Genomic DNA, 144179 nt, shown 5'->3' on the forward strand with positions numbered 1-144179 from the left:
TCGACTCGCTGGAACCACATTCTGGACATGGCAAAATCACCTGCCGCCTATGCCAGAACCGCTTGGCGAACACTCCGGAATCACCTGTCAGGCATGCCGGAACCACCTCTCAGACATGCCAGAACCACATGCCAATGACACCGGAAGCACCTGCCGAGCATGAGGGAAGCACCTGCTCGACTCGCCAGAACCACCTGTCGGACACGCCAAAATCACCTGCCGGCTACGCCACAGCCAGTTGGTGAACACTCCGGAAACACCTGCCGGGCTGGCTGGAGCCACCTGCCAGTCACGCCAACATCACCTGCCAGCTACGCCAGAACCACTTGGCGGAGACTCCAGAAACACCTGTTGGGCCAGCCGGAACCACCTCTCAGACGTGCCAAAACCATGTGCCTGAGATGCTGGAACCACACCCCGAACAGACCGAAACCACCTGCCAGACCCAACTGAACCACCTGCCGAGCACGCAGGAACAACCTGCTCGACTCGCCGGAACCACCTGCCGGGCGCAGCGGAAGCACCTGCCGAGCGCGCCGGAGCCACCTGCTCGCCTCGCCGGAACCACCTGCCGGGCGCAGCGGAAGCACCTGCCGGGCGCGCCGGAGCCACCTGCTCGGCTCGCCGGAACCACCTGCCGGGCCCTAACCCTAACCCTAACCCTAACCCTATCCCCAAACCCTAACCCTAACCCTAACCCCTAACCCTAAGCCTAACCCTAAACCCTAACCCAACCGTAACCCTAACCCTAACCCTACCCCTAACCCTAACCCCTAACCCCAAACCCTAAACCCTAACCCTAACCGTAACCCTAACCCTATCCCTAACCCTAACCTGACGGACAGGCTGGAACCAGCTGCTCAACTCGCCGGAACCACCTGCCAGACATGCCAGAACCACCTGCCGAGCACGCCGGAGCCACCTGCTGGACTCACCAGAACCACCTGCCTGACAGGCCAAAATCAACAGCTGGCTATGAGAGAACCACCTGGCAGACAATCCGCAATAACCTGCCAGGCATGCAGGACCCACCTCTCAGACGTAAGAGAACCACGTGCCGGACACGCTGGAACCACGTCCTGGACAGACTGGAACCACCTGCCGGACATGCCTGGACCACCTGCCGAGCACGCCGGAACCACCTGCTCGACTCGCAGGACCCATGTGCCAGACACGCCAAAACGAACTGCCGGCTACACCAGAACCACTTACCGGACACTCCGGAATAACCTGCCCGGCATGCCAGAACCACCTCTCAGAAGTGCCAGAAGCACGTGCTGGACATGCCGGAACAACCTATCGGACAGAACGGAACAACCTGCCGGACACACCAAAATCACCTGCGGGCTACGCCAGAACCACTTGGAGGACTCTCCGGGAAAACCTGCCGGGCATGCTGGAACCACCTCTCAGACGTGCCTGAACCACGTGGCGGACACTCCGGAAACGCATGTCGGGCCGGCCGGAACCACCTCTCAGACGTGCCAGAACCTCATGCCGGACACCCCAGAACCACCTGCTGGACAGACCGGAAACACCTGCCGGACACGCCGGAACCACATGTTCGACTCGCTGGAACCACATTCTGGACATGGCAAAATCACCTGCCGCCTATGCCAGAACCGCTTGGCGAACACTCCGGAATCACCTGTCAGGCATGCCGGAACCACCTCTCAGACATGCCAGAACCACATGCCAATGACACCGGAAGCACCTGCCGAGCATGAGGGAAGCACCTGCTCGACTCGCCAGAACCACCTGTCGGACACGCCAAAATCACCTGCCGGCTACGCCACAGCCAGTTGGTGAACACTCCGGAAACACCTGCCGGGCTGGCTGGAGCCACCTGCCAGTCACGCCAACATCACCTGCCAGCTACGCCAGAACCACTTGGCGGAGACTCCAGAAACACCTGTTGGGCCAGCCGGAACCACCTCTCAGACGTGCCAAAACCATGTGCCTGAGATGCTGGAACCACACCCCGAACAGACCGAAACCACCTGCCAGACCCAACTGAACCACCTGCCGAGCACGCAGGAACAACCTGCTCGACTCGCCGGAACCACCTGCCGGGCGCAGCGGAAGCACCTGCCGAGCACGCCGGAGCCACCTGCTCGCCTCGCCGGAACCACCTGCCGGGCGCAGCGGAAGCACCTGCCGGGCGCGCCGGAGCCACCTGCTCGGCTCGCCGGAACCACCTGCCGGGCCCTAACCCTAACCCTAACCCTAACCCTATCCCCAAACCCTAACCCTAACCCTAACCCCTAACCCTAAGCCTAACCCTAAACCCTAACCCAACCGTAACCCTAACCCTAACCCTACCCCTAACCCTAACCCCTAACCCCAAACCCTAAACCCTAACCCTAACCGTAACCCTAACCCTATCCCTAACCCTAACCTGACGGACAGGCTGGAACCAGCTGCTCAACTCGCCGGAACCACCTGCCAGACATGCCAGAACCACCTGCCGAGCACGCCGGAGCCACCTGCTGGACTCACCAGAACCACCTGCCTGACAGGCCAAAATCAACAGCTGGCTATGAGAGAACCACCTGGCAGACAATCCGCAATAACCTGCCAGGCATGCAGGACCCACCTCTCAGACGTAAGAGAACCACGTGCCGGACACGCTGGAACCACGTCCTGGACAGACTGGAACCACCTGCCGGACATGCCTGGACCACCTGCCGAGCACGCCGGAACCACCTGCTCGACTCGCAGGACCCATGTGCCAGACACGCCAAAACGAACTGCCGGCTACACCAGAACCACTTACCGGACACTCCGGAATAACCTGCCCGGCATGCCAGAACCACCTCTCAGAAGTGCCAGAAGCACGTGCTGGACATGCCGGAACAACCTATCGGACAGAACGGAACAACCTGCCGGACACACCAAAATCACCTGCGGGCTACGCCAGAACCACTTGGAGGACTCTCCGGGAAAACCTGCCGGGCATGCTGGAACCACCTCTCAGACGTGCCTGAACCACGTGGCGGACACTCCGGAAACGCATGTCGGGCCGGCCGGAACCACCTCTCAGACGTGCCAGAACCTCATGCCGGACACCCCAGAACCACCTGCTGGACAGACCGGAAACACCTGCCGGACACGCCGGAACCACATGTTCGACTCGCTGGAACCACATTCTGGACATGGCAAAATCACCTGCCGCCTATGCCAGAACCGCTTGGCGAACACTCCGGAATCACCTGTCAGGCATGCCGGAACCACCTCTCAGACATGCCAGAACCACATGCCAATGACACCGGAAGCACCTGCCGAGCATGAGGGAAGCACCTGCTCGACTCGCCAGAACCACCTGTCGGACACGCCAAAATCACCTGCCGGCTACGCCACAGCCAGTTGGTGAACACTCCGGAAACACCTGCCGGGCTGGCTGGAGCCACCTGCCAGTCACGCCAACATCACCTGCCAGCTACGCCAGAACCACTTGGCGGAGACTCCAGAAACACCTGTTGGGCCAGCCGGAACCACCTCTCAGACGTGCCAAAACCATGTGCCTGAGATGCTGGAACCACACCCCGAACAGACCGAAACCACCTGCCAGACCCAACTGAACCACCTGCCGAGCACGCAGGAACAACCTGCTCGACTCGCCGGAACCACCTGCCGGGCGCAGCGGAAGCACCTGCCGAGCGCGCCGGAGCCACCTGCTCGCCTCGCCGGAACCACCTGCCGGGCGCAGCGGAAGCACCTGCCGGGCGCGCCGGAGCCACCTGCTCGGCTCGCCGGAACCACCTGCCGGGCCCTAACCCTAACCCTAACCCTAACCCTATCCCCAAACCCTAACCCTAACCCTAACCCCTAACCCTAAGCCTAACCCTAAACCCTAACCCAACCGTAACCCTAACCCTAACCCTACCCCTAACCCTAACCCCTAACCCCAAACCCTAAACCCTAACCCTAACCGTAACCCTAACCCTATCCCTAACCCTAACCTGACGGACAGGCTGGAACCAGCTGCTCAACTCGCCGGAACCACCTGCCAGACATGCCAGAACCACCTGCCGAGCACGCCGGAGCCACCTGCTGGACTCACCAGAACCACCTGCCTGACAGGCCAAAATCAACAGCTGGCTATGAGAGAACCACCTGGCAGACAATCCGCAATAACCTGCCAGGCATGCAGGAACCACCTCTCAGACGTAAGAGAACCACGTGCCGGACACGCTGGAACCACGTCCTGGACAGACTGGAACCACCTGCCGGACATGCCTGGACCACCTGCCGAGCACGCCGGAACCACCTGCTCGACTCGCAGGACCCATGTGCCAGACACGCCAAAACGAACTGCCGGCTACACCAGAACCACTTACCGGACACTCCGGAATAACCTGCCCGGCATGCCAGAACCACCTCTCAGAAGTGCCAGAAGCACGTGCTGGACATGCCGGAACAACCTATCGGACAGAACGGAACAACCTGCCGGACACACCAAAATCACCTGCGGGCTACGCCAGAACCACTTGGAGGACTCTCCGGGAAAACCTGCCGGGCATGCTGGAACCACCTCTCAGACGTGCCTGAACCACGTGGCGGACACTCCGGAAACGCATGTCGGGCCGGCCGGAACCACCTCTCAGACGTGCCAGAACCTCATGCCGGACACCCCAGAACCACCTGCTGGACAGACCGGAAACACCTGCCGGACACGCCGGAACCACATGTTCGACTCGCTGGAACCACATTCTGGACATGGCAAAATCACCTGCCGCCTATGCCAGAACCGCTTGGCGAACACTCCGGAATCACCTGTCAGGCATGCCGGAACCACCTCTCAGACATGCCAGAACCACATGCCAATGACACCGGAAGCACCTGCCGAGCATGAGGGAAGCACCTGCTCGACTCGCCAGAACCACCTGTCGGACACGCCAAAATCACCTGCCGGCTACGCCACAGCCAGTTGGTGAACACTCCGGAAACACCTGCCGGGCTGGCTGGAGCCACCTGCCAGTCACGCCAACATCACCTGCCAGCTACGCCAGAACCACTTGGCGGAGACTCCAGAAACACCTGTTGGGCCAGCCGGAACCACCTCTCAGACGTGCCAAAACCATGTGCCTGAGATGCTGGAACCACACCCCGAACAGACCGAAACCACCTGCCAGACCCAACTGAACCACCTGCCGAGCACGCAGGAACAACCTGCTCGACTCGCCGGAACCACCTGCCGGGCGCAGCGGAAGCACCTGCCGAGCGCGCCGGAGCCACCTGCTCGCCTCGCCGGAACCACCTGCCGGGCGCAGCGGAAGCACCTGCCGGGCGCGCCGGAGCCACCTGCTCGGCTCGCCGGAACCACCTGCCGGGCCCTAACCCTAACCCTAACCCTAACCCTATCCCCAAACCCTAACCCTAACCCTAACCCCTAACCCTAAGCCTAACCCTAAACCCTAACCCAACCGTAACCCTAACCCTAACCCTACCCCTAACCCTAACCCCTAACCCCAAACCCTAAACCCTAACCCTAACCGTAACCCTAACCCTATCCCTAACCCTAACCTGACGGACAGGCTGGAACCAGCTGCTCAACTCGCCGGAACCACCTGCCAGACATGCCAGAACCACCTGCCGAGCACGCCGGAGCCACCTGCTGGACTCACCAGAACCACCTGCCTGACAGGCCAAAATCAACAGCTGGCTATGAGAGAACCACCTGGCAGACAATCCGCAATAACCTGCCAGGCATGCAGGAACCACCTCTCAGACGTAAGAGAACCACGTGCCGGACACGCTGGAACCACGTCCTGGACAGACTGGAACCACCTGCCGGACATGCCTGGACCACCTGCCGAGCACGCCGGAACCACCTGCTCGACTCGCAGGACCCATGTGCCAGACACGCCAAAACGAACTGCCGGCTACACCAGAACCACTTACCGGACACTCCGGAATAACCTGCCCGGCATGCCAGAACCACCTCTCAGAAGTGCCAGAAGCACGTGCTGGACATGCCGGAACAACCTATCGGACAGAACGGAACAACCTGCCGGACACACCAAAATCACCTGCGGGCTACGCCAGAACCACTTGGAGGACTCTCCGGGAAAACCTGCCGGGCATGCTGGAACCACCTCTCAGACGTGCCTGAACCACGTGGCGGACACTCCGGAAACGCATGTCGGGCCGGCCGGAACCACCTCTCAGACGTGCCAGAACCTCATGCCGGACACCCCAGAACCACCTGCTGGACAGACCGGAAACACCTGCCGGACACGCCGGAACCACATGTTCGACTCGCTGGAACCACATTCTGGACATGGCAAAATCACCTGCCGCCTATGCCAGAACCGCTTGGCGAACACTCCGGAATCACCTGTCAGGCATGCCGGAACCACCTCTCAGACATGCCAGAACCACATGCCAATGACACCGGAAGCACCTGCCGAGCATGCGGGAAGCACCTGCTCGACTCGCCAGAACCACCTGTCGGACACGCCAAAATCACCTGCCGGCTACGCCACAGCCAGTTGGTGAACACTCCGGAAACACCTGCCGGGCTGGCTGGAGCCACCTGCCAGTCACGCCAACATCACCTGCCAGCTACGCCAGAACCACTTGGCGGAGACTCCAGAAACACCTGTTGGGCCAGCCGGAACCACCTCTCAGACGTGCCAAAACCATGTGCCTGAGATGCTGGAACCACACCCCGAACAGACCGAAACCACCTGCCAGACCCAACTGAACCACCTGCCGAGCACGCAGGAACAACCTGCTCGACTCGCCGGAACCACCTGCCGGGCGCAGCGGAAGCACCTGCCGAGCGCGCCGGAGCCACCTGCTCGCCTCGCCGGAACCACCTGCCGGGCGCAGCGGAAGCACCTGCCGGGCGCGCCGGAGCCACCTGCTCGGCTCGCCGGAACCACCTGCCGGGCCCTAACCCTAACCCTAACCCTAACCCTATCCCCAAACCCTAACCCTAACCCTAACCCCTAACCCTAAGCCTAACCCTAAACCCTAACCCAACCGTAACCCTAACCCTAACCCTACCCCTAACCCTAACCCCTAACCCCAAACCCTAAACCCTAACCCTAACCGTAACCCTAACCCTATCCCTAACCCTAACCTGACGGACAGGCTGGAACCAGCTGCTCAACTCGCCGGAACCACCTGCCAGACATGCCAGAACCACCTGCCGAGCACGCCGGAGCCACCTGCTGGACTCACCAGAACCACCTGCCTGACAGGCCAAAATCAACAGCTGGCTATGAGAGAACCACCTGGCAGACAATCCGCAATAACCTGCCAGGCATGCAGGAACCACCTCTCAGACGTAAGAGAACCACGTGCCGGACACGCTGGAACCACGTCCTGGACAGACTGGAACCACCTGCCGGACATGCCTGGACCACCTGCCGAGCACGCCGGAACCACCTGCTCGACTCGCAGGACCCATGTGCCAGACACGCCAAAACGAACTGCCGGCTACACCAGAACCACTTACCGGACACTCCGGAATAACCTGCCCGGCATGCCAGAACCACCTCTCAGAAGTGCCAGAAGCACGTGCTGGACATGCCGGAACAACCTATCGGACAGAACGGAACAACCTGCCGGACACACCAAAATCACCTGCGGGCTACGCCAGAACCACTTGGAGGACTCTCCGGGAAAACCTGCCGGGCATGCTGGAACCACCTCTCAGACGTGCCTGAACCACGTGGCGGACACTCCGGAAACGCATGTCGGGCCGGCCGGAACCACCTCTCAGACGTGCCAGAACCTCATGCCGGACACCCCAGAACCACCTGCTGGACAGACCGGAAACACCTGCCGGACACGCCGGAACCACATGTTCGACTCGCTGGAACCACATTCTGGACATGGCAAAATCACCTGCCGCCTATGCCAGAACCGCTTGGCGAACACTCCGGAATCACCTGTCAGGCATGCCGGAACCACCTCTCAGACATGCCAGAACCACATGCCAATGACACCGGAAGCACCTGCCGAGCATGCGGGAAGCACCTGCTCGACTCGCCAGAACCACCTGTCGGACACGCCAAAATCACCTGCCGGCTACGCCACAGCCAGTTGGTGAACACTCCGGAAACACCTGCCGGGCTGGCTGGAGCCACCTGCCAGTCACGCCAACATCACCTGCCAGCTACGCCAGAACCACTTGGCGGAGACTCCAGAAACACCTGTTGGGCCAGCCGGAACCACCTCTCAGACGTGCCAAAACCATGTGCCTGAGATGCTGGAACCACACCCCGAACAGACCGAAACCACCTGCCAGACCCAACTGAACCACCTGCCGAGCACGCAGGAACAACCTGCTCGACTCGCCGGAACCACCTGCCGGGCGCAGCGGAAGCACCTGCCGAGCGCGCCGGAGCCACCTGCTCGCCTCGCCGGAACCACCTGCCGGGCGCAGCGGAAGCACCTGCCGGGCGCGCCGGAGCCACCTGCTCGGCTCGCCGGAACCACCTGCCGGGCCCTAACCCTAACCCTAACCCTAACCCTATCCCCAAACCCTAACCCTAACCCTAACCCCTAACCCTAAGCCTAACCCTAAACCCTAACCCAACCGTAACCCTAACCCTAACCCTACCCCTAACCCTAACCCCTAACCCCAAACCCTAAACCCTAACCCTAACCGTAACCCTAACCCTATCCCTAACCCTAACCTGACGGACAGGCTGGAACCAGCTGCTCAACTCGCCGGAACCACCTGCCAGACATGCCAGAACCACCTGCCGAGCACGCCGGAGCCACCTGCTGGACTCACCAGAACCACCTGCCTGACAGGCCAAAATCAACAGCTGGCTATGAGAGAACCACCTGGCAGACAATCCGCAATAACCTGCCAGGCATGCAGGAACCACCTCTCAGACGTAAGAGAACCACGTGCCGGACACGCTGGAACCACGTCCTGGACAGACTGGAACCACCTGCCGGACATGCCTGGACCACCTGCCGAGCACGCCGGAACCACCTGCTCGACTCGCAGGACCCATGTGCCAGACACGCCAAAACGAACTGCCGGCTACACCAGAACCACTTACCGGACACTCCGGAATAACCTGCCCGGCATGCCAGAACCACCTCTCAGAAGTGCCAGAAGCACGTGCTGGACATGCCGGAACAACCTATCGGACAGAACGGAACAACCTGCCGGACACACCAAAATCACCTGCGGGCTACGCCAGAACCACTTGGAGGACTCTCCGGGAAAACCTGCCGGGCATGCTGGAACCACCTCTCAGACGTGCCTGAACCACGTGGCGGACACTCCGGAAACGCATGTCGGGCCGGCCGGAACCACCTCTCAGACGTGCCAGAACCTCATGCCGGACACCCCAGAACCACCTGCTGGACAGACCGGAAACACCTGCCGGACACGCCGGAACCACATGTTCGACTCGCTGGAACCACATTCTGGACATGGCAAAATCACCTGCCGCCTATGCCAGAACCGCTTGGCGAACACTCCGGAATCACCTGTCAGGCATGCCGGAACCACCTCTCAGACATGCCAGAACCACATGCCAATGACACCGGAAGCACCTGCCGAGCATGCGGGAAGCACCTGCTCGACTCGCCAGAACCACCTGTCGGACACGCCAAAATCACCTGCCGGCTACGCCACAGCCAGTTGGTGAACACTCCGGAAACACCTGCCGGGCTGGCTGGAGCCACCTGCCAGTCACGCCAACATCACCTGCCAGCTACGCCAGAACCACTTGGCGGAGACTCCAGAAACACCTGTTGGGCCAGCCGGAACCACCTCTCAGACGTGCCAAAACCATGTGCCTGAGATGCTGGAACCACACCCCGAACAGACCGAAACCACCTGCCAGACCCAACTGAACCACCTGCCGAGCGCGCCGGAGCCACCTGCTCGCCTCGCCGGAACCACCTGCCGGGCGCAGCGGAAGCACCTGCCGGGCGCGCCGGAGCCACCTGCTCGGCTCGCCGGAACCACCTGCCGGGCCCTAACCCTAACCCTAACCCTAACCCTATCCCCAAACCCTAACCCTAACCCTAACCCCTAACCCTAAGCCTAACCCTAAACCCTAACCCAACCGTAACCCTAACCCTAACCCTACCCCTAACCCTAACCCCTAACCCCAAACCCTAAACCCTAACCCTAACCGTAACCCTAACCCTATCCCTAACCCTAACCTGACGGACAGGCTGGAACCAGCTGCTCAACTCGCCGGAACCACCTGCCAGACATGCCAGAACCACCTGCCGAGCACGCCGGAGCCACCTGCTGGACTCACCAGAACCACCTGCCTGACAGGCCAAAATCAACAGCTGGCTATGAGAGAACCACCTGGCAGACAATCCGCAATAACCTGCCAGGCATGCAGGACCCACCTCTCAGACGTAAGAGAACCACGTGCCGGACACGCTGGAACCACGTCCTGGACAGACTGGAACCACCTGCCGGACATGCCTGGACCACCTGCCGAGCACGCCGGAACCACCTGCTCGACTCGCAGGACCCATGTGCCAGACACGCCAAAACGAACTGCCGGCTACACCAGAACCACTTACCGGACACTCCGGAATAACCTGCCCGGCATGCCAGAACCACCTCTCAGAAGTGCCAGAAGCACGTGCTGGACATGCCGGAACAACCTATCGGACAGAACGGAACAACCTGCCGGACACACCAAAATCACCTGCGGGCTACGCCAGAACCACTTGGAGGACTCTCCGGGAAAACCTGCCGGGCATGCTGGAACCACCTCTCAGACGTGCCTGAACCACGTGGCGGACACTCCGGAAACGCATGTCGGGCCGGCCGGAACCACCTCTCAGACGTGCCAGAACCTCATGCCGGACACCCCAGAACCACCTGCTGGACAGACCGGAAACACCTGCCGGACACGCCGGAACCACATGTTCGACTCGCTGGAACCACATTCTGGACATGGCAAAATCACCTGCCGCCTATGCCAGAACCGCTTGGCGAACACTCCGGAATCACCTGTCAGGCATGCCGGAACCACCTCTCAGACATGCCAGAACCACATGCCAATGACACCGGAAGCACCTGCCGAGCATGCGGGAAGCACCTGCTCGACTCGCCAGAACCACCTGTCGGACACGCCAAAATCACCTGCCGGCTACGCCACAGCCAGTTGGTGAACACTCCGGAAACACCTGCCGGGCTGGCTGGAGCCACCTGCCAGTCACGCCAACATCACCTGCCAGCTACGCCAGAACCACTTGGCGGAGACTCCAGAAACACCTGTTGGGCCAGCCGGAACCACCTCTCAGACGTGCCAAAACCATGTGCCTGAGATGCTGGAACCACACCCCGAACAGACCGAAACCACCTGCCAGACCCAACTGAACCACCTGCCGAGCGCGCCGGAGCCACCTGCTCGCCTCGCCGGAACCACCTGCCGGGCGCAGCGGAAGCACCTGCCGGGCGCGCCGGAGCCACCTGCTCGGCTCGCCGGAACCACCTGCCGGGCCCTAACCCTAACCCTAACCCTAACCCTATCCCCAAACCCTAACCCTAACCCTAACCCCTAACCCTAAGCCTAACCCTAAACCCTAACCCAACCGTAACCCTAACCCTAACCCTACCCCTAACCCTAACCCCTAACCCCAAACCCTAAACCCTAACCCTAACCGTAACCCTAACCCTATCCCTAACCCTAACCTGACGGACAGGCTGGAACCAGCTGCTCAACTCGCCGGAACCACCTGCCAGACATGCCAGAACCACCTGCCGAGCACGCCGGAGCCACCTGCTGGACTCACCAGAACCACCTGCCTGACAGGCCAAAATCAACAGCTGGCTATGAGAGAACCACCTGGCAGACAATCCGCAATAACCTGCCAGGCATGCAGGACCCACCTCTCAGACGTAAGAGAACCACGTGCCGGACACGCTGGAACCACGTCCTGGACAGACTGGAACCACCTGCCGGACATGCCTGGACCACCTGCCGAGCACGCCGGAACCACCTGCTCGACTCGCAGGACCCATGTGCCAGACACGCCAAAACGAACTGCCGGCTACACCAGAACCACTTACCGGACACTCCGGAATAACCTGCCCGGCATGCCAGAACCACCTCTCAGAAGTGCCAGAAGCACGTGCTGGACATGCCGGAACAACCTATCGGACAGAACGGAACAACCTGCCGGACACACCAAAATCACCTGCGGGCTACGCCAGAACCACTTGGAGGACTCTCCGGGAAAACCTGCCGGGCATGCTGGAACCACCTCTCAGACGTGCCTGAACCACGTGGCGGACACTCCGGAAACGCATGTCGGGCCGGCCGGAACCACCTCTCAGACGTGCCAGAACCTCATGCCGGACACCCCAGAACCACCTGCTGGACAGACCGGAAACACCTGCCGGACACGCCGGAACCACATGTTCGACTCGCTGGAACCACATTCTGGACATGGCAAAATCACCTGCCGCCTATGCCAGAACCGCTTGGCGAACACTCCGGAATCACCTGTCAGGCATGCCGGAACCACCTCTCAGACATGCCAGAACCACATGCCAATGACACCGGAAGCACCTGCCGAGCATGCGGGAAGCACCTGCTCGACTCGCCAGAACCACCTGTCGGACACGCCAAAATCACCTGCCGGCTACGCCACAGCCAGTTGGTGAACACTCCGGAAACACCTGCCGGGCTGGCTGGAGCCACCTGCCAGTCACGCCAACATCACCTGCCAGCTACGCCAGAACCACTTGGCGGAGACTCCAGAAACACCTGTTGGGCCAGCCGGAACCACCTCTCAGACGTGCCAAAACCATGTGCCTGAGATGCTGGAACCACACCCCGAACAGACCGAAACCACCTGCCAGACCCAACTGAACCACCTGCCGAGCGCGCCGGAGCCACCTGCTCGCCTCGCCGGAACCACCTGCCGGGCGCAGCGGAAGCACCTGCCGGGCGCGCCGGAGCCACCTGCTCGGCTCGCCGGAACCACCTGCCGGGCCCTAACCCTAACCCTAACCCTAACCCTATCCCCAAACCCTAACCCTAACCCTAACCCCTAACCCTAAGCCTAACCCTAAACCCTAACCCAACCGTAACCCTAACCCTAACCCTACCCCTAACCCTAACCCCTAACCCCAAACCCTAAACCCTAACCCTAACCGTAACCCTAACCCTATCCCTAACCCTAACCTGACGGACAGGCTGGAACCAGCTGCTCAACTCGCCGGAACCACCTGCCAGACATGCCAGAACCACCTGCCGAGCACGCCGGAGCCACCTGCTGGACTCACCAGAACCACCTGCCTGACAGGCCAAAATCAACAGCTGGCTATGAGAGAACCACCTGGCAGACAATCCGCAATAACCTGCCAGGCATGCAGGACCCACCTCTCAGACGTAAGAGAACCACGTGCCGGACACGCTGGAACCACGTCCTGGACAGACTGGAACCACCTGCCGGACATGCCTGGACCACCTGCCGAGCACGCCGGAACCACCTGCTCGACTCGCAGGACCCATGTGCCAGACACGCCAAAACGAACTGCCGGCTACACCAGAACCACTTACCGGACACTCCGGAATAACCTGCCCGGCATGCCAGAACCACCTCTCAGAAGTGCCAGAAGCACGTGCTGGACATGCCGGAACAACCTATCGGACAGAACGGAACAACCTGCCGGACACACCAAAATCACCTGCGGGCTACGCCAGAACCACTTGGAGGACTCTCCGGGAAAACCTGCCGGGCATGCTGGAACCACCTCTCAGACGTGCCTGAACCACGTGGCGGACACTCCGGAAACGCATGTCGGGCCGGCCGGAACCACCTCTCAGACGTGCCAGAACCTCATGCCGGACACGCCAGAACCACCTGCTGGACAGACCGGAAACACCTGCCGGACACGCCGGAACCACATGTTCGACTCGCTGGAACCACATTCTGGACATGGCAAAATCACCTGCCGCCTATGCCAGAACCGCTTGGCGAACACTCCGGAATCACCTGTCAGGCATGCCGGAACCACCTCTCAGACATGCCAGAACCACATGCCAATGACACCGGAAGCACCTGCCGAGCATGCGGGAAGCACCTGCTCGACTCGCCAGAACCACCTGTCGGACACGCCAAAATCACCTGCCGGCTACGCCACAGCCAGTTGGTGAACACTCCGGAAACACCTGCCGGGCTGGCTGGAGCCACCTGCCAGTCACGCCAACATCACCTGCCAGCTACGCCAGAACCACTTGGCGGAGACTCCAGAAACACCTGTTGGGCCAGCCGGAACCACCTCTCAGACGTGCCAAAACCATGTGCCTGAGATGCTGGAACCACACCCCGAACAGACCGAAACCACCTGCCAGACCCAACGGAACCACCTGCCGAGCACGCAGGAACAACCTGCTCGACTCGCCGGAACCACCTGCCGGGCGCAGCGGAAGCACCTGCCGAGCGCGCCGGAGCCACCTGCTCGCCTCGCCGGAACCACCTGCCGGGCGCAGCGGAAGCACCTGCCGGGCGCGCCGGAGCCACCTGCTCGGCTCGCCGGAACCACCTGCCGGGCCCTAACCCTAACCCTAACCCTAACCCTATCCCCAAACCCTAACCCTAACCCTAACCCCTAACCCTAAGCCTAACCCTAAACCCTAACCCAACCGTAACCCTAACCCTAACCCTACCCCTAACCCTAACCCCTAACCCCAAACCCTAAACCCTAACCCTAACCGTAACCCTAACCCTATCCCTAACCCTAACCTGACGGACAGGCTGGAACCAGCTGCTCAACTCGCCGGAACCACCTGCCAGACATGCCAGAACCACCTGCCGAGCACGCCGGAGCCACCTGCTGGACTCACCAGAACCACCTGCCTGACAGGCCAAAATCAACAGCTGGCTATGAGAGAACCACCTGGCAGACAATCCGCAATAACCTGCCAGGCATGCAGGAACCACCTCTCAGACGTAAGAGAACCACGTGCCGGACACGCTGGAACCACGTCCTGGACAGACTGGAACCACCTGCCGGACATGCCTGGACCACCTGCCGAGCACGCCGGAACCACCTGCTCGACTCGCAGGACCCATGTGCCAGACACGCCAAAACGAACTGCCGGCTACACCAGAACCACTTACCGGACACTCCGGAATAACCTGCCCGGCATGCCAGAACCACCTCTCAGAAGTGCCAGAAGCACGTGCTGGACATGCCGGAACAACCTATCGGACAGAACGGAACAACCTGCCGGACACACCAAAATCACCTGCGGGCTACGCCAGAACCACTTGGAGGACTCTCCGGGAAAACCTGCCGGGCATGCTGGAACCACCTCTCAGACGTGCCTGAACCACGTGGCGGACACTCCGGAAACGCATGTCGGGCCGGCCGGAACCACCTCTCAGACGTGCCAGAACCTCATGCCGGACACCCCAGAACCACCTGCTGGACAGACCGGAAACACCTGCCGGACACGCCGGAACCACATGTTCGACTCGCTGGAACCACATTCTGGACATGGCAAAATCACCTGCCGCCTATGCCAGAACCGCTTGGCGAACACTCCGGAATCACCTGTCAGGCATGCCGGAACCACCTCTCAGACATGCCAGAACCACATGCCAATGACACCGGAAGCACCTGCCGAGCATGAGGGAAGCACCTGCTCGACTCGCCAGAACCACCTGTCGGACACGCCAAAATCACCTGCCGGCTACGCCACAGCCAGTTGGTGAACACTCCGGAAACACCTGCCGGGCTGGCTGGAGCCACCTGCCAGTCACGCCAACATCACCTGCCAGCTACGCCAGAACCACTTGGCGGAGACTCCAGAAACACCTGTTGGGCCAGCCGGAACCACCTCTCAGACGTGCCAAAACCATGTGCCTGAGATGCTGGAACCACACCCCGAACAGACCGAAACCACCTGCCAGACCCAACTGAACCACCTGCCGAGCACGCAGGAACAACCTGCTCGACTCGCCGGAACCACCTGCCGGGCGCAGCGGAAGCACCTGCCGAGCGCGCCGGAGCCACCTGCTCGCCTCGCCGGAACCACCTGCCGGGCGCAGCGGAAGCACCTGCCGGGCGCGCCGGAGCCACCTGCTCGGCTCGCCAGAACCACCTGCCGGGCCCTAACCCTAACCCTAACCCTAACCCTATCCCCAAACCCTAACCCTAACCCTAACCCCTAACCCTAAGCCTAACCCTAAACCCTAACCCAACCGTAACCCTAACCCTAACCCTACCCCTAACCCTAACCCCTAACCCCAAACCCTAAACCCTAACCCTAACCGTAACCCTAACCCTATCCCTAACCCTAACCTGACGGACAGGCTGGAACCAGCTGCTCAACTCGCCGGAACCACCTGCCAGACATGCCAGAACCACCTGCCGAGCACGCCGGAGCCACCTGCTGGACTCACCAGAACCACCTGCCTGACAGGCCAAAATCAACAGCTGGCTATGAGAGAACCACCTGGCAGACAATCCGCAATAACCTGCCAGGCATGCAGGACCCACCTCTCAGACGTAAGAGAACCACGTGCCGGACACGCTGGAACCACGTCCTGGACAGACTGGAACCACCTGCCGGACATGCCTGGACCACCTGCCGAGCACGCCGGAACCACCTGCTCGACTCGCAGGACCCATGTGCCAGACACGCCAAAACGAACTGCCGGCTACACCAGAACCACTTACCGGACACTCCGGAATAACCTGCCCGGCATGCCAGAACCACCTCTCAGAAGTGCCAGAAGCACGTGCTGGACATGCCGGAACAACCTATCGGACAGAACGGAACAACCTGCCGGACACACCAAAATCACCTGCGGGCTACGCCAGAACCACTTGGAGGACTCTCCGGGAAAACCTGCCGGGCATGCTGGAACCACCTCTCAGACGTGCCTGAACCACGTGGCGGACACTCCGGAAACGCATGTCGGGCCGGCCGGAACCACCTCTCAGACGTGCCAGAACCTCATGCCGGACACCCCAGAACCACCTGCTGGACAGACCGGAAACACCTGCCGGACACGCCGGAACCACATGTTCGACTCGCTGGAACCACATTCTGGACATGGCAAAATCACCTGCCGCCTATGCCAGAACCGCTTGGCGAACACTCCGGAATCACCTGTCAGGCATGCCGGAACCACCTCTCAGACATGCCAGAACCACATGCCAATGACACCGGAAGCACCTGCCGAGCATGAGGGAAGCACCTGCTCGACTCGCCAGAACCACCTGTCGGACACGCCAAAATCACCTGCCGGCTACGCCACAGCCAGTTGGTGAACACTCCGGAAACACCTGCCGGGCTGGCTGGAGCCACCTGCCAGTCACGCCAACATCACCTGCCAGCTACGCCAGAACCACTTGGCGGAGACTCCAGAAACACCTGTTGGGCCAGCCGGAACCACCTCTCAGACGTGCCAAAACCATGTGCCTGAGATGCTGGAACCACACCCCGAACAGACCGAAACCACCTGCCAGACCCAACTGAACCACCTGCCGAGCACGCAGGAACAACCTGCTCGACTCGCCGGAACCACCTGCCGGGCGCAGCGGAAGCACCTGCCGAGCGCGCCGGAGCCACCTGCTCGCCTCGCCGGAACCACCTGCCGGGCGCAGCGGAAGCACCTGCCGGGCGCGCCGGAGCCACCTGCTCGGCTCGCCGGAACCACCTGCCGGGCCCTAACCCTAACCCTAACCCTAACCCTATCCCCAAACCCTAACCCTAACCCTAACCCCTAACCCTAAGCCTAACCCTAAACCCTAACCCAACCGTAACCCTAACCCTAACCCTACCCCTAACCCTAACCCCTAACCCCAAACCCTAAACCCTAACCCTAACCGTAACCCTAACCCTATCCCTAACCCTAACCTGACGGACAGGCTGGAACCAGCTGCTCAACTCGCCGGAACCACCTGCCAGACATGCCAGAACCACCTGCCGAGCACGCCGGAGCCACCTGCTGGACTCACCAGAACCACCTGCCTGACAGGCCAAAATCAACAGCTGGCTATGAGAGAACCACCTGGCAGACAATCCGCAATAACCTGCCAGGCATGCAGGACCCACCTCTCAGACGTAAGAGAACCACGTGCCGGACACGCTGGAACCACGTCCTGGACAGACTGGAACCACCTGCCGGACATGCCTGGACCACCTGCCGAGCACGCCGGAACCACCTGCTCGACTCGCAGGACCCATGTGCCAGACACGCCAAAACGAACTGCCGGCTACACCAGAACCACTTACCGGACACTCCGGAATAACCTGCCCGGCATGCCAGAACCACCTCTCAGAAGTGCCAGAAGCACGTGCTGGACATGCCGGAACAACCTATCGGACAGAACGGAACAACCTGCCGGACACACCAAAATCACCTGCGGGCTACGCCAGAACCACTTGGAGGACTCTCCGGGAAAACCTGCCGGGCATGCTGGAACCACCTCTCAGACGTGCCTGAACCACGTGGCGGACACTCCGGAAACGCATGTCGGGCCGGCCGGAACCACCTCTCAGACGTGCCAGAACCTCATGCCGGACACCCCAGAACCACCTGCTGGACAGACCGGAAACACCTGCCGGACACGCCGGAACCACATGTTCGACTCGCTGGAACCACATTCTGGACATGGCAAAATCACCTGCCGCCTATGCCAGAACCGCTTGGCGAACACTCCGGAATCACCTGTCAGGCATGCCGGAACCACCTCTCAGACATGCCAGAACCACATGCCAATGACACCGGAAGCACCTGCCGAGCATGAGGGAAGCACCTGCTCGACTCGCCAGAACCACCTGTCGGACACGCCAAAATCACCTGCCGGCTACGCCACAGCCAGTTGGTGAACACTCCGGAAACACCTGCCGGGCTGGCTGGAGCCACCTGCCAGTCACGCCAACATCACCTGCCAGCTACGCCAGAACCACTTGGCGGAGACTCCAGAAACACCTGTTGGGCCAGCCGGAACCACCTCTCAGACGTGCCAAAACCATGTGCCTGAGATGCTGGAACCACACCCCGAACAGACCGAAACCACCTGCCAGACCCAACTGAACCACCTGCCGAGCACGCAGGAACAACCTGCTCGACTCGCCGGAACCACCTGCCGGGCGCAGCGGAAGCACCTGCCGAGCGCGCCGGAGCCACCTGCTCGCCTCGCCGGAACCACCTGCCGGGCGCAGCGGAAGCACCTGCCGGGCGCGCCGGAGCCACCTGCTCGGCTCGCCGGAACCACCTGCCGGGCCCTAACCCTAACCCTAACCCTAACCCTATCCCCAAACCCTAACCCTAACCCTAACCCCTAACCCTAAGCCTAACCCTAAACCCTAACCCAACCGTAACCCTAACCCTAACCCTACCCCTAACCCTAACCCCTAACCCCAAACCCTAAACCCTAACCCTAACCGTAACCCTAACCCTATCCCTAACCCTAACCTGACGGACAGGCTGGAACCAGCTGCTCAACTCGCTGGAACCACCTGCCAGACATGCCAGAACCACCTGCCGAGCACGCCGGAGCCACCTGCTGGACTCACCAGAACCACCTGCCTGACAGGCCAAAATCAACAGCTGGCTATGAGAGAACCACCTGGCAGACAATCCGCAATAACCTGCCAGGCATGCAGGAACCACCTCTCAGACGTAAGAGAACCACGTGCCGGACACGCTGGAACCACGTCCTGGACAGACTGGAACCACCTGCCGGACATGCCTGGACCACCTGCCGAGCACGCCGGAACCACCTGCTCGACTCGCAGGACCCATGTGCCAGACACGCCAAAACGAACTGCCGGCTACACCAGAACCACTTACCGGACACTCCGGAATAACCTGCCCGGCATGCCAGAACCACCTCTCAGAAGTGCCAGAAGCACGTGCTGGACATGCCGGAACAACCTATCGGACAGAACGGAACAACCTGCCGGACACACCAAAATCACCTGCGGGCTACGCCAGAACCACTTGGAGGACTCTCCGGGAAAACCTGCCGGGCATGCTGGAACCACCTCTCAGACGTGCCTGAACCACGTGGCGGACACTCCGGAAACGCATGTCGGGCCGGCCGGAACCACCTCTCAGACGTGCCAGAACCTCATGCCGGACACCCCAGAACCACCTGCTGGACAGACCGGAAACACCTGCCGGACACGCCGGAACCACATGTTCGACTCGCTGGAACCACATTCTGGACATGGCAAAATCACCTGCCGCCTATGCCAGAACCGCTTGGCGAACACTCCGGAATCACCTGTCAGGCATGCCGGAACCACCTCTCAGACATGCCAGAACCACATGCCAATGACACCGGAAGCACCTGCCGAGCATGAGGGAAGCAAGTGCTCGACTCGCCAGAACCACCTCTCGGACACGCCAAAATCACCTGCCGGCTACGCCACAGCCAGTTGGTGAACACTCCGGAAACACCTGCCGGGCTGGCTGGAGCCACCTGCCAGTCACGCCAACATCACCTGCCAGCTACGCCAGAACCACTTGGCGGAGACTCCAGAAACACCTGTTGGGCCAGCCGGAACCACCTCTCAGACGTGCCAAAACCATGTGCCTGAGATGCTGGAACCACACCCCGAACAGACCGAAACCACCTGCCAGACCCAACTGAACCACCTGCCGAGCACGCAGGAACAACCTGCTCGACTCGCCGGAACCACCTGCCGGGCGCAGCGGAAGCACCTGCCGAGCGCGCCGGAGCCACCTGCTCGCCTCGCCGGAACCACCTGCCGGGCGCAGCGGAAGCACCTGCCGGGCGCGCCGGAGCCACCTGCTCGGCTCGCCGGAACCACCTGCCGGGCCCTAACCCTAACCCTAACCCTAACCCTATCCCCAAACCCTAACCCTAACCCTAACCCCTAACCCTAAGCCTAACCCTAAACCCTAACCCAACCGTAACCCTAACCCTAACCCTACCCCTAACCCTAACCCCTAACCCCAAACCCTAAACCCTAACCCTAACCGTAACCCTAACCCTATCCCTAACCCTAACCTGACGGACAGGCTGGAACCAGCTGCTCAACTCGCCGGAACCACCTGCCAGACATGCCAGAACCACCTGCCGAGCACGCCGGAGCCACCTGCTGGACTCACCAGAACCACCTGCCTGACAGGCCAAAATCAACAGCTGGCTATGAGAGAACCACCTGGCAGACAATCCGCAATAACCTGCCAGGCATGCAGGAACCACCTCTCAGACGTAAGAGAACCACGTGCCGGACACGCTGGAACCACGTCCTGGACAGACTGGAACCACCTGCCGGACATGCCTGGACCACCTGCCGAGCACGCCGGAACCACCTGCTCGACTCGCAGGACCCATGTGCCAGACACGCCAAAACGAACTGCCGGCTACACCAGAACCACTTACCGGACACTCCGGAATAACCTGCCCGGCATGCCAGAACCACCTCTCAGAAGTGCCAGAAGCACGTGCTGGACATGCCGGAACAACCTATCGGACAGAACGGAACAACCTGCCGGACACACCAAAATCACCTGCGGGCTACGCCAGAACCACTTGGAGGACTCTCCGGGAAAACCTGCCGGGCATGCTGGAACCACCTCTCAGACGTGCCTGAACCACGTGGCGGACACTCCGGAAACGCATGTCGGGCCGGCCGGAACCACCTCTCAGACGTGCCAGAACCTCATGCCGGACACCCCAGAACCACCTGCTGGACAGACCGGAAACACCTGCCGGACACGCCGGAACCACATGTTCGACTCGCTGGAACCACATTCTGGACATGGCAAAATCACCTGCCGCCTATGCCAGAACCGCTTGGCGAACACTCCGGAATCACCTGTCAGGCATGCCGGAACCACCTCTCAGACATGCCAGAACCACATGCCAATGACACCGGAAGCACCTGCCGAGCATGAGGGAAGCACCTGCTCGACTCGCCAGAACCACCTGTCGGACACGCCAAAATCACCTGCCGGCTACGCCACAGCCAGTTGGTGAACACTCCGGAAACACCTGCCGGGCTGGCTGGAGCCACCTGCCAGTCACGCCAACATCACCTGCCAGCTACGCCAGAACCACTTGGCGGAGACTCCAGAAACACCTGTTGGGCCAGCCGGAACCACCTCTCAGACGTGCCAAAACCATGTGCCTGAGATGCTGGAACCACACCCCGAACAGACCGAAACCACCTGCCAGACCCAACTGAACCACCTGCCGAGCACGCAGGAACAACCTGCTCGACTCGCCGGAACCACCTGCCGGGCGCAGCGGAAGCACCTGCCGAGCGCGCCGGAGCCACCTGCTCGCCTCGCCGGAACCACCTGCCGGGCGCAGCGGAAGCACCTGCCGGGCGCGCCGGAGCCACCTGCTCGGCTCGCCGGAACCACCTGCCGGGCCCTAACCCTAACCCTAACCCTAACCCTATCCCCAAACCCTAACCCTAACCCTAACCCCTAACCCTAAGCCTAACCCTAAACCCTAACCCAACCGTAACCCTAACCCTAACCCTACCCCTAACCCTAACCCCTAACCCCAAACCCTAAACCCTAACCCTAACCGTAACCCTAACCCTATCCCTAACCCTAACCTGACGGACAGGCTGGAACCAGCTGCTCAACTCGCCGGAACCACCTGCCAGACATGCCAGAACCACCTGCCGAGCACGCCGGAGCCACCTGCTGGACTCACCAGAACCACCTGCCTGACAGGCCAAAATCAACAGCTGGCTATGAGAGAACCACCTGGCAGACAATCCGCAATAACCTGCCAGGCATGCAGGAACCACCTCTCAGACGTAAGAGAACCACGTGCCGGACACGCTGGAACCACGTCCTGGACAGACTGGAACCACCTGCCGGACATGCCTGGACCACCTGCCGAGCACGCCGGAACCACCTGCTCGACTCGCAGGACCCATGTGCCAGACACGCCAAAACGAACTGCCGGCTACACCAGAACCACTTACCGGACACTCCGGAATAACCTGCCCGGCATGCCAGAACCACCTCTCAGAAGTGCCAGAAGCACGTGCTGGACATGCCGGAACAACCTATCGGACAGAACGGAACAACCTGCCGGACACACCAAAATCACCTGCGGGCTACGCCAGAACCACTTGGAGGACTCTCCGGGAAAACCTGCCGGGCATGCTGGAACCACCTCTCAGACGTGCCTGAACCACGTGGCGGACACTCCGGAAACGCATGTCGGGCCGGCCGGAACCACCTCTCAGACGTGCCAGAACCTCATGCCGGACACCCCAGAACCACCTGCTGGACAGACCGGAAACACCTGCCGGACACGCCGGAACCACATGTTCGACTCGCTGGAACCACATTCTGGACATGGCAAAATCACCTGCCGCCTATGCCAGAACCGCTTGGCGAACACTCCGGAATCACCTGTCAGGCATGCCGGAACCACCTCTCAGACATGCCAGAACCACATGCCAATGACACCGGAAGCACCTGCCGAGCATGAGGGAAGCACCTGCTCGACTCGCCAGAACCACCTGTCGGACACGCCAAAATCACCTGCCGGCTACGCCACAGCCAGTTGGTGAACACTCCGGAAACACCTGCCGGGCTGGCTGGAGCCACCTGCCAGTCACGCCAACATCACCTGCCAGCTACGCCAGAACCACTTGGCGGAGACTCCAGAAACACCTGTTGGGCCAGCCGGAACCACCTCTCAGACGTGCCAAAACCATGTGCCTGAGATGCTGGAACCACACCCCGAACAGACCGAAACCACCTGCCAGACCCAACTGAACCACCTGCCGAGCACGCAGGAACAACCTGCTCGACTCGCCGGAACCACCTGCCGGGCGCAGCGGAAGCACCTGCCGAGCGCGCCGGAGCCACCTGCTCGCCTCGCCGGAACCACCTGCCGGGCGCAGCGGAAGCACCTGCCGGGCGCGCCGGAGCCACCTGCTCGGCTCGCCGGAACCACCTGCCGGGCCCTAACCCTAACCCTAACCCTAACCCTATCCCCAAACCCTAACCCTAACCCTAACCCCTAACCCTAAGCCTAACCCTAAACCCTAACCCAACCGTAACCCTAACCCTAACCCTACCCCTAACCCTAACCCCTAACCCCAAACCCTAAACCCTAACCCTAACCGTAACCCTAACCCTATCCCTAACCCTAACCTGACGGACAGGCTGGAACCAGCTGCTCAACTCGCCGGAACCACCTGCCAGACATGCCAGAACCACCTGCCGAGCACGCCGGAGCCACCTGCTGGACTCACCAGAACCACCTGCCTGACAGGCCAAAATCAACAGCTGGCTATGAGAGAACCACCTGGCAGACAATCCGCAATAACCTGCCAGGCATGCAGGAACCACCTCTCAGACGTAAGAGAACCACGTGCCGGACACGCTGGAACCACGTCCTGGACAGACTGGAACCACCTGCCGGACATGCCTGGACCACCTGCCGAGCACGCCGGAACCACCTGCTCGACTCGCAGGACCCATGTGCCAGACACGCCAAAACGAACTGCCGGCTACACCAGAACCACTTACCGGACACTCCGGAATAACCTGCCCGGCATGCCAGAACCACCTCTCAGAAGTGCCAGAAGCACGTGCTGGACATGCCGGAACAACCTATCGGACAGAACGGAACAACCTGCCGGACACACCAAAATCACCTGCGGGCTACGCCAGAACCACTTGGAGGACTCTCCGGGAAAACCTGCCGGGCATGCTGGAACCACCTCTCAGACGTGCCTGAACCACGTGGCGGACACTCCGGAAACGCATGTCGGGCCGGCCGGAACCACCTCTCAGACGTGCCAGAACCTCATGCCGGACACCCCAGAACCACCTGCTGGACAGACCGGAAACACCTGCCGGACACGCCGGAACCACATGTTCAACTCGCTGGAACCACATTCTGGACATGGCAAAATCACCTGCCGCCTATGCCAGAACCGCTTGGCGAACACTCCGGAATCACCTGTCAGGCATGCCGGAACCACCTCTCAGACATGCCAGAACCACATGCCAATGACACCGGAAGCACCTGCCGAGCATGAGGGAAGCACCTGCTCGACTCGCCAGAACCACCTGTCGGACACGCCAAAATCACCTGCCGGCTACGCCACAGCCAGTTGGTGAACACTCCGGAAACACCTGCCGGGCTGGCTGGAGCCACCTGCCAGTCACGCCAACATCACCTGCCAGCTACGCCAGAACCACTTGGCGGAGACTCCAGAAACACCTGTTGGGCCAGCCGGAACCACCTCTCAGACGTGCCAAAACCATGTGCCTGAGATGCTGGAACCACACCCCGAACAGACCGAAACCACCTGCCAGACCCAACTGAACCACCTGCCGAGCACGCAGGAACAACCTGCTCGACTCGCCGGAACCACCTGCCGGGCGCAGCGGAAGCACCTGCCGAGCGCGCCGGAGCCACCTGCTCGCCTCGCCGGAACCACCTGCCGGGCGCAGCGGAAGCACCTGCCGGGCGCGCCGGAGCCACCTGCTCGGCTCGCCGGAACCACCTGCCGGGCCCTAACCCTAACCCTAACCCTAACCCTATCCCCAAACCCTAACCCTAACCCTAACCCCTAACCCTAAGCCTAACCCTAAACCCTAACCCAACCGTAACCCTAACCCTAACCCTACCCCTAACCCTAACCCCTAACCCCAAACCCTAAACCCTAACCCTAACCGTAACCCTAACCCTATCCCTAACCCTAACCTGACGGACAGGCTGGAACCAGCTGCTCAACTCGCCGGAACCACCTGCCAGACATGCCAGAACCACCTGCCGAGCACGCCGGAGCCACCTGCTGGACTCACCAGAACCACCTGCCTGACAGGCCAAAATCAACAGCTGGCTATGAGAGAACCACCTGGCAGACAATCCGCAATAACCTGCCAGGCATGCAGGAACCACCTCTCAGACGTAAGAGAACCACGTGCCGGACACGCTGGAACCACGTCCTGGACAGACTGGAACCACCTGCCGGACATGCCTGGACCACCTGCCGAGCACGCCGGAACCACCTGCTCGACTCGCAGGACCCATGTGCCAGACACGCCAAAACGAACTGCCGGCTACACCAGAACCACTTACCGGACACTCCGGAATAACCTGCCCGGCATGCCAGAACCACCTCTCAGAAGTGCCAGAAGCACGTGCTGGACATGCCGGAACAACCTATCGGACAGAACGGAACAACCTGCCGGACACACCAAAATCACCTGCGGGCTACGCCAGAACCACTTGGAGGACTCTCCGGGAAAACCTGCCGGGCATGCTGGAACCACCTCTCAGACGTGCCTGAACCACGTGGCGGACACTCCGGAAACGCATGTCGGGCCGGCCGGAACCACCTCTCAGACGTGCCAGAACCTCATGCCGGACACCCCAGAACCACCTGCTGGACAGACCGGAAACACCTGCCGGACACGCCGGAACCACATGTTCGACTCGCTGGAACCACATTCTGGACATGGCAAAATCACCTGCCGCCTATGCCAGAACCGCTTGGCGAACACTCCGGAATCACCTGTCAGGCATGCCGGAACCACCTCTCAGACATGCCAGAACCACATGCCAATGACACCGGAAGCACCTGCCGAGCATGAGGGAAGCACCTGCTCGACTCGCCAGAACCACCTGTCGGACACGCCAAAATCACCTGCCGGCTACGCCACAGCCAGTTGGTGAACACTCCGGAAACACCTGCCGGGCTGGCTGGAGCCACCTGCCAGTCACGCCAACATCACCTGCCAGCTACGCCAGAACCACTTGGCGGAGACTCCAGAAACACCTGTTGGGCCAGCCGGAACCACCTCTCAGACGTGCCAAAACCATGTGCCTGAGATGCTGGAACCACACCCCGAACAGACCGAAACCACCTGCCAGACCCAACTGAACCACCTGCCGAGCACGCAGGAACAACCTGCTCGACTCGCCGGAACCACCTGCCGGGCGCAGCGGAAGCACCTGCCGAGCGCGCCGGAGCCACCTGCTCGCCTCGCCGGAACCACCTGCCGGGCGCAGCGGAAGCACCTGCCGGGCGCGCCGGAGCCACCTGCTCGGCTCGCCGGAACCACCTGCCGGGCCCTAACCCTAACCCTAACCCTAACCCTATCCCCAAACCCTAACCCTAACCCTAACCCCTAACCCTAAGCCTAACCCTAAACCCTAACCCAACCGTAACCCTAACCCTAACCCTACCCCTAACCCTAACCCCTAACCCCAAACCCTAAACCCTAACCCTAACCGTAACCCTAACCCTATCCCTAACCCTAACCTGACGGACAGGCTGGAACCAGCTGCTCAACTCGCCGGAACCACCTGCCAGACATGCCAGAACCACCTGCCGAGCACGCCGGAGCCACCTGCTGGACTCACCAGAACCACCTGCCTGACAGGCCAAAATCAACAGCTGGCTATGAGAGAACCACCTGGCAGACAATCCGCAATAACCTGCCAGGCATGCAGGAACCACCTCTCAGACGTAAGAGAACCACGTGCCGCACACGCTGGAACCACGTCCTGGACAGACTGGAACCACCTGCCGGACATGCCTGGACCACCTGCCGAGCACGCCGGAACCACCTGCTCGACTCGCAGGACCCATGTGCCAGACACGCCAAAACGAACTGCCGGCTACACCAGAACCACTTACCGGACACTCCGGAATAACCTGCCCGGCATGCCAGAACCACCTCTCAGAAGTGCCAGAAGCACGTGCTGGACATGCCGGAACAACCTATCGGACAGAACGGAACAACCTGCCGGACACACCAAAATCACCTGCGGGCTACGCCAGAACCACTTGGAGGACTCTCCGGGAAAACCTGCCGGGCATGCTGGAACCACCTCTCAGACGTGCCTGAACCACGTGGCGGACACTCCGGAAACGCATGTCGGGCCGGCCGGAACCACCTCTCAGACGTGCCAGAACCTCATGCCGGACACCCCAGAACCACCTGCTGGACAGACCGGAAACACCTGCCGGACACGCCGGAACCACATGTTCGACTCGCTGGAACCACATTCTGGACATGGCAAAATCACCTGCCGCCTATGCCAGAACCGCTTGGCGAACACTCCGGAATCACCTGTCAGGCATGCCGGAACCACCTCTCAGACATGCCAGAACCACATGCCAATGACACCGGAAGCACCTGCCGAGCATGCGGGAAGCACCTGCTCGACTCGCCAGAACCACCTGTCGGACACGCCAAAATCACCTGCCGGCTACGCCACAGCCAGTTGGTGAACACTCCGGAAACACCTGCCGGGCTGGCTGGAGCCACCTGCCAGTCACGCCAACATCACCTGCCAGCTACGCCAGAACCACTTGGCGGAGACTCCAGAAACACCTGTTGGGCCAGCCGGAACCACCTCTCAGACGTGCCAAAACCATGTGCCTGAGATGCTGGAACCACACCCCGAACAGACCGAAACCACCTGCCAGACCCAACTGAACCACCTGCCGAGCACGCAGGAACAACCTGCTCGACTCGCCGGAACCACCTGCCGGGCGCAGCGGAAGCACCTGCCGAGCGCGCCGGAGCCACCTGCTCGCCTCGCCGGAACCACCTGCCGGGCGCAGCGGAAGCACCTGCCGGGCGCGCCGGAGCCACCTGCTCGGCTCGCCGGAACCACCTGCCGGGCCCTAACCCTAACCCTAACCCTAACCCTATCCCCAAACCCTAACCCTAACCCTAACCCCTAACCCTAAGCCTAACCCTAAACCCTAACCCAACCGTAACCCTAACCCTAACCCTACCCCTAACCCTAACCCCTAACCCCAAACCCTAAACCCTAACCCTAACCGTAACCCTAACCCTATCCCTAACCCTAACCTGACGGACAGGCTGGAACCAGCTGCTCAACTCGCCGGAACCACCTGCCAGACATGCCAGAACCACCTGCCGAGCACGCCGGAGCCACCTGCTGGACTCACCAGAACCACCTGCCTGACAGGCCAAAATCAACAGCTGGCTATGAGAGAACCACCTGGCAGACAATCCGCAATAACCTGCCAGGCATGCAGGAACCACCTCTCAGACGTAAGAGAACCACGTGCCGGACACGCTGGAACCACGTCCTGGACAGACTGGAACCACCTGCCGGACATGCCTGGACCACCTGCCGAGCACGCCGGAACCACCTGCTCGACTCGCAGGACCCATGTGCCAGACACGCCAAAACGAACTGCCGGCTACACCAGAACCACTTACCGGACACTCCGGAATAACCTGCCCGGCATGCCAGAACCACCTCTCAGAAGTGCCAGAAGCACGTGCTGGACATGCCGGAACAACCTATCGGACAGAACGGAACAACCTGCCGGACACACCAAAATCACCTGCGGGCTACGCCAGAACCACTTGGAGGACTCTCCGGGAAAACCTGCCGGGCATGCTGGAACCACCTCTCAGACGTGCCTGAACCACGTGGCGGACACTCCGGAAACGCATGTCGGGCCGGCCGGAACCACCTCTCAGACGTGCCAGAACCTCATGCCGGACACCCCAGAACCACCTGCTGGACAGACCGGAAACACCTGCCGGACACGCCGGAACCACATGTTCGACTCGCTGGAACCACATTCTGGACATGGCAAAATCACCTGCCGCCTATGCCAGAACCGCTTGGCGAACACTCCGGAATCACCTGTCAGGCATGCCGGAACCACCTCTCAGACATGCCAGAACCACATGCCAATGACACCGGAAGCACCTGCCGAGCATGAGGGAAGCACCTGCTCGACTCGCCAGAACCACCTGTCGGACACGCCAAAATCACCTGCCGGCTACGCCACAGCCAGTTGGTGAACACTCCGGAAACACCTGCCGGGCTGGCTGGAGCCACCTGCCAGTCACGCCAACATCACCTGCCAGCTACGCCAGAACCACTTGGCGGAGACTCCAGAAACACCTGTTGGGCCAGCCGGAACCACCTCTCAGACGTGCCAAAACCATGTGCCTGAGATGCTGGAACCACACCCCGAACAGACCGAAACCACCTGCCAGACCCAACTGAACCACCTGCCGAGCACGCAGGAACAACCTGCTCGACTCGCCGGAACCACCTGCCGGGCGCAGCGGAAGCACCTGCCGAGCGCGCCGGAGCCACCTGCTCGCCTCGCCGGAACCACCTGCCGGGCGCAGCGGAAGCACCTGCCGGGCGCGCCGGAGCCACCTGCTCGGCTCGCCGGAACCACCTGCCGGGCCCTAACCCTAACCCTAACCCTAACCCTATCCCCAAACCCTAACCCTAACCCTAACCCCTAACCCTAAGCCTAACCCTAAACCCTAACCCAACCGTAACCCTAACCCTAACCCTACCCCTAACCCTAACCCCTAACCCCAAACCCTAAACCCTAACCCTAACCGTAACCCTAACCCTATCCCTAACCCTAACCTGACGGACAGGCTGGAACCAGCTGCTCAACTCGCCGGAACCACCTGCCAGACATGCCAGAACCACCTGCCGAGCACGCCGGAGCCACCTGCTGGACTCACCAGAACCACCTGCCTGACAGGCCAAAATCAACAGCTGGCTATGAGAGAACCACCTGGCAGACAATCCGCAATAACCTGCCAGGCATGCAGGAACCACCTCTCAGACGTAAGAGAACCACGTGCCGGACACGCTGGAACCACGTCCTGGACAGACTGGAACCACCTGCCGGACATGCCTGGACCACCTGCCGAGCACGCCGGAACCACCTGCTCGACTCGCAGGACCCATGTGCCAGACACGCCAAAACGAACTGCCGGCTACACCAGAACCACTTACCGGACACTGCGGAATAACCTGCCCGGCATGCCAGAACCACCTCTCAGAAGTGCCAGAAGCACGTGCTGGACATGCCGGAACAACCTATCGGACACACCAAAATCACCTGCGGGCTACGCCAGAACCACTTGGAGGACTCTCCGGGAAAACCTGCCGGGCATGCTGGAACCACCTCTCAGACGTGCCTGAACCACGTGGCGGACACTCCGGAAACGCATGTCGGGCCGGCCGGAACCACCTCTCAGACGTGCCAGAACCTCATGCCGGACACCCCAGAACCACCTGCTGGACAGACCGGAAACACCTGCCGGACACGCCGGAACCACATGTTCGACTCGCTGGAACCACATTCTGGACATGGCAAAATCACCTGCCGCCTATGCCAGAACCGCTTGGCGAACACTCCGGAATCACCTGTCAGGCATGCCGGAACCACCTCTCAGACATGCCAGAACCACATGCCAATGACACCGGAAGCACCTGCCGAGCATGAGGGAAGCACCTGCTCGACTCGCCAGAACCACCTGTCGGACACGCCAAAATCACCTGCCGGCTACGCCACAGCCAGTTGGTGAACACTCCGGAAACACCTGCCGGGCTGGCTGGAGCCACCTGCCAGTCACGCCAACATCACCTGCCAGCTACGCCAGAACCACTTGGCGGAGACTCCAGAAACACCTGTTGGGCCAGCCGGAACCACCTCTCAGACGTGCCAAAACCATGTGCCTGAGATGCTGGAACCACACCCCGAACAGACCGAAACCACCTGCCAGACCCAACTGAACCACCTGCCGAGCACGCAGGAACAACCTGCTCGACTCGCCGGAACCACCTGCCGGGCGCAGCGGAAGCACCTGCCGAGCGCGCCGGAGCCACCTGCTCGCCTCGCCGGAACCACCTGCCGGGCGCAGCGGAAGCACCTGCCGGGCGCGCCGGAGCCACCTGCTCGGCTCGCCGGAACCACCTGCCGGGCCCTAACCCTAACCCTAACCCTAACCCTATCCCCAAACCCTAACCCTAACCCTAACCCCTAACCCTAAGCCTAACCCTAAACCCTAACCCAACCGTAACCCTAACCCTAACCCTACCCCTAACCCTAACCCCTAACCCCAAACCCTAAACCCTAACCCTAACCGTAACCCTAACCCTATCCCTAACCCTAACCTGACGGACAGGCTGGAACCAGCTGCTCAACTCGCCGGAACCACCTGCCAGACATGCCAGAACCACCTGCCGAGCACGCCGGAGCCACCTGCTGGACTCACCAGAACCACCTGCCTGACAGGCCAAAATCAACAGCTGGCTATGAGAGAACCACCTGGCAGACAATCCGCAATAACCTGCCAGGCATGCAGGAACCACCTCTCAGACGTAAGAGAACCACGTGCCGGACACGCTGGAACCACGTCCTGGACAGACTGGAACCACCTGCCGGACATGCCTGGACCACCTGCCGAGCACGCCGGAACCACCTGCTCGACTCGCAGGACCCATGTGCCAGACACGCCAAAACGAACTGCCGGCTACACCAGAACCACTTACCGGACACTCCGGAATAACCTGCCCGGCATGCCAGAACCACCTCTCAGAAGTGCCAGAAGCACGTGCTGGACATGCCGGAACAACCTATCGGACAGAACGGAACAACCTGCCGGACACACCAAAATCACCTGCGGGCTACGCCAGAACCACTTGGAGGACTCTCCGGGAAAACCTGCCAGGCATGCTGGAACCACCTCTCAGACGTGCCTGAACCACGTGGCGGACACTCCGGAAACGCATGTCGGGCCGGCCGGAACCACCTCTCAGACGTGCCAGAACCTCATGCCGGACACCCCAGAACCACCTGCTGGACAGACCGGAAACACCTGCCGGACACGCCGGAACCACATGTTCGACTCGCTGGAACCACATTCTGGACATGGCAAAATCACCTGCCGCCTATGCCAGAACCGCTTGGCGAACACTCCGGAATCACCTGTCAGGCATGCCGGAACCACCTCTCAGACATGCCAGAACCACATGCCAATGACACCGGAAGCACCTGCCGAGCATGAGGGAAGCACCTGCTCGACTCGCCAGAACCACCTGTCGGACACGCCAAAATCACCTGCCGGCTACGCCACAGCCAGTTGGTGAACACTCCGGAAACACCTGCCGGGCTGGCTGGAGCCACCTGCCAGTCACGCCAACATCACCTGCCAGCTACGCCAGAACCACTTGGCGGAGACTCCAGAAACACCTGTTGGGCCAGCCGGAACCACCTCTCAGACGTGCCAAAACCATGTGCCTGAGATGCTGGAACCACACCCCGAACAGACCGAAACCACCTGCCAGACCCAACTGAACCACCTGCCGAGCACGCAGGAACAACCTGCTCGACTCGCCGGAACCACCTGCCGGGCGCAGCGGAAGCACCTGCCGAGCGCGCCGGAGCCACCTGCTCGCCTCGCCGGAACCACCTGCCGGGCGCAGCGGAAGCACCTGCCGGGCGCGCCGGAGCCACCTGCTCGGCTCGCCGGAACCACCTGCCGGGCCCTAACCCTAACCCTAACCCTAACCCTATCCCCAAACCCTAACCCTAACCCTAACCCCTAACCCTAAGCCTAACCCTAAACCCTAACCCAACCGTAACCCTAACCCTAACCCTACCCCTAACCCTAACCCCTAACCCCAAACCCTCAACCCTAACCCTAACCGTAACCCTAACCCTATCCCTAACCCTAACCTGACGGACAGGCTGGAACCAGCTGCTCAACTCGCCGGAACCACCTGCCAGACATGCCAGAACCACCTGCCGAGCACGCCGGAGCCACCTGCTGGACTCACCAGAACCACCTGCCTGACAGGCCAAAATCAACAGCTGGCTATGAGAGAACCACCTGGCAGACAATCCGCAATAACCTGCCAGGCATGCAGGAACCACCTCTCAGACGTAAGGGGACCACGTGCCGGACACGCTGGAACCACGTCCTGGACAGACTGGAACCACCTGCCGGACATGCCTGGACCACCTGCCGAGCACGCCGGAACCACCTGCTCGACTCGCAGGACCCATGTGCCAGACACGCCAAAACGAACTGCCGGCTACACCAGAACCACTTACCGGACACTCCGGAATAACCTGCCCGGCATGCCAGAACCACCTCTCAGAAGTGCCAGAAGCACGTGCTGGACATGCCGGAACAACCTATCGGACAGAACGGAACAACCTGCCGGACACACCAAAATCACCTGCGGGCTACGCCAGAACCACTTGGAGGACTCTCCGGGAAAACCTGCCGGGCATGCTGGAACCACCTCTCAGACGTGCCTGAACCACGTGGCGGACACTCCGGAAACGCATGTCGGGCCGGCCGGAACCACCTCTCAGACGTGCCAGAACCTCATGCCGGACACCCCAGAACCACCTGCTGGACAGACCGGAAACACCTGCCGGACACGCCGGAACCACATGTTCGACTCGCTGGAACCACATTCTGGACATGGCAAAATCACCTGCCGCCTATGCCAGAACCGCTTGGCGAACACTCCGGAATCACCTGTCAGGCATGCCGGAACCACCTCTCAGACATGCCAGAACCACATGCCAATGACACCGGAAGCACCTGCCGAGCATGAGGGAAGCACCTGCTCGACTCGCCAGAACCACCTGTCGGACACGCCAAAATCACCTGCCGGCTACGCCACAGCCAGTTGGTGAACACTCCGGAAACACCTGCCGGGCTGGCTGGAGCCACCTGCCAGTCACGCCAACATCACCTGCCAGCTACGCCAGAACCACTTGGCGGAGACTCCAGAAACACCTGTTGGGCCAGCCGGAACCACCTCTCAGACGTGCCAAAACCATGTGCCTGAGATGCTGGAACCACACCCCGAACAGACCGAAACCACCTGCCAGACCCAACTGAACCACCTGCCGAGCACGCAGGAACAACCTGCTCGACTCGCCGGAACCACCTGCCGGGCGCAGCGGAAGCACCTGCCGAGCGCGCCGGAGCCACCTGCTCGCCTCGCCGGAACCACCTGCCGGGCGCAGCGGAAGCACCTGCCGGGCGCGCCGGAGCCACCTGCTCGGCTCGCCGGAACCACCTGCCGGGCCCTAACCCTAACCCTAACCCTAACCCTATCCCCAAACCCTAACCCTAACCCTAACCCCTAACCCTAAGCCTAACCCTAAACCCTAACCCAACCGTAACCCTAACCCTAACCCTACCCCTAACCCTAACCCCTAACCCCAAACCCTAAACCCTAACCCTAACCGTAACCCTAACCCTATCCCTAACCCTAACCTGACGGACAGGCTGGAACCAGCTGCTCAACTCGCCGGAACCACCTGCCAGACATGCCAGAACCACCTGCCGAGCACGCCGGAGCCACCTGCTGGACTCACCAGAACCACCTGCCTGACAGGCCAAAATCAACAGCTGGCTATGAGAGAACCACCTGGCAGACAATCCGCAATAACCTGCCAGGCATGCAGGAACCACCTCTCAGACGTAAGGGGACCACGTGCCGGACACGCTGGAACCACGTCCTGGACAGACTGGAACCACCTGCCGGACATGCCTGGACCACCTGCCGAGCACGCCGGAACCACCTGCTCGACTCGCAGGACCCATGTGCCAGACACGCCAAAACGAACTGCCGGCTACACCAGAACCACTTACCGGACACTCCGGAATAACCTGCCCGGCATGCCAGAACCACCTCTCAGAAGTGCCAGAAGCACGTGCTGGACATGCCGGAACAACCTATCGGACAGAACGGAACAACCTGCCGGACACACCAAAATCACCTGCGGGCTACGCCAGAACCACTTGGAGGACTCTCCGGGAAAACCTGCCGGGCATGCTGGAACCACCTCTCAGACGTGCCTGAACCACGTGGCGGACACTCCGGAAACGCATGTCGGGCCGGCCGGAACCACCTCTCAGACGTGCCAGAACCTCATGCCGGACACCCCAGAACCACCTGCTGGACAGACCGGAAACACCTGCCGGACACGCCGGAACCACATGTTCGACTCGCTGGAACCACATTCTGGACATGGCAAAATCACCTGCCGCCTATGCCAGAACCGCTTGGCGAACACTCCGGAATCACCTGTCAGGCATGCCGGAACCACCTCTCAGACATGCCAGAACCACATGCCAATGACACCGGAAGCACCTGCCGAGCATGAGGGAAGCACCTGCTCGACTCGCCAGAACCACCTGTCGGACACGCCAAAATCACCTGCCGGCTACGCCACAGCCAGTTGGTGAACACTCCGGAAACACCTGCCGGGCTGGCTGGAGCCACCTGCCAGTCACGCCAACATCACCTGCCAGCTACGCCAGAACCACTTGGCGGAGACTCCAGAAACACCTGTTGGGCCAGCCGGAACCACCTCTCAGACGTGCCAAAACCATGTGCCTGAGATGCTGGAACCACACCCCGAACAGACCGAAACCACCTGCCAGACCCAACTGAACCACCTGCCGAGCACGCAGGAACAACCTGCTCGACTCGCCGGAACCACCTGCCGGGCGCAGCGGAAGCACCTGCCGAGCGCGCCGGAGCCACCTGCTCGCCTCGCCGGAACCACCTGCCGGGCGCAGCGGAAGCACCTGCCGGGCGCGCCGGAGCCACCTGCTCGGCTCGCCGGAACCACCTGCCGGGCCCTAACCCTAACCCTAACCCTAACCCTATCCCCAAACCCTAACCCTAACCCTAACCCCTAACCCTAAGCCTAACCCTAAACCCTAACCCAACCGTAACCCTAACCCTAACCCTACCCCTAACCCTAACCCCTAACCCCAAACCCTCAACCCTAACCCTAACCGTAACCCTAACCCTATCCCTAACCCTAACCTGACGGACAGGCTGGAACCAGCTGCTCAACTCGCCGGAACCACCTGCCAGACATGCCAGAACCACCTGCCGAGCACGCCGGAGCCACCTGCTGGACTCACCAGAACCACCTGCCTGACAGGCCAAAATCAACAGCTGGCTATGAGAGAACCACCTGGCAGACAATCCGCAATAACCTGCCAGGCATGCAGGAACCACCTCTCAGACGTAAGGGGACCACGTGCCGGACACGCTGGAACCACGTCCTGGACAGACTGGAACCACCTGCCGGACATGCCTGGACCACCTGCCGAGCACGCCGGAACCACCTGCTCGACTCGCAGGACCCATGTGCCAGACACGCCAAAACGAACTGCCGGCTACACCAGAACCACTTACCGGACACTCCGGAATAACCTGCCCGGCATGCCAGAACCACCTCTCAGAAGTGCCAGAAGCACGTGCTGGACATGCCGGAACAACCTATCGGACAGAACGGAACAACCTGCCGGACACACCAAAATCACCTGCGGGCTACGCCAGAACCACTTGGAGGACTCTCCGGGAAAACCTGCCGGGCATGCTGGAACCACCTCTCAGACGTGCCTGAACCACGTGGCGGACACTCCGGAAACGCATGTCGGGCCGGCCGGAACCACCTCTCAGACGTGCCAGAACCTCATGCCGGACACCCCAGAACCACCTGCTGGACAGACCGGAAACACCTGCCGGACACGCCGGAACCACATGTTCGACTCGCTGGAACCACATTCTGGACATGGCAAAATCACCTGCCGCCTATGCCAGAACCGCTTGGCGAACACTCCGGAATCACCTGTCAGGCATGCCGGAACCACCTCTCAGACATGCCAGAACCACATGCCAATGACACCGGAAGCACCTGCCGAGCATGAGGGAAGCACCTGCTCGACTCGCCAGAACCACCTGTCGGACACGCCAAAATCACCTGCCGGCTACGCCACAGCCAGTTGGTGAACACTCCGGAAACACCTGCCGGGCTGGCTGGAGCCACCTGCCAGTCACGCCAACATCACCTGCCAGCTACGCCAGAACCACTTGGCGGAGACTCCAGAAACACCTGTTGGGCCAGCCGGAACCACCTCTCAGACGTGCCAAAACCATGTGCCTGAGATGCTGGAACCACACCCCGAACAGACCGAAACCACCTGCCAGACCCAACTGAACCACCTGCCGAGCACGCAGGAACAACCTGCTCGACTCGCCGGAACCACCTGCCGGGCGCAGCGGAAGCACCTGCCGAGCGCGCCGGAGCCACCTGCTCGCCTCGCCGGAACCACCTGCCGGGCGCAGCGGAAGCACCTGCCGGGCGCGCCGGAGCCACCTGCTCGGCTCGCCGGAACCACCTGCCGGGCCCTAACCCTAACCCTAACCCTAACCCTATCCCCAAACCCTAACCCTAACCCTAACCCCTAACCCTAAGCCTAACCCTAAACCCTAACCCAACCGTAACCCTAACCCTAACCCTACCCCTAACCCTAACCCCTAACCCCAAACCCTAAACCCTAACCCTAACCGTAACCCTAACCCTATCCCTAACCCTAACCTGACGGACAGGCTGGAACCAGCTGCTCAACTCGCCGGAACCACCTGCCAGACATGCCAGAACCACCTGCCGAGCACGCCGGAGCCACCTGCTGGACTCACCAGAACCACCTGCCTGACAGGCCAAAATCAACAGCTGGCTATGAGAGAACCACCTGGCAGACAATCCGCAATAACCTGCCAGGCATGCAGGAACCACCTCTCAGACGTAAGGGGACCACGTGCCGGACACGCTGGAACCACGTCCTGGACAGACTGGAACCACCTGCCGGACATGCCTGGACCACCTGCCGAGCACGCCGGAACCACCTGCTCGACTCGCAGGACCCATGTGCCAGACACGCCAAAACGAACTGCCGGCTACACCAGAACCACTTACCGGACACTCCGGAATAACCTGCCCGGCATGCCAGAACCACCTCTCAGAAGTGCCAGAAGCACGTGCTGGACATGCCGGAACAACCTATCGGACAGAACGGAACAACCTGCCGGACACACCAAAATCACCTGCGGGCTACGCCAGAACCACTTGGAGGACTCTCCGGGAAAACCTGCCGGGCATGCTGGAACCACCTCTCAGACGTGCCTGAACCACGTGGCGGACACTCCGGAAACGCATGTCGGGCCGGCCGGAACCACCTCTCAGACGTGCCAGAACCTCATGCCGGACACCCCAGAACCACCTGCTGGACAGACCGGAAACACCTGCCGGACACGCCGGAACCACATGTTCGACTCGCTGGAACCACATTCTGGACATGGCAAAATCACCTGCCGCCTATGCCAGAACCGCTTGGCGAACACTCCGGAATCACCTGTCAGGCATGCCGGAACCACCTCTCAGACATGCCAGAACCACATGCCAATGACACCGGAAGCACCTGCCGAGCATGAGGGAAGCACCTGCTCGACTCGCCAGAACCACCTGTCGGACACGCCAAAATCACCTGCCGGCTACGCCACAGCCAGTTGGTGAACACTCCGGAAACACCTGCCGGGCTGGCTGGAGCCACCTGCCAGTCACGCCAACATCACCTGCCAGCTACGCCAGAACCACTTGGCGGAGACTCCAGAAACACCTGTTGGGCCAGCCGGAACCACCTCTCAGACGTGCCAAAACCATGTGCCTGAGATGCTGGAACCACACCCCGAACAGACCGAAACCACCTGCCAGACCCAACTGAACCACCTGCCGAGCACGCAGGAACAACCTGCTCGACTCGCCGGAACCACCTGCCGGGCGCAGCGGAAGCACCTGCCGAGCGCGCCGGAGCCACCTGCTCGCCTCGCCGGAACCACCTGCCGGGCGCAGCGGAAGCACCTGCCGGGCGCGCCGGAGCCACCTGCTCGGCTCGCCGGAACCACCTGCCGGGCCCTAACCCTAACCCTAACCCTAACCCTATCCCCAAACCCTAACCCTAACCCTAACCCCTAACCCTAAGCCTAACCCTAAACCCTAACCCAACCGTAACCCTAACCCTAACCCTACCCCTAACCCTAACCCCTAACCCCAAACCCTAAACCCTAACCCTAACCGTAACCCTAACCCTATCCCTAACCCTAACCTGACGGACAGGCTGGAACCAGCTGCTCAACTCGCCGGAACCACCTGCCAGACATGCCAGAACCACCTGCCGAGCACGCCGGAGCCACCTGCTGGACTCACCAGAACCACCTGCCTGACAGGCCAAAATCAACAGCTGGCTATGAGAGAACCACCTGGCAGACAATCCGCAATAACCTGCCAGGCATGCAGGAACCACCTCTCAGACGTAAGAGAACCACGTGCCGGACACGCTGGAACCACGTCCTGGACAGACTGGAACCACCTGCCGGACATGCCTGGACCACCTGCCGAGCACGCCGGAACCACCTGCTCGACTCGCAGGACCCATGTGCCAGACACGCCAAAACGAACTGCCGGCTACACCAGAACCACTTACCGGACACTCCGGAATAACCTGCCCGGCATGCCAGAACCACCTCTCAGAAGTGCCAGAAGCACGTGCTGGACATGCCGGAACAACCTATCGGACAGAACGGAACAACCTGCCGGACACACCAAAATCACCTGCGGGCTACGCCAGAACCACTTGGAGGACTCTCCGGGAAAACCTGCCGGGCATGCTGGAACCACCTCTCAGACGTGCCTGAACCACGTGGCGGACACTCCGGAAACGCATGTCGGGCCGGCCGGAACCACCTCTCAGACGTGCCAGAACCTCATGCCGGACACCCCAGAACCACCTGCTGGACAGACCGGAAACACCTGCCGGACACGCCGGAACCACATGTTCGACTCGCTGGAACCACATTCTGGACATGGCAAAATCACCTGCCGCCTATGCCAGAACCGCTTGGCGAACACTCCGGAATCACCTGTCAGGCATGCCGGAACCACCTCTCAGACATGCCAGAACCACATGCCAATGACACCGGAAGCACCTGCCGAGCATGGGGGAAGCACCTGCTCGACTCGCCAGAACCACCTCTCGGACACGCCAAAATCACCTGCCGGCTACGCCACAGCCAGTTGGTGAACACTCCGGAAACACCTGCCGGGCTGGCTGGAGCCACCTGCCAGTCACGCCAACATCACCTGCCAGCTACGCCAGAACCACTTGGCGGAGACTCCAGAAACACCTGTTGGGCCAGCCGGAACCACCTCTCAGACGTGCCAAAACCATGTGCCTGAGATGCTGGAACCACACCCCGAACAGACCGAAACCACCTGCCAGACCCAACTGAACCACCTGCCGAGCACGCAGGAACAACCTGCTCGACTCGCCGGAACCACCTGCCGGGCGCAGCGGAAGCACCTGCCGAGCGCGCCGGAGCCACCTGCTCGCCTCGCCGGAACCACCTGCCGGGCGCAGCGGAAGCACCTGCCGGGCGCGCCGGAGCCACCTGCTCGGCTCGCCGGAACCACCTGCCGGGCCCTAACCCTAACCCTAACCCTAACCCTATCCCCAAACCCTAACCCTAACCCTAACCCCTAACCCTAAGCCTAACCCTAAACCCTAACCCAACCGTAACCCTAACCCTAACCCTACCCCTAACCCTAACCCCTAACCCCAAACCCTAAACCCTAACCCTAACCGTAACCCTAACCCTATCCCTAACCCTAACCTGACGGACAGGCTGGAACCAGCTGCTCAACTCGCCGGAACCACCTGCCAGACATGCCAGAACCACCTGCCGAGCACGCCGGAGCCACCTGCTGGACTCACCAGAACCACCTGCCTGACAGGCCAAAATCAACAGCTGGCTATGAGAGAACCACCTGGCAGACAATCCGCAATAACCTGCCAGGCATGCAGGACCCACCTCTCAGACGTAAGAGAACCACGTGCCGGACACGCTGGAACCACGTCCTGGACAGACTGGAACCACCTGCCGGACATGCCTGGACCACCTGCCGAGCACGCCGGGACCACCTGCTCGACTCGCAGGACCCATGTGCCAGACACGCCAAAACGAACTGCCGGCTACACCAGAACCACTTACCGGACACTCCGGAATAACCTGCCCGGCATGCCAGAACCACCTCTCAGAAGTGCCAGAAGCACGTGCTGGACATGCCGGAACAACCTATCGGACAGAACGGAACAACCTGCCGGACACACCAAAATCACCTGCGGGCTACGCCAGAACCACTTGGAGGACTCTCCGGGAAAACCTGCCGGGCATGCTGGAACCACCTCTCAGACGTGCCTGAACCACGTGGCGGACACTCCGGAAACGCATGTCGGGCCGGCCGGAACCACCTCTCAGACGTGCCAGAACCTCATGCCGGACACCCCAGAACCACCTGCTGGACAGACCGGAAACACCTGCCGGACACGCCGGAACCACATGTTCGACTCGCTGGAACCACATTCTGGACATGGCAAAATCACCTGCCGCCTATGCCAGAACCGCTTGGCGAACACTCCGGAATCACCTGTCAGGCATGCCGGAACCACCTCTCAGACATGCCAGAACCACATGCCAATGACACCGGAAGCACCTGCCGAGCATGAGGGAAGCACCTGCTCGACTCGCCAGAACCACCTGTCGGACACGCCAAAATCACCTGCCGGCTACGCCACAGCCAGTTGGTGAACACTCCGGAAACACCTGCCGGGCTGGCTGGAGCCACCTGCCAGTCACGCCAACATCACCTGCCAGCTACGCCAGAACCACTTGGCGGAGACTCCAGAAACACCTGTTGGGCCAGCCGGAACCACCTCTCAGACGTGCCAAAACCATGTGCCTGAGATGCTGGAACCACACCCCGAACAGACCGAAACCACCTGCCAGACCCAACTGAACCACCTGCCGAGCACGCAGGAACAACCTGCTCGACTCGCCGGAACCACCTGCCGGGCGCAGCGGAAGCACCTGCCGAGCGCGCCGGAGCCACCTGCTCGCCTCGCCGGAACCACCTGCCGGGCGCAGCGGAAGCACCTGCCGGGCGCGCCGGAGCCACCTGCTCGGCTCGCCGGAACCACCTGCCGGGCCCTAACCCTAACCCTAACCCTAACCCTATCCCCAAACCCTAACCCTAACCCTAACCCCTAACCCTAAGCCTAACCCTAAACCCTAACCCAACCGTAACCCTAACCCTAACCCTACCCCTAACCCTAACCCCTAACCCCAAACCCTAAACCCTAACCCTAACCGTAACCCTAACCCTATCCCTAACCCTAACCTGACGGACAGGCTGGAACCAGCTGCTCAACTCGCCGGAACCACCTGCCAGACATGCCAGAACCACCTGCCGAGCACGCCGGAGCCACCTGCTGGACTCACCAGAACCACCTGCCTGACAGGCCAAAATCAACAGCTGGCTATGAGAGAACCACCTGGCAGACAATCCGCAATAACCTGCCAGGCATGCAGGAACCACCTCTCAGACGTAAGAGAACCACGTGCCGGACACGCTGGAACCACGTCCTGGACAGACTGGAACCACCTGCCGGACATGCCTGGACCACCTGCCGAGCACGCCGGAACCACCTGCTCGACTCGCAGGACCCATGTGCCAGACACGCCAAAACGAACTGCCGGCTACACCAGAACCACTTACCGGACACTCCGGAATAACCTGCCCGGCATGCCAGAACCACCTCTCAGAAGTGCCAGAAGCACGTGCTGGACATGCCGGAACAACCTATCGGACAGAACGGAACAACCTGCCGGACACACCAAAATCACCTGCGGGCTACGCCAGAACCACTTGGAGGACTCTCCGGGAAAACCTGCCGGGCATGCTGGAACCACCTCTCAGACGTGCCTGAAGCACGTGGCGGACACTCCGGAAACGCATGTCGGGCCGGCCGGAACCACCTCTCAGACGTGCCAGAACCTCATGCCGGACACCCCAGAACCACCTGCTGGACAGACCGGAAACACCTGCCGGACACGCCGGAACCACATGTTCGACTCGCTGGAACCACATTCTGGACATGGCAAAATCACCTGCCGCCTATGCCAGAACCGCTTGGCGAACACTCCGGAATCACCTGTCAGGCATGCCGGAACCACCTCTCAGACATGCCAGAACCACATGCCAATGACACCGGAAGCACCTGCCGAGCATGAGGGAAGCACCTGCTCGACTCGCCAGAACCACCTGTCGGACACGCCAAAATCACCTGCCGGCTACGCCACAGCCAGTTGGTGAACACTCCGGAAACACCTGCCGGGCTGGCTGGAGCCACCTGCCAGTCACGCCAACATCACCTGCCAGCTACGCCAGAACCACTTGGCGGAGACTCCAGAAACACCTGTTGGGCCAGCCGGAACCACCTCTCAGACGTGCCAAAACCATGTGCCTGAGATGCTGGAACCACACCCCGAACAGACCGAAACCACCTGCCAGACCCAACTGAACCACCTGCCGAGCACGCAGGAACAACCTGCTCGACTCGCCGGAACCACCTGCCGGGCGCAGCGGAAGCACCTGCCGAGCGCGCCGGAGCCACCTGCTCGCCTCGCCGGAACCACCTGCCGGGCGCAGCGGAAGCACCTGCCGGGCGCGCCGGAGCCACCTGCTCGGCTCGCCGGAACCACCTGCCGGGCCGTAACCCTAACCCTAACCCTAACCCTATCCCCAAACCCTAACCCTAACCCTAACCCCTAACCCTAAGCCTAACCCTAAACCCTAACCCAACCGTAACCCTAACCCTAACCCTACCCCTAACCCTAACCCCTAACCCCAAACCCTAAACCCTAACCCTAACCGTAACCCTAACCCTATCCCTAACCCTAACCTGACGGACAGGCTGGAACCAGCTGCTCAACTCGCCGGAACCACCTGCCAGACATGCCAGAACCACCTGCCGAGCACGCCGGAGCCACCTGCTGGACTCACCAGAACCACCTGCCTGACAGGCCAAAATCAACAGCTGGCTATGAGAGAACCACCTGGCAGACAATCCGCAATAACCTGCCAGGCATGCAGGAACCACCTCTCAGACGTAAGAGAACCACGTGCCGGACACGCTGGAACCACGTCCTGGACAGACTGGAACCACCTGCCGGACATGCCTGGACCACCTGCCGAGCACGCCGGAACCACCTGCTCGACTCGCAGGACCCATGTGCCAGACACGCCAAAACGAACTGCCGGCTACACCAGAACCACTTACCGGACACTCCGGAATAACCTGCCCGGCATGCCAGAACCACCTCTCAGAAGTGCCAGAAGCACGTGCTGGACATGCCGGAACAACCTATCGGACAGAACGGAACAACCTGCCGGACACACCAAAATCACCTGCGGGCTACGCCAGAACCACTTGGAGGACTCTCCGGGAAAACCTGCCGGGCATGCTGGAACCACCTCTCAGACGTGCCTGAACCACGTGGCGGACACTCCGGAAACGCATGTCGGGCCGGCCGGAACCACCTCTCAGACGTGCCAGAACCTCATGCCGGACACCCCAGAACCACCTGCTGGACAGACCGGAAACACCTGCCGGACACGCCGGAACCACATGTTCGACTCGCTGGAACCACATTCTGGACATGGCAAAATCACCTGCCGCCTATGCCAGAACCGCTTGGCGAACACTCCGGAATCACCTGTCAGGCATGCCGGAACCACCTCTCAGACATGCCAGAACCACATGCCAATGACACCGGAAGCACCTGCCGAGCATGCGGGAAGCACCTGCTCGACTCGCCAGAACCACCTGTCGGACACGCCAAAATCACCTGCCGGCTACGCCACAGCCAGTTGGTGAACACTCCGGAAACACCTGCCGGGCTGGCTGGAGCCACCTGCCAGTCACGCCAACATCACCTGCCAGCTACGCCAGAACCACTTGGCGGAGACTCCAGAAACACCTGTTGGGCCAGCCGGAACCACCTCTCAGACGTGCCAAAACCATGTGCCTGAGATGCTGGAACCACACCCCGAACAGACCGAAACCACCTGCCAGACCCAACTGAACCACCTGCCGAGCACGCAGGAACAACCTGCTCGACTCGCCGGAACCACCTGCCGGGCGCAGCGGAAGCACCTGCCGAGCGCGCCGGAGCCACCTGCTCGCCTCGCCGGAACCACCTGCCGGGCGCAGCGGAAGCACCTGCCGGGCGCGCCGGAGCCACCTGCTCGGCTCGCCGGAACCACCTGCCGGGCCCTAACCCTAACCCTAACCCTAACCCTATCCCCAAACCCTAACCCTAACCCTAACCCCTAACCCTAAGCCTAACCCTAAACCCTAACCCAACCGTAACCCTAACCCTAACCCTACCCCTAACCCTAACCCCTAACCCCAAACCCTAAACCCTAACCCTAACCGTAACCCTAACCCTATCCCTAACCCTAACCTGACGGACAGGCTGGAACCAGCTGCTCAACTCGCCGGAACCACCTGCCAGACATGCCAGAACCACCTGCCGAGCACGCCGGAGCCACCTGCTGGACTCACCAGAACCACCTGCCTGACAGGCCAAAATCAACAGCTGGCTATGAGAGAACCACCTGGCAGACAATCCGCAATAACCTGCCAGGCATGCAGGAACCACCTCTCAGACGTAAGAGAACCACGTGCCGGACACGCTGGAACCACGTCCTGGACAGACTGGAACCACCTGCCGGACATGCCTGGACCACCTGCCGAGCACGCCGGAACCACCTGCTCGACTCGCAGGACCCATGTGCCAGACACGCCAAAACGAACTGCCGGCTACACCAGAACCACTTACCGGACACTCCGGAATAACCTGCCCGGCATGCCAGAACCACCTCTCAGAAGTGCCAGAAGCACGTGCTGGACATGCCGGAACAACCTATCGGACAGAACGGAACAACCTGCCGGACACACCAAAATCACCTGCGGGCTACGCCAGAACCACTTGGAGGACTCTCCGGGAAAACCTGCCGGGCATGCTGGAACCACCTCTCAGACGTGCCTGAACCACGTGGCGGACACTCCGGAAACGCATGTCGGGCCGGCCGGAACCACCTCTCAGACGTGCCAGAACCTCATGCCGGACACCCCAGAACCACCTGCTGGACAGACCGGAAACACCTGCCGGACACGCCGGAACCACATGTTCGACTCGCTGGAACCACATTCTGGACATGGCAAAATCACCTGCCGCCTATGCCAGAACCGCTTGGCGAACACTCCGGAATCACCTGTCAGGCATGCCGGAACCACCTCTCAGACATGCCAGAACCACATGCCAATGACACCGGAAGCACCTGCCGAGCATGAGGGAAGCACCTGCTCGACTCGCCAGAACCACCTGTCGGACACGCCAAAATCACCTGCCGGCTACGCCACAGCCAGTTGGTGAACACTCCGGAAACACCTGCCGGGCTGGCTGGAGCCACCTGCCAGTCACGCCAACATCACCTGCCAGCTACGCCAGAACCACTTGGCGGAGACTCCAGAAACACCTGTTGGGCCAGCCGGAACCACCTCTCAGACGTGCCAGAACCATGTGCCTGAGATGCTGGAACCACACCCCGAACAGACCGAAACCACCTGCCAGACCCAACTGAACCACCTGCCGAGCACGCAGGACAACCTGCTCGACTCGCCGGAACCACCTGCCGGGCGCAGCGGAAGCACCTGCCGAGCGCGCCGGAGCCACCTGCTCGCCTCGCCGGAACCACCTGCCGGGCGCAGCGGAAGCACCTGCCGGGCGCGCCGGAGCCACCTGCTCGGCTCGCCGGAACCACCTGCCGGGCCCTAACCCTAACCCTAACCCTAACCCTATCCCCAAACCCTAACCCTAACCCTAACCCCTAACCCTAAGCCTAACCCTAAACCCTAACCCAACCGTAACCCTAAACCTAACCCTACCCCTAACCCTAACCCCTAACCCCAAACCCTAAACCCTAACCCTAACCGTAACCCTAACCCTATCCCTAACCCTAACCTGACGGACAGGCTGGAACCAGCTGCTCAACTCGCCGGAACCACCTGCCAGACATGCCAGAACCACCTGCCGAGCACGCCGGAGCCACCTGCTGGACTCACCAGAACCACCTGCCTGACAGGCCAAAATCAACAGCTGGCTATGAGAGAACCACCTGGCAGACAATCCGCAATAACCTGCCAGGCATGCAGGAACCACCTCTCAGACGTAAGAGAACCACGTGCCGGACACGCTGGAACCACGTCCTGGACAGACTGGAACCACCTGCCGGACATGCCTGGACCACCTGCCGAGCACGCCGGAACCACCTGCTCGACTCGCAGGACCCATGTGCCAGACACGCCAAAACGAACTGCCGGCTACACCAGAACCACTTACCGGACACTCCGGAATAACCTGCCCGGCATGCCAGAACCACCTCTCAGAAGTGCCAGAAGCACGTGCTGGACATGCCGGAACAACCTATCGGACAGAACGGAACAACCTGCCGGACACACCAAAATCACCTGCGGGCTACGCCAGAACCACTTGGAGGACTCTCCGGGAAAACCTGCCGGGCATGCTGGAACCACCTCTCAGACGTGCCTGAACCACGTGGCGGACACTCCGGAAACGCATGTCGGGCCGGCCGGAACCACCTCTCAGACGTGCCAGAACCTCATGCCGGACACCCCAGAACCACCTGCTGGACAGACCGGAAACACCTGCCGGACACGCCGGAACCACATGTTCGACTCGCTGGAACCACATTCTGGACATGGCAAAATCACCTGCCGCCTATGCCAGAACCGCTTGGCGAACACTCCGGAATCACCTGTCAGGCATGCCGGAACCACCTCTCAGACATGCCAGAACCACATGCCAATGACACCGGAAGCACCTGCCGAGCATGAGGGAAGCACCTGCTCGACTCGCCAGAACCACCTGTCGGACACGCCAAAATCACCTGCCGGCTACGCCACAGCCAGTTGGTGAACACTCCGGAAACACCTGCCGGGCTGGCTGGAGCCACCTGCCAGTCACGCCAACATCACCTGCCAGCTACGCCAGAACCACTTGGCGGAGACTCCAGAAACACCTGTTGGGCCAGCCGGAACCACCTCTCAGACGTGCCAAAACCATGTGCCTGAGATGCTGGAACCACACCCAGAACAGACCGAAACCACCTGCCAGACCCAACTGAACCACCTGCCGAGCACGCAGGAACAACCTGCTCGACTCGCCGGAACCACCTGCCGGGCGCAGCGGAAGCACCTGCCGAGCGCGCCGGAGCCACCTGCTCGCCTCGCCGGAACCACCTGCCGGGCGCAGCGGAAGCACCTGCCGGGCGCGCCGGAGCCACCTGCTCGGCTCGCCGGAACCACCTGCCGGGCCCTAACCCTAACCCTAACCCTAACCCTATCCCCAAACCCTAACCCTAACCCTAACCCCTAACCCTAAGCCTAACCCTAAACCCTAACCCAACCGTAACCCTAACCCTAACCCTACCCCTAACCCTAACCCCTAACCCCAAACCCTAAACCCTAACCCTAACCGTAACCCTAACCCTATCCCTAACCCTAACCTGACGGACAGGCTGGAACCAGCTGCTCAACTCGCCGGAACCACCTGCCAGACATGCCAGAACCACCTGCCGAGCACGCCGGAGCCACCTGCTGGACTCACCAGAACCACCTGCCTGACAGGCCAAAATCAACAGCTGGCTATGAGAGAACCACCTGGCAGACAATCCGCAATAACCTGCCAGGCATGCAGGAACCACCTCTCAGACGTAAGAGAACCACGTGCCGGACACGCTGGAACCACGTCCTGGACAGACTGGAACCACCTGCCGGACATGCCTGGACCACCTGCCGAGCACGCCGGAACCACCTGCTCGACTCGCAGGACCCATGTGCCAGACACGCCAAAACGAACTGCCGGCTACACCAGAACCACTTACCGGACACTCCGGAATAACCTGCCCGGCATGCCAGAACCACCTCTCAGAAGTGCCAGAAGCACGTGCTGGACATGCCGGAACAACCTATCGGACAGAACGGAACAACCTGCCGGACACACCAAAATCACCTGCGGGCTACGCCAGAACCACTTGGAGGACTCTCCGGGAAAACCTGCCGGGCATGCTGGAACCACCTCTCAGACGTGCCTGAACCACGTGGCGGACACTCCGGAAACGCATGTCGGGCCGGCCGGAACCACCTCTCAGACGTGCCAGAACCTCATGCCGGACACCCCAGAACCACCTGCTGGACAGACCGGAAACACCTGCCGGACACGCCGGAACCACATGTTCGACTCGCTGGAACCACATTCTGGACATGGCAAAATCACCTGCCGCCTATGCCAGAACCGCTTGGCGAACACTCCGGAATCACCTGTCAGGCATGCCGGAACCACCTCTCAGACATGCCAGAACCACATGCCAATGACACCGGAAGCACCTGCCGAGCATGCGGGAAGCACCTGCTCGACTCGCCAGAACCACCTGTCGGACACGCCAAAATCACCTGCCGGCTACGCCACAGCCAGTTGGTGAACACTCCGGAAACACCTGCCGGGCTGGCTGGAGCCACCTGCCAGTCACGCCAACATCACCTGCCAGCTACGCCAGAACCACTTGGCGGAGACTCCAGAAACACCTGTTGGGCCAGCCGGAACCACCTCTCAGACGTGCCAAAACCATGTGCCTGAGATGCTGGAACCACACCCCGAACAGACCGAAACCACCTGCCAGACCCAACTGAACCACCTGCCGAGCACGCAGGAACAACCTGCTCGACTCGCCGGAACCACCTGCCGGGCGCAGCGGAAGCACCTGCCGAGCGCGCCGGAGCCACCTGCTCGCCTCGCCGGAACCACCTGCCGGGCGCAGCGGAAGCACCTGCCGGGCGCGCCGGAGCCACCTGCTCGGCTCGCCGGAACCACCTGCCGGGCCCTAACCCTAACCCTAACCCTAACCCTATCCCCAAACCCTAACCCTAACCCTAACCCCTAACCCTAAGCCTAACCCTAAACCCTAACCCAACCGTAACCCTAACCCTAACCCTACCCCTAACCCTAACCCCTAACCCCAAACCCTAAACCCTAACCCTAACCGTAACCCTAACCCTATCCCTAACCCTAACCTGACGGACAGGCTGGAACCAGCTGCTCAACTCGCCGGAACCACCTGCCAGACATGCCAGAACCACCTGCCGAGCACGCCGGAGCCACCTGCTGGACTCACCAGAACCACCTGCCTGACAGGCCAAAATCAACAGCTGGCTATGAGAGAACCACCTGGCAGACAATCCGCAATAACCTGCCAGGCATGCAGGAACCACCTCTCAGACGTAAGAGAACCACGTGCCGGACACGCTGGAACCACGTCCTGGACAGACTGGAACCACCTGCCGGACATGCCTGGACCACCTGCCGAGCACGCCGGAACCACCTGCTCGACTCGCAGGACCCATGTGCCAGACACGCCAAAACGAACTGCCGGCTACACCAGAACCACTTACCGGACACTCCGGAATAACCTGCCCGGCATGCCAGAACCACCTCTCAGAAGTGCCAGAAGCACGTGCTGGACATGCCGGAACAACCTATCGGACAGAACGGAACAACCTGCCGGACACACCAAAATCACCTGCGGGCTACGCCAGAACCACTTGGAGGACTCTCCGGGAAAACCTGCCGGGCATGCTGGAACCACCTCTCAGACGTGCCTGAACCACGTGGCGGACACTCCGGAAACGCATGTCGGGCCGGCCGGAACCACCTCTCAGACGTGCCAGAACCTCATGCCGGACACCCCAGAACCACCTGCTGGACAGACCGGAAACACCTGCCGGACACGCCGGAACCACATGTTCGACTCGCTGGAACCACATTCTGGACATGGCAAAATCACCTGCCGCCTATGCCAGAACCGCTTGGCGAACACTCCGGAATCACCTGTCAGGCATGCCGGAACCACCTCTCAGACATGCCAGAACCACATGCCAATGACACCGGAAGCACCTGCCGAGCATGAGGGAAGCACCTGCTCGACTCGCCAGAACCACCTGTCGGACACGCCAAAATCACCTGCCGGCTACGCCACAGCCAGTTGGTGAACACTCCGGAAACACCTGCCGGGCTGGCTGGAGCCACCTGCCAGTCACGCCAACATCACCTGCCAGCTACGCCAGAACCACTTGGCGGAGACTCCAGAAACACCTGTTGGGCCAGCCGGAACCACCTCTCAGACGTGCCAAAACCATGTGCCTGAGATGCTGGAACCACACCCCGAACAGACCGAAACCACCTGCCAGACCCAACTGAACCACCTGCCGAGCACGCAGGAACAACCTGCTCGACTCGCCGGAACCACCTGCCGGGCGCAGCGGAAGCACCTGCCGAGCGCGCCGGAGCCACCTGCTCGCCTCGCCGGAACCACCTGCCGGGCGCAGCGGAAGCACCTGCCGGGCGCGCCGGAGCCACCTGCTCGGCTCGCCGGAACCACCTGCCGGGCCCTAACCCTAACCCTAACCCTAACCCTATCCCCAAACCCTAACCCTAACCCTAACCCCTAACCCTAAGCCTAACCCTAAACCCTAACCCAACCGTAACCCTAACCCTAACCCTACCCCTAACCCTAACCCCTAACCCCAAACCCTAAACCCTAACCCTAACCGTAACCCTAACCCTATCCCTAACCCTAACCTGACGGACAGGCTGGAACCAGCTGCTCAACTCGCCGGAACCACCTGCCAGACATGCCAGAACCACCTGCCGAGCACGCCGGAGCCACCTGCTGGACTCACCAGAACCACCTGCCTGACAGGCCAAAATCAACAGCTGGCTATGAGAGAACCACCTGGCAGACAATCCGCAATAACCTGCCAGGCATGCAGGAACCACCTCTCAGACGTAAGAGAACCACGTGCCGGACACGCTGGAACCACGTCCTGGACAGACTGGAACCACCTGCCGGACATGCCTGGACCACCTGCCGAGCACGCCGGAACCACCTGCTCGACTCGCAGGACCCATGTGCCAGACACGCCAAAACGAACTGCCGGCTACACCAGAACCACTTACCGGACACTCCGGAATAACCTGCCCGGCATGCCAGAACCACCTCTCAGAAGTGCCAGAAGCACGTGCTGGACATGCCGGAACAACCTATCGGACAGAACGGAACAACCTGCCGGACACACCAAAATCACCTGCGGGCTACGCCAGAACCACTTGGAGGACTCTCCGGGAAAACCTGCCGGGCATGCTGGAACCACCTCTCAGACGTGCCTGAACCACGTGGCGGACACTCCGGAAACGCATGTCGGGCCGGCCGGAACCACCTCTCAGACGTGCCAGAACCTCATGCCGGACACCCCAGAACCACCTGCTGGACAGACCGGAAACACCTGCCGGACACGCCGGAACCACATGTTCGACTCGCTGGAACCACATTCTGGACATGGCAAAATCACCTGCCGCCTATGCCAGAACCGCTTGGCGAACACTCCGGAATCACCTGTCAGGCATGCCGGAACCACCTCTCAGACATGCCAGAACCACATGCCAATGACACCGGAAGCACCTGCCGAGCATGAGGGAAGCACCTGCTCGACTCGCCAGAACCACCTGTCGGACACGCCAAAATCACCTGCCGGCTACGCCACAGCCAGTTGGTGAACACTCCGGAAACACCTGCCGGGCTGGCTGGAGCCACCTGCCAGTCACGCCAACATCACCTGCCAGCTACGCCAGAACCACTTGGCGGAGACTCCAGAAACACCTGTTGGGCCAGCCGGAACCACCTCTCAGACGTGCCAAAACCATGTGCCTGAGATGCTGGAACCACACCCCGAACAGACCGAAACCACCTGCCAGACCCAACTGAACCACCTGCCGAGCACGCAGGAACAACCTGCTCGACTCGCCGGAACCACCTGCCGGGCGCAGCGGAAGCACCTGCCGAGCGCGCCGGAGCCACCTGCTCGCCTCGCCGGAACCACCTGCCGGGCGCAGCGGAAGCACCTGCCGGGCGCGCCGGAGCCACCTGCTCGGCTCGCCGGAACCACCTGCCGGGCCCTAACCCTAACCCTAACCCTAACCCTATCCCCAAACCCTAACCCTAACCCTAACCCCTAACCCTAAGCCTAACCCTAAACCCTAACCCAACCGTAACCCTAACCCTAACCCTACCCCTAACCCTAACCCCTAACCCCAAACCCTAAACCCTAACCCTAACCGTAACCCTAACCCTATCCCTAACCCTAACCTGACGGACAGGCTGGAACCAGCTGCTCAACTCGCCGGAACCACCTGCCAGACATGCCAGAACCACCTGCCGAGCACGCCGGAGCCACCTGCTGGACTCACCAGAACCACCTGCCTGACAGGCCAAAATCAACAGCTGGCTATGAGAGAACCACCTGGCAGACAATCCGCAATAACCTGCCAGGCATGCAGGAACCACCTCTCAGACGTAAGAGAACCACGTGCCGGACACGCTGGAACCACGTCCTGGACAGACTGGAACCACCTGCCGGACATGCCTGGACCACCTGCCGAGCACGCCGGAACCACCTGCTCGACTCGCAGGACCCATGTGCCAGACACGCCAAAACGAACTGCCGGCTACACCAGAACCACTTACCGGACACTCCGGAATAACCTGCCCGGCATGCCAGAACCACCTCTCAGAAGTGCCAGAAGCACGTGCTGGACATGCCGGAACAACCTATCGGACAGAACGGAACAACCTGCCGGACACACCAAAATCACCTGCGGGCTACGCCAGAACCACTTGGAGGACTCTCCGGGAAAACCTGCCGGGCATGCTGGAACCACCTCTCAGACGTGCCTGAACCACGTGGCGGACACTCCGGAAACGCATGTCGGGCCGGCCGGAACCACCTCTCAGACGTGCCAGAACCTCATGCCGGACACCCCAGAACCACCTGCTGGACAGACCGGAAACACCTGCCGGACACGCCGGAACCACATGTTCGACTCGCTGGAACCACATTCTGGACATGGCAAAATCACCTGCCGCCTATGCCAGAACCGCTTGGCGAACACTCCGGAATCACCTGTCAGGCATGCCGGAACCACCTCTCAGACATGCCAGAACCACATGCCAATGACACCGGAAGCACCTGCCGAGCATGAGGGAAGCACCTGCTCGACTCGCCAGAACCACCTGTCGGACACGCCAAAATCACCTGCCGGCTACGCCACAGCCAGTTGGTGAACACTCCGGAAACACCTGCCGGGCTGGCTGGAGCCACCTGCCAGTCACGCCAACATCACCTGCCAGCTACGCCAGAACCACTTGGCGGAGACTCCAGAAACACCTGTTGGGCCAGCCGGAACCACCTCTCAGACGTGCCAAAACCATGTGCCTGAGATGCTGGAACCACACCCCGAACAGACCGAAACCACCTGCCAGACCCAACTGAACCACCTGCCGAGCACGCAGGAACAACCTGCTCGACTCGCCGGAACCACCTGCCGGGCGCAGCGGAAGCACCTGCCGAGCGCGCCGGAGCCACCTGCTCGCCTCGCCGGAACCACCTGCCGGGCGCAGCGGAAGCACCTGCCGGGCGCGCCGGAGCCACCTGCTCGGCTCGCCGGAACCACCTGCCGGGCCCTAACCCTAACCCTAACCCTAACCCTATCCCCAAACCCTAACCCTAACCCTAACCCCTAACCCTAAGCCTAACCCTAAACCCTAACCCAACCGTAACCCTAACCCTAACCCTACCCCTAACCCTAACCCCTAACCCCAAACCCTAAACCCTAACCCTAACCGTAACCCTAACCCTATCCCTAACCCTAACCTGACGGACAGGCTGGAACCAGCTGCTCAACTCGCCGGAACCACCTGCCAGACATGCCAGAACCACCTGCCGAGCACGCCGGAGCCACCTGCTGGACTCACCAGAACCACCTGCCTGACAGGCCAAAATCAACAGCTGGCTATGAGAGAACCACCTGGCAGACAATCCGCAATAACCTGCCAGGCATGCAGGAACCACCTCTCAGACGTAAGAGAACCACGTGCCGGACACGCTGGAACCACGTCCTGGACAGACTGGAACCACCTGCCGGACATGCCTGGACCACCTGCCGAGCACGCCGGAACCACCTGCTCGACTCGCAGGACCCATGTGCCAGACACGCCAAAACGAACTGCCGGCTACACCAGAACCACTTACCGGACACTCCGGAATAACCTGCCCGGCATGCCAGAACCACCTCTCAGAAGTGCCAGAAGCACGTGCTGGACATGCCGGAACAACCTATCGGACAGAACGGAACAACCTGCCGGACACACCAAAATCACCTGCGGGCTACGCCAGAACCACTTGGAGGACTCTCCGGGAAAACCTGCCGGGCATGCTGGAACCACCTCTCAGACGTGCCTGAACCACGTGGCGGACACTCCGGAAACGCATGTCGGGCCGGCCGGAACCACCTCTCAGACGTGCCAGAACCTCATGCCGGACACCCCAGAACCACCTGCTGGACAGACCGGAAACACCTGCCGGACACGCCGGAACCACATGTTCGACTCGCTGGAACCACATTCTGGACATGGCAAAATCACCTGCCGCCTATGCCAGAACCGCTTGGCGAACACTCCGGAATCACCTGTCAGGCATGCCGGAACCACCTCTCAGACATGCCAGAACCACATGCCAATGACACCGGAAGCACCTGCCGAGCATGAGGGAAGCACCTGCTCGACTCGCCAGAACCACCTGTCGGACACGCCAAAATCACCTGCCGGCTACGCCACAGCCAGTTGGTGAACACTCCGGAAACACCTGCCGGGCTGGCTGGAGCCACCTGCCAGTCACGCCAACATCACCTGCCAGCTACGCCAGAACCACTTGGCGGAGACTCCAGAAACACCTGTTGGGCCAGCCGGAACCACCTCTCAGACGTGCCAAAACCATGTGCCTGAGATGCTGGAACCACACCCCGAACAGACCGAAACCACCTGCCAGACCCAACTGAACCACCTGCCGAGCACGCAGGAACAACCTGCTCGACTCGCCGGAACCACCTGCCGGGCGCAGCGGAAGCACCTGCCGAGCGCGCCGGAGCCACCTGCTCGCCTCGCCGGAACCACCTGCCGGGCGCAGCGGAAGCACCTGCCGGGCGCGCCGGAGCCACCTGCTCGGCTCGCCGGAACCACCTGCCGGGCCCTAACCCTAACCCTAACCCTAACCCTATCCCCAAACCCTAACCCTAACCCTAACCCCTAACCCTAAGCCTAACCCTAAACCCTAACCCAACCGTAACCCTAACCCTAACCCTACCCCTAACCCTAACCCCTAACCCCAAACCCTAAACCCTAACCCTAACCGTAACCCTAACCCTATCCCTAACCCTAACCTGACGGACAGGCTGGAACCAGCTGCTCAACTCGCCGGAACCACCTGCCAGACATGCCAGAACCACCTGCCGAGCACGCCGGAGCCACCTGCTGGACTCACCAGAACCACCTGCCTGACAGGCCAAAATCAACAGCTGGCTATGAGAGAACCACCTGGCAGACAATCCGCAATAACCTGCCAGGCATGCAGGAACCACCTCTCAGACGTAAGAGAACCACGTGCCGGACACGCTGGAACCACGTCCTGGACAGACTGGAACCACCTGCCGGACATGCCTGGACCACCTGCCGAGCACGCCGGAACCACCTGCTCGACTCGCAGGACCCATGTGCCAGACACGCCAAAACGAACTGCCGGCTACACCAGAACCACTTACCGGACACTCCGGAATAACCTGCCCGGCATGCCAGAACCACCTCTCAGAAGTGCCAGAAGCACGTGCTGGACATGCCGGAACAACCTATCGGACAGAACGGAACAACCTGCCGGACACACCAAAATCACCTGCGGGCTACGCCAGAACCACTTGGAGGACTCTCCGGGAAAACCTGCCGGGCATGCTGGAACCACCTCTCAGACGTGCCTGAACCACGTGGCGGACACTCCGGAAACGCATGTCGGGCCGGCCGGAACCACCTCTCAGACGTGCCAGAACCTCATGCCGGACACCCCAGAACCACCTGCTGGACAGACCGGAAACACCTGCCGGACACGCCGGAACCACATGTTCGACTCGCTGGAACCACATTCTGGACATGGCAAAATCACCTGCCGCCTATGCCAGAACCGCTTGGCGAACACTCCGGAATCACCTGTCAGGCATGCCGGAACCACCTCTCAGACATGCCAGAACCACATGCCAATGACACCGGAAGCACCTGCCGAGCATGAGGGAAGCACCTGCTCGACTCGCCAGAACCACCTGTCGGACACGCCAAAATCACCTGCCGGCTACGCCACAGCCAGTTGGTGAACACTCCGGAAACACCTGCCGGGCTGGCTGGAGCCACCTGCCAGTCACGCCAACATCACCTGCCAGCTACGCCAGAACCACTTGGCGGAGACTCCAGAAACACCTGTTGGGCCAGCCGGAACCACCTCTCAGACGTGCCAAAACCATGTGCCTGAGATGCTGGAACCACACCCCGAACAGACCGAAACCACCTGCCAGACCCAACTGAACCACCTGCCGAGCACGCAGGAACAACCTGCTCGACTCGCCGGAACCACCTGCCGGGCGCAGCGGAAGCACCTGCCGAGCGCGCCGGAGCCACCTGCTCGCCTCGCCGGAACCACCTGCCGGGCGCAGCGGAAGCACCTGCCGGGCGCGCCGGAGCCACCTGCTCGGCTCGCCGGAACCACCTGCCGGGCCCTAACCCTAACCCTAACCCTAACCCTATCCCCAAACCCTAACCCTAACCCTAACCCCTAACCCTAAGCCTAACCCTAAACCCTAACCCAACCGTAACCCTAACCCTAACCCTACCCCTAACCCTAACCCCTAACCCCAAACCCTAAACCCTAACCCTAACCGTAACCCTAACCCTATCCCTAACCCTAACCTGACGGACAGGCTGGAACCAGCTGCTCAACTCGCCGGAACCACCTGCCAGACATGCCAGAACCACCTGCCGAGCACGCCGGAGCCACCTGCTGGACTCACCAGAACCACCTGCCTGACAGGCCAAAATCAACAGCTGGCTATGAGAGAACCACCTGGCAGACAATCCGCAATAACCTGCCAGGCATGCAGGAACCACCTCTCAGACGTAAGAGAACCACGTGCCGGACACGCTGGAACCACGTCCTGGACAGACTGGAACCACCTGCCGGACATGCCTGGACCACCTGCCGAGCACGCCGGAACCACCTGCTCGACTCGCAGGACCCATGTGCCAGACACGCCAAAACGAACTGCCGGCTACACCAGAACCACTTACCGGACACTCCGGAATAACCTGCCCGGCATGCCAGAACCACCTCTCAGAAGTGCCAGAAGCACGTGCTGGACATGCCGGAACAACCTATCGGACAGAACGGAACAACCTGCCGGACACACCAAAATCACCTGCGGGCTACGCCAGAACCACTTGGAGGACTCTCCGGGAAAACCTGCCGGGCATGCTGGAACCACCTCTCAGACGTGCCTGAACCACGTGGCGGACACTCCGGAAACGCATGTCGGGCCGGCCGGAACCACCTCTCAGACGTGCCAGAACCTCATGCCGGACACCCCAGAACCACCTGCTGGACAGACCGGAAACACCTGCCGGACACGCCGGAACCACATGTTCGACTCGCTGGAACCACATTCTGGACATGGCAAAATCACCTGCCGCCTATGCCAGAACCGCTTGGCGAACACTCCGGAATCACCTGTCAGGCATGCCGGAACCACCTCTCAGACATGCCAGAACCACATGCCAATGACACCGGAAGCACCTGCCGAGCATGAGGGAAGCACCTGCTCGACTCGCCAGAACCACCTGTCGGACACGCCAAAATCACCTGCCGGCTACGCCACAGCCAGTTGGTGAACACTCCGGAAACACCTGCCGGGCTGGCTGGAGCCACCTGCCAGTCACGCCAACATCACCTGCCAGCTACGCCAGAACCACTTGGCGGAGACTCCAGAAACACCTGTTGGGCCAGCCGGAACCACCTCTCAGACGTGCCAAAACCATGTGCCTGAGATGCTGGAACCACACCCCGAACAGACCGAAACCACCTGCCAGACCCAACTGAACCACCTGCCGAGCACGCAGGAACAACCTGCTCGACTCGCCGGAACCACCTGCCGGGCGCAGCGGAAGCACCTGCCGAGCGCGCCGGAGCCACCTGCTCGCCTCGCCGGAACCACCTGCCGGGCGCAGCGGAAGCACCTGCCGGGCGCGCCGGAGCCACCTGCTCGGCTCGCCGGAACCACCTGCCGGGCCCTAACCCTAACCCTAACCCTAACCCTATCCCCAAACCCTAACCCTAACCCTAACCCCTAACCCTAAGCCTAACCCTAAACCCTAACCCAACCGTAACCCTAACCCTAACCCTACCCCTAACCCTAACCCCTAACCCCAAACCCTAAACCCTAACCCTAACCGTAACCCTAACCCTATCCCTAACCCTAACCTGACGGACAGGCTGGAACCAGCTGCTCAACTCGCCGGAACCACCTGCCAGACATGCCAGAACCACCTGCCGAGCACGCCGGAGCCACCTGCTGGACTCACCAGAACCACCTGCCTGACAGGCCAAAATCAACAGCTGGCTATGAGAGAACCACCTGGCAGACAATCCGCAATAACCTGCCAGGCATGCAGGAACCACCTCTCAGACGTAAGAGAACCACGTGCCGGACACGCTGGAACCACGTCCTGGACAGACTGGAACCACCTGCCGGACATGCCTGGACCACCTGCCGAGCACGCCGGAACCACCTGCTCGACTCGCAGGACCCATGTGCCAGACACGCCAAAACGAACTGCCGGCTACACCAGAACCACTTACCGGACACTCCGGAATAACCTGCCCGCCATGCCAGAACCACCTCTCAGAAGTGCCAGAAGCACGTGCTGGACATGCCGGAACAACCTATCGGACAGAACGGAACAACCTGCCGGACACACCAAAATCACCTGCGGGCTACGCCAGAACCACTTGGAGGACTCTCCGGGAAAACCTGCCGGGCATGCTGGAACCACCTCTCAGACGTGCCTGAACCACGTGGCGGACACTCCGGAAACGCATGTCGGGCCGGCCGGAACCACCTCTCAGACGTGCCAGAACCTCATGCCGGACACCCCAGAACCACCTGCTGGACAGACCGGAAACACCTGCCGGACACGCCGGAACCACATGTTCGACTCGCTGGAACCACATTCTGGACATGGCAAAATCACCTGCCGCCTATGCCAGAACCGCTTGGCGAACACTCCGGAATCACCTGTCAGGCATGCCGGAACCACCTCTCAGACATGCCAGAACCACATGCCAATGACACCGGAAGCACCTGCCGAGCATGCGGGAAGCACCTGCTCGACTCGCCAGAACCACCTGTCGGACACGCCAAAATCACCTGCCGGCTACGCCACAGCCAGTTGGTGAACACTCCGGAAACACCTGCCGGGCTGGCTGGAGCCACCTGCCAGTCACGCCAACATCACCTGCCAGCTACGCCAGAACCACTTGGCGGAGACTCCAGAAACACCTGTTGGGCCAGCCGGAACCACCTCTCAGACGTGCCAAAACCATGTGCCTGAGATGCTGGAACCACACCCCGAACAGACCGAAACCACCTGCCAGACCCAACTGAACCACCTGCCGAGCACGCAGGAACAACCTGCTCGACTCGCCGGAACCACCTGCCGGGCGCAGCGGAAGCACCTGCCGAGCGCGCCGGAGCCACCTGCTCGCCTCGCCGGAACCACCTGCCGGGCGCAGCGGAAGCACCTGCCGGGCGCGCCGGAGCCACCTGCTCGGCTCGCCGGAACCACCTGCCGGGCCCTAACCCTAACCCTAACCCTAACCCTATCCCCAAACCCTAACCCTAACCCTAACCCCTAACCCTAAGCCTAACCCTAAACCCTAACCCAACCGTAACCCTAACCCTAACCCTACCCCTAACCCTAACCCCTAACCCCAAACCCTAAACCCTAACCCTAACCGTAACCCTAACCCTATCCCTAACCCTAACCTGACGGACAGGCTGGAACCAGCTGCTCAACTCGCCGGAACCACCTGCCAGACATGCCAGAACCACCTGCCGAGCACGCCGGAGCCACCTGCTGGACTCACCAGAACCACCTGCCTGACAGGCCAAAATCAACAGCTGGCTATGAGAGAACCACCTGGCAGACAATCCGCAATAACCTGCCAGGCATGCAGGAACCACCTCTCAGACGTAAGAGAACCACGTGCCGGACACGCTGGAACCACGTCCTGGACAGACTGGAACCACCTGCCGGACATGCCTGGACCACCTGCCGAGCACGCCGGAACCACCTGCTCGACTCGCAGGACCCATGTGCCAGACACGCCAAAACGAACTGCCGGCTACACCAGAACCACTTACCGGACACTCCGGAATAACCTGCCCGGCATGCCAGAACCACCTCTCAGAAGTGCCAGAAGCACGTGCTGGACATGCCGGAACAACCTATCGGACAGAACGGAACAACCTGCCGGACACACCAAAATCACCTGCGGGCTACGCCAGAACCACTTGGAGGACTCTCCGGGAAAACCTGCCGGGCATGCTGGAACCACCTCTCAGACGTGCCTGAACCACGTGGCGGACACTCCGGAAACGCATGTCGGGCCGGCCGGAACCACCTCTCAGACGTGCCAGAACCTCATGCCGGACACCCCAGAACCACCTGCTGGACAGACCGGAAACACCTGCCGGACACGCCGGAACCACATGTTCGACTCGCTGGAACCACATTCTGGACATGGCAAAATCACCTGCCGCCTATGCCAGAACCGCTTGGCGAACACTCCGGAATCACCTGTCAGGCATGCCGGAACCACCTCTCAGACATGCCAGAACCACATGCCAATGACACCGGAAGCACCTGCCGAGCATGAGGGAAGCACCTGCTCGACTCGCCAGAACCACCTGTCGGACACGCCAAAATCACCTGCCGGCTACGCCACAGCCAGTTGGTGAACACTCCGGAAACACCTGCCGGGCTGGCTGGAGCCACCTGCCAGTCACGCCAACATCACCTGCCAGCTACGCCAGAACCACTTGGCGGAGACTCCAGAAACACCTGTTGGGCCAGCCGGAACCACCTCTCAGACGTGCCAAAACCATGTGCCTGAGATGCTGGAACCACACCCCGAACAGACCGAAACCACCTGCCAGACCCAACTGAACCACCTGCCGAGCACGCAGGAACAACCTGCTCGACTCGCCGGAACCACCTGCCGGGCGCAGCGGAAGCACCTGCCGAGCGCGCCGGAGCCACCTGCTCGCCTCGCCGGAACCACCTGCCGGGCGCAGCGGAAGCACCTGCCGGGCGCGCCGGAGCCACCTGCTCGGCTCGCCGGAACCACCTGCCGGGCCCTAACCCTAACCCTAACCCTAACCCTATCCCCAAACCCTAACCCTAACCCTAACCCCTAACCCTAAGCCTAACCCTAAACCCTAACCCAACCGTAACCCTAACCCTAACCCTACCCCTAACCCTAACCCCTAACCCCAAACCCTAAACCCTAACCCTAACCGTAACCCTAACCCTATCCCTAACCCTAACCTGACGGACAGGCTGGAACCAGCTGCTCAACTCGCCGGAACCACCTGCCAGACATGCCAGAACCACCTGCCGAGCACGCCGGAGCCACCTGCTGGACTCACCAGAACCACCTGCCTGACAGGCCAAAATCAACAGCTGGCTATGAGAGAACCACCTGGCAGACAATCCGCAATAACCTGCCAGGCATGCAGGAACCACCTCTCAGACGTAAGAGAACCACGTGCCGGACACGCTGGAACCACGTCCTGGACAGACTGGAACCACCTGCCGGACATGCCTGGACCACCTGCCGAGCACGCCGGAACCACCTGCTCGACTCGCAGGACCCATGTGCCAGACACGCCAAAACGAACTGCCGGCTACACCAGAACCACTTACCGGACACTCCGGAATAACCTGCCCGGCATGCCAGAACCACCTCTCAGAAGTGCCAGAAGCACGTGCTGGACATGCCGGAACAACCTATCGGACAGAACGGAACAACCTGCCGGACACACCAAAATCACCTGCGGGCTACGCCAGAACCACTTGGAGGACTCTCCGGGAAAACCTGCCGGGCATGCTGGAACCACCTCTCAGACGTGCCTGAACCACGTGGCGGACACTCCGGAAACGCATGTCGGGCCGGCCGGAACCACCTCTCAGACGTGCCAGAACCTCATGCCGGACACCCCAGAACCACCTGCTGGACAGACCGGAAACACCTGCCGGACACGCCGGAACCACATGTTCGACTCGCTGGAACCACATTCTGGACATGGCAAAATCACCTGCCGCCTATGCCAGAACCGCTTGGCGAACACTCCGGAATCACCTGTCAGGCATGCCGGAACCACCTCTCAGACATGCCAGAACCACATGCCAATGACACCGGAAGCACCTGCCGAGCATGCGGGAAGCACCTGCTCGACTCGCCAGAACCACCTGTCGGACACGCCAAAATCACCTGCCGGCTACGCCACAGCCAGTTGGTGAACACTCCGGAAACACCTGCCGGGCTGGCTGGAGCCACCTGCCAGTCACGCCAACATCACCTGCCAGCTACGCCAGAACCACTTGGCGGAGACTCCAGAAACACCTGTTGGGCCAGCCGGAACCACCTCTCAGACGTGCCAAAACCATGTGCCTGAGATGCTGGAACCACACCCCGAACAGACCGAAACCACCTGCCACACCCAACTGAACCACCTGCCGAGCACGCAGGAACAACCTGCTCGACTCGCCGGAACCACCTGCCGGGCGCAGCGGAAGCACCTGCCGAGCGCGCCGGAGCCACCTGCTCGCCTCGCCGGAACCACCTGCCGGGCGCAGCGGAAGCACCTGCCGGGCGCGCCGGAGCCACCTGCTCGGCTCGCCGGAACCACCTGCCGGGCCCTAACCCTAACCCTAACCCTAACCCTATCCCCAAACCCTAACCCTAACCCTAACCCCTAACCCTAAGCCTAACCCTAAACCCTAACCCAACCGTAACCCTAACCCTAACCCTACCCCTAACCCTAACCCCTAACCCCAAACCCTAAACCCTAACCCTAACCGTAACCCTAACCCTATCCCTAACCCTAACCTGACGGACAGGCTGGAACCAGCTGCTCAACTCGCCGGAACCACCTGCCAGACATGCCAGAACCACCTGCCGAGCACGCCGGAGCCACCTGCTGGACTCACCAGAACCACCTGCCTGACAGGCCAAAATCAACAGCTGGCTATGAGAGAACCACCTGGCAGACAATCCGCAATAACCTGCCAGGCATGCAGGAACCACCTCTCAGACGTAAGAGAACCACGTGCCGGACACGCTGGAACCACGTCCTGGACAGACTGGAACCACCTGCCGGACATGCCTGGACCACCTGCCGAGCACGCCGGAACCACCTGCTCGACTCGCAGGACCCATGTGCCAGACACGCCAAAACGAACTGCCGGCTACACCAGAACCACTTACCGGACACTCCGGAATAACCTGCCCGGCATGCCAGAACCACCTCTCAGAAGTGCCAGAAGCACGTGCTGGACATGCCGGAACAACCTATCGGACAGAACGGAACAACCTGCCGGACACACCAAAATCACCTGCGGGCTACGCCAGAACCACTTGGAGGACTCTCCGGGAAAACCTGCCGGGCATGCTGGAACCACCTCTCAGACGTGCCTGAACCACGTGGCGGACACTCCGGAAACGCATGTTGGGCCGGCCGGAACCACCTCTCAGACGTGCCAGAACCTCATGCCGGACACCCCAGAACCACCTGCTGGACAGACCGGAAACACCTGCCGGACACGCCGGAACCACATGTTCGACTCGCTGGAACCACATTCTGGACATGGCAAAATCACCTGCCGCCTATGCCAGAACCGCTTGGCGAACACTCCGGAATCACCTGTCAGGCATGCCGGAACCACCTCTCAGACATGCCAGAACCACATGCCAATGACACCGGAAGCACCTGCCGAGCATGAGGGAAGCACCTGCTCGACTCGCCAGAACCACCTGTCGGACACGCCAAAATCACCTGCCGGCTACGCCACAGCCAGTTGGTGAACACTCCGGAAACACCTGCCGGGCTGGCTGGAGCCACCTGCCAGTCACGCCAACATCACCTGCCAGCTACGCCAGAACCACTTGGCGGAGACTCCAGAAACACCTGTTGGGCCAGCCGGAACCACCTCTCAGACGTGCCAAAACCATGTGCCTGAGATGCTGGAACCACACCCCGAACAGACCGAAACCACCTGCCAGACCCAACTGAACCACCTGCCGAGCACGCAGGAACAACCTGCTCGACTCGCCGGAACCACCTGCCGGGCGCAGCGGAAGCACCTGCCGAGCGCGCCGGAGCCACCTGCTCGCCTCGCCGGAACCACCTGCCGGGCGCAGCGGAAGCACCTGCCGGGCGCGCCGGAGCCACCTGCTCGGCTCGCCGGAACCACCTGCCGGGCCCTAACCCTAACCCTAACCCTAACCCTATCCCCAAACCCTAACCCTAACCCTAACCCCTAACCCTAAGCCTAACCCTAAACCCTAACCCAACCGTAACCCTAACCCTAACCCTACCCCTAACCCTAACCCCTAACCCCAAACCCTAAACCCTAACCCTAACCGTAACCCTAACCCTATCCCTAACCCTAACCTGACGGACAGGCTGGAACCAGCTGCTCAACTCGCCGGAACCACCTGCCAGACATGCCAGAACCACCTGCCGAGCACGCCGGAGCCACCTGCTGGACTCACCAGAACCACCTGCCTGACAGGCCAAAATCAACAGCTGGCTATGAGAGAACCACCTGGCAGACAATCCGCAATAACCTGCCAGGCATGCAGGCACCACCTCTCAGACGTAAGAGAACCACGTGCTGGACACGCTGGAACCACGTCCTGGACAGACTGGAACCACCTGCCGGACATGCCTGGACCACCTGCCGAGCACGCCGGAACCACCTGCTCGACTCGCAGGACCCATGTGCCAGACACGCCAAAATGAACTGCCGGCTACACCAGAACCACTTACCGGACACTCCGGAATAACCTGGCCGGCATGCCAGAACCACCTCTCAGAAGTGCCAGAAGCACGTGCTGGACATGCCGGAACAACCTATCGGACAGAACGGAACAACCTGCCGGACACACCAAAATCACCTGCGGGCTACGCCAGAACCACTTGGAGGACTCTCCGGGAAAACCTGCCGGGCATGCTGGAACCACCTCTCAGACGTGCCTGAACCACGTGGCGGACACTCCGGAAACGCATGTCGGGCCGGCCGGAACCACCTCTCAGACGTGCCAGAACCTCATGCCGGACACCCCAGAACCACCTGCTGGACAGACCGGAAACACCTGCCGGACACGCCGGAACCACATGTTCGACTCGCTGGAACCACATTCTGGACATGGCAAAATCACCTGCCGCCTATGCCAGAACCGCTTGGCGAACACTCCGGAATCACCTGTCAGGCATGCCGGAACCACCTCTCAGACATGCCAGAACCACATGCCAATGACACCGGAAGCACCTGCCGAGCATGCCGGAAGCACCTGCTCGACTCGCCAGAACCACCTGTCGGACATGCCAAAATCACCTGCCGGCTACGCCACAGCCAGTTGGTGAACACTCCGGAAACACCTGCCGGGCTGGCTGGAACCACCTGCCAGTCACGCCAACATCACCTGCCAGCTACGCCAGAACCACTTGGCGGAGACTCCAGAAACACCTGTTGGGCCAGCCGGAACCACCTCTCAGACGTGCCAGAACCATGTGCCTGAGATGCTGGAACCACACCCCGAACAGACCGAAACCACCTGCCAGACCCAACTGAACCATCTGCCGAGCACGCAGGAACAACCTGCTCGACTCGCCGGAAGCACCTGCCGGGCGCAGCGGAAGCACCTGCCGAGCGCGCCGGAGCCACCTGCTCGACTCGCCGGAACCACCTGCCGGGCGCAGCGGAAGCAGCTGCCGGGAGCGCCGGAGCCACCTGCTCGCCTCACCGGAACCACCTGCCGGGCCCAGCGGAAGCACTTGCCGAGCGCGCCGGAGCCACCTGCTCGCCTCGCCGGAACCACCTGCCGGGCGCAGCGGAAGCACCTGCCGGGCGCGCCGGAGCCACCTGCTCGGCTCGCCGGAACCACCTGCCGGGCCCTAACCCTAACCCTAACCCTAACCCTATCCCCAAACCCTAACCCTAACCCTAACCCCTAACCCTAAGCCTAACCCTAAACCCTAACCCAACCGTAACCCTAACCCTAACCCTAACCCTAACCCTAACCCCTAACCCCAAACCCTAAACCCTAACCCTAACCGTAACCCTAACCCTATCCCTAACCCTAACCTGACGGACAGGCTGGAACCAGCTGCTCAACTCGCCGGAACCACCTGCCACACATGCCAGAACCACCTGCCGAGCACGCCGGAGCCACCTGCTGGGCTCACCAGAACCAGCTGCCTGACAGGCCAAAATCAACAGCTGGCTATGAGAGAACCACCTGGCAGACAATCCGCAATAACCTGCCAGGCATGCAGGAACCACCTCTCAGACGTAAGAGAACCACGTGCCGGACACGCTGGAACCACGTCCTGGACAGACTGGAACCACCTGCCGGACATGCCTGGACCACCTGCCGAGCACGCCGGAACCACCTGCTCGACTCGCAGGACCCATGTGCCAGACACGCCAAAACGAACTGCCGGCTACACCAGAACCACTTACCGGACACTCCGGAATAACCTGGCCGGCATGCCAGAACCACCTCTCAGAAGTGCCAGAAGCACGTGCTGGACATGCCGGAACAACCTATCGGACAGAACGGAACAACCTGCCGGACACACCAAAATCACCTGCGGGCTACGCCAGAACCACTTGGAGGACTCTCCGGGAAAACCTGCCGGGCATGCTGGAACCACCTCTCAGACGTGCCTGAACCACGTGGCGGACACTCCGGAAACGCATGTCGGGCCGGCCGGAACCACCTCTCAGACGTGCCAGAACCTCATGCCGGACACCCCAGAACCACCTGCTGGACAGACCGGAAACACCTGCCGGACACGCCAGAACCACATGTTCGACTCGCTGGAACCACATTCTGGACATGGCAAAATCACCTGCCGCCTATGCCAGAACCGCTTGGCGAACACTCCGGAATCACCTGTCAGGCATGCCGGAACCACCTCTCAGACATGCCAGAACCACATGCCAATGACACCGGAAGCACCTGCCGAGCATGAGGGAAGCACCTGCTCGACTCGCCAGAACCACCTGTCGGACACGCCAAAATCACCTGCCGGCTACGCCACAGTCAGTTGGTGAACACTCCGGAAACACCTGCCGGGCTGGCTGGAACCACCTGCCAGTCACGCCAACATCACCTGCCAGCTACGCCAGAACCACTTGGCGGAGACTCCAGAAACACCTGTTGGGCCAGCCGGAACCACCTCTCAGACGTGCCAGAACCATGTGCCTGAGATGCTGGTACCACACCCCGAACAGACCGAAACCACCTGCCAGACCCAACTGAACCACCTGCCGAGCACGCAGGAACAACCTGCTCGACTCGCCGGAACCACCTGCCGGGCGCAGCGGAAGCACCTGCCGAGCGCGCCGGAGCCACCTGCTCGCCTCGCCGGAACCACCTGCCGGGCGCAGCGGAAGCACCTGCCGGGCGCGCCGGAGCCACCTGCTCGGCTCGCCGGAACCACCTGCCGGGCCCTAACCCTAACCCTAACCCTAACCCTATCCCCAAACCCTAACCCTAACCCTAACCCCTAACCCTAAGCCTAACCCTAAACCCTAACCCAACCGTAACCCTAACCCTAACCCTACCCCTAACCCTAACCCCTAACCCCAAACCCTAAACCCTAACCCTAACCGTAACCCTAACCCTATCCCTAACCCTAACCTGACGGACAGGCTGGAACCAGCTGCTCAACTCGCCGGAACCACCTGCCAGACATGCCAGAACCACCTGCCGAGCACGCCGGAGCCACCTGCTGGACTCACCAGAACCACCTGCCTGACAGGCCAAAATCAACAGCTGGCTATGAGAGAACCACCTGGCAGACAATCCGCAATAACCTGCCAGGCATGCAGGAACCACCTCTCAGACGTAAGAGAACCACGTGCCGGACACGCTGGAACCACGTCCTGGACAGACTGGAACCACCTGCCGGACATGCCTGGACCACCTGCCGAGCACGCCGGAACCACCTGCTCGACTCGCAGGACCCATGTGCCAGACACGCCAAAACGAACTGCCGGCTACACCAGAACCACTTACCGGACACTCCGGAATAACCTGCCCGGCATGCCAGAACCACCTCTCAGAAGTGCCAGAAGCACGTGCTGGACATGCCGGAACAACCTATCGGACAGAACGGAACAAACTGCCGGACACACCAAAATCACCTGCGGGCTACGCCAGAACCACTTGGAGGACTCTCCGGGAAAACCTGCCGGGCATGCTGGAACCACCTCTCAGACGTGCCTGAACCACGTGGCGGACACTCCGGAAACGCATGTCGGGCCGGCCGGAACCACCTCTCAGACGTGCCAGAACCTCATGCCGGACACCCCAGAACCACCTGCCGGACACGCCGGAACCACATGTTCGACTCGCTGGAACCACATTCTGGACATGGCAAAATCACCTGCCGCCTATGCCAGAACCGCTTGGCGAACACTCCGGAATCACCTGTCAGGCATGCCGGAACCACCTCTCAGACATGCCAGAACCACATGCCAATGACACCGGAAGCACCTGCCGAGCATGCCGGAAGCACCTGCTCGACTCGCCAGAACCACCTGTCGGACATGCCAAAATCACCTGCCGGCTACGCCACAGCCAGTTGGTGAACACTCCGGAAACACCTGCCGGGCTGGCTGGAACCACCTGCCAGTCACGCCAACATCACCTGCCAGCTACGCCAGAACCACTTGGCGGAGACTCCAGAAACACCTGTTGGGCCAGCCGGAACCAACTCTCAGACGTGCCAGAACCATGTGCCTGAGATGCTGGAACCACACCCCGAACAGACCGAAACCACCTGCCAGACCCAACTGAACCACCTGCCGAGCACGCAGGAACAACCTGCTCGACTCGCCGGAAGCACCTGCCGGGCGCAGCGGAAGCACCTGCCGAGCGCGCCGGAGCCACCTGCTCGACTCGCCGGAACCACCTGCCGGGCGCAGTGGAAGCAGCTGCCGGGAGCGCCGGAGCCACCTGCTCGCCTCACCGGAACCACCTGCCGGGCCCAGCGGAAGCACTTGCCGAGCGCGCCGGAGCCACCTGCTCGCCTCGCCGGAACCACCTGCCGGGCTCAGCGGAAGCACCTGCCGGGCGCGCCGGAGCCACCTGCTCGGCTCGCCGGAACCACCTGCCGGGCCCTAACCCTAACCCTAACCCTAACCCTATCCCCAAACCCTAACCCTAACCCTAACCCCTAACCCTAAGCCTAACCCTAAACCCTAACCCAACCGTAACCCTAACCCTAACCCTACCCCTAACCCTAACCCCTAACCCCAAACCCTAAACCCTAACCCTAACCGTAACCCTAACCCTATCCCTAACCCTAACCTGACGGACAGGCTTGTACCAGCTGCTCAACTCGCCGGAACCACCTGCCAGACATGCCAGAACCACCTGCCGAGCACGCCGGAGCCACCTGCTGGACTCACCAGAACCACCTGCCTGACAGGCCAAAATCAACAGCTGGCTATGAGAGAACCACCTGGCAGACAATCCGCAATAACCTGCCAGGCATGCAGGAACCACCTCTCAGACGTAAGAGAACCACGTGCCGGACACGCTGGAACCACGTCCTGGACAGACTGGAACCACCTGCCGGACATGCCTGGACCACCTGCCGAGCACGCCGGAACCACCTGCTCGACTCGCAGGACCCATGTGCCAGACACGCCAAAATGAACTGCCGGCTACACCAGAACCACTTACCGGACACTCCGGAATAACCTGGCCGGCATGCCAGAACCACCTCTCAGAAGTGCCAGAAGCACGTGCTGGACATGCCGGAACAACCTATCGGACAGAACGGAACAACCTGCCGGACACACCAAAATCACCTGCGGGCTACGCCAGAACCACTTGGAGGACTCTCCGGGAAAACCTGCCGGGCATGCTGGAACCACCTCTCAGACGTGCCTGAACCACGTGGCGGACACTCCGGAAACGCATGTCGGGCCGGCCGGAACCACCTCTCAGACGTGCCAGAACCTCATGCCGGACACCCCAGAACCACCTGCTGGACAGACCGGAAACACCTGCCGGACACGCCGGAACCACATGTTCGACTCGCTGGAACCACATTCTGGACATGGCAAAATCACCTGCCGCCTATGCCAGAACCGCTTGGCGAACACTCCGGAATCACCTGTCAGGCATGCCGGAACCACCTCTCAGACATGCCAGAACCACATGCCAATGACACCGGAAGCACCTGCCGAGCATGCCGGAAGCACCTGCTCGACTCGCCAGAACCACCTGTCGGACATGCCAAAATCACCTGCCGGCTACGCCACAGCCAGTTGGTGAACACTCCGGAAACACCTGCCGGGCTGGCTGGAACCACCTGCCAGTCACGCCAACATCACCTGCCAGCTACGCCAGAACCACTTGGCGGAGACTCCAGAAACACCTGTTGGGCCAGCCGGAACCACCTCTCAGACGTGCCAGAACCATGTGCCTGAGATGCTGGAACCACACCCCGAACAGACCGAAACCACCTGCCAGACCCAACTGAACCATCTGCCGAGCACGCAGGAACAACCTGCTCGACTCGCCGGAAGCACCTGCCGGGCGCAGCGGAAGCACCTGCCGAGCGCGCCGGAGCCACCTGCTCGCCTCGCCGGAACCACCTGCCGGGCTCAGCGGAAGCACCTGCCGGGCGCGCCGGAGCCACCTGCTCGGCTCGCCGGAACCACCTGCCGGGCCCTAACCCTAACCCTAACCCTAACCCTATCCCCAAACCCTAACCCTAACCCTAACCCCTAACCCTAAGCCTAACCCTAAACCCTAACCCAACCGTAACCCTAACCCTAACCCTACCCCTAACCCTAACCCCTAACCCCAAACCCTAAACCCTAACCCTAACCGTAACCCTAACCCTATCCCTAACCCTAACCTGACGGACAGGCTTGTACCAGCTGCTCAACTCGCCGGAACCACCTGCCAGACATGCCAGAACCACCTGCCGAGCACGCCGGAGCCACCTGCTGGACTCACCAGAACCACCTGCCTGACAGGCCAAAATCAACAGCTGGCTATGAGAGAACCACCTGGCAGACAATCCGCAATAACCTGCCAGGCATGCAGGAACCACCTCTCAGACGTAAGAGAACCACGTGCCGGACACGCTGGAACCACGTCCTGGACAGACTGGAACCACCTGCCGGACATGCCTGGACCACCTGCCGAGCACGCCGGAACCACCTGCTCGACTCGCAGGACCCATGTGCCAGACACGCCAAAACGAACTGCCGGCTACACCAGAACCACTTACCGGACACTCCGGAATAACCTGGCCGGCATGCCAGAACCACCTCTCAGAAGTGCCAGAAGCACGTGCTGGACATGCCGGAACAACCTATCGGACAGAACGGAACAACCTGCCGGACACACCAAAATCACCTGCGGGCTACGCCAGAACCACTTGGAGGACTCTCCGGGAAAACCTGCCGGGCATGCTGGAACCACCTCTCAGACGTGCCTGAACCACGTGGCGGACACTCCGGAAACGCATGTCGGGCCGGCCGGAACCACCTCTCAGACGTGCCAGAACCTCATGCCGGACACCCCAGAACCACCTGCTGGACAGACCGGAAACACCTGCCGGACACGCCGGAACCACATGTTCGACTCGCTGGAACCACATTCTGGACATGGCAAAATCACCTGCCGCCTATGCCAGAACCGCTTGGCGAACACTCCGGAATCACCTGTCAGGCATGCCGGAACCACCTCTCAGACATGCCAGAACCACATGCCAATGACACCGGAAGCACCTGCCGAGCATGAGGGAAGCACCTGCTCGACTCGCCAGAACCACCTGTCGGACACGCCAAAATCACCTGCCGGCTACGCCACAGTCAGTTGGTGAACACTCCGGAAACACCTGCCGGGCTGGCTGGAACCACCTGCCAGTCACGCCAACATCACCTGCCAGCTACGCCAGAACCACTTGGCGGAGACTCCAGAAACACCTGTTGGGCCAGCCGGAACCACCTCTCAGACGTGCCAGAACCATGTGCCTGAGATGCTGGTACCACACCCCGAACAGACCGAAACCACCTGCCAGACCCAACTGAACCACCTGCCGAGCACGCAGGAACAACCTGCTCGACTCGCCGGAACCACCTGCCGGGCGCAGCGGAAGCACCTGCCGAGCGCGCCGGAGCCACCTGCTCGACTCGCCGGAACCACCTGCCGGGCGCAGCGGAAGCAGCTGCCGGGAGCGCCGGAGCCACCTGCTCGCCTCACCGGAACCACCTGCCGGGCCCAGCGGAAGCACTTGCCGAGCGCGCCGGAGCCACCTGCTCGCCTCGCCGGAACCACCTGCCGGGCTCAGCGGAAGCACCTGCCGGGCGCGCCGGAGCCACCTGCTCGGCTCGCCGGAACCACCTGCCGGGCCCTAACCCTAACCCTAACCCTAACCCTATCCCCAAACCCTAACCCTAACCCTAACCCCTAACCCTAAGCCTAACCCTAAACCCTAACCCAACCGTAACCCTAACCCTAACCCTACCCCTAACCCTAACCCCTAACCCCAAACCCTAAACCCTAACCCTAACCGTAACCCTAACCCTATCCCTAACCCTAACCTGACGGACAGGCTGGAACCAGCTGCTCAACTCGCCGGAACCACCTGCCACACATGCCAGAACCACCTGCCGAGCACGCCGGAGCCACCTGCTGGGCTCACCAGAACCAGCTGCCTGACAGGCCAAAATCAACAGCTGGCTATGAGAGAACCACCTGGCAGACAATCCGCAATAACCTGCCAGGCATGCAGGAACCACCTCTCAGACGTAAGAGAACCACGTGCCGGACACGCTGGAACCACGTCCTGGACAGACTGGAACCACCTGCCGGACATGCCTGGACCACCTGCCGAGCACGCCGGAACCACCTGCTCGACTCGCAGGACCCATGTGCCAGACACGCCAAAACGAACTGCCGGCTACACCAGAACCACTTACCGGACACTCCGGAATAACCTGGCCGGCATGCCAGAACCACCTCTCAGAAGTGCCAGAAGCACGTGCTGGACATGCCGGAACAACCTATCGGACAGAACGGAACAACCTGCCGGACACACCAAAATCACCTGCGGGCTACGCCAGAACCACTTGGAGGACTCTCCGGGAAAACCTGCCGGGCATGCTGGAACCACCTCTCAGACGTGCCTGAACCACGTGGCGGACACTCCGGAAACGCATGTCGGGCCGGCCGGAACCACCTCTCAGACGTGCCAGAACCTCATGCCGGACACCCCAGAACCACCTGCTGGACAGACCGGAAACACCTGCCGGACACGCCAGAACCACATGTTCGACTCGCTGGAACCACATTCTGGACATGGCAAAATCACCTGCCGCCTATGCCAGAACCGCTTGGCGAACACTCCGGAATCACCTGTCAGGCATGCCGGAACCACCTCTCAGACATGCCAGAACCACATGCCAATGACACCGGAAGCACCTGCCGAGCATGAGGGAAGCACCTGCTCGACTCGCCAGAACCACCTGTCGGACACGCCAAAATCACCTGCCGGCTACGCCACAGTCAGTTGGTGAACACTCCGGAAACACCTGCCGGGCTGGCTGGAACCACCTGCCAGTCACGCCAACATCACCTGCCAGCTACGCCAGAACCACTTGGCGGAGACTCCAGAAACACCTGTTGGGCCAGCCGGAACCACCTCTCAGACGTGCCAGAACCATGTGCCTGAGATGCTGGTACCACACCCCGAACAGACCGAAACCACCTGCCAGACCCAACTGAACCACCTGCCGAGCACGCAGGAACAACCTGCTCGACTCGCCGGAACCACCTGCCGGGCGCAGCGGAAGCACCTGCCGAGCGCGCCGGAGCCACCTGCTCGCCTCGCCGGAACCACCTGCCGGGCGCAGCGGAAGCACCTGCCGGGCGCGCCGGAGCCACCTGCTCGGCTCGCCGGAACCACCTGCCGTGCCCTAACCCTAACCCTAACCCTAACCCTATCCCCAAACCCTAACCCTAACCCTAACCCCTAACCCTAAGCCTAACCCTAAACCCTAACCCAACCGTAACCCTAACCCTAACCCTACCCCTAACCCTAACCCCTAACCCCAAACCCTAAACCCTAACCCTAACCGTAACCCTAACCCTATCCCTAACCCTAACCTGACGGACAGGCTGGAACCAGCTGCTCAACTCGCCGGAACCACCTGCCAGACATGCCAGAACCACCTGCCGAGCACGCCGGAGCCACCTGCTGGACTCACCAGAACCACCTGCCTGACAGGCCAAAATCAACAGCTGGCTATGAGAGAACCACCTGGCAGACAATCCGCAATAACCTGCCAGGCATGCAGGAACCACCTCTCAGACGTAAGAGAACCACGTGCCGGACACGCTGGAACCACGTCCTGGACAGACTGGAACCACCTGCCGGACATGCCTGGACCACCTGCCGAGCACGCCGGAACCACCTGCTCGACTCGCAGGACCCATGTGCCAGACACGCCAAAACGAACTGCCGGCTACACCAGAACCACTTACCGGACACTCCGGAATAACCTGCCCGGCATGCCAGAACCACCTCTCAGAAGTGCCAGAAGCACGTGCTGGACATGCCGGAACAACCTATCGGACAGAACGGAACAACCTGCCGGACACACCAAAATCACCTGCGGGCTACGCCAGAACCACTTGGAGGACTCTCTGGGAAAACCTGCCGGGCATGCTGGAACCACCTCTCAGACGTGCCTGAACCACGTGGCGGACACTCCGGAAACGCATGTCGGGCCGGCCGGAACCACCTCTCAGACGTGCCAGAACCTCATGCCGGACACCCCAGAACCACCTGCTGGACAGACCGGAAACACCTGCCGCACACGCCGGAACCACATGTTCGACTCGCTGGAACCACATTCTGGACATGGCAAAATCACCTGCCGCCTATGCCAGAACCGCTTGGCGAACACTCCGGAATCACCTGTCAGGCATGCCGGAACCACCTCTCAGACATGCCAGAACCACATGCCAATGACCCCGGAAGCACCTGCCGAGCATGAGGGAAGCACCTGCTCGACTTGCCAGAACCACCTGTCAGACACGCCAAAATCACCTGCCGGCTACACCACAGCCAGTTGGTGAACACTCCGGAAACACCTGCCGGGCTGGCTGGAGCCACCTGCCAGTCACGCCAACATCACCTGCCAGCTACGCCAGAACCACTTGGCGGAGACTCCAGAAACACCTGTTGGGCCAGCCGGAACCACCTCTCAGACGTGCCAAAACCATGTGCCTGAGATGCTGGAACCACACCCCGAACAGACCGAAACCACCTGCCAGACCCAACTGAACCACCTGCCGAGCACGCAGGAACAACCTGCTCGCCTCGCCGGAACCACCTGCCGGGCGCTGCGGAAGCACCAGCCGAGCGCGCCGGAGCCACCTGCTCGCCTCGCCGGAACCACCTGCCGTGCCCAGCGGAAGCACCTGCCGAGCGCGCCGGAGCCACCTGCTCGCCTCGCCGGAACCACCTGCCGGGCCCAGCAGAAGCACCTGCCGAGCGCGCCGGAGCCACCTGCTCGCCTCGCCGGAACCACCTGCCGGGCGCAGCGGAAGCACCTGCCGGGCGCGCCGGAGCCACCTGCTCGGCTCGCCGGAACCACCTGCCGGGCCCTAACCCTAACCCTAACCCTAACCCTATCCCCAAACCCTAACCGTAACCCTAACCCCTAACCCTAAGTCTAACCCTAAACCCTAACCCAACCGTAACCCTAACCCTAACCCTACCCCAAACCCTAACCCCTAACCCCAAACCCTAAACCCTAACCCTAACCGTAACCCTAACCCTATCCCTAACCCTAACCTGATGGACAGGCTGGAACCAGCTGCTCAACTCTCCGGAACCACCTGCCAGACATGCCAGAACCACCTGCCGAGCACGCCGGAGCCACCTGCTGGACTCACCAGAACCACCTGCCTGACAGGCCAAAATCAACAGCTGGCTATGAGAGAACCACCTGGCAGACAATCCGCAATAACCTGCCAGGCATGCAGGCACCACCTCTCAGATATAAGAGAACCACGTGCCGGACACGCTGGAACCACGTCCTGGACAGACTGGAACCACCTGCCGGACATGCCTGGACCACCTGCCGAGCACGCCGGAACCACCTGCTCGACTCGCAGGACCCATGTGCCAGACACGCCAAAATGAACTGCCGGCTACACCAGAACCACTTACCGGACACTCCGGAATAACCTGCCCGGCATGCCAGAACCACCTCTCAGAAGTGCCAGAAGCACGTGCTGGACATGCCGGAACAACCTATCGGACAGAACGGAACAACCTGCCGGACACACCAAAATCACCTGCGGGCTACGCCAGAACCACTTGGAGGACTCTCCGGGAAAACCTGCCGGGCATGCTGGAACCACCTCTCAGACGTGCCTGAACCACGTGGCGGACACTCCGGAAACGCATGTCGGGCCGGCCGGAACCACCTCTCAGACGTGCCAGAACCTCATGCCGGACACCCCAGAACCACCTGCTGGACAGACCGGAAACACCTGCCGGACACGCCGGAACCACATGTTCGACTCGCTGGAACCACATTCTGGACATGGCAAAATCACCTGCCGCCTATGCCAGAACCGCTTGGCGAACACTCCGGAATCACCTGTCAGGCATGCCGGAACCACCTCTCAGACATGCCAGAACCACATGCCAATGACACCGGAAGCACCTGCCGAGCATGCCGGAAGCACCGGCTCGACTCGCCAGAACCACCTGTCGGACACGCCAAAATCACCTGCCGGCTACGCCACAGCCAGTTGGTGAACACTCCGGAAACACCTGCCGGGCTGGCTGGAACCACCTGCCAGTCACGCCAACATCACCTGCCAGCTACGCCAGAACCACTTGGCGGAGACTCCAGAAACACCTGTTGGGCCAGCCGGAACCACCTCTCAGACGTGCCAGAACCATGTGCCTGAGATGCTGGAACCACACCCCGAACAGACCGAAACCACCTGCCAGACCCAACTGAACCACCTGCCGAGCACGCAGGAACAACGTGCTCGCCTCGCCGGAACCAGCTGCCGGGCGCAGCGGAAGCACCTGCCGAGCGCGCCGGAGCCACCTGCTCGCCTCGCCGGAACCACCTGCCAGGCCCAGCGGAAGCACCTGCCGAGCGCGCCGGAGCCACCTGCTCGCCTTGCCGGAACCACCTGCCGGGCCCAGCGGAAGCACCTGCTGAGCGCGCCGGAGCCACCTGCTCTCCTCGCCGGAACCACATGCCGGGCCCAGCGGAAGCACTTGCTGAGCGCGCCGGAGCCACCTGCTCGGCTCGCCGGAACCACCTGCCGGGCCCTAACCCTAACCCTAACCCTAACCCTATCCCCAAACCCTAACCCTAACCCTAACCCCTAACCCTAACCATAACCCTAACCCTAACCCTAACCCCTAACCATAACCCTAACCCTAAACCCTAACCCAACCGTAACCCTAACCCTAACCCTACCCCTAACCCTAACCCCTAACCCCAAACCCTAAACCCTAACCCTAACCGTAACCCTAACCCTATCCCTAAACCTAACCTGACGGACAGGCTGGAACCAGCTGCTCAACTCGCCGGAACCACCTGCCAGACATGCCAGAACCACCTGCCGAGCACGCCGGAGCCACCTGCTGGACTCACCAGAACCACCTGCCTGACAGGCCAAAATCAACAGCTGGCTATGAGAGAACCACCTGGCAGACAATCCGCAATAACCTGCCAGGCATGCAGGCACCACCTCTCAGACGTAAGAGAACCACGTGCCGGACACGCTGGAACCACGTCCTGGACAGACTGGAACCACCTGCCGGACATGCCTGGACCACCTGCCGAGCACGCCGGAACCACCTGCTCGACTCGCAGGACCCATGTGCCAGACACGCCAAAATGAACTGCCGGCTACACCAGAACCACTTACCGGACACTCCGGAATAACCTGCCCGCCATGCCAGAACCACCTCTCAGAAGTGCCACAAGCACGTGCTGGACATGCCGGAACAACCTATCGGACAGAACGGAACAACCTGCCGGACACACCAAAATCACCTGCGGGCTACGCCAGAACCACTTGGAGGACTCTCCGGGAAAACCTGCCGGGCATGCTGGAACCACCTCTCAGACGTGCCTGAACCACGTGGCGGACACTCCGGAAACGCATGTCGGGCCGGCCGGAACCACCTCTCAGACGTGCCAGAACCTCATGCCGGACACCCCAGAACCACCTGCCGGACACGCCGGAACCACATGTTCGACTCGCTGGAACCACATTCTGGACATGGCAAAATCACCTGCCGCCTACGCCAGAACCGCTTGGCGAACACTCCAGAATCACCTGTCAGGCATGCCGGAGCCACCTCTCAGACATGCCAGAACCACATGCCAATGACACCGGAAGCACCTGCCGAGCATGCCGGAAGCACCTGCTGGACTCGCCAGAACCACCTGTCGGACACGCCAAAATCACCTGCCGGCTACGCCACAGCCAGTTGGTGAACACTCCGGAAACACCTGCCGGGCTGGCTGGAACCACCTGCCAGTCACGCCAACATCACCTGCCAGCTACGCCAGAACCACTTGGCGGAGACTCCAGAAACACCTGTTGGGCCAGCCGGAACCACCTCTCAGACGTGCCAGAACCATGTGCCTGAGATGCTGGAACCACACCCCGAACAGACCGAAACCACCTGCCAGACCCAACTGAACCACCTGCCGAGCACGCAGGAACAACCTGCTCGCCTCGCCGGAACCAGCTGCCGGGCGCAGCGGAAGCACCTGCCGAGCGCGCCGGAGCCACCTGCTCGCCTCGCCGGAACCACCTGCCTGGCGCGCCGGAGCCACCTGCTCGCATCGCCGGAACCACCTGCCGGGCGCAGCGGAAGCACCTGCCGAGCGCGCCGGAGCAACCTGCTCGCCTCGCCGGAACCACCTGCCAGGCCCAGCGGAAGCACCTGCCGAGCGCGCCGGAGCCACCTGCTCGCCTCGCCGGAACCACCTGCCGGGCCCAGCGGAAGCACCTGCTGAGCGCACCGGAGCCACCTGCTCTCCTCGCCGGAACCACCTGCCGGGCACAGCGGAATCACCTGCCGGCCGCGCCGGAGCCACCTGCTCGGCTCGCCGGAACCACCTGCCGGGCCCTAACCCTAACCCTAACCCTAACCCTATCCCCAAACCCTAACCCTAACCCTAACCCCTAACCCTAACCCTAACCCTAACCCTAACCCTAACCCCTAACCATAACCCTAACCCTAAACCCTAACCCAACCGTAACCCTAACCCTAACCCTACCCCTAACCCTAACCCCTAACCCCAAACCCTAAACCCTATCCCTAACCGTAACCCTAACCCTATCCCTAAACCTAACCTGACGGACAGGCTTGAACCAGCTGCTAAACTCGCCGGAACCACCTGCCAGACATGCCAGAACCACCTGCCGAGCACGCCGGAGCCACCTGCTGGACTCACCAGAACCACCTGCCTGACAGGCCAAAATCAACAGCTGGCTATGAGAGAACCACCTGGCAGACAATCCGCAATAACCTGCCAGGCATGCAGGCACCACCTCTCAGACGTAAGAGAACCACGTGCTGGACACGCTGGAACCACGTCCTGGACAGACTGGAACCACCTGCCGGACATGCCTGGACCACCTGCCGAGCACGCCGGAACCACCTGCTCGACTCGCAGGACCCATGTGCCAGACACGCCAAAATGAACTGCCGGCTACACCAGAACCACTTACCGGACACTCCGGAATAACCTGCCCGCCATGCCAGAACCACCTCTCAGAAGTGCCAGAAGCACGTGCTGGACATGCCGGAACAACCTATCGGACAGAACGGAACAACCTGCCGGACACACCAAAATCACCTGCGGGCTACGCCAGAACCACTTGGAGGACTCTCCGGGAAAACCTGCCGGGCATGCTGGAACCACCTCTCAGACGTGCCTGAACCACGTGGCGGACACTCCGGAAACGCATGTCGGGCCGGCCGGAACCACCTCTCAGACGTGCCAGAACCTCATGCCGGACACCCCAGAACCACCTGCCGGACACGCCGGAACCACATGTTCGACTCGCTGGAACCACATTCTGGACATGGCAAAATCACCTGCCGCCTATGCCAGAACCGCTTGGCGAACACTCCAGAATCACCTGTCAGGCATGCCGGAGCCACCTCTCAGACATGCCAGAACCACATGCCAATGACACCGGAAGCACCTGCCGAGCATGCCGGAAGCACCTGCTCGACTCGCCAGAACCACCTGTCGGACACGCCAAAATCACCTGCCGGCTACGCCACAGCCAGTTGGTGAACACTCCGGAAACACCTGCCGGGCTGGCTGGAACCACCTGCCAGTCACGCCAACATCACCTGCCAGCTACGCCAGAACCACTTGGCGGAGACTCCAGAAACACCTGTTGGGCCAGCCGGAACCACCTCTCAGACGTGCCAGAACCATGTGCCTGAGATGCTGGAACCACACCCCGAACAGACCGAAACCACCTGCCAGACACAACTGAACCACCTGCCGAGCACGCAGGAACAACCTGCTCGCCTCGCCGGAACCAGCTGCCGGGCGCAGTGGAAGCACCTGCCGAGCGAGCCGGAGCCACCTGCTCACCTCGCCGGAACCACCTGCCCGGCGCGCCGGAGCCACCTGCTCGCATCGCCAGAACCACCTGCCGGGCGCAGCGGAAGCACCTGCCGAGCGCGCCGGAGCAACCTGCTCGCCTCGCCGGAACCACCTGCCAGGCCCAGCGGAAGCACCTGCCGAGCGCGCCGGAGCCACCTGCTCGCCTCGCCGGAACCACCTGCCGGGCCCAGCGGAAGCACCTGCCGAGCGCGCCGGAGCCACCTGCTCTCCCCGCCGGAACCACCTGCCGGGCCCAGCGGAAGCACTTGCTGAGCGCGCCGGAGCCACCTGCTCGCCTCGCCGGAACCACCTGCCGGGCGCAGGCGAAGCACCTGCCGGGCTCGCCGGAGCCACCTGCTCTCCTCGCCGGAACCACCTGCCGGGCACAGCGGAATCACCTGCCGGCCGCGCCGGAGCCACCTGCTCGGCTCGCCGGAACCACCTGCCGGGCCTTAACCCTAACCCTAACCCTAACCCTATCCCCAAACCCTAACCCTAACCCTAACCCCTAACCCTAACCCTAACCCTAACCCTAACCCTAACCCCTAACCATAACCCTAACCCTAAACCCTAACCCAACCGTAACCCTAACCCTAACCCTACCCCTAACCCTAACCCCTAACCCCAAACCCTAAACCCTATCCCTAACCGTAACCCTAACCCTATCCCTAAACCTAACCTGACGGACAGGCTTGAACCAGCTGCTAAACTCGCCGGAACCACCTGCCAGACATGCCAGAACCACCTGCCGAGCACGCCGGAGCCACCTGCTGGACTCACCAGAACCACCTGCCTGACAGGCCAAAATCAACAGCTGGCTATGAGAGAACCACCTGGCAGACAATCCGCAATAACCTGCCAGGCATGCAGGCACCACCTCTCAGACGTAAGAGAACCACGTGCTGGACACGCTGGAACCACGTCCTGGACAGACTGGAACCACCTGCCGGACATGCCTGGACCACCTGCCGAGCACGCCGGAACCACCTGCTCGACTCGCAGGACCCATGTGCCAGACACGCCAAAATGAACTGCCGGCTACACCAGAACCACTTACCGGACACTCCGGAATAACCTGCCCGCCATGCCAGAACCACCTCTCAGAAGTGCCAGAAGCACGTGCTGGACATGCCGGAACAACCTATCGGACAGAACGGAACAACCTGCCGGACACACCAAAATCACCTGCGGGCTACGCCAGAACCACTTGGAGGACTCTCCGGGAAAACCTGCCGGGCATGCTGGAACCACCTCTCAGACGTGCCTGAACCACGTGGCGGACACTCCGGAAACGCATGTCGGGCCGGCCGGAACCACCTCTCAGACGTGCCAGAACCTCATGCCGGACACCCCAGAACCACCTGCCGGACACGCCGGAACCACATGTTCGACTCGCTGGAACCACATTCTGGACATGGCAAAATCACCTGCCGCCTATGCCAGAACCGCTTGGCGAACACTCCAGAATCACCTGTCAGGCATGCCGGAGCCACCTCTCAGACATGCCAGAACCACATGCCAATGACACCGGAAGCACCTGCCGAGCATGCCGGAAGCACCTGCTCGACTCGCCAGAACCACCTGTCGGACACGCCAAAATCACCTGCCGGCTACGCCACAGCCAGTTGGTGAACACTCCGGAAACACCAGCCGGGCTGGCTGGAACCACCTGCCAGTCACGCCAACATCACCTGCCAGCTACGCCAGAACCACTTGGCGGAGACTCCAGAAACACCTGTTGGGCCAGCCGGAACCACCTCTCAGACGTGCCAGAACCATGTGCCTGAGATGCTGGAACCACACCCCGAACAGACCGAAACCACCTGCCAGACACAACTGAACCACCTGCCGAGCACACAGGAACAACCTGCTCGCCTCGCCGGAACCAGCTGCCGGGCGCAGCGGAAGCACCTGCCGAGCGAGCCGGAGCCACCTGCTCACCTCGCCGGAACCACCTGCCCGGCGCGCCGGAGCCACCTGCTCGCATCGCCAGAACCACCTGCCGGGCGCAGCGGAAGCACCTGCCGAGCGCGCCGGAGCAACCTGCTCGCCTCGCCGGAACCACCTGCCAGGCCCAGCGGAAGCACCTGCCGAGCGCGCCGGAGCCACCTGCTCGCCTCGCCGGAACCACCTGCCGGGCCCAGCGGAAGCACCTGCCGAGCGCGCCGGAGCCACCTGCTCTCCCCGCCGGAACCACCTGCCGGGCCCAGCGGAAGCACTTGCTGAGCGCGCCGGAGCCACCTGCTCGCCTCGCCGGAACCACCTGCCGGGCGCAGGCGAAGCACCTGCCGGGCTCGCCGGAGCCACCTGCTCGCCTCGCCGGAACCACCTGCCGGGCACAGCGGAATCACCTGCCGGCCGCGCCGGAGCCACCTGCTCGGCTCGCCGGAACCACCTGCCGGGCCCTAACCCTAACCCTAACCCTAACCCTATCCCCAAACCCTAACCCTAACCCTAACCCCTAACCCTAACCCTAACCCTAACCCTAACCCTAACCCCTAACCATAACCCTAACCCTAAACCCTAACCCAACCGTAACCCTAACCCTAACCCTACCCCTAACCCTAACCCCTAACCCCAAACCCTAAACCCTATCCCTAACCGTAACCCTAACCCTATCCCTAAACCTAACCTGACGGACAGGCTTGAACCAGCTGCTAAACTCGCCGGAACCACCTGCCAGACATGCCAGAACCACCTGCCGAGCACGCCGGAGCCACCTGCTGGACTCACCAGAACCACCTGCCTGACAGGCCAAAATCAACAGCTGGCTATGAGAGAACCACCTGGCAGACAATCCGCAATAACCTGCCAGGCATGCAGGCACCACCTCTCAGACGTAAGAGAACCACGTGCTGGACACGCTGGAACCACGTCCTGGACAGACTGGAACCACCTGCCGGACATGCCTGGACCACCTGCCGAGCACGCCGGAACCACCTGCTCGACTCGCAGGACCCATGTGCCAGACACGCCAAAATGAACTGCCGGCTACACCAGAACCACTTACCGGACACTCCGGAATAACCTGCCCGCCATGCCAGAACCACCTCTCAGAAGTGCCAGAAGCACGTGCTGGACATGCCGGAACAACCTATCGGACAGAACGGAACAACCTGCCGGACACACCAAAATCACCTGCGGGCTACGCCAGAACCACTTGGAGGACTCTCCGGGAAAACCTGCCGGGCATGCTGGAACCACCTCTCAGACGTGCCTGAACCACGTGGCGGACACTCCGGAAACGCATGTCGGGCCGGCCGGAACCACCTCTCAGACGTGCCAGAACCTCATGCCGGACACCCCAGAACCACCTGCCGGACACGCCGGAACCACATGTTCGACTCGCTGGAACCACATTCTGGACATGGCAAAATCACCTGCCGCCTATGCCAGAACCGCTTGGCGAACACTCCAGAATCACCTGTCAGGCATGCCGGAGCCACCTCTCAGACATGCCAGAACCACATGCCAATGACACCGGAAGCACCTGCCGAGCATGCCGGAAGCACCTGCTCGACTCGCCAGAACCACCTGTCGGACACGCCAAAATCACCTGCCGGCTACGCCACAGCCAGTTGGTGAACACTCCGGAAACACCAGCCGGGCTGGCTGGAACCACCTGCCAGTCACGCCAACATCACCTGCCAGCTACGCCAGAACCACTTGGCGGAGACTCCAGAAACACCTGTTGGGCCAGCCGGAACCACCTCTCAGACGTGCCAGAACCATGTGCCTGAGATGCTGGAACCACACCCCGAACAGACCGAAACCACCTGCCAGACACAACTGAACCAACTGCCGAGCACACAGGAACAACCTGCTCGCCTCGCCGGAACCAGCTGCCGGGCGCAGCGGAAGCACCTGCCGAGCGAGCCGGAGCCACCTGCTCACCTCGCCGGAACCACCTGCCCGGCGCGCCGGAGCCACCTGCTCGCATCGCCAGAACCACCTGCCGGGCGCAGCGGAAGCACCTGCCGAGCGCGCCGGAGCAACCTGCTCGCCTCGCCGGAACCACCTGCCGGGCCCAGCGGAAGCACCTGCCGAGCGCGCCGGAGCCACCTGCTCTCCCCGCCGGAACCACCTGCCGGGCCCAGCGGAAGCACTTGCTGAGCGCGCCGGAGCCACCTGCTCGCCTCGCCGGAACCACCTGCCGGGCGCAGGCGAAGCACCTGCCGGGCTCGCCGGAGCCACCTGCTCGCCTCGCCGGAACCACCTGCCGGGCACAGCGGAATCACCTGCCGGCCGCGCCGGAGCCACCTGCTCGGCTCGCCGGAACCACCTGCCGGGCCCTAACCCTAACCCTAACCCTAACCCTATCCCCAAACCCTAACCCTAACCCTAACCCCTAACCCTAACCCTAACCCTAACCCTAACCCTAACCCCTAACCATAACCCTAACCCTAAACCCTAACCCAACCGTAACCCTAACCCTAACCCTACCCCTAACCCTAACCCCTAACCCCAAACCCTAAACCCTATCCCTAACCGTAACCCTAACCCTATCCCTAAACCTAACCTGACGGACAGGCTTGAACCAGCTGCTAAACTCGCCGGAACCACCTGCCAGACATGCCAGAACCACCTGCCGAGCACGCCGGAGCCACCTGCTGGACTCACCAGAACCACCTGCCTGACAGGCCAAAATCAACAGCTGGCTATGAGAGAACCACCTGGCAGACAATCCGCAATAACCTGCCAGGCATGCAGGCACCACCTCTCAGACGTAAGAGAACCACGTGCCGGACACGCTGGAACCACGTCCTGGACAGACTGGAACCACCTGCCGGACATGCCTGGACCACCTGCCGAGCACGCCGGAACCACCTGCTCGACTCGCAGGACCCATGTGCCAGACACGCCAAAATGAACTGCCGGCTACACCAGAACCACTTACCGGACACTCCGGAATAACCTGCCCGCCATGCCAGAACCACCTCTCAGAAGTGCCACAAGCACGTGCTGGACATGCCGGAACAACCTATCGGACAGAACGGAACAACCTGCCGGACACACCAAAATCACCTGCGGGCTACGCCAGAACCACTTGGAGGACTCTCCGGGAAAACCTGCCGGGCATGCTGGAACCACCTCTCAGACGTGCCTGAACCACGTGGCGGACACTCCGGAAACGCATGTCGGGCCGGCCGGAACCACCTCTCAGACGTGCCAGAACCTCATGCCGGACACCCCAGAACCACCTGCCGGACACGCCGGAACCACATGTTCGACTCGCTGGAACCACATTCTGGACATGGCAAAATCACCTGCCGCCTACGCCAGAACCGCTTGGCGAACACTCCAGAATCACCTGTCAGGCATGCCGGAGCCACCTCTCAGACATGCCAGAACCACATGCCAATGACACCGGAAGCACCTGCCGAGCATGCCGGAAGCACCTGCTGGACTCGCCAGAACCACCTGTCGGACACGCCAAAATCACCTGCCGGCTACGCCACAGCCAGTTGGTGAACACTCCGGAAACACCTGCCGGGCTGGCTGGAACCACCTGCCAGTCACGCCAACATCACCTGCCAGCTACGCCAGAACCACTTGGCGGAGACTCCAGAAACACCTGTTGGGCCAGCCGGAACCACCTCTCAGACGTGCCAGAACCATGTGCCTGAGATGCTGGAACCACACCCCGAACAGACCGAAACCACCTGCCAGACCCAACTGAACCACCTGCCGAGCACGCAGGAACAACCTGCTCGCCTCGCCGGAACCAGCTGCCGGGCGCAGCGGAAGCACCTGCCGAGCGCGCCGGAGCCACCTGCTCGCCTCGCCGGAACCACCTGCCTGGCGCGCCGGAGCCACCTGCTCGCATCGCCGGAACCACCTGCCGGGCGCAGCGGAAGCACCTGCCGAGCGCGCCGGAGCAACCTGCTCGCCTCGCCGGAACCACCTGCCAGGCCCAGCGGAAGCACCTGCCGAGCGCGCCGGAGCCACCTGCTCGCCTCGCCGGAACCACCTGCCGGGCCCAGCGGAAGCACCTGCTGAGCGCACCGGAGCCACCTGCTCTCCTCGCCGGAACCACCTGCCGGGCACAGCGGAATCACCTGCCGGCCGCGCCGGAGCCACCTGCTCGGCTCGCCGGAACCACCTGCCGGGCCCTAACCCTAACCCTAACCCTAACCCTATCCCCAAACCCTAACCCTAACCCTAACCCCTAACCCTAACCCTAACCCTAACCCTAACCCTAACCCCTAACCATAACCCTAACCCTAAACCCTAACCCAACCGTAACCCTAACCCTAACCCTACCCCTAACCCTAACCCCTAACCCCAAACCCTAAACCCTATCCCTAACCGTAACCCTAACCCTATCCCTAAACCTAACCTGACGGACAGGCTTGAACCAGCTGCTAAACTCGCCGGAACCACCTGCCAGACATGCCAGAACCACCTGCCGAGCACGCCGGAGCCACCTGCTGGACTCACCAGAACCACCTGCCTGACAGGCCAAAATCAACAGCTGGCTATGAGAGAACCACCTGGCAGACAATCCGCAATAACCTGCCAGGCATGCAGGCACCACCTCTCAGACGTAAGAGAACCACGTGCTGGACACGCTGGAACCACGTCCTGGACAGACTGGAACCACCTGCCGGACATGCCTGGACCACCTGCCGAGCACGCCGGAACCACCTGCTCGACTCGCAGGACCCATGTGCCAGACACGCCAAAATGAACTGCCGGCTACACCAGAACCACTTACCGGACACTCCGGAATAACCTGCCCGCCATGCCAGAACCACCTCTCAGAAGTGCCAGAAGCACGTGCTGGACATGCCGGAACAACCTATCGGACAGAACGGAACAACCTGCCGGACACACCAAAATCACCTGCGGGCTACGCCAGAACCACTTGGAGGACTCTCCGGGAAAACCTGCCGGGCATGCTGGAACCACCTCTCAGACGTGCCTGAACCACGTGGCGGACACTCCGGAAACGCATGTCGGGCCGGCCGGAACCACCTCTCAGACGTGCCAGAACCTCATGCCGGACACCCCAGAACCACCTGCCGGACACGCCGGAACCACATGTTCGACTCGCTGGAACCACATTCTGGACATGGCAAAATCACCTGCCGCCTATGCCAGAACCGCTTGGCGAACACTCCAGAATCACCTGTCAGGCATGCCGGAGCCACCTCTCAGACATGCCAGAACCACATGCCAATGACACCGGAAGCACCTGCCGAGCATGCCGGAAGCACCTGCTCGACTCGCCAGAACCACCTGTCGGACACGCCAAAATCACCTGCCGGCTACGCCACAGCCAGTTGGTGAACACTCCGGAAACACCAGCCGGGCTGGCTGGAACCACCTGCCAGTCACGCCAACATCACCTGCCAGCTACGCCAGAACCACTTGGCGGAGACTCCAGAAACACCTGTTGGGCCAGCCGGAACCACCTCTCAGACGTGCCAGAACCATGTGCCTGAGATGCTGGAACCACACCCCGAACAGACCGAAACCACCTGCCAGACACAACTGAACCACCTGCCGAGCACGCAGGAACAACCTGCTCGCCTCGCCGGAACCAGCTGCCGGGCGCAGCGGAAGCACCTGCCGAGCGAGCCGGAGCCACCTGCTCACCTCGCCGGAACCACCTGCCCGGCGCGCCGGAGCCACCTGCTCGCATCGCCAGAACCACCTGCCGGGCGCAGCGGAAGCACCTGCCGAGCGCGCCGGAGCAACCTGCTCGCCTCGCCGGAACCACCTGCCAGGCCCAGCGGAAGCACCTGCCGAGCGCGCCGGAGCCACCTGCTCGCCTCGCCGGAACCACCTGCCGGGCCCAGCGGAAGCACCTGCCGAGCGCGCCGGAGCCACCTGCTCTCCCCGCCGGAACCACCTGCCGGGCCCAGCGGAAGCACTTGCTGAGCGCGCCGGAGCCACCTGCTCGCCTCGCCGGAACCACCTGCCGGGCGCAGGCGAAGCACCTGCCGGGCTCGCCGGAGCCACCTGCTCTCCTCGCCGGAACCACCTGCCGGGCACAGCGGAATCACCTGCCGGCCGCGCCGGAGCCACCTGCTCGGCTCGCCGGAACCACCTGCCGGGCCTTAACCCTAACCCTAACCCTAACCCTATCCCCAAACCCTAACCCTAACCCTAACCCCTAACCCTAACCCTAACCCTAACCCTAACCCTAACCCCTAACCATAACCCTAACCCTAAACCCTAACCCAACCGTAACCCTAACCCTAACCCTACCCCTAACCCTAACCCCTAACCCCAAACCCTAAACCCTATCCCTAACCGTAACCCTAACCCTATCCCTAAACCTAACCTGACGGACAGGCTTGAACCAGCTGCTAAACTCGCCGGAACCACCTGCCAGACATGCCAGAACCACCTGCCGAGCACGCCGGAGCCACCTGCTGGACTCACCAGAACCACCTGCCTGACAGGCCAAAATCAACAGCTGGCTATGAGAGAACCACCTGGCAGACAATCCGCAATAACCTGCCAGGCATGCAGGCACCACCTCTCAGACGTAAGAGAACCACGTGCTGGACACGCTGGAACCACGTCCTGGACAGACTGGAACCACCTGCCGGACATGCCTGGACCACCTGCCGAGCACGCCGGAACCACCTGCTCGACTCGCAGGACCCATGTGCCAGACACGCCAAAATGAACTGCCGGCTACACCAGAACCACTTACCGGACACTCCGGAATAACCTGCCCGCCATGCCAGAACCACCTCTCAGAAGTGCCAGAAGCACGTGCTGGACATGCCGGAACAACCTATCGGACAGAACGGAACAACCTGCCGGACACACCAAAATCACCTGCGGGCTACGCCAGAACCACTTGGAGGACTCTCCGGGAAAACCTGCCGGGCATGCTGGAACCACCTCTCAGACGTGCCTGAACCACGTGGCGGACACTCCGGAAACGCATGTCGGGCCGGCCGGAACCACCTCTCAGACGTGCCAGAACCTCATGCCGGACACCCCAGAACCACCTGCCGGACACGCCGGAACCACATGTTCGACTCGCTGGAACCACATTCTGGACATGGCAAAATCACCTGCCGCCTATGCCAGAACCGCTTGGCGAACACTCCAGAATCACCTGTCAGGCATGCCGGAGCCACCTCTCAGACATGCCAGAACCACATGCCAATGACACCGGAAGCACCTGCCGAGCATGCCGGAAGCACCTGCTCGACTCGCCAGAACCACCTGTCGGACACGCCAAAATCACCTGCCGGCTACGCCACAGCCAGTTGGTGAACACTCCGGAAACACCTGCCGGGCTGGCTGGAACCACCTGCCAGTCACGCCAACATCACCTGCCAGCTACGCCAGAACCACTTGGCGGAGACTCCAGAAACACCTGTTGGGCCAGCCGGAACCACCTCTCAGACGTGCCAGAACCATGTGCCTGAGATGCTGGAACCACACCCCGAACAGACCGAAACCACCTGCCAGACACAACTGAACCACCTGCCGAGCACGCAGGAACAACCTGCTCGCCTCGCCGGAACCAGCTGCCGGGCGCAGCGGAAGCACCTGCCGAGCGAGCCGGAGCCACCTGCTCACCTCGCCGGAACCACCTGCCCGGCGCGCCGGAGCCACCTGCTCGCATCGCCAGAACCACCTGCCGGGCGCAGCGGAAGCACCTGCCGAGCGCGCCGGAGCAACCTGCTCGCCTCGCCGGAACCACCTGCCAGGCCCAGCGGAAGCACCTGCCGAGCGCGCCGGAGCCACCTGCTCGCCTCGCCGGAACCACCTGCCGGGCCCAGCGGAAGCACCTGCCGAGCGCGCCGGAGCCACCTGCTCTCCCCGCCGGAACCACCTGCCGGGCCCAGCGGAAGCACTTGCTGAGCGCGCCGGAGCCACCTGCTCGCCTCGCCGGAACCACCTGCCGGGCGCAGGCGAAGCACCTGCCGGGCTCGCCGGAGCCACCTGCTCGCCTCGCCGGAACCACCTGCCGGGCACAGCGGAATCACCTGCCGGCCGCGCCGGAGCCACCTGCTCGGCTCGCCGGAACCACCTGCCGGGCCCTAACCCTAACCCTAACCCTAACCCTATCCCCAAACCCTAACCCTAACCCTAACCCCTAACCCTAACCCTAACCCTAACCCTAACCCTAACCCCTAACCATAACCCTAACCCTAAACCCTAACCCAACCGTAACCCTAACCCTAACCCTACCCCTAACCCTAACCCCTAACCCCAAACCCTAAACCCTATCCCTAACCGTAACCCTAACCCTATCCCTAAACCTAACCTGACGGACAGGCTTGAACCAGCTGCTAAACTCGCCGGAACCACCTGCCAGACATGCCAGAACCACCTGCCGAGCACGCCGGAGCCACCTGCTGGACTCACCAGAACCACCTGCCTGACAGGCCAAAATCAACAGCTGGCTATGAGAGAACCACCTGGCAGACAATCCGCAATAACCTGCCAGGCATGCAGGCACCACCTCTCAGACGTAAGAGAACCACGTGCTGGACACGCTGGAACCACGTCCTGGACAGACTGGAACCACCTGCCGGACATGCCTGGACCACCTGCCGAGCACGCCGGAACCACCTGCTCGACTCGCAGGACCCATGTGCCAGACACGCCAAAATGAACTGCCGGCTACACCAGAACCACTTACCGGACACTCCGGAATAACCTGCCCGCCATGCCAGAACCACCTCTCAGAAGTGCCAGAAGCACGTGCTGGACATGCCGGAACAACCTATCGGACAGAACGGAACAACCTGCCGGACACACCAAAATCACCTGCGGGCTACGCCAGAACCACTTGGAGGACTCTCCGGGAAAACCTGCCGGGCATGCTGGAACCACCTCTCAGACGTGCCTGAACCACGTGGCGGACACTCCGGAAACGCATGTCGGGCCGGCCGGAACCACCTCTCAGACGTGCCAGAACCTCATGCCGGACACCCCAGAACCACCTGCCGGACACGCCGGAACCACATGTTCGACTCGCTGGAACCACATTCTGGACATGGCAAAATCACCTGCCGCCTATGCCAGAACCGCTTGGCGAACACTCCAGAATCACCTGTCAGGCATGCCGGAGCCACCTCTCAGACATGCCAGAACCACATGCCAATGACACCGGAAGCACCTGCCGAGCATGCCGGAAGCACCTGCTCGACTCGCCAGAACCACCTGTCGGACACGCCAAAATCACCTGCCGGCTACGCCACAGCCAGTTGGTGAACACTCCGGAAACACCTGCCGGGCTGGCTGGAACCACCTGCCAGTCACGCCAACATCACCTGCCAGCTACGCCAGAACCACTTGGCGGAGACTCCAGAAACACCTGTTGGGCCAGCCGGAACCACCTCTCAGACGTGCCAGAACCATGTGCCTGAGATGCTGGAACCACACCCCGAACAGACCGAAACCACCTGCCAGACACAACTGAACCACCTGCCGAGCACGCAGGAACAACCTGCTCGCCTCGCCGGAACCAGCTGCCGGGCGCAGCGGAAGCACCTGCCGAGCGAGCCGGAGCCACCTGCTCACCTCGCCGGAACCACCTGCCCGGCGCGCCGGAGCCACCTGCTCGCATCGCCAGAACCACCTGCCGGGCGCAGCGGAAGCACCTGCCGAGCGCGCCGGAGCAACCTGCTCGCCTCGCCGGAACCACCTGCCAGGCCCAGCGGAAGCACCTGCCGAGCGCGCCGGAGCCACCTGCTCGCCTCGCCGGAACCACCTGCCGGGCCCAGCGGAAGCACTTGCTGAGCGCGCCGGAGCCACCTGCTCGCCTCGCCGGAACCACCTGCCGGGCGCAGGCGAAGCACCTGCCGGGCTCGCCGGAGCCACCTGCTCGCCTCGCCGGAACCACCTGCCGGGCACAGCGGAATCACCTGCCGGCCGCGCCGGAGCCACCTGCTCGGCTCGCCGGAACCACCTGCCGGGCCCTAACCCTAACCCTAACCCTAACCCTATCCCCAAACCCTAACCCTAACCCTAACCCCTAACCCTAACCCTAACCCTAACCCTAACCCTAACCCCTAACCATAACCCTAACCCTAAACCCTAACCCAACCGTAACCCTAACCCTAACCCTACCCCTAACCCTAACCCCTAACCCCAAACCCTAAACCCTATCCCTAACCGTAACCCTAACCCTATCCCTAAACCTAACCTGACGGACAGGCTTGAACCAGCTGCTAAACTCGCCGGAACCACCTGCCAGACATGCCAGAACCACCTGCCGAGCACGCCGGAGCCACCTGCTGGACTCACCAGAACCACCTGCCTGACAGGCCAAAATCAACAGCTGGCTATGAGAGAACCACCTGGCAGACAATCCGCAATAACCTGCCAGGCATGCAGGCACCACCTCTCAGACGTAAGAGAACCACGTGCTGGACACGCTGGAACCACGTCCTGGACAGACTGGAACCACCTGCCGGACATGCCTGGACCACCTGCCGAGCACGCCGGAACCACCTGCTCGACTCGCAGGACCCATGTGCCAGACACGCCAAAATGAACTGCCGGCTACACCAGAACCACTTACCGGACACTCCGGAATAACCTGCCCGGCATGCCAGAACCACCTCTCAGAAGTGCCAGAAGCACGTGCTGGACATGCCGGAACAACCTATCGGACAGAACGGAACAACCTGCCGGACACACCAAAATCACCTGCGGGCTACGCCAGAACCACTTGGAGGACTCTCCGGGAAAACCTGCCGGGCATGCTGGAACCACCTCTCAGACGTGCCTGAACCACGTGGCGGACACTCCGGAAACGCATGTCGGGCCGGCCGGAACCACCTCTCAGACGTGCCAGAACCTCATGCCGGACACCCCAGAACCACCTGCCGGACACGCCGGAACCACATGTTCGACTCGCTGGAACCACATTCTGGACATGGCAAAATCACCTGCCGCCTATGCCAGAACCGCTTGGCGAACACTCCAGAATCACCTGTCAGGCATGCCGGAGCCACCTCTCAGACATGCCAGAACCACATGCCAATGACACCGGAAGCACCTGCCGAGCATGCCGGAAGCACCTGCTCGACTCGCCAGAACCACCTGTCGGACACGCCAAAATCACCTGCCGGCTACGCCACAGCCAGTTGGTGAACACTCCGGAAACACCTGCCGGGCTGGCTGGAACCACCTGCCAGTCACGCCAACATCACCTGCCAGCTACGCCAGAACCACTTGGCGGAGACTCCAGAAACACCTGTTGGGCCAGCCGGAACCACCTCTCAGACGTGCCAGAACCATGTGCCTGAGATGCTGGAACCACACCCCGAACAGACCGAAACCACCTGCCAGACACAACTGAACCACCTGCCGAGCACGCAGGAACAACCTGCTCGCCTCGCCGGAACCAGCTGCCGGGCGCAGCGGAAGCACCTGCCGAGCGAGCCGGAGCCACCTGCTCACCTCGCCGGAACCACCTGCCCGGCGCGCCGGAGCCACCTGCTCGCATCGCCAGAACCACCTGCCGGGCGCAGCGGAAGCACCTGCCGAGCGCGCCGGAGCAACCTGCTCGCCTCGCCGGAACCACCTGCCAGGCCCAGCGGAAGCACCTGCCGAGCGCGCCGGAGCCACCTGCTCGCCTCGCCGGAACCACCTGCCGGGCCCAGCGGAAGCACCTGCCGAGCGCGCCGGAGCCACCTGCTCTCCCCGCCGGAACCACCTGCCGGGCCCAGCGGAAGCACTTGCTGAGCGCGCCGGAGCCACCTGCTCGCCTCGCCGGAACCACCTGCCGGGCGCAGGCGAAGCACCTGCCGGGCTCGCCGGAGCCACCTGCTCGCCTCGCCGGAACCACCTGCCGGGCACAGCGGAATCACCTGCCGGCCGCGCCGGAGCCACCTGCTCGGCTCGCCGGAACCACCTGCCGGGCCCTAACCCTAACCCTAACCCTAACCCTATCCCCAAACCCTAACCCTAACCCTAACCCCTAACCCTAACCCTAACCCTAACCCTAACCCTAACCCCTAACCATAACCCTAACCCTAAACCCTAACCCAACCGTAACCCTAACCCTAACCCTACCCCTAACCCTAACCCCTAACCCCAAACCCTAAACCCTATCCCTAACCGTAACCCTAACCCTATCCCTAAACCTAACCTGACGGACAGGCTTGAACCAGCTGCTAAACTCGCCGGAACCACCTGCCAGACATGCCAGAACCACCTGCCGAGCACGCCGGAGCCACCTGCTGGACTCACCAGAACCACCTGCCTGACAGGCCAAAATCAACAGCTGGCTATGAGAGAACCACCTGGCAGACAATCCGCAATAACCTGCCAGGCATGCAGGCACCACCTCTCAGACGTAAGAGAACCACGTGCTGGACACGCTGGAACCACGTCCTGGACAGACTGGAACCACCTGCCGGACATGCCTGGACCACCTGCCGAGCACGCCGGAACCACCTGCTCGACTCGCAGGACCCATGTGCCAGACACGCCAAAATGAACTGCCGGCTACACCAGAACCACTTACCGGACACTCCGGAATAACCTGCCCGCCATGCCAGAACCACCTCTCAGAAGTGCCAGAAGCACGTGCTGGACATGCCGGAACAACCTATCGGACAGAACGGAACAACCTGCCGGACACACCAAAATCACCTGCGGGCTACGCCAGAACCACTTGGAGGACTCTCCGGGAAAACCTGCCGGGCATGCTGGAACCACCTCTCAGACGTGCCTGAACCACGTGGCGGACACTCCGGAAACGCATGTCGGGCCGGCCGGAACCACCTCTCAGACGTGCCAGAACCTCATGCCGGACACCCCAGAACCACCTGCCGGACACGCCGGAACCACATGTTCGACTCGCTGGAACCACATTCTGGACATGGCAAAATCACCTGCCGCCTATGCCAGAACCGCTTGGCGAACACTCCAGAATCACCTGTCAGGCATGCCGGAGCCACCTCTCAGACATGCCAGAACCACATGCCAATGACACCGGAAGCACCTGCCGAGCATGCCGGAAGCACCTGCTCGACTCGCCAGAACCACCTATCGGACACGCCAAAATCACCTGCCGGCTACGCCACAGCCAGTTGGTGAACACTCCGGAAACACCTGCCGGGCTGGCTGGAACCACCTGCCAGTCACGCCAACATCACCTGCCAGCTACGCCAGAACCACTTGGCGGAGACTCCAGAAACACCTGTTGGGCCAGCCGGAACCACCTCTCAGACGTGCCAGAACCATGTGCCTGAGATGCTGGAACCACACCCCGAACAGACCGAAACCACCTGCCAGACACAACTGAACCACCTGCCGAGCACGCAGGAACAACCTGCTCGCCTCGCCGGAACCAGCTGCCGGGCGCAGCGGAAGCACCTGCCGAGCGAGCCGGAGCCACCTGCTCACCTCGCCGGAACCACCTGCCCGGCGCCCCGGAGCCACCTGCTCGCATCGCCAGAACCACCTGCCGGGCGCAGCGGAAGCACCTGCCGAGCGCGCCGGAGCCACCTGCTCGCCTCGCCGGAACCACCTGCCGGGCCCAGCGGAAGCACCTGCCGAGCGCGCCGGAGCCACCTGCTCTCCCCGCCGGAACCACCTGCCGGGCCCAGCGGAAGCACTTGCTGAGCGCGCCGGAGCCACCTGCTCGCCTCGCCGGAACCACATGCCGGGCGCAGGCGAAGCACCTGCCGGGCTCGCCGGAGCCACCTGCTCGCCTCGCCGGAACCACCTGCCGGGCACAGCGGAATCACCTGCCGGCCGCGCCGGAGCCACCTGCTCGGCTCGCCGGAACCACCTGCCGGGCCCTAACCCTAACCCTAACCCTAACCCTATCCCCAAACCCTAACCCTAACCCTAACCCCTAACCCTAACCCTAACCCTAACCCTAACCCTAACCCCTAACCATAACCCTAACCCTAAACCCTAACCCAACCGTAACCCTAACCCTAACCCTACCCCTAACCCTAACCCCTAACCCCAAACCCTAAACCCTATCCCTAACCGTAACCCTAACCCTATCCCTAAACCTAACCTGACGGACAGGCTTGAACCAGCTGCTAAACTCGCCGGAACCACCTGCCAGACATGCCAGAACCACCTGCCGAGCACGCCGGAGCCACCTGCTGGACTCACCAGAACCACCTGCCTGACAGGCCAAAATCAACAGCTGGCTATGAGAGAACCACCTGGCAGACAATCCGCAATAACCTGCCAGGCATGCAGGCACCACCTCTCAGACGTAAGAGAACCACGTGCTGGACACGCTGGAACCACGTCCTGGACAGACTGGAACCACCTGCCGGACATGCCTGGACCACCTGCCGAGCACGCCGGAACCACCTGCTCGACTCGCAGCACCCATGTGCCAGACACGCCAAAATGAACTGCCGGCTACACCAGAACCACTTACCGGACACTCCGGAATAACCTGCCCGGCATGCCAGAACCACCTCTCAGAAGTGCCAGAAGCACGTGCTGGACATGCCGGAACAACCTATCGGACAGAACGGAACAACCTGCCGGACACACCAAAATCACCTGCGGGCTACGCCAGAACCACTTGGAGGACTCTCCGGGAAAACCTGCCGGGCATGCTGGAACCACCTCTCAGACGTGCCTGAACCACGTGGCGGACACTCCGGAAACGCATGTCGGGCCGGCCGGAACCACCTCTCAGACGTGCCAGAACCTCATGCCGGACACCCCAGAACCACCTGCCGGACACGCCGGAACCACATGTTCGACTCGCTGGAACCACATTCTGGACATGGCAAAATCACCTGCCGCCTATGCCAGAACCGCTTGGCGAACACTCCAGAATCACCTGTCAGGCATGCCGGAGCCACCTCTCAGACATGCCAGAACCACATGCCAATGACACCGGAAGCACCTGCCGAGCATGCCGGAAGCACCTGCTCGACTCGCCAGAACCACCTGTCGGACACGCCAAAATCACCTGCCGGCTACGCCACAGCCAGTTGGTGAACACTCCGGAAACACCTGCCGGGCTGGCTGGAACCACCTGCCAGTCACGCCAACATCACCTGCCAGCTACGCCAGAACCACTTGGCGGAGACTCCAGAAACACCTGTTGGGCCAGCCGGAACCACCTCTCAGACGTGCCAGAACCATGTGCCTGAGATGCTGGAACCACACCCCGAACAGACCGAAACCACCTGCCAGACACAACTGAACCACCTGCCGAGCACGCAGGAACAACCTGCTCGCCTCGCCGGAACCAGCTGCCGGGCGCAGCGGAAGCACCTGCCGAGCGAGCCGGAGCCACCTGCTCACCTCGCCGGAACCACCTGCCCGGCGCGCCGGAGCCACCTGCTCGCATCGCCAGAACCACCTGCCGGGCGCAGCGGAAGCACCTGCCGAGCGCGCCGGAGCAACCTGCTCGCCTCGCCGGAACCACCTGCCAGGCCCAGCGGAAGCACCTGCCGAGCGCGCCGGAGCCACCTGCTCGCCTCGCCGGAACCACCTGCCGGGCCCAGCGGAAGCACCTGCCGAGCGCGCCGGAGCCACCTGCTCTCCCCGCCGGAACCACCTGCCGGGCCCAGCGGAAGCACTTGCTGAGCGCGCCGGAGCCACCTGCTCGCCTCGCCGGAACCACCTGCCGGGCGCAGGCGAAGCACCTGCCGGGCTCGCCGGAGCCACCTGCTCGCCTCGCCGGAACCACCTGCCGGGCACAGCGGAATCACCTGCCGGCCGCGCCGGAGCCACCTGCTCGGCTCGCCGGAACCACCTGCCGGGCCCTAACCCTAACCCTAACCCTAACCCTATCCCCAAACCCTAACCCTAACCCTAACCCCTAACCCTAACCCTAACCCTAACCCTAACCCTAACCCCTAACCATAACCCTAACCCTAAACCCTAACCCAACCGTAACCCTAACCCTAACCCTACCCCTAACCCTAACCCCTAACCCCAAACCCTAAACCCTATCCCTAACCGTAACCCTAACCCTATCCCTAAACCTAACCTGACGGACAGGCTTGAACCAGCTGCTAAACTCGCCGGAACCACCTGCCAGACATGCCAGAACCACCTGCCGAGCACGCCGGAGCCACCTGCTGGACTCACCAGAACCACCTGCCTGACAGGCCAAAATCAACAGCTGGCTATGAGAGAACCACCTGGCAGACAATCCGCAATAACCTGCCAGGCATGCAGGCACCACCTCTCAGACGTAAGAGAACCACGTGCTGGACACGCTGGAACCACGTCCTGGACAGACTGGAACCACCTGCCGGACATGCCTGGACCACCTGCCGAGCACGCCGGAACCACCTGCTCGACTCGCAGGACCCATGTGCCAGACACGCCAAAATGAACTGCCGGCTACACCAGAACCACTTACCGGACACTCCGGAATAACCTGCCCGCCATGCCAGAACCACCTCTCAGAAGTGCCAGAAGCACGTGCTGGACATGCCGGAACAACCTATCGGACAGAACGGAACAACCTGCCGGACACACCAAAATCACCTGCGGGCTACGCCAGAACCACTTGGAGGACTCTCCGGGAAAACCTGCCGGGCATGCTGGAACCACCTCTCAGACGTGCCTGAACCACGTGGCGGACACTCCGGAAACGCATGTCGGGCCGGCCGGAACCACCTCTCAGACGTGCCAGAACCTCATGCCGGACACCCCAGAACCACCTGCCGGACACGCCGGAACCACATGTTCGACTCGCTGGAACCACATTCTGGACATGGCAAAATCACCTGCCGCCTATGCCAGAACCGCTTGGCGAACACTCCAGAATCACCTGTCAGGCATGCCGGAGCCACCTCTCAGACATGCCAGAACCACATGCCAATGACACCGGAAGCACCTGCCGAGCATGCCGGAAGCACCTGCTCGACTCGCCAGAACCACCTGTCGGACACGCCAAAATCACCTGCCGGCTACGCCACAGCCAGTTGGTGAACACTCCGGAAACACCTGCCGGGCTGGCTGGAACCACCTGCCAGTCACGCCAACATCACCTGCCAGCTACGCCAGAACCACTTGGCGGAGACTCCAGAAACACCTGTTGGGCCAGCCGGAACCACCTCTCAGACGTGCCAGAACCATGTGCCTGAGATGCTGGAACCACACCCCGAACAGACCGAAACCACCTGCCAGACACAACTGAACCACCTGCCGAGCACGCAGGAACAACCTGCTCGCCTCGCCGGAACCAGCTGCCGGGCGCAGCGGAAGCACCTGCCGAGCGAGCCGGAGCCACCTGCTCACCTCGCCGGAACCACCTGCCCGGCGCGCCGGAGCCACCTGCTCGCATCGCCAGAACCACCTGCCGGGCGCAGCGGAAGCACCTGCCGAGCGCGCCGGAGCAACCTGCTCGCCTCGCCGGAACCACCTGCCAGGCCCAGCGGAAGCACCTGCCGAGCGCGCCGGAGCCACCTGCTCGCCTCGCCGGAACCACCTGCCGGGCCCAGCGGAAGCACCTGCCGAGCGCGCCGGAGCCACCTGCTCTCCCCGCCGGAACCACCTGCCGGGCCCAGCGGAAGCACTTGCTGAGCGCGCCGGAGCCACCTGCTCGCCTCGCCGGAACCACCTGCCGGGCGCAGGCGAAGCACCTGCCGGGCTCGCCGGAGCCACCTGCTCGCCTCGCCGGAACCACCTGCCGGGCACAGCGGAATCACCTGCCGGCCGCGCCGGAGCCACCTGCTCGGCTCGCCGGAACCACCTGCCGGGCCCTAACCCTAACCCTAACCCTAACCCTATCCCCAAACCCTAACCCTAACCCTAACCCCTAACCCTAACCCTAACCCTAACCCTAACCCTAACCCCTAACCATAACCCTAACCCTAAACCCTAACCCAACCGTAACCCTAACCCTAACCCTACCCCTAACCCTAACCCCTAACCCCAAACCCTAAACCCTATCCCTAACCGTAACCCTAACCCTATCCCTAAACCTAACCTGACGGACAGGCTTGAACCAGCTGCTAAACTCGCCGGAACCACCTGCCAGACATGCCAGAACCACCTGCCGAGCACGCCGGAGCCACCTGCTGGACTCACCAGAACCACCTGCCTGACAGGCCAAAATCAACAGCTGGCTATGAGAGAACCACCTGGCAGACAATCCGCAATAACCTGCCAGGCATGCAGGCACCACCTCTCAGACGTAAGAGAACCACGTGCTGGACACGCTGGAACCACGTCCTGGACAGACTGGAACCACCTGCCGGACATGCCTGGACCACCTGCCGAGCACGCCGGAACCACCTGCTCGCCTCGCCGGAACCACCTGCCAGGCCCAGCGGAAGCACCTGCCGAGCGCGCCGGAGCCACCTGCTCGCCTCGCCGGAACCACCTGCCGGGCCCAGCGGAAGCACCTGCCGAGCGCGCCGGAGCCACCTGCTCTCCCCGCCGGAACCACCTGCCGGGCCCAGCGGAAGCACTTGCTGAGCGCGCCGGAGCCACCTGCTCGCCTCGCCGGAACCACCTGCCGGGCGCAGGCGAAGCACCTGCCGGGCTCGCCGGAGCCACCTGCTCGCCTCGCCGGAACCACCTGCCGGGCACAGCGGAATCACCTGCCGGCCGCGCCGGAGCCACCTGCTCGGCTCGCCGGAACCACCTGCCGGGCCCTAACCCTAACCCTAACCCTAACCCTATCCCCAAACCCTAACCCTAACCCTAACCCCTAACCCTAACCCTAACCCTAACCCTAACCCTAACCCCTAACCATAACCCTAACCCTAAACCCTAACCCAACCGTAACCCTAACCCTAACCCTACCCCTAACCCTAACCCCTAACCCCAAACCCTAAACCCTATCCCTAACCGTAACCCTAACCCTATCCCTAAACCTAACCTGACGGACAGGCTTGAACCAGCTGCTAAACTCGCCGGAACCACCTGCCAGACATGCCAGAACCACCTGCCGAGCACGCCGGAGCCACCTGCTGGACTCACCAGAACCACCTGCCTGACAGGCCAAAATCAACAGCTGGCTATGAGAGAACCACCTGGCAGACAATCCGCAATAACCTGCCAGGCATGCAGGCACCACCTCTCAGACGTAAGAGAACCACGTGCTGGACACGCTGGAACCACGTCCTGGACAGACTGGAACCACCTGCCGGACATGCCTGGACCACCTGCCGAGCACGCCGGAACCACCTGCTCGACTCGCAGGACCCATGTGCCAGACACGCCAAAATGAACTGCCGGCTACACCAGAACCACTTACCGGACACTCCGGAATAACCTGCCCGCCATGCCAGAACCACCTCTCAGAAGTGCCAGAAGCACGTGCTGGACATGCCGGAACAACCTATCGGACAGAACGGAACAACCTGCCGGACACACCAAAATCACCTGCGGGCTACGCCAGAACCACTTGGAGGACTCTCCGGGAAAACCTGCCGGGCATGCTGGAACCACCTCTCAGACGTGCCTGAACCACGTGGCGGACACTCCGGAAACGCATGTCGGGCCGGCCGGAACCACCTCTCAGACGTGCCAGAACCTCATGCCGGACACCCCAGAACCACCTGCCGGACACGCCGGAACCACATGTTCGACTCGCTGGAACCACATTCTGGACATGGCAAAATCACCTGCCGCCTATGCCAGAACCGCTTGGCGAACACTCCAGAATCACCTGTCAGGCATGCCGGAGCCACCTCTCAGACATGCCAGAACCACATGCCAATGACACCGGAAGCACCTGCCGAGCATGCCGGAAGCACCTGCTCGACTCGCCAGAACCACCTATCGGACACGCCAAAATCACCTGCCGGCTACGCCACAGCCAGTTGGTGAACACTCCGGAAACACCTGCCGGGCTGGCTGGAACCACCTGCCAGTCACGCCAACATCACCTGCCAGCTACGCCAGAACCACTTGGCGGAGACTCCAGAAACACCTGTTGGGCCAGCCGGAACCACCTCTCAGACGTGCCAGAACCATGTGCCTGAGATGCTGGAACCACACCCCGAACAGACCGAAACCACCTGCCAGACACAACTGAACCACCTGCCGAGCACGCAGGAACAACCTGCTCGCCTCGCCGGAACCAGCTGCCGGGCGCAGCGGAAGCACCTGCCGAGCGAGCCGGAGCCACCTGCTCACCTCGCCGGAACCACCTGCCCGGCGCCCCGGAGCCACCTGCTCGCATCGCCAGAACCACCTGCCGGGCGCAGCGGAAGCACCTGCCGAGCGCGCCGGAGCAACCTGCTCGCCTCGCCGGAACCACCTGCCAGGCCCAGCGGAAGCACCTGCCGAGCGCGCCGGAGCCACCTGCTCGCCTCGCCGGAACCACCTGCCGGGCCCAGCGGAAGCACCTGCCGAGCGCGCCGGAGCCACCTGCTCTCCCCGCCGGAACCACCTGCCGGGCCCAGCGGAAGCACTTGCTGAGCGCGCCGGAGCCACCTGCTCGCCTCGCCGGAACCACATGCCGGGCGCAGGCGAAGCACCTGCCGGGCTCGCCGGAGCCACCTGCTCGCCTCGCCGGAACCACCTGCCGGGCACAGCGGAATCACCTGCCGGCCGCGCCGGAGCCACCTGCTCGGCTCGCCGGAACCACCTGCCGGGCCCTAACCCTAACCCTAACCCTAACCCTATCCCCAAACCCTAACCCTAACCCTAACCCCTAACCCTAACCCTAACCCTAACCCTAACCCTAACCCCTAACCATAACCCTAACCCTAAACCCTAACCCAACCGTAACCCTAACCCTAACCCTACCCCTAACCCTAACCCCTAACCCCAAACCCTAAACCCTATCCCTAACCGTAACCCTAACCCTATCCCTAAACCTAACCTGACGGACAGGCTTGAACCAGCTGCTAAACTCGCCGGAACCACCTGCCAGACATGCCAGAACCACCTGCCGAGCACGCCGGAGCCACCTGCTGGACTCACCAGAACCACCTGCCTGACAGGCCAAAATCAACAGCTGGCTATGAGAGAACCACCTGGCAGACAATCCGCAATAACCTGCCAGGCATGCAGGCACCACCTCTCAGACGTAAGAGAACCACGTGCTGGACACGCTGGAACCACGTCCTGGACAGACTGGAACCACCTGCCGGACATGCCTGGACCACCTGCCGAGCACGCCGGAACCACCTGCTCGACTCGCAGCACCCATGTGCCAGACACGCCAAAATGAACTGCCGGCTACACCAGAACCACTTACCGGACACTCCGGAATAACCTGCCCGCCATGCCAGAACCACCTCTCAGAAGTGCCAGAAGCACGTGCTGGACATGCCGGAACAACCTATCGGACAGAACGGAACAACCTGCCGGACACACCAAAATCACCTGCGGGCTACGCCAGAACCACTTGGAGGACTCTCCGGGAAAACCTGCCGGGCATGCTGGAACCACCTCTCAGACGTGCCTGAACCACGTGGCGGACACTCCGGAAACGCATGTCGGGCCGGCCGGAACCACCTCTCAGACGTGCCAGAACCTCATGCCGGACACCCCAGAACCACCTGCCGGACACGCCGGAACCACATGTTCGACTCGCTGGAACCACATTCTGGACATGGCAAAATCACCTGCCGCCTATGCCAGAACCGCTTGGCGAACACTCCAGAATCACCTGTCAGGCATGCCGGAGCCACCTCTCAGACATGCCAGAACCACATGCCAATGACACCGGAAGCACCTGCCGAGCATGCCGGAAGCACCTGCTCGACTCGCCAGAACCACCTGTCGGACACGCCAAAATCACCTGCCGGCTACGCCACAGCCAGTTGGTGAACACTCCGGAAACACCTGCCGGGCTGGCTGGAACCACCTGCCAGTCACGCCAACATCACCTGCCAGCTACGCCAGAACCACTTGGCGGAGACTCCAGAAACACCTGTTGGGCCAGCCGGAACCACCTCTCAGACGTGCCAGAACCATGTGCCTGAGATGCTGGAACCACACCCCGAACAGACCGAAACCACCTGCCAGACACAACTGAACCACCTGCCGAGCACGCAGGAACAACCTGCTCGCCTCGCCGGAACCAGCTGCCGGGCGCAGCGGAAGCACCTGCCGAGCGAGCCGGAGCCACCTGCTCACCTCGCCGGAACCACCTGCCCGGCGCGCCGGAGCCACCTGCTCGCATCGCCAGAACCACCTGCCGGGCGCAGCGGAAGCACCTGCCGAGCGCGCCGGAGCAACCTGCTCGCCTCGCCGGAACCACCTGCCAGGCCCAGCGGAAGCACCTGCCGAGCGCGCCGGAGCCACCTGCTCGCCTCGCCGGAACCACCTGCCGGGCCCAGCGGAAGCACCTGCCGAGCGCGCCGGAGCCACCTGCTCTCCCCGCCGGAACCACCTGCCGGGCCCAGCGGAAGCACTTGCTGAGCGCGCCGGAGCCACCTGCTCGCCTCGCCGGAACCACCTGCCGGGCGCAGGCGAAGCACCTGCCGGGCTCGCCGGAGCCACCTGCTCGCCTCGCCGGAACCACCTGCCGGGCACAGCGGAATCACCTGCCGGCCGCGCCGGAGCCACCTGCTCGGCTCGCCGGAACCACCTGCCGGGCCCTAACCCTAACCCTAACCCTAACCCTATCCCCAAACCCTAACCCTAACCCTAACCCCTAACCCTAACCCTAACCCTAACCCTAACCCTAACCCCTAACCATAACCCTAACCCTAAACCCTAACCCAACCGTAACCCTAACCCTAACCCTACCCCTAACCCTAACCCCTAACCCCAAACCCTAAACCCTATCCCTAACCGTAACCCTAACCCTATCCCTAAACCTAACCTGACGGACAGGCTTGAACCAGCTGCTAAACTCGCCGGAACCACCTGCCAGACATGCCAGAACCACCTGCCGAGCACGCCGGAGCCACCTGCTGGACTCACCAGAACCACCTGCCTGACAGGCCAAAATCAACAGCTGGCTATGAGAGAACCACCTGGCAGACAATCCGCAATAACCTGCCAGGCATGCAGGCACCACCTCTCAGACGTAAGAGAACCACGTGCCGGACACGCTGGAACCACGTCCTGGACAGACTGGAACCACCTGCCGGACATGCCTGGACCACCTGCCGAGCACGCCGGAACCACCTGCTCGACTCGCAGGACCCATGTGCCAGACACGCCAAAATGAACTGCCGGCTACACCAGAACCACTTACCGGACACTCCGGAATAACCTGCCCGCCATGCCAGAACCACCTCTCAGAAGTGCCAGAAGCACGTGCTGGACATGCCGGAACAACCTATCGGACAGAACGGAACAACCTGCCGGACACACCAAAATCACCTGCGGGCTACGCCAGAACCACTTGGAGGACTCTCCGGGAAAACCTGCCGGGCATGCTGGAACCACCTCTCAGACGTGCCTGAACCACGTGGCGGACACTCCGGAAACGCATGTCGGGCCGGCCGGAACCACCTCTCAGACGTGCCAGAACCTCATGCCGGACACCCCAGAACCACCTGCCGGACACGCCGGAACCACATGTTCGACTCGCTGGAACCACATTCTGGACATGGCAAAATCACCTGCCGCCTATGCCAGAACCGCTTGGCGAACACTCCAGAATCACCTGTCAGGCATGCCGGAGCCACCTCTCAGACATGCCAGAACCACATGCCAATGACACCGGAAGCACCTGCCGAGCATGCCGGAAGCACCTGCTCGACTCGCCAGAACCACCTGTCGGACACGCCAAAATCACCTGCCGGCTACGCCACAGCCAGTTGGTGAACACTCCGGAAACACCTGCCGGGCTGGCTGGAACCACCTGCCAGTCACGCCAACATCACCTGCCAGCTACGCCAGAACCACTTGGCGGAGACTCCAGAAACACCTGTTGGGCCAGCCGGAACCACCTCTCAGACGTGCCAGAACCATGTGCCTGAGATGCAGGAACCACAGCCCGAACAGACCGAAACCACCTGCCAGACCCAACTGAACCACCTGCCGAGCACGCAGGAACAACCTGCTCTCCTCGCTGGAACCACCTGCCGGGCGCAGCGGAGCACTTGCTGAGCGCGCCGGAGCCACCTGCTCGCCTCGCCGGAACCACCTGCCGGGCACAGGCGAAGCACCTGCCGGGCTCGCCGGAGCCACCTGCTCGGCTCGCCAGAACCACCTGCCGGGCCCTAACCCTAACCCTAACCCTAACCCTATCCCCAAACCCTAACCCTAACCCTAACCCCTAACCCTAACCCTAACCCTAACCCTAACCCCTAACCCTAACCCTATCCCTAAACCCTAACCCAACCGTAACCCTAACCCTAACCCTACCCCTAACCCTAACCCCTAACCCCAAACCCTAAACCCTAACCCTAACCGTAACCCTAACCCTATCCCTAACCCTAACCTGACGGACAGGCTGGAACCAGCTGCTCAACTCGCCGGAACCACCTGCCAGACATGCCAGAACCACCTGCCGAGCACGCCGGAGCCACCTGCTGGACTCACCAGAACCACCTGCCTGACAGGCCAAAATCAACAGCTGGCTATGAGAGAACCACCTGGCAGACAATCCGCAATAACCTGCCAGGCATGCAGGCACCACCTCTCAGACGTAAGAGAACCACGTGCCGGACAAGCTGGAACCACGTCCTGGACAGACTGGAACCACCTGCCGGACATGCCTGGACCACCTGCCGAGCACGCCGGAACCACCTGCTCGACTCGCAGGACCCATGTGCCAGACACGCCAAAATGAACTGCCGGCTACACCAGAACCACTTACCGGACACTCTGGAATAACCTGCCCGGCCTGCCAGAACCACCTCTCAGAAGTGCCAGAAGCACGTGCTGGACATGCCGGAACAACCTATCGGACAGAACGGAACAACCTGCCGGACACACCAAAATCACCTGCGGGCTACGCCAGAACCACTTGGAGGACTCTCCGGGAAAACCTGCCGGGCATGCTGGAACCACCTCTCAGACGTGCCTGAACCACGTGGCGGACACTCCGGAAACGCATGTCGGGCCGGCCGGAACCACCTCTCAGACGTGCCAGAACCTCATGCCGGACACCCCAGAACCACCTGCCGGACACGCCGGAACCACATGTTCGACTCGCTGGAACCACATTCTGGACATGGCAAAATCACCTGCCGCCTATGCCAGAACCGCTTGGTGAACACTCCGGAATCACCTGTCAGGCATGCCGGAGGCACCTCTCAGACATGCCAGAACCACATGCCAATGACACCGGAAGCACCTGCCGAGCATGCCGGAAGCACCTGCTCGACTCGCCAGAACCACCTGTCGGACACGCCAAAATCACCTGCCGGCTACGCCACAGCCAGTTGGTGAACACTCCGGAAACACCTGCCGGGCTGGCTGGAACCACCTGCCAGTCACGCCAACATCACCTGCCAGCTACGCCAGAACCACTTGGCGGAGACTCCAGAAACACCTGTTGGGCCAGCCGGAACCACCTCTCAGACGTGCCAGACCCATGTGCCTGAGATGCTGGAACCACACCCCGAACAGACCGAAACCACCTGCCAGACCCAACTGAACCACCTGCCGAGCACGCAGGAACAACCTGCTCGCCTCGCCGGAACCAGCTGCCGGGCGCAGCGGAAGCACCTGCCTAGCGCGCCGGAGCCACCTGCTCGCCTCGCCGGAACCACCTGCCTGGCGCGCCGGAGCCACCTGCTCGCATCGCCGGAACCACCTGCCGGGCGCAGCGGAAGCACCTGCCGAGCGCGCCGGAGCAACCTGCTCGCCTCGCCGGAACCAACTGCCAGGCCCAGCGGAAGCACCTGCCGAGCGCGCCGGAGCCACCTGCTCGCCTCGCCGGAACCACCTGCCGGGCCCAGCGGAAGCACCTGCTGAGCGCACCGGAGCCACCTGCTCTCCTCGCCGGAACCACCTGCCGGGCCCAGCGGAAGCACTTGCCGAGCGCGCCGGAGCCACCTGCTCGCCTCCCCGGAACCACCTGCCGGGCCCTAACCCTAACCCTAACCCTAACCCTATCCCCAAACCCTAACCCTAACCCTAACCCCTAACCCTAACCATAACCCTAACCCTAACCCTAACCCCTAACCATAACCCTAACCCTAAACCCTAACCCAACCGTAACCCTAACCCTAACCCTACCCCTAACCCTAACCCCTAACCCCAAACCCTAAACCCTAACCCTAACCGTAACCCTAACCCTATCCCTAAACCTAACCTGACGGACAGGCTGGAACCAGCTGCTCAACTCGCCGGAACCACCTGCCAGACATGCCAGAACCACCTGCCGAGCACGCCGGAGCCACCTGCTGGACTCACCAGAACCACCTGCCTGACAGGCCAAAATCAACAGCTGGCTATGAGAGAACCACCTGGCAGACAATCCGCAATAACCTGCCAGGCATGCAGGCACCACCTCTCAGACGTAAGAGAACCACGTGCCGGACACGCTGGAACCACGTCCTGGACAGACTGGAACCACCTGCCGGACATGCCTGGACCACCTGCCGAGCACGCCGGAACCACCTGCTCGACTCGCAGGACCCATGTGCCAGACACGCCAAAATGAACTGCCGGCTACACCAGAACCACTTACCGGACACTCCGGAATAACCTGCCCGCCATGCCAGAACCACCTCTCAGAAGTGCCACAAGCACGTGCTGGACATGCCGGAACAACCTATCGGACAGAACGGAACAACCTGCCGGACACACCAAAATCACCTGCGGGCTACGCCAGAACCACTTGGAGGACTCTCCGGGAAAACCTGCCGGGCATGCTGGAACCACCTCTCAGACGTGCCTGAACCACGTGGCGGACACTCCGGAAACGCATGTCGGGCCGGCCGGAACCACCTCTCAGACGTGCCAGAACCTCATGCCGGACACCCCAGAACCACCTGCCGGACACGCCGGAACCACATGTTCGACTCGCTGGAACCACATTCTGGACATGGCAAAATCACCTGCCGCCTACGCCAGAACCGCTTGGCGAACACTCCAGAATCACCTGTCAGGCATGCCGGAGCCACCTCTCAGACATGCCAGAACCACATGCCAATGACACCGGAAGCACCTGCCGAGCATGCCGGAAGCACCTGCTCGACTCGCCAGAACCACCTGTCGGACACGCCAAAATCACCTGCCGGCTACGCCACAGCCAGTTGGTGAACACTCCGGAAACACCTGCCGGGCTGGCTGGAACCACCTGCCAGTCACGCCAACATCACCTGCCAGCTACGCCAGAACCACTTGGCGGAGACTCCAGAAACACCTGTTGGGCCAGCCGGAACCACCTCTCAGACGTGCCAGAACCATGTGCTTGAGATGCTGGAACCACACCCCGAACAGACCGAAACCACCTGCCAGACCCAACTGAACCACCTGCCGAGCACGCAGGAACAACCTGCTCGCCTCGCCGGAACCAGCTGCCGGGCGCAGCGGAAGCACCTGCCGAGCGCGCCGGAGCCACCTGCTCGCCTCGCCGGAACCACCTGCCTGGCGCGCCGGAGCCACCTGCTCGCATCGCCGGAACCACCTGCCGGGCGCAGCGGAAGCACCTGCCGAGCGCGCCGGAGCAACCTGCTCGCCTCGTCGGAACCACCTGCCAGGCCCAGCGGAAGCACCTGCCGAGCGCGCCGGAGCCACCTGCTCGCCTCGCCGGAACCACCTGCCGGGCCCAGCGGAAGCACCTGCTGAGCGCACCGGAGCCACCTGCTCTCCTCGCCGGAACCACCTGCCGGGCACAGCGGAATCACCTGCCGGCCGCGCCGGAGCCACCTGCTCGGCTCGCCGGAACCACCTGCCGGGCCCTAACCCTAACCCTAACCCTAACCCTATCCCCAAACCCTAACCCTAACCCTAACCCCTAACCCTAACCCTAACCCTAACCCTAACCCTAACCCCTAACCATAACCCTAACCCTAAACCCTAACCCAACCGTAACCCTAACCCTAACCCTACCCCTAACCCTAACCCCTAACCCCAAACCCTAAACCCTATCCCTAACCGTAACCCTAACCCTATCCCTAAACCTAACCTGACGGACAGGCTTGAACCAGCTGCTAAACTCGCCGGAACCACCTGCCAGACATGCCAGAACCACCTGCCGAGCACGCCGGAGCCACCTGCTGGACTCACCAGAACCACCTGCCTGACAGGCCAAAATCAACAGCTGGCTATGAGAGAACCACCTGGCAGACAATCCGCAATAACCTGCCAGGCATGCAGGCACCACCTCTCAGACGTAAGAGAACCACGTGCTGGACACGCTGGAACCACGTCCTGGACAGACTGGAACCACCTGCCGGACATGCCTGGACCACCTGCCGAGCACGCCGGAACCACCTGCTCGACTCGCAGCACCCATGTGCCAGACACGCCAAAATGAACTGCCGGCTACACCAGAACCACTTACCGGACACTCCGGAATAACCTGCCCGCCATGCCAGAACCACCTCTCAGAAGTGCCAGAAGCACGTGCTGGACATGCCGGAACAACCTATCGGACAGAACGGAACAACCTGCCGGACACACCAAAATCACCTGCGGGCTACGCCAGAACCACTTGGAGGACTCTCCGGGAAAACCTGCCGGGCATGCTGGAACCACCTCTCAGACGTGCCTGAACCACGTGGCGGACACTCCGGAAACGCATGTCGGGCCGGCCGGAACCACCTCTCAGACGTGCCAGAACCTCATGCCGGACACCCCAGAACCACCTGCCGGACACGCCGGAACCACATGTTCGACTCGCTGGAACCACATTCTGGACATGGCAAAATCACCTGCCGCCTATGCCAGAACCGCTTGGCGAACACTCCAGAATCACCTGTCAGGCATGCCGGAGCCACCTCTCAGACATGCCAGAACCACATGCCAATGACACCGGAAGCACCTGCCGAGCATGCCGGAAGCACCTGCTCGACTCGCCAGAACCACCTGTCGGACACGCCAAAATCACCTGCCGGCTACGCCACAGCCAGTTGGTGAACACTCCGGAAACACCTGCCGGGCTGGCTGGAACCACCTGCCAGTCACGCCAACATCACCTGCCAGCTACGCCAGAACCACTTGGCGGAGACTCCAGAAACACCTGTTGGGCCAGCCGGAACCACCTCTCAGACGTGCCAGAACCATGTGCCTGAGATGCTGGAACCACACCCCGAACAGACCGAAACCACCTGCCAGACCCAACTGAACCACCTGCCGAGCACGCAGGAACAACCTGCTCGCCTCGCCGGAACCAGCTGCCGGGCGCAGCGGAAGCACCTGCCGAGCGCGCCGGAGCCACCTGCTCGCCTCGCCGGAACCACCTGCCTGGCGCGCCGGAGCCACCTGCTCGCATCGCCGGAACCACCTGCCGGGCGCAGCGGAAGCACCTGCCGAGCGCGCCGGAGCAACCTGCTCGCCTCGCCGGAACCACCTGCCAGGCCCAGCGGAAGCACCTGCCGAGCGCGCCGGAGCCACCTGCTCGCCTCGCCGGAACCACCTGCCGGGCCCAGCGGAAGCACCTGCTGAGCGCACCGGAGCCACCTGCTCTCCTCGCCGGAACCACCTGCCGGGCACAGCGGAATCACCTGCCGGCCGCGCCGGAGCCACCTGCTCGGCTCGCCGGAACCACCTGCCGGGCCCTAACCCTAACCCTAACCCTAACCCTATCCCCAAACCCTAACCCTAACCCTAACCCCTAACCCTAACCCTAACCCTAACCCTAACCCTAACCCCTAACCATAACCCTAACCCTAAACCCTAACCCAACCGTAACCCTAACCCTAACCCTACCCCTAACCCTAACCCCTAACCCCAAACCCTAAACCCTATCCCTAACCGTAACCCTAACCCTATCCCTAAACCTAACCTGACGGACAGGCTTGAACCAGCTGCTAAACTCGCCGGAACCACCTGCCAGACATGCCAGAACCACCTGCCGAGCACGCCGGAGCCACCTGCTGGACTCACCAGAACCACCTGCCTGACAGGCCAAAATCAACAGCTGGCTATGAGAGAACCACCTGGCAGACAATCCGCAATAACCTGCCAGGCATGCAGGCACCACCTCTCAGACGTAAGAGAACCACGTGCTGGACACGCTGGAACCACGTCCTGGACAGACTGGAACCACCTGCCGGACATGCCTGGACCACCTGCCGAGCACGCCGGAACCACCTGCTCGACTCGCAGCACCCATGTGCCAGACACGCCAAAATGAACTGCCGGCTACACCAGAACCACTTACCGGACACTCCGGAATAACCTGCCCGGCATGCCAGAACCACCTCTCAGAAGTGCCAGAAGCACGTGCTGGACATGCCGGAACAACCTATCGGACAGAACGGAACAACCTGCCGGACACACCAAAATCACCTGCGGGCTACGCCAGAACCACTTGGAGGACTCTCCGGGAAAACCTGCCGGGCATGCTGGAACCACCTCTCAGACGTGCCTGAACCACGTGGCGGACACTCCGGAAACGCATGTCGGGCCGGCCGGAACCACCTCTCAGACGTGCCAGAACCTCATGCCGGACACCCCAGAACCACCTGCCGGACACGCCGGAACCACATGTTCGACTCGCTGGAACCACATTCTGGACATGGCAAAATCACCTGCCGCCTATGCCAGAACCGCTTGGCGAACACTCCAGAATCACCTGTCAGGCATGCCGGAGCCACCTCTCAGACATGCCAGAACCACATGCCAATGACACCGGAAGCACCTGCCGAGCATGCCGGAAGCACCTGCTCGACTCGCCAGAACCACCTGTCGGACACGCCAAAATCACCTGCCGGCTACGCCACAGCCAGTTGGTGAACACTCCGGAAACACCTGCCGGGCTGGCTGGAACCACCTGCCAGTCACGCCAACATCACCTGCCAGCTACGCCAGAACCACTTGGCGGAGACTCCAGAAACACCTGTTGGGCCAGCCGGAACCACCTCTCAGACGTGCCAGAACCATGTGCCTGAGATGCTGGAACCACACCCCGAACAGACCGAAACCACCTGCCAGACACAACTGAACCACCTGCCGAGCACGCAGGAACAACCTGCTCGCCTCGCCGGAACCACCTGCCGGGCGCAGCGGAAGCACCTGCCGAGCGAGCCGGAGCCACCTGCTCACCTCGCCGGAACCACCTGCCCGGCGCGCCGGAGCCACCTGCTCGCATCGCCAGAACCACCTGCCGGGCGCAGCGGAAGCACCTGCCGAGCGCGCCGGAGCAACCTGCTCGCCTCGCCGGAACCACCTGCCAGGCCCAGCGGAAGCACCTGCCGAGCGCGCCGGAGCCACCTGCTCGCCTCGCCGGAACCACCTGCCGGGCCCAGCGGAAGCACCTGCCGAGCGCGCCGGAGCCACCTGCTCTCCCCGCCGGAACCACCTGCCGGGCCCAGCGGAAGCACTTGCTGAGCGCGCCGGAGCCACCTGCTCGCCTCGCCGGAACCACCTGCCGGGCGCAGGCGAAGCACCTGCCGGGCTCGCCGGAGCCACCTGCTCGCCTCGCCGGAACCACCTGCCGGGCACAGCGGAATCACCTGCCGGCCGCGCCGGAGCCACCTGCTCGGCTCGCCGGAACCACCTGCCGGGCCCTAACCCTAACCCTAACCCTAACCCTATCCCCAAACCCTAACCCTAACCCTAACCCCTAACCCTAACCCTAACCCTAACCCTAACCCTAACCCCTAACCATAACCCTAACCCTAAACCCTAACCCAACCGTAACCCTAACCCTAACCCTACCCCTAACCCTAACCCCTAACCCCAAACCCTAAACCCTATCCCTAACCGTAACCCTAACCCTATCCCTAAACCTAACCTGACGGACAGGCTTGAACCAGCTGCTAAACTCGCCGGAACCACCTGCCAGACATGCCAGAACCACCTGCCGAGCACGCCGGAGCCACCTGCTGGACTCACCAGAACCACCTGCCTGACAGGCCAAAATCAACAGCTGGCTATGAGAGAACCACCTGGCAGACAATCCGCAATAACCTGCCAGGCATGCAGGCACCACCTCTCAGACGTAAGAGAACCACGTGCCGGACACGCTGGAACCACGTCCTGGACAGACTGGAACCACCTGCCGGACATGCCTGGACCACCTGCCGAGCACGCCGGAACCACCTGCTCGACTCGCAGGACCCATGTGCCAGACACGCCAAAATGAACTGCCGGCTACACCAGAACCACTTACCGGACACTCCGGAATAACCTGCCCGCCATGCCAGAACCACCTCTCAGAAGTGCCAGAAGCACGTGCTGGACATGCCGGAACAACCTATCGGACAGAACGGAACAACCTGCCGGACACACCAAAATCACCTGCGGGCTACGCCAGAACCACTTGGAGGACTCTCCGGGAAAACCTGCCGGGCATGCTGGAACCACCTCTCAGACGTGCCTGAACCACGTGGCGGACACTCCGGAAACGCATGTCGGGCCGGCCGGAACCACCTCTCAGACGTGCCAGAACCTCATGCCGGACACCCCAGAACCACCTGCCGGACACGCCGGAACCACATGTTCGACTCGCTGGAACCACATTCTGGACATGGCAAAATCACCTGCCGCCTATGCCAGAACCGCTTGGCGAACACTCCAGAATCACCTGTCAGGCATGCCGGAGCCACCTCTCAGACATGCCAGAACCACATGCCAATGACACCGGAAGCACCTGCCGAGCATGCCGGAAGCACCTGCTCGACTCGCCAGAACCACCTGTCGGACACGCCAAAATCACCTGCCGGCTACGCCACAGCCAGTTGGTGAACACTCCGGAAACACCTGCCGGGCTGGCTGGAACCACCTGCCAGTCACGCCAACATCACCTGCCAGCTACGCCAGAACCACTTGGCGGAGACTCCAGAAACACCTGTTGGGCCAGCCGGAACCACCTCTCAGACGTGCCAGAACCATGTGCCTGAGATGCTGGAACCACACCCCGAACAGACCGAAACCACCTGCCAGACACAACTGAACCACCTGCCGAGCACGCAGGAACAACCTGCTCGCCTCGCCGGAACCAGCTGCCGGGCGCAGCGGAAGCACCTGCCGAGCGAGCCGGAGCCACCTGCTCACCTCGCCGGAACCACCTGCCCGGCGCGCCGGAGCCACCTGCTCGCATCGCCAGAACCACCTGCCGGGCGCAGCGGAAGCACCTGCCGAGCGCGCCGGAGCCACCTGCTCGCCTCGCCGGAACCACCTGCCGGGCCCAGCGGAAGCACCTGCCGAGCGCGCCGGAGCCACCTGCTCTCCCCGCCGGAACCACCTGCCGGGCCCAGCGGAAGCACTTGCTGAGCGCGCCGGAGCCACCTGCTCGCCTCGCCGGAACCACCTGCCGGGCGCAGGCGAAGCACCTGCCGGGCTCGCCGGAGCCACCTGCTCGCCTCGCCGGAACCACCTGCCGGGCACAGCGGAATCACCTGCCGGCCGCGCCGGAGCCACCTGCTCGGCTCGCCGGAACCACCTGCCGGGCCCTAACCCTAACCCTAACCCTAACCCTATCCCCAAACCCTAACCCTAACCCTAACCCCTAACCCTAACCCTAACCCTAACCCTAACCCTAACCCCTAACCATAACCCTAACCCTAAACCCTAACCCAACCGTAACCCTAACCCTAACCCTACCCCTAACCCTAACCCCTAACCCCAAACCCTAAACCCTATCCCTAACCGTAACCCTAACCCTATCCCTAAACCTAACCTGACGGACAGGCTTGAACCAGCTGCTAAACTCGCCGGAACCACCTGCCAGACATGCCAGAACCACCTGCCGAGCACGCCGGAGCCACCTGCTGGACTCACCAGAACCACCTGCCTGACAGGCCAAAATCAACAGCTGGCTATGAGAGAACCACCTGGCAGACAATCCGCAATAACCTGCCAGGCATGCAGGCACCACCTCTCAGACGTAAGAGAACCACGTGCCGGACACGCTGGAACCACGTCCTGGACAGACTGGAACCACCTGCCGGACATGCCTGGACCACCTGCCGAGCACGCCGGAACCACCTGCTCGACTCGCAGGACCCATGTGCCAGACACGCCAAAATGAACTGCCGGCTACACCAGAACCACTTACCGGACACTCCGGAATAACCTGCCCGCCATGCCAGAACCACCTCTCAGAAGTGCCAGAAGCACGTGCTGGACATGCCGGAACAACCTATCGGACAGAACGGAACAACCTGCCGGACACACCAAAATCACCTGCGGGCTACGCCAGAACCACTTGGAGGACTCTCCGGGAAAACCTGCCGGGCATGCTGGAACCACCTCTCAGACGTGCCTGAACCACGTGGCGGACACTCCGGAAACGCATGTCGGGCCGGCCGGAACCACCTCTCAGACGTGCCAGAACCTCATGCCGGACACCCCAGAACCACCTGCCGGACACGCCGGAACCACATGTTCGACTCGCTGGAACCACATTCTGGACATGGCAAAATCACCTGCCGCCTATGCCAGAACCGCTTGGCGAACACTCCAGAATCACCTGTCAGGCATGCCGGAGCCACCTCTCAGACATGCCAGAACCACATGCCAATGACACCGGAAGCACCTGCCGAGCATGCCGGAAGCACCTGCTCGACTCGCCAGAACCACCTGTCGGACACGCCAAAATCACCTGCCGGCTACGCCACAGCCAGTTGGTGAACACTCCGGAAACACCTGCCGGGCTGGCTGGAACCACCTGCCAGTCACGCCAACATCACCTGCCAGCTACGCCAGAACCACTTGGCGGAGACTCCAGAAACACCTGTTGGGCCAGCCGGAACCACCTCTCAGACGTGCCAGAACCATGTGCCTGAGATGCTGGAACCACACCCCGAACAGACCGAAACCACCTGCCAGACACAACTGAACCACCTGCCGAGCACGCAGGAACAACCTGCTCGCCTCGCCGGAACCAGCTGCCGGGCGCAGCGGAAGCACCTGCCGAGCGAGCCGGAGCCACCTGCTCACCTCGCCGGAACCACCTGCCCGGCGCGCCGGAGCCACCTGCTCGCATCGCCAGAACCACCTGCCGGGCGCAGCGGAAGCACCTGCCGAGCGCGCCGGAGCAACCTGCTCGCCTCGCCGGAACCACCTGCCAGGCCCAGCGGAAGCACCTGCCGAGCGCGCCGGAGCCACCTGCTCGCCTCGCCGGAACCACCTGCCGGGCCCAGCGGAAGCACCTGCCGAGCGCGCCGGAGCCACCTGCTCTCCCCGCCGGAACCACCTGCCGGGCCCAGCGGAAGCACTTGCTGAGCGCGCCGGAGCCACCTGCTCGCCTCGCCGGAACCACCTGCCGGGCGCAGGCGAAGCACCTGCCGGGCTCGCCGGAGCCACCTGCTCGCCTCGCCGGAACCACCTGCCGGGCACAGCGGAATCACCTGCCGGCCGCGCCGGAGCCACCTGCTCGGCTCGCCGGAACCACCTGCCGGGCCCTAACCCTAACCCTAACCCTAACCCTATCCCCAAACCCTAACCCTAACCCTAACCCCTAACCCTAACCCTAACCCTAACCCTAACCCTAACCCCTAACCATAACCCTAACCCTAAACCCTAACCCAACCGTAACCCTAACCCTAACCCTACCCCTAACCATAACCCCTAACCCCAAACCCTAAACCCTATCCCTAACCGTAACCCTAACCCTATCCCTAAACCTAACCTGACGGACAGGCTTGAACCAGCTGCTAAACTCGCCGGAACCACCTGCCAGACATGCCAGAACCACCTGCCGAGCACGCCGGAGCCACCTGCTGGACTCACCAGAACCACCTGCCTGACAGGCCAAAATCAACAGCTGGCTATGAGAGAACCACCTGGCAGACAATCCGCAATAACCTGCCAGGCATGCAGGCACCACCTCTCAGACGTAAGAGAACCACGTGCCGGACACGCTGGAACCACGTCCTGGACAGACTGGAACCACCTGCCGGACATGCCTGGACCACCTGCCGAGCACGCCGGAACCACCTGCTCGACTCGCAGCACCCATGTGCCAGACACGCCAAAATGAACTGCCGGCTACACCAGAACCACTTACCGGACACTCCGGAATAACCTGCCCGCCATGCCAGAACCACCTCTCAGAAGTGCCAGAAGCACGTGCTGGACATGCCGGAACAACCTATCGGACAGAACGGAACAACCTGCCGGACACACCAAAATCACCTGCGGGCTACGCCAGAACCACTTGGAGGACTCTCCGGGAAAACCTGCCGGGCATGCTGGAACCACCTCTCAGACGTGCCTGAACCACGTGGCGGACACTCCGGAAACGCATGTCGGGCCGGCCGGAACCACCTCTCAGACGTGCCAGAACCTCATGCCGGACACCCCAGAACCACCTGCCGGACACGCCGGAACCACATGTTCGACTCGCTGGAACCACATTCTGGACATGGCAAAATCACCTGCCGCCTATGCCAGAACCGCTTGGCGAACACTCCAGAATCACCTGTCAGGCATGCCGGAGCCACCTCTCAGACATGCCAGAACCACATGCCAATGACACCGGAAGCACCTGCCGAGCATGCCGGAAGCACCTGCTCGACTCGCCAGAACCACCTGTCGGACACGCCAAAATCACCTGCCGGCTACGCCACAGCCAGTTGGTGAACACTCCGGAAACACCTGCCGGGCTGGCTGGAACCACCTGCCAGTCACGCCAACATCACCTGCCAGCTACGCCAGAACCACTTGGCGGAGACTCCAGAAACACCTGTTGGGCCAGCCGGAACCACCTCTCAGACGTGCCAGAACCATGTGCCTGAGATGCTGGAACCACACCCCGAACAGACCGAAACCACCTGCCAGACACAACTGAACCACCTGCCGAGCACGCAGGAACAACCTGCTCGCCTCGCCGGAACCAGCTGCCGGGCGCAGCGGAAGCACCTGCCGAGCGAGCCGGAGCCACCTGCTCACCTCGCCGGAACCACCTGCCCGGCGCGCCGGAGCCACCTGCTCGCATCGCCAGAACCACCTGCCGGGCGCAGCGGAAGCACCTGCCGAGCGCGCCGGAGCAACCTGCTCGCCTCGCCGGAACCACCTGCCAGGCCCAGCGGAAGCACCTGCCGAGCGCGCCGGAGCCACCTGCTCGCCTCGCCGGAACCACCTGCCGGGCCCAGCGGAAGCACCTGCCGAGCGCGCCGGAGCCACCTGCTCTCCCCGCCGGAACCACCTGCCGGGCCCAGCGGAAGCACTTGCTGAGCGCGCCGGAGCCACCTGCTCGCCTCGCCGGAACCACCTGCCGGGCGCAGGCGAAGCACCTGCCGGGCTCGCCGGAGCCACCTGCTCGCCTCGCCGGAACCACCTGCCGGGCACAGCGGAATCACCTGCCGGCCGCGCCGGAGCCACCTGCTCGGCTCGCCGGAACCACCTGCCGGGCCCTAACCCTAACCCTAACCCTAACCCTATCCCCAAACCCTAACCCTAACCCTAACCCCTAACCCTAACCCTAACCCTAACCCTAACCCTAACCCCTAACCATAACCCTAACCCTAAACCCTAACCCAACCGTAACCCTAACCCTAACCCTACCCCTAACCCTAACCCCTAACCCCAAACCCTAAACCCTATCCCTAACCGTAACCCTAACCCTATCCCTAAACCTAACCTGACGGACAGGCTTGAACCAGCTGCTAAACTCGCCGGAACCACCTGCCAGACATGCCAGAACCACCTGCCGAGCACGCCGGAGCCACCTGCTGGACTCACCAGAACCACCTGCCTGACAGGCCAAAATCAACAGCTGGCTATGAGAGAACCACCTGGCAGACAATCCGCAATAACCTGCCAGGCATGCAGGCACCACCTCTCAGACGTAAGAGAACCACGTGCCGGACACGCTGGAACCACGTCCTGGACAGACTGGAACCACCTGCCGGACATGCCTGGACCACCTGCCGAGCACGCCGGAACCACCTGCTCGACTCGCAGGACCCATGTGCCAGACACGCCAAAATGAACTGCCGGCTACACCAGAACCACTTACCGGACACTCCGGAATAACCTGCCCGGCATGCCAGAACCACCTCTCAGAAGTGCCAGAAGCACGTGCTGGACATGCCGGAACAACCTATCGGACAGAACGGAACAACCTGCCGGACACACCAAAATCACCTGCGGGCTACGCCAGAACCACTTGGAGGACTCTCCGGGAAAACCTGCCGGGCATGCTGGAACCACCTCTCAGACGTGCCTGAACCACGTGGCGGACACTCCGGAAACGCATGTCGGGCCGGCCGGAACCACCTCTCAGACGTGCCAGAACCTCATGCCGGACACCCCAGAACCACCTGCCGGACACGCCGGAACCACATGTTCGACTCGCTGGAACCACATTCTGGACATGGCAAAATCACCTGCCGCCTATGCCAGAACCGCTTGGCGAACACTCCAGAATCACCTGTCAGGCATGCCGGAGCCACCTCTCAGACATGCCAGAACCACATGCCAATGACACCGGAAGCACCTGCCGAGCATGCCGGAAGCACCTGCTCGACTCGCCAGAACCACCTGTCGGACACGCCAAAATCACCTGCCGGCTACGCCACAGCCAGTTGGTGAACACTCCGGAAACACCTGCCGGGCTGGCTGGAACCACCTGCCAGTCACGCCAACATCACCTGCCAGCTACGCCAGAACCACTTGGCGGAGACTCCAGAAACACCTGTTGGGCCAGCCGGAACCACCTCTCAGACGTGCCAGAACCATGTGCCTGAGATGCTGGAACCACACCCCGAACAGACCGAAACCACCTGCCAGACACAACTGAACCACCTGCCGAGCACGCAGGAACAACCTGCTCGCCTCGCCGGAACCAGCTGCCGGGCGCAGCGGAAGCACCTGCCGAGCGAGCCGGAGCCACCTGCTCACCTCGCCGGAACCACCTGCCCGGCGCGCCGGAGCCACCTGCTCGCATCGCCAGAACCACCTGCCGGGCGCAGCGGAAGCACCTGCCGAGCGCGCCGGAGCAACCTGCTCGCCTCGCCGGAACCACCTGCCAGGCCCAGCGGAAGCACCTGCCGAGCGCGCCGGAGCCACCTGCTCGCCTCGCCGGAACCACCTGCCGGGCCCAGCGGAAGCACCTGCCGAGCGCGCCGGAGCCACCTGCTCTCCCCGCCGGAACCACCTGCCGGGCCCAGCGGAAGCACTTGCTGAGCGCGCCGGAGCCACCTGCTCGCCTCGCCGGAACCACCTGCCGGGCGCAGGCGAAGCACCTGCCGGGCTCGCCGGAGCCACCTGCTCGCCTCGCCGGAACCACCTGCCGGGCACAGCGGAATCACCTGCCGGCCGCGCCGGAGCCACCTGCTCGGCTCGCCGGAACCACCTGCCGGGCCCTAACCCTAACCCTAACCCTAACCCTTTCCCCAAACCCTAACCCTAACCCTAACCCCTAACCCTAACCCTAACCCTAACCCTAACCCTAACCCCTAACCATAACCCTAACCCTAAACCCTAACCCAACCGTAACCCTAACCCTAACCCTACCCCTAACCCTAACCCCTAACCCCAAACCCTAAACCCTATCCCTAACCGTAACCCTAACCCTATCCCTAAACCTAACCTGACGGACAGGCTTGAACCAGCTGCTAAACTCGCCGGAACCACCTGCCAGACATGCCAGAACCACCTGCCGAGCACGCCGGAGCCACCTGCTGGACTCACCAGAACCACCTGCCTGACAGGCCAAAATCAACAGCTGGCTATGAGAGAACCACCTGGCAGACAATCCGCAATAACCTGCCAGGCATGCAGGCACCACCTCTCAGACGTAAGAGAACCACGTGCCGGACACGCTGGAACCACGTCCTGGACAGACTGGAACCACCTGCCGGACATGCCTGGACCACCTGCCGAGCACGCCGGAACCACCTGCTCGACTCGCAGGACCCATGTGCCAGACACGCCAAAATGAACTGCCGGCTACACCAGAACCACTTACCGGACACTCCGGAATAACCTGCCCGGCATGCCAGAACCACCTCTCAGAAGTGCCAGAAGCACGTGCTGGACATGCCGGAACAACCTATCGGACAGAACGGAACAACCTGCCGGACACACCAAAATCACCTGCGGGCTACGCCAGAACCACTTGGAGGACTCTCCGGGAAAACCTGCCGGGCATGCTGGAACCACCTCTCAGACGTGCCTGAACCACGTGGCGGACACTCCGGAAACGCATGTCGGGCCGGCCGGAACCACCTCTCAGACGTGCCAGAACCTCATGCCGGACACCCCAGAACCACCTGCCGGACACGCCGGAACCACATGTTCGACTCGCTGGAACCACATTCTGGACATGGCAAAATCACCTGCCGCCTATGCCAGAACCGCTTGGCGAACACTCCAGAATCACCTGTCAGGCATGCCGGAGCCACCTCTCAGACATGCCAGAACCACATGCCAATGACACCGGAAGCACCTGCCGAGCATGCCGGAAGCACCTGCTCGACTCGCCAGAACCACCTGTCGGACACGCCAAAATCACCTGCCGGCTACGCCACAGCCAGTTGGTGAACACTCCGGAAACACCTGCCGGGCTGGCTGGAACCACCTGCCAGTCACGCCAACATCACCTGCCAGCTACGCCAGAACCACTTGGCGGAGACTCCAGAAACACCTGTTGGGCCAGCCGGAACCACCTCTCAGACGTGCCAGAACCATGTGCCTGAGATGCTGGAACCACACCCCGAACAGACCGAAACCACCTGCCAGACACAACTGAACCACCTGCCGAGCACGCAGGAACAACCTGCTCGCCTCGCCGGAACCAGCTGCCGGGCGCAGCGGAAGCACCTGCCGAGCGAGCCGGAGCCACCTGCTCACCTCGCCGGAACCACCTGCCCGGCGCGCCGGAGCCACCTGCTCGCATCGCCAGAACCACCTGCCGGGCGCAGCGGAAGCACCTGCCGAGCGCGCCGGAGCAACCTGCTCGCCTCGCCGGAACCACCTGCCAGGCCCAGCGGAAGCACCTGCCGAGCGCGCCGGAGCCACCTGCTCGCCTCGCCGGAACCACCTGCCGGGCCCAGCGGAAGCACCTGCCGAGCGCGCCGGAGCCACCTGCTCTCCCCGCCGGAACCACCTGCCGGGCCCAGCGGAAGCACTTGCTGAGCGCGCCGGAGCCACCTGCTCGCCTCGCCGGAACCACCTGCCGGGCGCAGGCGAAGCACCTGCCGGGCTCGCCGGAGCCACCTGCTCGCCTCGCCGGAACCACCTGCCGGGCACAGCGGAATCACCTGCCGGCCGCGCCGGAGCCACCTGCTCGGCTCGCCGGAACCACCTGCCGGGCCCTAACCCTAACCCTAACCCTAACCCTTTCCCCAAACCCTAACCCTAACCCTAACCCCTAACCCTAACCCTAACCCTAACCCTAACCCTAACCCCTAACCATAACCCTAACCCTAAACCCTAACCCAACCGTAACCCTAACCCTAACCCTACCCCTAACCCTAACCCCTAACCCCAAACCCTAAACCCTATCCCTAACCGTAACCCTAACCCTATCCCTAAACCTAACCTGACGGACAGGCTTGAACCAGCTGCTAAACTCGCCGGAACCACCTGCCAGACATGCCAGAACCACCTGCCGAGCACGCCGGAGCCACCTGCTGGACTCACCAGAACCACCTGCCTGACAGGCCAAAATCAACAGCTGGCTATGAGAGAACCACCTGGCAGACAATCCGCAATAACCTGCCAGGCATGCAGGCACCACCTCTCAGACGTAAGAGAACCACGTGCCGGACACGCTGGAACCACGTCCTGGACAGACTGGAACCACCTGCCGGACATGCCTGGACCACCTGCCGAGCACGCCGGAACCACCTGCTCGACTCGCAGGACCCATGTGCCAGACACGCCAAAATGAACTGCCGGCTACACCAGAACCACTTACCGGACACTCCGGAATAACCTGCCCGGCATGCCAGAACCACCTCTCAGAAGTGCCAGAAGCACGTGCTGGACATGCCGGAACAACCTATCGGACAGAACGGAACAACCTGCCGGACACACCAAAATCACCTGCGGGCTACGCCAGAACCACTTGGAGGACTCTCCGGGAAAACCTGCCGGGCATGCTGGAACCACCTCTCAGACGTGCCTGAACCACGTGGCGGACACTCCGGAAACGCATGTCGGGCCGGCCGGAACCACCTCTCAGACGTGCCAGAACCTCATGCCGGACACCCCAGAACCACCTGCCGGACACGCCGGAACCACATGTTCGACTCGCTGGAACCACATTCTGGACATGGCAAAATCACCTGCCGCCTATGCCAGAACCGCTTGGCGAACACTCCAGAATCACCTGTCAGGCATGCCGGAGCCACCTCTCAGACATGCCAGAACCACATGCCAATGACACCGGAAGCACCTGCCGAGCATGCCGGAAGCACCTGCTCGACTCGCCAGAACCACCTGTCGGACACGCCAAAATCACCTGCCGGCTACGCCACAGCCAGTTGGTGAACACTCCGGAAACACCTGCCGGGCTGGCTGGAACCACCTGCCAGTCACGCCAACATCACCTGCCAGCTACGCCAGAACCACTTGGCGGAGACTCCAGAAACACCTGTTGGGCCAGCCGGAACCACCTCTCAGACGTGCCAGAACCATGTGCCTGAGATGCTGGAACCACACCCCGAACAGACCGAAACCACCTGCCAGACACAACTGAACCACCTGCCGAGCACGCAGGAACAACCTGCTCGCCTCGCCGGAACCAGCTGCCGGGCGCAGCGGAAGCACCTGCCGAGCGAGCCGGAGCCACCTGCTCACCTCGCCGGAACCACCTGCCCGGCGCGCCGGAGCCACCTGCTCGCATCGCCAGAACCACCTGCCGGGCGCAGCGGAAGCACCTGCCGAGCGCGCCGGAGCAACCTGCTCGCCTCGCCGGAACCACCTGCCAGGCCCAGCGGAAGCACCTGCCGAGCGCGCCGGAGCCACCTGCTCGCCTCGCCGGAACCACCTGCCGGGCCCAGCGGAAGCACCTGCCGAGCGCGCCGGAGCCACCTGCTCTCCCCGCCGGAACCACCTGCCGGGCCCAGCGGAAGCACTTGCTGAGCGCGCCGGAGCCACCTGCTCGCCTCGTCGGAACCACCTGCCGGGCGCAGGCGAAGCACCTGCCGGGCTCGCCGGAGCCACCTGCTCGCCTCGCCGGAACCACCTGCCGGGCACAGCGGAATCACCTGCCGGCCGCGCCGGAGCCACCTGCTCGGCTCGCCGGAACCACCTGCCGGGCCCTAACCCTAACCCTAACCCTAACCCTATCCCCAAACCCTAACCCTAACCCTAACCCCTAACCCTAACCCTAACCCTAACCCTAACCCTAACCCCTAACCATAACCCTAACCCTAAACCCTAACCCAACCGTAACCCTAACCCTAACCCTACCCCTAACCCTAACCCCTAACCCCAAACCCTAAACCCTATCCCTAACCGTAACCCTAACCCTATCCCTAAACCTAACCTGACGGACAGGCTTGAACCAGCTGCTAAACTCGCCGGAACCACCTGCCAGACATGCCAGAACCACCTGCCGAGCACGCCGGAGCCACCTGCTGGACTCACCAGAACCACCTGCCTGACAGGCCAAAATCAACAGCTGGCTATGAGAGAACCACCTGGCAGACAATCCGCAATAACCTGCCAGGCATGCAGGCACCACCTCTCAGACGTAAGAGAACCACGTGCCAGACAAGCTGGAACCACGTCCTGGACAGACTGGAACCACCTGCCGGACATGCCTGGACCACCTGCCGAGCACGCCGGAACCACCTGCTCGACTCGCAGGACCCATGTGCCAGACACGCCAAAATGAACTGCCGGCTACACCAGAACCACTTACCGGACACTCTGGAATAACCTGCCCGGCATGCCAGAACCACCTCTCAGAAGTGCCAGAAGCACGTGCTGGACATGCCGGAACAACCTATCGGACAGAACGGAACAACCTGCCGGACACACCAAAATCACCTGCGGGCTACGCCAGAACCACTTGGAGGACTCTCCGGGAAAACCTGCAGGGCATGCTGGAACCACCTCTCACACGTGCCTGAACCACGTGGCGGACACTCCGGAAACGCATGTCGGGCCGGCCGGAACCACCTCTCAGACGTGCCAGAACCTCATGCCGGACACCCCAGAACCACCTGCTGGACAGACCGGAAACACCTGCCGGACACGCCGGAACCACATGTTCGACTCGCTGGAACCACATTCTGGACATGGCAAAATCACCTGCCGCCTATGCCAGAACCGCTTGGCGAACACTCCGGAATCACCTGTCAGGCATGCCGGAACCACCTCTCAGACATGCCAGAACCACATGCCAATGACACCGGAAGCACCTGCCGAGCATGCCGGAAGCACCTGCTCGACTCGCCAGAACCACCTGTCGGACACGCCAAAATCACCTGCCGGCTACGACACAGCCAGTTGGTGAACACTCCGGAAACACCTTCCGGGCTGGCTGGAGCCACCTGCCAGTCACGCCAACATCACCTGCCAGCTACGCCAGAACCACTTGGCGGAGACTCCAGAAACACCTGTTGGGCCAGCCGGAACCACCTCTCAGACGTGCCAGAACCATGTGCCTGAGATGCTGGAACCACAGCCCGAACAGACCGAAACCACCTGCCAGACCCAACTGAACCACCTGCCGAGCACGCAGGAACGACCTGCTCTCCTCGCTGGAACCACCTGCCGGGCGCAGCGGAGCACTTGCTGAGTGCGCCGGAGCCACCTGCTCGCCTCGCCGGAACCACCTGCCGGGCACAGGCGAAGCACCTGCCGGGCTCGCCGGAGCCACCTGCTCGGCTCGCCAGAACCACCTGCCGGGCCCTAACCCTAACCCTAACCCTAACCCTATCCCCAAACCCTAACCCTAACCCTAACCCCTAACCCTAAGCCTAACCCTAAACCCTAACCCAACCGTAACCCTAACCCTAACCCTACCCCTAACCCTAACCCCTAACCCCAAACCCTAAACCCTAACCCTAACCGTAACCCTAACCCTATCCCTAACCCTAACCTGACGGACAGGCTGGAACCAGCTGCTCAACTCGCCGGAACCACCTGCCAGACATGCCAGAACCACCTGCCGAGCACGCCGGAGCCACCTGCTGGACTCACCAGAACCACCTGCCTGACAGGCCAAAATCAACAGCTGGCTATGAGAGAACCACCTGGCAGACAATCCGCAATAACCTGCCAGGCATGCAGGCACCACCTCTCAGACGTAAGACAACCACGTGCCGGACACGCTGGAACCACGTCCTGGACAGACTGGAACCACCTGCCGGACATGCCTGGACCACCTGCCGAGCACGCCGGAACCACCTGCTCGACTCGCAGGACCCATGTGCCAGACACGCCAAAATGAACTGCCGGCTACACCAGAACCACTTACCGGACACTCCGGAATAACCTGCCCGGCATGCCAGAACCACCTCTCAGAAGTGCCAGAAGCACGTGCTGGACATGCCGGAACAACCTATCGGACAGAACGGAACAACCTGCCGGACACACCAAAATCACCTGCGGGCTACGCCAGAACCACTTGGAGGACTCTCCGGGAAAACCTGCCGGGCATGCTGGAACCACCTCTCAGACGTGCCTGAACCACGTGGCGGACACTCCGGAAACGCATGTCGGGCCGGCCGGAACCACCTCTCAGACGTGCCAGAACCTCATGCCGGACACCCCAGAACCACCTGCTGGACAGACCGGAAACACCTGCCGGACACGCCGGAACCACATGTTCGACTCGCTGGAACCACATTCTGGACATGGCAAAATCACCTGCCGCCTATGCCAGAACCGCTTGGCGAACACTCCGGAATCACCTGTCAGGCATGCCGGAACCACCTCTCAGACCTGCCAGAACCACATGCCAATGACACCGGAAGCACCTGCCGAGCATGCCGGAAGCACCTGCTCGACTCGCCAGAACCACCTGTCGGACACGCCAAAATCACCTGCCGGCTACGCCACAGCCAGTTGGTGAACACTCCGGAAACACCTGCCGGGCTGGCTGGAACCACCTGCCAGTCACGCCAACATCACCTGCCAGCTACGCCAGAACCACTTGGCGGAGACTCCAGAAACACCTGTTGGGACAGCCGGAACCAACTCTCAGACGTGCCAGAACCATGTGCCTGAGATGCTGGAACCACACCCAGAACAGACCGTAACCACCTGCCAGACCCAACTGAACCACCTGCCGAGCACGCAGGAACAACCTGCTCGACTCTCCAGAACCACCTGCCGGGCCCTAACCCTAACCCTAACCCTAACCCTATCCCCAAACCCTAACCCTAACCCTAACCCTAACCCCTAACCCTAACCCTAACCCTAACCCTAACCCCTAACCCTAACCCTAACCCTAAACCCTAACCCAACCGTAACCCTAACCCTAACCCTACCCCTAACCCTAACCCCTAACCCCAAACCCTAAACCCTAACCCTAACCGTAACCCTAACCCTATCCCTAACCCTAACCTGACGGACAGGCTGGAACCAGCTGCTCAACTCGCCGGAACCACCTGCCAGACATGCCAGAACCACCTGCCGAGCACGCCGGAGCCACCTGCTGGACTCACCAGAACCACCTGCCTGACAGGCCAAAATCAACAGCTGGCTATGAGAGAACCACCTGGCAGACAATCCGCAATAACCTGCCAGGCATACAGGCACCACCTCTCAGACGTAAGAGAACCACGTGCCAGACAAGCTGGAACCACGTCCTGGACAGACTGGAACCACCTGCCGGACATGCCTGGACCACCTGCCGAGCACGCCGGAACCACCTGCTCGACTCGCAGGACCCATGTGCCAGACACGCCAAAATGAACTGCCGGCTACACCAGAACCACTTACCGGACACTCTGGAATAACCTGCCCGGCATGCCAGAACCACCTCTCAGAAGTGCCAGAAGCACGTGCTGGACATGCCGGAACAACCTATCGGACAGAACGGAACAACCTGCCGGACACACCAAAATCACCTGCGGGCTACGCCAGAACCACTTGGAGGACTCTCCGGGAAAACCTGCAGGGCATGCTGGAACCACCTCTCAAACGTGCCTGAACCACGTGGCGGACACTCCGGAAACGCATGTCGGGCCGGCCGGAACCACCTCTCAGACGTGCCAGAACCTCATGCCGGACACCCCAGAACCACCTGCTGGACAGACCGGAAACACCTGCCGGACACGCCGGAACCACATGTTCGACTCGCTGGAACCACATTCTGGACATGGCAAAATCACCTGCCGCCTATGCCAGAACCGCTTGGCGAACACTCCGGAATCACCTGTCAGGCATGCCGGAACCACCTCTCAGACATGCCAGAACCACATGCCAATGACACCGGAAGCACCTGCCGAGCATGCCGGAAGCACCTGCTCGACTCGCCAGAACCACCTGTCGGACACGCCAAAATCACCTGCCGGCTACGACACAGCCAGTTGGTGAACACTCCGGAAACACCTGCCGGGCTGGCTGGAGCCACCTGCCAGTCACGCCAACATCACCTGCCAGCTACGCCAGAACCACTTGGCGGAGACTCCAGAAACACCTGTTGGGCCAGCCGGAACCACCTCTCAGACGTGCCAGAACCATGTGCCTGAGATGCTGGAACCACAGCCCGAACAGACCGAAACCACCTGCCAGACCCAACTGAACCACCTGCCGAGCACGCAGGAACAACATGCTCTCCTCGCTGGAACCACCTGCCGGGCGCAGCGGAGCACTTGCTGAGCGCGCCGGAGCCACCTGCTCGCCTCGCCGGAACCACCTGCCGGGCACAGGCGAAGCACCTGCCGGGCTCGCCGGAGCCACCTGCTCGGCTCGCCAGAACCACATGCCGGGCCCTAACCCTAACCCTAACCCTAACCCTATCCCCAAACCCTAACCCTAACCCTAACCCCTAACCCTAACCCTAACCCTAAACCTAACCCCTAACCCTAACCCTATCCCTAAACCCTAACCCAACCGTAACCCTAACCCTAACCCTACCCCTAACCCTAACCCCTAACCCCAAACCCTAAACCCTAACCCTAACCGTAACCCTAACCCTATCCCTAACCCTAACCTGACGGACAGGCTGGAACCAGCTGCTCAACTCGCCGGAACCACCTGCCAGACATGCCAGAACCACCTGCCGAGCACGCCGGAGCCACCTGCTGGACTCACCAGAACCACCTGCCTGACAGGCCAAAATCAACAGCTGGCTATGAGAGAACCACCTGGCAGACAATCCGCAATAACCTGCCAGGCATGCAGGCACCACCTCTCAGACGTAAGAGAACCACGTGCCGGACAAGCTGGAACCACGTCCTGGACAGACTGGAACCACCTGCCGGACATGCCTGGACCACCTGCCGAGCACGCCGGAACCACCTGCTCGACTCGCAGGACCCATGTGCCAGACACGCCAAAATGAACTGCCGGCTACACCAGAACCACTTACCGGACACTCCGGAATAACCTGCCCGGCATGCCAGAACCACCTCTCAGAAGTGCCAGAAGCACGTGCTGGACATGCCGGAACAACCTATCGGACAGAACGGAACAACCTGCCGGACACACCAAAATCACCTGCGGGCTACGCCAGAACCACTTGGAGGACTCTCCGGGAAAACCTGCCGGGCATGCTGGAACCACCTCTCAGACGTGCCTGAACCACGTGGCGGACACTCTGGAAACGCATGTCGGGCCGGCCGGAACCACCTCTCAGACGTGCCAGAACCTCATGCCGGACACCCCAGAACCACCTGCCGGACACGCCGGAACCACATGTTCGACTCGCTGGAACCACATTCTGGACATGGCAAAATCACCTGCCGCCTATGCCAGAACCGCTTGGCGAACACTCCGGAATCACCTGTCAGGCATGCCGGAGCCACCTCTCAGACATGCCAGAACCACATGCCAATGACACCGGAAGCACCTGCCGAGCATGCCGGAAGCACCTGCTCGACTCGCCAGAACCACCTGTCGGACACGCCAAAATCACCTGCCGGCTACGCCACAGCCAGTTGGTGAACACTCCGGAAACACTTGCCAGGCTGGCTGGAACCACCTGCCAGTCACGCCAACATCACCTGCCAGCTACGCCAGAACCACTTGGCGGAGACTCCAGAAACACCTGTTGGGCCAGCCGGAACCACCTCTCAGACGTGCCAGAACCATGTGCCTGAGATGCTGGAACCACACCCCGAACAGACCGAAACCACCTGCCAGACACAACTGAACCACCTGCCGAGCACGCAGGAACAACCTGCTCGCCTCGCCGGAACCAGCTGCCGGGCGCAGCGGAAGCACCTGCCGAGCGCGCCGGAGCAACCTGCTCGCCTCGCCGGAACCACCTGCCAGGCCCAGCGGAAGCACCTGCCGAGCGCGCCGGAGCCACCTGCTCGCCTCGCCGGAACCACCTGCCGGGCCCAGCGGAAGCACCTGCTGAGCGCACCGGAGCCACCTGCTCTCCTCGCCGGAACCACCTGCCGGGCCCAGCGGAAGCACTTGCCGAGCGCGCCGGAGCCACCTGCTCGCCTCGCCGGAACCACCTGCCGGGCCCTAACCCTAACCCTAACCCTAACCCTATCCCCAAACCCTAACCCTAACCCTAACCCCTAACCCTAACCCTAACCCTAACCCTAACCCTAACCCCTAACCATAACCCTAACCCTAAACCCTAACCCAACCGTAACCCTAACCCTAACCCTACCCCTAACCCTAACCCCTAACCCCAAACCCTAAACCCTAACCCTAACCGTAACCCTAACCCTATCCCTAAACCTAACCTGACGGACAGGCTGGAACCAGCTGCTCAACTCGCCGGAACCACCTGCCAGACATGCCAGAACCACCTGCCGAGCACGCCGGAGCCACCTGCTGGACTCACCAGAACCACCTGCCTGACAGGCCAAAATCAACAGCTGGCTATGAGAGAACCACCTGGCAGACAATCCGCAATAACCTGCCAGGCATGCAGGCACCACCTCTCAGACGTAAGACAACCACGTGCCGGACACGCTGGAACCACGTCCTGGACAGACTGGAACCACCTGCCGGACATGCCTGGACCACCTGCCGAGCACGCCGGAACCACCTGCTCGACTCGCAGGACCCATGTGCCAGACACGCCAAAATGAACTGCCGGCTACACCAGAACCACTTACCGGACACTCCGGAATAACCTGCCCGGCATGCCAGAACCACCTCTCAGAAGTGCCAGAAGCACGTGCTGGACATGCCGGAACAACCTATCGGACAGAACGGAACAACCTGCCGGACACACCAAAATCACCTGCGGGCTACGCCAGAACCACTTGGAGGACTCTGCGGGAAAACCTGCCGGGCATGCTGGAACCACCTCTCAGACGTGCCTGAACCACGTGGCGGACACTCCGGAAACGCATGTCGGGCCGGCCGGAACCACCTCTCAGACGTGCCAGAACCTCATGCCGGACACCCCAGAACCACCTGCTGGACAGACCGGAAACACCTGTCGGACACGCCGGAACCACATGTTCGACTCGCTGGAACCACATTCTGGACATGGCAAAATCACCTGCCGCCTATGCCAGAACCGCTTGGCGAACACTCCGGAATCACCTGTCAGGCATGCCGGAGCCACCTCTCAGACATGCCAGAACCACATGCCAATGACACCGGAAGCACCTGCCGAGCATGCCGGAAGCACCTGCTCGACTCGCCAGAACCACCTGTCGGACACGCCAAAATCACCTGCCGGCTACGCCACAGCCAGTTGGTGAACACTCCGGAAACACCTGCCGGGCTGGCTGGAACCACCTGCCAGTCACGCCAACATCACCTGCCAGCTACGCCAGAACCACTTGGCGGAGACTCCAGAAACACCTGTTGGGCCAGCCGGAACCACCTCTCAGACGTGCCAGAACCATGTGCCTGAGATGCTGGAACCACACCCCGAACAGACCGAAACCACCTGCCAGACCCAACTGAACCACCTGCCGAGCACGCAGGAACAACCTGCTCGCCTCGCCGGAACCAGCTGCCGGGCGCAGCGGAAGCACCTGCCTAGCGCGCCGGAGCCACCTGCTCGCCTCGCCGGAACCACCTGCCTGGCGCGCCGGAGCCACCTGCTCGCATCGCCGGAACCACCTGCCGGGCGCAGCGGAAGCACCTGCCGAGCGCGCCGGAGCAACCTGCTCGCCTCGCCGGAACCAACTGCCAGGCCCAGCGGAAGCACCTGCCGAGCGCGCCGGAGCCACCTGCTCGCCTCGCCGGAACCACCTGCCGGGCCCAGCGGAAGCACCTGCTGAGCGCACCGGAGCCACCTGCTCTCCTCGCCGGAACCACCTGCCGGGCCCAGCGGAAGCACTTGCCGAGCGCGCCGGAGCCACCTGCTCGCCTCGCAGGAACCACCTGCCGGGCCCTAACCCTAACCCTAACCCTAACCCTATCCCCAAACCCTAACCCTAACCCTAACCCCTAACCCTAACCCTAACCCTAACCCTAACCCTAACCCCTAACCATAACCCTAACCCTAAACCCTAACCCAACCGTAACCCTAACCCTAACCCTACCCCTAACCCTAACCCCTAACCCCAAACCCTAAACCCTAACCCTAACCGTAACCCTAACCCTATCCCTAAACCTAACCTGACGGACAGGCTGGAACCAGCTGCTCAACTCGCCGGAACCACCTGCCAGACATGCCAGAACCACCTGCCGAGCACGCCGGAGCCACCTGCTGGACTCACCAGAACCACCTGCCTGACAGGCCAAAATCAACAGCTGGCTATGAGAGAACCACCTGGCAGACAATCCGCAATAACCTGCCAGGCATGCAGGCACCACCTCTCAGACGTAAGAGAACCACGTGCCGGACACGCTGGAACCACGTCCTGGACAGACTGGAACCACCTGCCGGACATGCCTGGACCACCTGCCGAGCACGCCGGAACCACCTGCTCGACTCGCAGGACCCATGTGCCAGACACGCCAAAATGAACTGCCGGCTACACCAGAACCACTTACCGGACACTCCGGAATAACCTGCCCGCCATGCCAGAACCACCTCTCAGAAGTGCCACAAGCACGTGCTGGACATGCCGGAACAACCTATCGGACAGAACGGAACAACCTGCCGGACACACCAAAATCACCTGCGGGCTACGCCAGAACCACTTGGAGGACTCTCCGGGAAAACCTGCCGGGCATGCTGGAACCACCTCTCAGACGTGCCTGAACCACGTGGCGGACACTCCGGAAACGCATGTCGGGCCGGCCGGAACCACCTCTCAGACGTGCCAGAACCTCATGCCGGACACCCCAGAACCACCTGCCGGACACGCCGGAACCACATGTTCGACTCGCTGGAACCACATTCTGGACATGGCAAAATCACCTGCCGCCTACGCCAGAACCGCTTGGCGAACACTCCAGAATCACCTGTCAGGCATGCCGGAGCCACCTCTCAGACATGCCAGAACCACATGCCAATGACACCGGAAGCACCTGCCGAGCATGCCGGAAGCACCTGCTCGACTCGCCAGAACCACCTGTCGGACACGCCAAAATCACCTGCCGGCTACGCCACAGCCAGTTGGTGAACACTCCGGAAACACCTGCCGGGCTGGCTGGAACCACCTGCCAGTCACGCCAACATCACCTGCCAGCTACGCCAGAACCACTTGGCGGAGACTCCAGAAACACCTGTTGGGCCAGCCGGAACCACCTCTCAGACGTGCCAGAACCATGTGCCTGAGATGCTGGAACCACACCCCGAACAGACCGAAACCACCTGCCAGACCCAACTGAACCACCTGCCGAGCACGCAGGAACAACCTGCTCGCCTCGCCGGAACCAGCTGCCGGGCGCAGCGGAAGCACCTGCCGAGCGCGCCGGAGCCACCTGCTCGCCTCGCCGGAACCACCTGCCTGGCGCGCCGGAGCCACCTGCTCGCATCGCCGGAACCACCTGCCGGGCGCAGCGGAAGCACCTGCCGAGCGCGCCGGAGCAACCTGCTCGCCTCGCCGGAACCACCTGCCAGGCCCAGCGGAAGCACCTGCCGAGCGCGCCGGAGCCACCTGCTCGCCTCGCCGGAACCACCTGCCGGGCCCAGCGGAAGCACCTGCTGAGCGCACCGGAGCCACCTGCTCTCCTCGCCGGAACCACCTGCCGGGCACAGCGGAATCACCTGCCGGCCGCGCCGGAGCCACCTGCTCGGCTCGCCGGAACCACCTGCCGGGCCCTAACCCTAACCCTAACCCTAACCCTATCCCCAAACCCTAACCCTAACCCTAACCCCTAACCCTAACCCTAACCCTAACCCTAACCCTAACCCCTAACCATAACCCTAACCCTAAACCCTAACCCAACCGTAACCCTAACCCTAACCCTACCCCTAACCCTAACCCCTAACCCCAAACCCTAAACCCTATCCCTAACCGTAACCCTAACCCTATCCCTAAACCTAACCTGACGGACAGGCTTGAACCAGCTGCTAAACTCGCCGGAACCACCTGCCAGACATGCCAGAACCACCTGCCGAGCACGCCGGAGCCACCTGCTGGACTCACCAGAACCACCTGCCTGACAGGCCAAAATCAACAGCTGGCTATGAGAGAACCACCTGGCAGACAATCCGCAATAACCTGCCAGGCATGCAGGCACCACCTCTCAGACGTAAGAGAACCACGTGCTGGACACGCTGGAACCACGTCCTGGACAGACTGGAACCACCTGCCGGACATGCCTGGACCACCTGCCGAGCACGCCGGAACCACCTGCTCGACTCGCAGGACCCATGTGCCAGACACGCCAAAATGAACTGCCGGCTACACCAGAACCACTTACCGGACACTCCGGAATAACCTGCCCGCCATGCCAGAACCACCTCTCAGAAGTGCCAGAAGCACGTGCTGGACATGCCGGAACAACCTATCGGACAGAACGGAACAACCTGCCGGACACACCAAAATCACCTGCGGGCTACGCCAGAACCACTTGGAGGACTCTCCGGGAAAACCTGCCGGGCATGCTGGAACCACCTCTCAGACGTGCCTGAACCACGTGGCGGACACTCCGGAAACGCATGTCGGGCCGGCCGGAACCACCTCTCAGACGTGCCAGAACCTCATGCCGGACACCCCAGAACCACCTGCCGGACACGCCGGAACCACATGTTCGACTCGCTGGAACCACATTCTGGACATGGCAAAATCACCTGCCGCCTATGCCAGAACCGCTTGGCGAACACTCCAGAATCACCTGTCAGGCATGCCGGAGCCACCTCTCAGACATGCCAGAACCACATGCCAATGGCACCGGAAGCACCTGCCGAGCATGCCGGAAGCACCTGCTCGACTCGCCAGAACCACCTGTCGGACACGCCAAAATCACCTGCCGGCTACGCCACAGCCAGTTGGTGAACACTCCGGAAACACCTGCCGGGCTGGCTGGAACCACCTGCCAGTCACGCCAACATCACCTGCCAGCTACGCCAGAACCACTTGGCGGAGACTCCAGAAACACCTGTTGGGCCAGCCGGAACCACCTCTCAGACGTGCCAGAACCATGTGCCTGAGATGCTGGAACCACACCCCGAACAGACCGAAACCACCTGCCAGACACAACTGAACCACCTGCCGAGCACGCAGGAACAACCTGCTCGCCTCGCCGGAACCAGCTGCCGGGCGCAGCGGAAGCACCTGCCGAGCGAGCCGGAGCCACCTGCTCACCTCGCCGGAACCACCTGCCCGGCGCGCCGGAGCCACCTGCTCGCATCGCCAGAACCACCTGCCGGGCGCAGCGGAAGCACCTGCCGAGCGCGCCGGAGCAACCTGCTCGCCTCGCCGGAACCACCTGCCAGGCCCAGTGGAAGCACCTGCCGAGCGCGCCGGAGCCACCTGCTCGCCTCGCCGAAACCACCTGCCGGGCCCAGCGGAAGCACCTGCCGAGCGCGCCGGAGCCACCTGCTCTCCCCGCCGGAACCACCTGCCGGGCCCAGCGGAAGCACTTGCTGAGCGCGCCGGAGCCACCTGCTCGCCTCGCCGGAACCACCAGCCGGGCGCAGGCGAAGCACCTGCCGGGCTCGCCGGAGCCACCTGCTCGCCTCGCCGGAACCACCTGCCGGGCACAGCGGAATCACCTGCCGGCCGCGCCGGAGCCACCTGCTCGGCTCGCCGGAACCACCTGCCGGGCCCTAACCCTAACCCTAACCCTAACCCTATCCCCAAACCCTAACCCTAACCCTAACCCCTAACCCTAACCCTAACCCTAACCCTAACCCTAACCCCTAACCATAACCCTAACCCTAAACCCTAACCCAACCGTAACCCTAACCCTAACCCTACCCCTAACCCTAACCCCTAACCCCAAACCCTAAACCCTATCCCTAACCGTAACCCTAACCCTATCCCTAAACCTAACCTGACGGACAGGCTTGAACCAGCTGCTAAACTCGCCGGAACCACCTGCCAGACATGCCAGAACCACCTGCCGAGCACGCCGGAGCCACCTGCTGGACTCACCAGAACCACCTGCCTGACAGGCCAAAATCAACAGCTGGCTATGAGAGAACCACCTGGCAGACAATCCGCAATAACCTGCCAGGCATGCAGGCACCACCTCTCAGACGTAAGAGAACCACGTGCTGGACACGCTGGAACCACGTCCTGGACAGACTGGAACCACCTGCCGGACATGCCTGGACCACCTGCCGAGCACGCCGGAACCACCTGCTCGACTCGCAGGACCCATGTGCCAGACACGCCAAAATGAACTGCCGGCTACACCAGAACCACTTACCGGACACTCCGGAATAACCTGCCCGCCATGCCAGAACCACCTCTCAGAAGTGCCAGAAGCACGTGCTGGACATGCCGGAACAACCTATCGGACAGAACGGAACAACCTGCCGGACACACCAAAATCACCTGCGGGCTACGCCAGAACCACTTGGAGGACTCTCCGGGAAAACCTGCCGGGCATGCTGGAACCACCTCTCAGACGTGCCTGAACCACGTGGCGGACACTCCGGAAACGCATGTCGGGCCGGCCGGAACCACCTCTCAGACGTGCCAGAACCTCATGCCGGACACCCCAGAACCACCTGCCGGACACGCCGGAACCACATGTTCGACTCGCTGGAACCACATTCTGGACATGGCAAAATCACCTGCCGCCTATGCCAGAACCGCTTGGCGAACACTCCAGAATCACCTGTCAGGCATGCCGGAGCCACCTCTCAGACATGCCAGAACCACATGCCAATGACACCGGAAGCACCTGCCGAGCATGCCGGAAGCACCTGCTCGACTCGCCAGAACCACCTGTCGGACACGCCAAAATCACCTGCCGGCTACGCCACAGCCAGTTGGTGAACACTCCGGAAACACCTGCCGGGCTGGCTGGAACCACCTGCCAGTCACGCCAACATCACCTGCCAGCTACGCCAGAACCACTTGGCGGAGACTCCAGAAACACCTGTTGGGCCAGCCGGAACCACCTCTCAGACGTGCCAGAACCATGTGCCTGAGATGCTGGAACCACACCCCGAACAGACCGAAACCACCTGCCAGACACAACTGAACCACCTGCCGAGCACGCAGGAACAACCTGCTCGCCTCGCCGGAACCAGCTGCCGGGCGCAGCGGAAGCACCTGCCGAGCGAGCCGGAGCCACCTGCTCACCTCGCCGGAACCACCTGCCCGGCGCGCCGGAGCCACCTGCTCGCATCGCCAGAACCACCTGCCGGGCGCAGCGGAAGCACCTGCCGAGCGCGCCGGAGCAACCTGCTCGCCTCGCCGGAACCACCTGCCAGGCCCAGCGGAAGCACCTGCCGAGCGCGCCGGAGCCACCTGCTCGCCTCGCCGGAACCACCTGCCGGGCCCAGCGGAAGCACCTGCCGAGCGCGCCGGAGCCACCTGCTCTCCCCGCCGGAACCACCTGCCGGGCCCAGCGGAAGCACTTGCTGAGCGCGCCGGAGCCACCTGCTCGCCTCGTCGGAACCACCTGCCGGGCGCAGGCGAAGCACCTGCCGGGCTCGCCGGAGCCACCTGCTCGCCTCGCCGGAACCACCTGCCGGGCACAGCGGAATCACCTGCCGGCCGCGCCGGAGCCACCTGCTCGGCTCGCCGGAACCACCTGCCGGGCCCTAACCCTAACCCTAACCCTAACCCTATCCCCAAACCCTAACCCTAACCCTAACCCCTAACCCTAACCCTAACCCTAACCCTAACCCTAACCCCTAACCATAACCCTAACCCTAAACCCTAACCCAACCGTAACCCTAACCCTAACCCTACCCCTAACCCTAACCCCTAACCCCAAACCCTAAACCCTATCCCTAACCGTAACCCTAACCCTATCCCTAAACCTAACCTGACGGACAGGCTTGAACCAGCTGCTAAACTCGCCGGAACCACCTGCCAGACATGCCAGAACCACCTGCCGAGCACGCCGGAGCCACCTGCTGGACTCACCAGAACCACCTGCCTGACAGGCCAAAATCAACAGCTGGCTATGAGAGAACCACCTGGCAGACAATCCGCAATAACCTGCCAGGCATGCAGGCACCACCTCTCAGACGTAAGAGAACCACGTGCTGGACACGCTGGAACCACGTCCTGGACAGACTGGAACCACCTGCCGGACATGCCTGGACCACCTGCCGAGCACGCCGGAACCACCTGCTCGACTCGCAGGACCCATGTGCCAGACACGCCAAAATGAACTGCCGGCTACACCAGAACCACTTACCGGACACTCCGGAATAACCTGCCCGCCATGCCAGAACCACCTCTCAGAAGTGCCAGAAGCACGTGCTGGACATGCCGGAACAACCTATCGGACAGAACGGAACAACCTGCCGGACACACCAAAATCACCTGCGGGCTACGCCAGAACCACTTGGAGGACTCTCCGGGAAAACCTGCCGGGCATGCTGGAACCACCTCTCAGACGTGCCTGAACCACGTGGCGGACACTCCGGAAACGCATGTCGGGCCGGCCGGAACCACCTCTCAGACGTGCCAGAACCTCATGCCGGACACCCCAGAACCACCTGCCGGACACGCCGGAACCACATGTTCGACTCGCTGGAACCACATTCTGGACATGGCAAAATCACCTGCCGCCTATGCCAGAACCGCTTGGTGAACACTCCAGAATCACCTGTCAGGCATGCCGGAGCCACCTCTCAGACATGCCAGAACCACATGCCAATGACACCGGAAGCACCTGCCGAGCATGCCGGAAGCACCTGCTCGACTCGCCAGAACCACCTGTCGGACACGCCAAAATCACCTGCCGGCTACGCCACAGCCAGTTGGTGAACACTCCGGAAACACCTGCCGGGCTGGCTGGAACCACCTGCCAGTCACGCCAACATCACCTGCCAGCTACGCCAGAACCACTTGGCGGAGACTCCAGAAACACCTGTTGGGCCAGCCGGAACCACCTCTCAGACGTGCCAGAACCATGTGCCTGAGATGCTGGAACCACACCCCGAACAGACCGAAACCACCTGCCAGACACAACTGAACCACCTGCCGAGCACGCAGGAACAACCTGCTCGCCTCGCCGGAACCAGCTGCCGGGCGCAGCGGAAGCACCTGCCGAGCGAGCCGGAGCCACCTGCTCACCTCGCCGGAACCACCTGCCCGGCGCGCCGGAGCCACCTGCTCGCATCGCCAGAACCACCTGCCGGGCGCAGCGGAAGCACCTGCCGAGCGCGCCGGAGCAACCTGCTCGCCTCGCCGGAACCACCTGCCAGGCCCAGCGGAAGCACCTGCCGAGCGCGCCGGAGCCACCTGCTCGCCTCGCCGGAACCACCTGCCGGGCCCAGCGGAAGCACCTGCCGAGCGCGCCGGAGCCACCTGCTCTCCCCGCCGGAACCACCTGCCGGGCCCAGCGGAAGCACTTGCTGAGCGCGCCGGAGCCACCTGCTCGCCTCGTCGGAACCACCTGCCGGGCGCAGGCGAAGCACCTGCCGGGCTCGCCGGAGCCACCTGCTCGCCTCGCCGGAACCACCTGCCGGGCACAGCGGAATCACCTGCCGGCCGCGCCGGAGCCACCTGCTCGGCTCGCCGGAACCACCTGCCGGGCCCTAACCCTAACCCTAACCCTAACCCTATCCCCAAACCCTAACCCTAACCCTAACCCCTAACCCTAACCCTAACCCTAACCCTAACCCTAACCCCTAACCATAACCCTAACCCTAAACCCTAACCCAACCGTAACCCTAACCCTAACCCTACCCCTAACCCTAACCCCTAACCCCAAACCCTAAACCCTATCCCTAACCGTAACCCTAACCCTATCCCTAAACCTAACCTGACGGACAGGCTTGAACCAGCTGCTAAACTCGCCGGAACCACCTGCCAGACATGCCAGAACCACCTGCCGAGCACGCCGGAGCCACCTGCTGGACTCACCAGAACCACCTGCCTGACAGGCCAAAATCAACAGCTGGCTATGAGAGAACCACCTGGCAGACAATCCGCAATAACCTGCCAGGCATGCAGGCACCACCTCTCAGACGTAAGAGAACCACGTGCTGGACACGCTGGAACCACGTCCTGGACAGACTGGAACCACCTGCCGGACATGCCTGGACCACCTGCCGAGCACGCCGGAACCACCTGCTCGACTCGCAGGACCCATGTGCCAGACACGCCAAAATGAACTGCCGGCTACACCAGAACCACTTACCGGACACTCCGGAATAACCTGCCCGCCATGCCAGAA

Source organism: Equus asinus, chromosome 6, assembly GCF_041296235.1.
Source record: "Equus asinus isolate D_3611 breed Donkey chromosome 6, EquAss-T2T_v2, whole genome shotgun sequence".
NCBI lineage: Eukaryota > Metazoa > Chordata > Mammalia > Perissodactyla > Equidae > Equus > Equus asinus.